The sequence below is a fragment of the Eumetopias jubatus genome, unplaced genomic scaffold (assembly GCF_037043125.1).
Source record: "Eumetopias jubatus isolate StellerSeaLion01/CBP00866 unplaced genomic scaffold, mEumJub1_p1.0 scaffold_14, whole genome shotgun sequence".
Classification (NCBI taxonomy): domain Eukaryota; kingdom Metazoa; phylum Chordata; class Mammalia; order Carnivora; family Otariidae; genus Eumetopias; species Eumetopias jubatus.
The window spans coordinates 46752086-46896264 of NW_028274820.1; the positions used below are offsets into that span (position 1 = coordinate 46752086).

The 144179-nt window shown below is 36.4% G+C and overlaps 2 protein-coding genes across 2 annotated transcripts; one reads left to right on the forward strand and one right to left on the reverse strand.

Annotated features, from left to right (window-relative positions):
- Nucleotides 1-3379: 3379 nt before the first annotated feature.
- Nucleotides 3380-74739, reverse strand: VWDE (von Willebrand factor D and EGF domains). Its single transcript, XM_028117601.2, is given in 35 exon segments — nt 3380-3532; nt 4396-4502; nt 5724-5838; nt 13053-13156; nt 15432-15527; nt 16292-16305; nt 16307-16385; nt 16487-16582; nt 18900-18995; nt 20221-20316; nt 20926-21021; nt 22041-22136; nt 22218-22313; nt 23706-24275; nt 26655-26795; nt 29187-29324; nt 31155-31374; nt 32226-32476; nt 34431-34545; nt 36120-36224; nt 36349-36504; nt 40267-40403; nt 43071-43243; nt 43245-44033; nt 44161-44369; nt 47211-47481; nt 49282-49355; nt 49609-49826; nt 52381-52525; nt 54654-54743; nt 55302-55549; nt 56459-56524; nt 63390-63621; nt 66380-66564; nt 74679-74739. Coding segments are annotated over 35 exon segments (5838 nt in total).
- Nucleotides 74740-132782: 58043 nt separating this feature from the next.
- LOC114219791 (taste receptor type 2 member 2-like) lies at nt 132783-133697 on the forward strand. Its single transcript, XM_028117381.1, has one exon. The coding sequence runs from the start codon at nt 132783-132785 to the stop codon at nt 133695-133697; it is 915 nt and encodes a 304-aa protein (XP_027973182.1).
- Nucleotides 133698-144179: the final 10482 nt, after the last annotated feature.

The following is a 144179-nucleotide window of genomic DNA, read 5'->3' on the forward strand; positions in this document are numbered from 1 at the left end:
ATTTTAAGCAGTACAAAGATATATGAAATAAGTAAAATCTACCTACATCACCCTTCAGCTCCTAATCCCACTTTCCTGACACATCCAGTTTTAAACATTTGATATTTGTCTTTTTAGAAATTTTCTATGCTATTAAAAATATACACATTTTTACACATATGCAAACATATACATTTTGCCTGGAAATCTGCCTCCTCACCTTTTTCAGATATAGTGCTGCATGAATCATTATTTTATTGGGTGTATAGAAATTCTATAGATGAGTATATAGTAATTTGGCTATTTTCCTATTGACAATCACTTAAAATATTATTTATTAATTTTTATTTTTTCATGTTGGAAACTGTGCCACAATAAACATTTTTGGCAGTGGAATTATTGCCCTAATAATTATCAGAAGAGTAACATATCAGAGGTTATTATTTTAAATCTCCATGTGCTCTCTTAAATGGCCATATCTCATAAAATTTTCACTGACAGTTCCCTGTTCATAGCACTACTCTTAATAGTAGATGTGGTAATTCTTTAAGTTTGGGCCTCAATGAAAGGTTACAGATTTTTATTTTAATTTTCATTTGTTCATTCAATTATTATTATATATTAGCTAAAGTATTCATAATTGTATGCCAATTTCAACTCAAATGAACAGCTTAAAAATAATAAAGCTAGTCTTAAGTATTTTATCTAGCTTAAAAACTATCATATGGTAGTATAAGAGTATTTGCTCTCTTCTGACAGTTTTATGCCTATAATAAGGAACTTACTTTGCTTTTTAAAAAATAATGAGTAGTGATCATCTTAATTAATTGCAAAGTGGTTTTTACAAAGAGCTTGGATCCTCATTAGTTAAAATCTCGCATGTATATTTTCTGCATGAGTATTCTATCAGAAGTTACAAACTGATTATTCATTTTGGTTTCAACCACGCTTGTCTTTTTAGGATTCCTTAAGGGGTGGGGAGCCTACCAATTCACTCTTTCTAGCAAGTTCTCTCACTGGTGCTTAGTAATAGGGTCTGTAATTGGCCTGCCTGTCTGGGTTGGTAAAGGAGTTTTTTGTTTTAGCAGAAACTCAATATTTACTCACTTAGAAGATTGGTGTTCAAAACAATTACAAATAGGAATTTTCTCTTAATTGCTTGGCTTAACAGTGATAGGTAAGGTTGGGTCATCTAAACAGAGCTCACAGGTAGTGTTCTTTTGGGATCTTTTTTCTCTCATTTCAGGTGGAAAAAAAACAACGTATTCCTCGGCAGCCTCCTCCTTTTCAATGTGAATCTAATATTGGAAGCTTTTTAGAATATATTATGCATCAGGACTTTATCATTAACTGTAAACTGCCTTCTGTCTGCTCTAGCCTGTTGCCCTTCTTGATTCAACCATATGGCTCTAGAAAAATCCCACTCTTGCTCTGCAGAGCCAGGCACACAGCCATATGCCAAACCCTCAAAATGAGCAATTCAGGCTTTATGTTCTGGTAATGCAAATTTCCATCTCCTATAGTTATTTCTTCTTTTATGGGGAGACAAATAAAACTATTTTTTTGAGACATGATGCATTTTCTCTGTAAAGGTACCCACATTTTTCACCAAGCTCTGTTGGTGCCTTGTGATTTTTTTCTTTCCTGGATTGAACCATTCTACTCTTCTATGTAGTCCACTGTGTAGGAAATGAAATGGTCAGACTATACATATCATCGCTAATGCTTTATTTATTTCATTTATAATGCTGCAGCCCACTGTCTTTATGACATTACACTGGATATGGCTTGACTCTTTGATATGGGGAGACAGGATTCAGGTCAATTCCAAAGAAAAAATTGACAATTACCACCAGAAGGGATTTGAAATAATTAAAAAAAAAAAAATCCTGTCCACTTTTACAGTCCTCAGAAATTGTCAGTCATCAGCGAGAACGCCAAGGTGGCAAAAAGCAGAGTAAGGGGATGAGGCATCCTTCGACTGCCATCTGCATTAACCAACATCAAGCAGCATCAAGGTCTTTCCTAGAAATGAGTAACAGGTCTTGATAGCTAAAAACACAACTTGATGGGGCGCCTGGGTGGCTCAGTCGGTTAAGTGTCCCACTCTTGATTTTGGTTCAGGTCATGATCTCAGGGTCATGGGACTGAGCTCTCCATTAAGCTCTGCACTCAGCAGAGAGTCTGCCTGAGACTCTCTCTCTCCATCTCCCTCTCCTTCTGCCCCCACCCCTCAACTCACACACACCCCCATGTGTGCTCTCTCTAAAATAAATAAATTTTTAAAAAAGTAAATAAAAACAAATAAATAAAAATAATAAAAGCACAACATGGGGCCATGGAATAAGCAAACACTAAGAATTTCCTTTGATTTGTAATCAGAGCCCTTAACCAAGAAAGGAACATCATAACTTAGGCAGTACTGAGCCAAAGCAGTGAAGGAAATGCAGATGAAGATCCCTAGATCCCTAGAATGAGAATCTAAATTAGAATAACAGTATTTCTTGGCCACATTAACAAGGATTACCACCAATTCCATGGTGAGGAAGACTGAAGTCTGATATCAGAAGCCACTCTTTATATTTTGATCTATGTATCTGTCTGTCATGTCTATCTGAGGGAATTGAAAAATAAAATAAATTAGGATTATTCTCACTATAATATTTGTATCCAGTAAGTCTTATTATTTTTCTCAAGTTCATAGTGTCTCGAGTCAAAGATTCCTCAGGTATTGTCACGTACAAGACATGTAGCTGAGGGGACCCTACTTACTTCAGACAAAATGATGGTGCCAAGAAGGAGCACATTCAGGAAAACGTCCTTTACAAAGATTTTTTCTTCTCTCTCTCTCAGGGTGTGCTACATACTGATTTAGGATTATTTGTTAACGACAGGGAAAATAAGGTATAATTTTGAAATACTTGAAACTGCTGACTATTTTAAATTGCTAGAATTTTCCAAGTTCAGTGTATCTATGAATATCAAAAAGCTTTTCTGCTTACACTAATATTACTCACAACAATTTTAATCTAGTATAAATCGGGTAAATCACCTCATCCTTGAAAGAATTGTTCACCGCGCTCAGGCAAGTGGCTGTTGTTATTGATTACTCACCAGGTGCGATGAAAGCCATCTAGGCTCGCAGGAAAGGCGGATATTGTATTAATGAAGAATTTTAATTTTGAAGAATGTCCTGCTTGCATTAAATATTTCATATGCTCTCTTACTAAAGTGGTCCTTTTGCATTTCTGGCGTGTTACCTGGGAACTGAGGATCTAGCACCACCTGCAGGCAAAAGTCGGCAGTCGGAAGTTTTATAAAAGCTTTCCAGCTGCGGTTAAAACTGTTTCTCCAATGAAGAAGGCGGTCCTTAAGATAAAGATGCAAAGCGAAATGCCATCTAGTTTGCCTTCCCTTTCTTTTCTTCTCTCAGAGCATGCACAGTGGCTCCTTCGGAAGAACTGCGGTGTACAGTGGTGCGCCGCACGCTGCGCCGGGAGGCGGCCACGTTCCTGATCAGGCACAGGAGGCGCAGTGACCAGGCTCCACAGCACTTTTAAAAGCTCAAGAAAATGTTTTCATTTCTTTTAAAATCGGGGGAAACGTTTTAGCTCAAAAAAAAAGTTTTAAAATGTAATATTAATATAGTGGCCTTTTTACCAACCCACCTGTAGAGTATCATTTTAAATATTTGTAGGTGGAGGAAGGGGCCAGGAAGACAAAAGGGCGTAGGACCCGCAGAGGGCTCTATGCTGCGGAACTACGTACGAAGAGCACCTCCTCACAGATGAGGCAGGAGGCGCAATCAGCCGAACCCTTGTAACACTCAGGACCCAGCCTGGCACGCATGCGGCTCACGAACTGTAGTCATTCTGTGCCAGGTGCTTTTAAGACTTTTTAGTCTTGGTCTCACTAATCGTATGCCGGACTTGATTTAAAATTTACATTCACTTATTTTGTCTTGTTTTCGACTCACATACTGTTTAATCAATGCTTTTTTAAACGTACATTCTTTAATCAGGGAACAAGAAACATCAATATACAGTAATCATTGGAAAACCTAAAACCCAAGCGGGGGAGTCTACCTGTCATCCTTTCTTCAGCTGGTCGCACGGATTTATTTTCAGCAACAGAAATAATAAATTTAATATTAATAACAAATAATATTGTCAATAATATTGATAAATATTCATAATAAAACCCATGTATTTGGCATTTATTAGATGGCAGTCACTGTGAAAAGTCATTTCTAATAATCTCATTTTCGATTTAAAATTACCCAGTAATCCCATGAAATAAATATTTACCCCTATCTTACAAAGGAAGGAATTAAATATATAAGGAGGTGAAGCTCTCTGTGCAAGTCCACATCACTGGGAAGGATTTGGGGCTGAATTAAACTCAGGCTCCCCCAACTCTAAAGTCACTGCCCATGTCCTGCTGCCCTCCTGTCTTTAGTCCTATTTCTGCAGGGCGCTCTTCCTTATCAGACACCTTTCCAGACACGGAGGCATATTCCACAGCTAAAATAAAACAGGCTACTAATTCAGAAAGTCTTCTTGAAATGTTTTCCTTTCAAAAATATTTTTGCTGGATAAGTGAATAAATTAAAACCTCTTATTTTAACATGCATAGTTTTCTTTATCAGTGCGTACTGTGGATCGAAAAGATATGGGGGAAGAGATACTCAAGAGGAATCCTTACTGAAATTATCAAGTGGTGCTGAGCCATTAAAAGCCATTGAAAATTCCTGGCCTTTTTTCTTTTTTTTAATAAGTGATACAATGCAGTTAAATAATAGGCTTTGGTTTCAGATAGATATGCATTCGAACACAATCACTGTAATACATAAGCAGCAGGATATTAAACATGGACTTTTCTGGACTTTAGGATCTTCATCTGTAAAATGGGGATGAATCTCCTTCTCTCAATAATTTTGTGAGGTCTAAATAATTAATATTAGTTAAAATCCCTAGTGTGGTGTTCAATATACTTCAGTTTTTTTTCTCTCAATGTAGCCTGACAATTTGATAATTACATAATTGATCTACTTTAAATTAAGAAAATACTTCTGATTCTCATAGTATACTACTGAATAATTTATGAAAATAAAATGGATGTTGACTGGAGATAGTATCATATGTAGTACTGTCCTTTAACAGACATTTATTCTCATAGACTTTAGTTTACCTGCCTCAAATACACAAATTTTAAAAAACCCAGGGGCACCTAGGTGGCTCAGTCACTTAAGCATCCAACTCTTGGTTTTGGCCCAGATCATCATCTCAGGGTCATGAGATTGAGTCCCGTTTAGGGAATCCCTCCTCAGTGGGGAGTCTGCTGGAGATTCTCTCATTCTCCTTCCCCCACTTGTGAGCACACAAGTGCACTCTCTCTCCCTCTCTAAAATAAATAAGTAAATCTTTAAATTAATTAATTAAAAACCCAAATATAAAAAACTCCCCTTGACAACAATTTTCTGCCTTCAATTACCATAATTTCTCAAGAATAGGGGCCTATTCTGGCCTAATTATCTACCTCAATTAATTTCAGCATCACAAAAGTCAAACTCTGAAAACGACGGCATACTGGGATCTTCCTGTATTCAGAAGTGTTATATGCCCACCTCAGAATGGGAACTTCCTCATAGCCTAAACCCAGGCAGCTCCATCCATATGACTCTTCTGGCTGTGATCATGGCTGATTGCCCAGGGATGGACACTTATCCTCTGACTCTTCATTACCTTCTGAGGTTTTTCTCACGCTGGACTTTTGAACTAAATGACTGTTTTCTAGCCAATGGGTGGCTGCTATGGGAACTGAAAGATTGCCATGTAGATTTGGTGGCCTTGTTGGATCCTGAGGTGGATCAATGAGTAAAGAGAGTAGAGATTTACAGAAAAGCCAAGAGGAGATATCTATGCAGTAGATCTAGGCAGTAAGAGAATAGAGTGGGTCTATTTTCTTGATTGTTTTCGGTTCTCATTAAGCCCAACTTCACATCTTGCCTTTGAGCTCTGTGAGATTTTTCTGTATCCTTTTTTATTAAGTCACCATTTTCACGGAGTTCAAACTTAAAACTTCAACTTGATGGTTCGTACCTTAGAGAAGGGAGGCAGTTTTCACCAAAGTGAGACAAGGTAGAAAATGAAGGAAACTGAGGACAGTTACCCACTCTTCAACACCAGGGATACGTGCCCCAGCAAACTCGGGAGCAGTCCAGGCCATTGTGAACAGATAATTAGAGGATGTGGGTGTTGACCCACAAAACGATACTGTCCATCGTTTTCAACATCAATGAAGAGTTTTGTGAGGAGGTCCTTGGGAGGCAAACTGAAAACTGGGGGGGGAAACTGACAAAGTCATCAACAGGCTCAGTTTTTGCGCCCATTTTCAGGGTTAAGGGCCGAGTTCTATGAAAGATGGAAGGTATCTAGGAAAAGGCTTTGTAAGATATTTCTTATTCAATGTTAAATATTAGTAATTTTAGCACAACTGCATTTTACTGCTGTTTACAAATACACCATTTCATCCACCTCATCAGATGAGGAAAATGTGTTGAAGACTTAAAAAATCTTAAGACTATCAGGCTTTTCTTTTTTTATAAACAAGAATTGAGTTGTTTTCAGTATCATTTGCAAACAGCAAGTAGAAAATATCAGCTACAGGGCTATTCAAAGTCTCTTATATAAGAATTAATTAATACATTCCACTTAGATCATCTACTAAGCTTTATATGAACACATGGTTAGTCCTCTTTTTTAAAAAATACAATCTTATAATTGCCTATTATTTGCTTATTTATATATTATAACATTGTAGATACAATACAGTATTTCCTTTCTCAGGTTTTCTGTATTTATTGTTTTTTTCCCACTTAACATGCTTAATATTTAGGTCACTTCATCTCATTTTAGAAATAAGTGGCATGCATATCATAAGGAATGAATAATCAAGTGGCATAAAGGAAAGAAAATATTATATTAATTTAACTAAATAAATGTGGTTTAAACTCTAGCACATAAATACTTTAAAACAATTACATAGTTATAATGATACTTATAAAATATATATAATATATATACATGTTCCAGTATAGGCTCCAAACATTTCCATACAGTTCTAACCTGAAATTTAAAGTTTTATTATGTATGTTGCAATTTGGGTAAGTTCTATAATTTCTGAATGAATATGAAAAATAAGATATATTTCTAATTCTATCAAAAAGATTATGATACTTTAACATTTTAGAATAAGGGTTAGTAGGGATATTTTAAAGTTTAGAGAAGTTTGTATTTTAAATAGAGGGTCAAAGAAAGGATCAGAATATTGGACAATGCAAACATTTCATTTAAATGTTAACGTGAATAAACACAAAATAGCCAAGCATATTAAACAAGGTCTATAATCTGAATTCTTTTTGGAAAATGATTTATAAGGTAAACATTGAAAGGTACACATTTTAAAGTACTTTTGCTTAAGTTCTCAAACACTCATTATCTTCAAAGTATTATCCAAATGGATCTGGACAATACATTTTTAAAGTCAATAAATGTGAAAATATCAAGAAGTAAGAAAAAATTAAATTTCTTTCTCCATAAATTTTTCAAATTACTTGCTTTTCTAAACTCACATTATATTTCCAAAACATTACTTTCATTTGCATGAATCATTAGCTTTTGTAAGGAGTGCTTTTATATAAAATCTGTAAACCATAGCATTTCTTCATTATTAGCATGTACAGGCCCATTAAATCTATTATAAATGGACAGTCTACTGATTAATATTTTAATTGTAGCTTGGGGTTCTTGGTGTGGATCTAGAAAATATTTATGAAAGATTTAAAGTGTTGGTTTAGACATTTCAGAATAAATCCTTGAGGAATTATAACTTTTTAACCATAAAAAAATACATTGAAAATTAATTTAATAAGGCTATTGGTTGCTATGTTGTATACTGAGCAAAGGTGACAAAGAAATGAATATTAAAATTATATCTATTTTTATTACATCTATTTTTGTAGGAATTTCAATTCTAATTATTAACTTTTAAAAAGTATTCATTTTTATCTAGAGTGGTTTTTTCTTTCTAGGACTTATATTTTTATAAGAGCATAAAAATTGCACACACTAATTGTCAAAGGTTTATTTTGCATATAAGTATCTGTACTTTTGGTCACAAAATAAAACACAGTGAAACATTGTGTTTTCTTAAATAATTCTTTAAAACTACCTTTCAGTAAATATGAAATAAATGAAAATCTCTTTAATTCTGACACTGAATGCTGTTACTTACAAGATTCTTTTCAAAGTTAGCATAATCTTATCCTAATAATGTTTTGCTTTATCTGATACTTTAAACATGGCTTAGGAACGTTGAGTATTTCCACTTAAAAGAACAAAATGAGTTTTGTGAACTTGTATGATTTAAATAGATATGTTCAAATTAAAATATTTTCTGGGGGTACCTGGGTGGCTTAGTTGGTTAAGCATCTGCCTTAGGCTCAGGTCATGATCTCTGGGTCCTGGGATTGAGCCCCAAGTCTGGCTCTCTGCTCAGCAGGGAGTCTGCTTCTCTCTCTCTCTCTCTCCCATAAATAAATAAAAATAAAAATCTTTAAAAAAATTAAAATATTTTCTGAAAAAGACAAACAGTTTGAGTCAAATATGAGATAGGAAAGATTTATAACTGTAGATAACCTATATTTATTTTATCTCCGAGACCAATCTTTCAATTATATGTATATACCTGTTGACGTTACCCTCTTCCCCAACAATTAATGCCATTACATTTTGCTTTTATTTAGCATTCACTTCTCTTTTGGTATTTGTAGAAGGGTTTGATTTGTGATAGTTTCTCTCTTGCTTCTACACCAAAACAGATCAAGGTACCAAAAGAATGGAAAAATGAAACCAACATCCTCATGCTCTTTTTACATATCAGCCCAGTGACCAAGTAAGTCTTCTAAGACCAAAATTTCATTATTTCTTCCACCTTGTCCAGAAATGTACAGGTCAGAGCAATAGAAAGACTGGAAGGGAAAAACAGGCAAAATTAAATATGGTGTTTTTATCATGGAAAAATGACAGCTTTAGTCTCCGGAATATAGTCCAAAGCAATTAAGATGCAGGGTATGTCTTCTGTTAGCTCACTATTGTCTCCTTGGTACCACTGTCACTTTTGTGTAAGGCTAGAGCTACATTTTCTAGAATCCCCTTTTCTGTGTGGTTCTGGGTTAGAGTTTGCTGATGACAAAAGCTTTCCAGAGAGACAGAAGATAGAAATGGGAAGTCATTATTTTTTCAAAGGTGTTTGCAGCTAGATATTTGGATAGATAAAAGATTCACAGTGGTCTTCCAACAAATTTTTTATAATGACCCGCTTTGCTTGAGAAGTTGGTGGAGTTTTTAAAAGATTCTCAAGTATTGCAGCAGCTCCAAGAAAGCTGAAAAGCATCTGCTTGGTGCTTTAGGCTAACATCTTCGATACCTACCTCTCTGACCTTCAGTGGCTGCTTTCCTGACCTCTACCTCCCCCTCTCCCCACCCTCCCCCCCAGCTCTTCCAAGAGTCCTGAGAGTTCCTAATTCTGCATAACACTTTATATATGGATACATCAAATGGCTTCTGTTATGCTAACTGATCCCTGGTGATAGAGACACCATCACAGTAAGAACTGGGAAATAATCAGTTTATTAGATAATGTGAATGTCTAGAATATCAGATACATCATCTCAATATGTAAATATCAAATCACATTTCAAAGGCAATTCAGATTACCTGAATTTCTTCTTTGGTTTTCTCTAACAATGACAGGTAAGACCATTCTGTATGTTATTAGTTTCTTCAGTCTTTAAAATAATTTTTAAAATTATGCTCAAATAAACTTCAAGTAGTTATCTTCAACTTTTTCTGAATAAAAATTTCATTCTTAAGACAGGCTTGTGATTCACATACTTGATATTAATGGTGTTTTGTCTGTAGTAGGAAGAAGGAAACCAAGTTTCAATGAATATTAGAAAACTGTTTAACCCTTGCTCATTATTTGCCACCTCTTTCTCTCTGGCGTGATACAGAAAGCTCTTGGTTCTATGTTTGCCACTGGAGACTAAGTACTGCTTTCATAAAACTGAGATCTAATCCAGATCATATTTAAATATCAAAACGGGGTGCCTGGGTGGCTCAGTCGTTGAGCGTCTGCCTTCGGCTCAGGTCATGATCCCAGGGTCCTGGAATCGAGCCCCACATCGGGCTCCCTGCTCAGTGGGAAGCCTGCTTCTCCCTCCCACTCCCCCTGCTTGTGTTCCCTGTCTCGCTGTGTCTCTCTCTGTGTCAAATAAAAAAAATCTTAATACGTACATACATACATACATATCAAAACGGTTGTGACTAAATGGAGCTTGGAGACTACATGACTCCATCTTGACCAAAGGTTACATTCAAGAAACAACCATGCTCAATAAAACCCAGTACATTTTTTTCCTGATACTTTTCAGGAAAAGACTGTTTTCAGTGCATGTCAACGTTTCTCTCCAGTCTCTTTCCTCATACTTTTCCTTCTCCATGTCTATTCTTCTGTTCAATAACCAATAATCAACTAACCAACTTACACAGTGACTTTTACATACCAGCCACTTGTGATGACATATTTAGTCCTTTAACAACCCTGTGATTAGGTGTTATTAGCACCACAGTACAGATGAAGAAACTGAGGCTCGGAGGGGTTCAATACCTTGCTGAAGGTCGTAGAGTGAACAAGTGGCAGGGCCAATACTAAATGTACCTATTGGAGCTGGGCAACAATTTCGGAAGCCTCTGAAAGCCTTTCATAAACCCACCCCTCTTTAGCACCTCCTCTGCCCAATTTCCCCTTTGTGTCCTTTGTTTCTAGCTAGTAATTCTCGTTCTGTTGTTGTTTTGATTGAAATTCTGGCAACTCAATCACTATCTTCCATTTCTTTTCCCTCCACTACCTCAAGATGCTGGAAGAAGGGCCAGGAAGGTAGGCAGGAAGGGTACAGGGAAGAGTTAGAAGGGTTCTGTGAATGCTCATAAATGGTAGTTTGTTTCCTAATTAAAAAGAAATTTATTTTTACCTTCTGTTTTGGAGCCAAAGAAATATAAAAAACAAAGGAAGCAATGATACCAATGAGCAACAGAGTAAGCTCAAGTGAGAATTAAAGTCAAGAATTTAGAAGAGCAGGTTATAGGAAAGCAGGACATGGGGTCCTTGAGCTAATCTCTTTTTTGTTTTCCTTTCCCTTCCCCATGACCCGCTGTTCTTTCCTTCCTTAATATGGCTCCAGATGCCGTCTCAGAAGCACCATTAGCGGGGATGAAGATGATCTGATGAAGGATTCAGGTAGTAAAGAAATATATTTTAAAAAGGTTATAGAGAAGTCACCTAGTTTAGTATGTCAGAGTGAAGTTGAAAGCTTTTGAGGTCATAGGATTTCTGTGCCATAAAAATCTCCAAATAAAGTAATACACGTGTACGCGGCCTTTGAACCAGGGAATTCACGTTTTTACATTTACTGTTCTCAACAACAGCTGATCCAATAGGTACTCCGTAACTTTTGTTTTCTGGTTTTCAAACCACAGTACAGTTATGAGCTTGTTTGTGTTTGTTTTCAAAACGGAGGCGGTAGGCATCCCGGCTGAACACCAGCGCAGGGAGAAACACACGTGCGCATGCGCTTGGCCTCTGCGCCAGACCGATCCAGGATCCCACTTCAAAAAGAAAACTCCTTATCATTTTTCAAATTATAGCACGCCAGCATACTTTGATATTCACAACCCTAGGGCTTTCTGAAGTGCTAAATAGCATATAATTGCTTTTTAAGTAAAAACTAATACAGATTAAAAAATTTTTGAGAGCTCTGTTCCCCCCCGCATTAGCACCACCCTTGAACATGTAGGAATTAGGCCTAAAAAAATTCCTTGGCTGAAGATATTTAGAAATTTAAGATTGGGACAAAATAAAATTTAGTTTAATCTTATGAGCACAGATTTGATCATAGAAACTTTTAAAATAGATGTTTCTAGAGGCGCCTGGGTGGCTCCGTTGTTTAGGCAGCTGCCTTTGGCCCAGGTCGTGGGATCGGGCTCCCTGCTCGGCGGGGAGTCTGCTTCTCCCTTCCTCCCTGCTTGTGCTCTGTCTCAAATAAATAAATAAAATCTTTTAAAAAATAAAATAAAATAGAGGATTCTATATCACTGGCCTTCTAAGTAAGTGCGGGACAATATCAGAAACTCTGAGAAAGCATGTTTTTCCTTTGTTTTCTTGATTTTTTAAATAAAAATAAATCCTAATTCTAATGATATGAAGAGTTTTTTTTACTGCTTTCCCCAAAATGGATTTTATTTGTTTAAAGATTTCATTTATTTATTTGTCAGAGAGAGAGAAAGAACACACAAGCAGGGGGAGCAACAGAGGGAGAGGGAGAAGCGGACTCCCCGCTGACCAGGGAGCCCAATGCGGGGCTCCATCCCAGGACCCTGGGACCATGACCTGAGCGGAAGGCAGACGCTTAACCGACTGAGCCCCCCAGGTGTCCCTGAAATGGCCTTTAATGGGGAGCAAGTAAGAGAAAGAAATACTGTCTCGGAAAAGAATGAGGATAGACAGGTTTTTGTGGCACACAACCCATCCTCAAATCAATGAAGCCCTGGATTTAAAAGTGGTGGATTTAAAAAAAAAAAAAAATGGGGGGAGGGGTGAAGGTAGCCTTTTTATCTACTATTTGACAAAAATATAAATTAGCGGTGTCTTAAGTTCATATTGGGGAAAATTTGTTCTCTTTCAGCTCCAGTGCCATGAAACAGAATATTACACTTGAGGTCATATCTAAACATTAAAATTCCTTAAGTACACATCAAAAGTTTGAATATTAAGATAACCCTATCATGACCCGAAAATATTATTTTTAGTTTCAGAGGCAGACAGTATAAATCCTTGCATGTTTTTTAATTTGGAAATAAACATTAACAGATAGGTGTCAATTGCTAAGCAGAATATCTGAGTAGACAGATGTCCATATCTAATATTTATTTTCTGTTTAAAATTTAAAGTACCTGTACTTTCTTTTCACATTTGACTCCAGAATATCCATCGCGACAAGAGCACATATTGGGAAATACACATCTGCCTCCATAAAGACACTTCTGTTTGCAAATTGCTGCAATACACAAATTTTTACCATTACCATCCTTTGACACAAATGCTTGTGAAATATTCTACTCTGGTGGTCTGAAGCCATTCAGCAACTCAACTGTAAAATAGTCGTAAGATTTTTATGAATGACCAACTACACTCCCATCCTTGTGTGGCCAGAGCACACACACACACATACTCATACACATTTATAAACAAAACAGCCAGAACTCAACACATCAGTTTCACAATTCTTTAAAGATATTATTAAAGCAAACAGAATTTCCATTGGCTACATTTTAAACATTAGGTATAGGTTTTTGTTTTCTTTAGAGAGAAGATTCAAATTAGTAACATAAAATAACATTCATAATTTGCTTTTTGATAATTTAGCAACGTTCAAAAGAATTCAGTATCAGCCAGTGTACGCAAAAACTGACAATTGAATATACTATCGTTGGAAGTTTAATGTGAAACAACTGTATTTGAAACTTCCTAAGAATTTTTAAACTAGCAATTTCTTCCTTAAAAAATCTCTTCTCAGGAAACTTAAAAATACCTATATCTATCTCAATATACCTCAATATCGATCTATTTATCTATCATCTATCTATCTAATCTAACCACCTATATTATCATCTATCCAACTGCCCACTTACAGAGAGAAAATGCTTGTTAGAGTAATAACATAAATGACTACAATGTTCAACATAAAGGCAAAAATCAAGTGAATTATATATATATATCTAAATTACGTTATATTTAAAATATATATTATGGAACTTACTATTTCATTCAAAATTATGTTTTGAAGGACGTGGAAAATGCTTTTAAGTAATACTGAGTGAAAATAAGCATAATATAAAATTACATACAATATAGTTATTTTTCATGGGAGAGATACCTGCTTTCATAGCTCATAAGGAAAGCTTATGTAACTCAAGAATAATATTCACTTTGGTATAAGTGCAACATTAAGGGCTGTTGGGTATGGTTGGGCAGGTGTTGTCATGCACAAAGCTCCACAGTAAGGAAGTACTTTTCACATCACAGACATCATAGATTTGAATATTTGTTACAATGACTTTCCAGCAGATGGCAATAAGACATCTTGTTCAAAAAACGTCAATATTTAGAATTTCCGGACAGTTGGAAATAAAGCATTTTGAGGAAAGGGACTTTGAAAACTTCACATAGAAGTGCTGCAAGGTGCACAATTACAGTGCATATCGTGCTGCAGAGTACTTCAACCCACACTCACTGGGGCACCTTCCCACACTAATGTGCTTTTAACATCTCTTCATTCTCTCTTGTGTCCACAAAGACCTCTCCCTAGAATAAGAAGCCCAAATTGAGGGTGATAGCTCTTTTTTCTAGCAGTTTATCACGTCTAACTTCCAATAAGAATTATTGATTTTTGAGCAGATATTTCTTAAGCAGGTAGTAGCATTCAGTGAATTCTTTGATAATATTTTCTTAGGATGAAAAATGTATAAATTATAATAGCAGTTACTAATAAAATAAAGTCAAAGAGTCATGGGAGCTATATGCAGAATCTCTGATACATGGAAACAAATGTGGTTCATAAAACATCAAAAAACAGGGCAGGGATTTCTAATAAAAATACATGATCATTTTGCAACTGTATGTTTTCAGTTTACAAAGGACTTGGATCACCAGTTTTGAGATCATATAATTACTGATCATTTGAAAATATTTTGGGGGGATTTCCAGTTTTTCCCATTGAGTTAATCTTTGTTAATATTTTAACATGTTATTTCAAGTTTTCATAAATTTTAAAATTACATACAATTTGATTTTCCTCAATACCCTGAGACCTCATCTATGTAATATGTATGACCAAAACTAAGGGAAATGTATTAACACGTTAAAGTCATAATAGGAATAAGTTCTAGGTGGTAGAATCTGGGACAATTTAGTTTTTAAAACTTTCTAATATATTTTATGATTTTCATGATTGATATGTACTTTTCTCATAATATGAAAAAAATATTGAAAGTGTATATTAAAAACCTTCTTCAGCACACATGAGAGAACTTCAAAAGCAACGCACAGGTCGTAATTAGGAGTTAACTGTGTCACATAAAATTTTAATATATTTTGCCATATTTTCTTCTTTTAAATGGGTATAACAATAAGATTTATTTCTAAAATCTTTTTTTGAATGGATTGTCATGCCGGGATTTGTTTTTTTCTATGATTTCTTCTCACACTATACTTTGTTTGATGATTATAACAGATTCAGGTTCAGAACAGAGTAACAAATTTCGTAGGCTTACGTATTTGACACTGCACTCCTTCCCATGTGGTAGGACAATGGCATATACTGGGAGCAATGCATTCACCACCATTTTTACATTTCTGAAAGCAGATAGCTGCAAATAGAAATAAAAACAAGTTAAAAATTTAATTTGCTAGTCAATTACTCATGAATAAACCCCAAAAATTTTCACGAAAGAAAAAAAAGAGAACCAGTTTAAAGTTAATGATTTAAAGGAGCTTTTCCCTTAACATTTTATCAAGAACATTTTTCAGTGTCACTACTGGTTCTTGAATAAGGCGATTTTAATGCTTATATAAAATTCCACTGATCGAATGCATTGGGATTTAACTTTCCCTCAATTGTTGGACACTTATGTTGCTTATTTTTTCACTTTGACAAATACATTGTAATAGCTGGTACTTTTAAAGAGTAATTTATAAAAAGGAAAAAAATTGAAATATTTGAATGAGGAGAGCTGCTATCACCTCAAAACCTAGCCAGACTTGAAAGCCGTGGCACCCCACCTTGGAAGGTTCTGAATTGGTTGGTCTGAGATGGGGTCAAGGAATCAGTAATTTTTTACACTTTCTCCTGCCCTCTACTTAAGACAAGGAGACAGGACTTAAAGACTTGTCATTTATCCTGGCAATTCTAGCGGACAGACTGGAAATACAGAACATCCTCTTTCCCTGCTAACCTGAAAGAATGAATTCAGAGCCCTTGGCATTTTACTCTTTCAAAAAGGGATCCCCTAAGGTAGGAACAAAGAAGCAAAAACAAAGACAAAACACAACATAAACAAGGAAAATGCTCTTCGTAGTAAATTCTACTTTATGTTCTCATGAGGCTTTAACATTTTAAGAGTGTTCTTCTTACCTGTATTGCATTTTCCCTCTCCAACCAGAAGGACAAGAGCAAACGTTTGGTCGAATGCATTTTCCTCCATTCATGCACATGGGATCACAGATACCTTCAGGGAAAGGGATGAAACAGCCCTCAAATAGCAATACTTTTGCTCTTTCATGTGTTTGCTTTACCTGTGCTTGGCGAATACATTCAGTGGTGTCTTACTTTTTTGGCATCTTCTACCGGTGTATCCGTCACGACAGGTGCACACATTATTTCTCATGCAGCAGCCGCCATTCTTACAGGGAGGGTGACAAATAGCTAAAAGAACACATGGCAGCAATCTGTGAATATTACATCTCCAATTATTATATATTACATATTGCCTCATGTGCTTGTTATCTATGAGGTCATAAGGCAGAGAAATGTGCTATTAAAATAAAAGATCACAACTGCAAGTCATTAAAACCATCCTTTCTAAATCATAAAATCCAATGCTCATAGCTCTAAGCAGCCAGTGGATTAGCACAATTTGAAATGTATTGATGAAATGTTCATAACAAACGGCATCTTTGGTATTATAGTGCTTAAATTATGAACCTGATCTTTTATTTCACCGTTCTTGGAAGTAAAGAGTGAAATGATCGGGGCAGAACCAAGAAAATAAGTCAAACCCTGGCTCAAAATAAGAAATGCATCTATTCCTGTGGAAATTAGAAAAATCTCAACAATCTGTCACATGATTTTTGGAAAATAATTTTAAGTTGACTTGAATACCTACTGAGGTCATAAAGGCAGAGCTTTATATGTGATTTATTTCTGTGAATGCTTAGTGAAAAATCCTTTTAACAGTAATTCCTTGGCTTTGTTAGGACTATTTATTGGATAACCTTGACTATGTTGTACTAGTATCTTCTGTGTATATGATTCTGCTCCATAGAATTCAAAAGTTAATATTTATTACCTTTTTTGAGAGGATTTTTATTGCTTCATGTTTCTTCCAGAATGACAATTAAACGCCTTTATTAAAAAAAATGATAAGCAAAACTGTCTGGAAATTTTAAATCTTATTTTTTCCCTGATATGATAATAAAGATCATATTATTTCTTCTGCATCTTCTGCAGCATGTCTTAAAGACCATTGTACTGGGGCACCTGGGGGGCTCAGTCGGTCAAGTGCCTGACTCTTAATTTGAGTCATGATCTCTGGTCATGATCTCAAGGTCGTGAGATCGAGCCTCACATTGGGCTCTGCACTGGGCATGGAGTCTGCTTAAGATTCTCTCTCTCCCTCTACCTCTGCCCTTCCCCCCCGCAAAAAAAAAACCCTAAAAAACCAATTGTACTATTATTTATGGTAGCTAGCCATGCACTTACAGTATTACGTCTCACTTGTTCCTTACATCAACTGTCTAGTTCAAACCTGAAAGTCAGGAAGTCTGATCCTGGAGATTTTAAGTAAATTCCAAAATCCATGCTAGCTAGAAGTTTTAGAGGCTACCTTACTCCAAAACCTGCCAACATGACATATGTTCAACAGATAAATTTTAGTTTAATAGTTAATAATTTAGAGATTTCCTCCTTTCCCAGTTATTTGGTTGGCATATAAATTTTAGAGAAGTTTTCTCACTGTATCTTGCATCTGCTGCAAGGAGCATGAGAGTTATCAGCTTTTTAATACCCTCTTATGTTCTCAGTCAAAACTACACCTACAGCTCATAAATACGGGTTTAGACGTAGTTGCTTGGTTTTCAAGGTTTGCCTTAACTTAGTCTTTACTTCTTCCCATTTCACAAACTGGCTCCTTAAAGGAAATCTTAATTAGAAAAACTCATTTGCTTTGAAGCTAGTACTTCAGCGATGGTTTCTTCTCTAGCTCAAGTGCAACCTAAGAATTCTAGCCAACCTCCAAATAAAAGAAATGAAATCACATCGAAGTATAACATGGCAAGGAAAGTGTATGTTTTAGGAATTAAATTATGACAGGTTCTGACATGTTTCTACTAAGAATCTACTCTGCATTTTGCATAAACTCAAAGATATGAAGATGTAGAAAATACATTTTAAATTTAATTTATTGACATTCATTCATGCCTACACTGTCAGCCTCAGGATGTGCTCATTATTCCAAAAAAATTGTAGCATTACTATACCAGGGAAAGTGTTAAAATAGCAGGCCACGAAGGGGGAAATGATTCGTCTTTATGTGCCCATATCACCTTGCACAGTGCTGTGCATAGCTAGCTTTTCATAAATGTTTAATAACACTAAAGTTGAAAGACAATAAGATAATAGTAGACCTTAGATTGGCCATTAATCAAACACTTTTGTCGCAAGGGCCATAAAAATGACACCACTACACACAACAGACTGCAAGAGAAGTTTGCTTATTTGGTTCAGACCTCGATCCTACAAAACTACACAGACAAGGTCAGGAGCCGAATATATGTTGAATAAATACAAATATTTTACATAATAACTCATACATTTCCAAGATCTGGTCATTTGGTGACCACAATGGCAACATCACAAGAAATAGAGAAAAAAAATAGCATCTTCCCCTTTGAGACTTGTCTTATGCTTACTCTGAGTTCTGTTTATGCCTTTCCCTTTTTATTTAGAAAAAAAGAATAATTACCATTCTGACACTGTGCACCAAAGAATCCATTTGGACAGAGGCAAGTGTTTGGCTTATTACAGGAACCACCATTGAGGCAAACAGGGTCACACAAAGCTAATGAACGGCAGGGGAAAGAGAGATCATAAAAGTTTTATTATTTAAAAAATGAAAGCTGCACTGAAGTACAAATGGTGCATAATGAAATATTTTATTTTTACTGCAAGTAAAACCCATAAACTATAATTAATTTGACTTTGCCAAACATAAGAGGAATGAAATAACTGTATAATAGCTTTGAAAGTCTGTTCATTAAGTTTACAAATAATACCAAGCTAAGAATATGGAGGTTATGATTAGAATTCAGAATGCCCTCTGTAAGCTGAAAAAATGATGAGAAATTAGAAGACATTTCAACAGCACTAACTGGATGGTCTGTAATCTGCTCAAATACATGGGGCCAAATGTGTAACTCTTTAAGTCTCCTTCCTCATTCAAATAGAAACACTGCACTCAAGTCCTAGCATGCTCAAAAGCATTCTGTTTTTGCTTCTTTACCTTTGTTCCACCAGTTCTATTTTTAACCCAGACTTTACCCATCCTCCAAAGCCTACCTCAATACTATTTTCTTCCAAACTGTACTTGCCAGACTGAATTTCTGTCTTCTCTGCTTCCAAGAACTGTGCGTTAATTACATTACTTATTATAATCCAACTTGTATCATAGTCTTTTTGAATAACTGTATCCTGTGTCTCCTTCACTAATGATGTACTATTTGAAGTCATGGCAAAAATCAAATTGATCTTTGTTCCCCCTTGCATCATGCTTCACACATAGTTGGCAAGCTATAAGCATTAAGTTAAATTTATGCTGAGAAAAGTCATTAGATCACAATGGATTAGATTATACACAGATAACTGCAAACATGCTGGCAAAGAAGTAAGCCTGATATTGGGGTAAAGAAACAGAATAATGGGATGGTGTACCTTAATTGCTTGAATGTTTCATGAAACAGAATGTCTGTGTTGTGATAAAAAAAAACTTGAAAGAGATCTAGGAGATGTAACACAGATTTGTTTCTCTCCACTATAAGGCAAGTGGATGATGGAAATATAAAGGAAAAAAAAAAAAAGACTGGTTGGGCCTGGATAACAGTAAAGCTGAAATACTCTCTATGGTCTGATACAAGAAGAAAAAGAATCAAAAGACAGGGTTTTAATAAAACTTCATACCAATCTTGTCAGATTAGCTTTATGTTTTGGGGTGCTGGTCTTTAGGATATTGGGGTGCACCTTAAATTTGTTTTAACTGATTTATTCATTGAACGTATTTCTGATTTTACCTGTACCACAAGTAGGTCCATACCAGCCAGGCTTGCACTGGCAAATATCTGGTGTAAGACATTCACCTCCATTTTCACAGTGCCTGTTACAAACCACTAAGGTTGTAGAATAAAAATAAAAGCAAGGTAGATTAGGCTTGGAACTGACCATATTATTGGCTATTACCTAGCTAGCTCGTAGCTGCCAATCACATCCTCTAATCAATAAGATCAGAGAGAAAAATAAAAATAACTTATTCTTTGGCTTTAAATGGTCTCTAATTCTCACATTCAGCTATTTTTTGCTAATAGAGTTGGGGAAGGAAGAAAATCATTGAGCTGAATGGTAAACAAGAGTTGGCTCTTTGAGAAAATTGTTAGTTACTAATGAAAATAATCATAGATATAAATTAAACAAGATAAACTTATATGCAAATCAACAAACTGGAATTCTTATTATTATCTCAAAGAAATGGTCACGGATAGGGTCAAGAAGAGAGTTGCTTCTAAGAACAAACTTCTTTATCTTAGTACTGGCACCCAGGGCTCCCGGTGGCATGCAGAATGAGAACTGTCAGAATAAATCATGAATGTATGTCCTTTAACTAGGCTTTGGGTTTATCTTAGTATTAAAGATAAAGGAGCTATTCAAAGGAGCAGTTTCCTTACATCAACTATTCAAAGGAGCAGTTTCCTTACATTAGGCTGCAAGAGAGTTTTGCTTACTTGTTTCACACTTTGGTCCTATAAAACCATAAGGACAAGTGCAGAGATTTCCAGGCAAGCAGGTGCCACCATGTTGACAAGGTGGACTACAGTGTTCTGCGGACACAGATTATGTTATTAAGTCAGCTTTGAATTAGGAAAAGGTCAGTTTATATTTATGAATCACAGCGACAAGAAACTTTCTTGTAAGAGCAATTTATAATAAACTCCGTTCTCTTTTACTATGAAATTTAGTTCTGTGGGATTGACTATGTAAGTTCATACTCTAAAAACACCAACAAATCATCAGCATGTTTTGGTTTATAAAACTTCTGGTTAGCTGGATGGAAATGCATCATCTTGGGGTTCTTCTGAGAAGTGAGACTTGGACTTACACATTCCTGCCCTAAAAATGGAATACTCCTATATTTCCACAATTATTTTCATATGCTATCGATATTGAGTGTTTCTCTTAGTTCACTCTGGATTTATTTTAATTTGTTAATTTGTAACTTGCCTTGTCATGAAAGTATTTAGTGTGGCTCTTAGTTTATTAGTAGTTATTTGTACCATCTATCAAAGTATATTCTTTAAAATATTAAAAATAACAAATGTGTTCTTTTAAAATATTATCCATTTTTAAAATGTCATTTCATTAACTCTCCTCCTAAGATTTCAACCAAAATAATAAAATTATATGGCTATAGACATGTTTTTGAAATTCACTTTTTAGGGTTCTTTTTACTACCTAATATGTTCTAATTATTTGGTATTCAGCACTTTCTTGGAGCCATGTTTGACAAGTCATTTAATAATCAGGTGTCCTTTGCTTGAAACTAAAATAAATGTAGGGATATGGCACCTTATAACTAAATCTCAAAAATATTACTTCTGAAGACAATTTTACCAAGGACAAATAAGCTTTACTCTTTGGATGTCTAATTTTAGAAATTTAAGTTTTTAGAAGCTTCAAATAAATTATTTTTAATAAACATTAAAAAGCTTAGACTTCCCCGCCAGCATTAATGAGTATATATTAGTACAGACATAGTAAAACTGAATTATCTTTAAAAAAAGCTTTAAAGGAAATAGTGTTATTTTGCTTCTTTTATTTGATTTTTAATTTGAATTATCACCTTCATCACAGGTTGCTCCACCATGCCCTGGGGCACATTCACAAACATTAGGCTTAATACATTTTCCATGGTTTTTGCAATCAGGATGACATACAGCTGTATAAAACAAAGTTCATGTTTTAGAAATGTCAATTATCCATTAAATTCATTATGCAAACTAGTGAGTGCTATACCTACCAGTTTGGCAGTTAGAACCAATGTAGCCAGGTTTACATTTGCATATGTTTGGGGCAACACATTCCCTGCTTTTTCCACATGGGTGTCTACAAATGGCTGCAAAAATCAACGAAAAAAGGCTGAATTGTTGATACAATATATACATATTGCCCATAGACTTACTTATAGGAAAAGTCATATTCTCTGAAATTGGAAAATTTTGAGGCTGCTTATTGAACACGAACCACTGCATTTATCTATAAAATTATTTTTTCCCCTTGTATTTGTTTTACTACTAGAATGACTGACAAACATGACTAATACAGTCAGAAAGAAGTACCATATGTGGTAATTACTCCCAAAGCCTGATGTTGAAGGTGGCTGCTAGTCATAAATGGGATTACAGTCTTTTTTCAGAGGTCAGTAAAGTTTCAGATGCTAATCAGATAAATGCTGGTAAATGGCAGGAATAATCAATTTCAAAGAGCAAGATGCTAGGAACACATCATAAGTTTATAGGTTTGTATTCCTTAAGCTTCTTTAACTACCTGATATATTCTATTAGGCATTTAACATTTTTTCTGAGGTAACTGAAATGTATGTGATTGTTTTGTTTTGTTTATTAATAATATGGAGTTTTATATTATAAACATGTAAGTATTGAAAGTTATTATTATCACTATTTCTACAAAAAAAACAAAAACAAACAGAAGAAAGTACCTCTCAGTAATACTGAGAACAAAGAAATACACACCCCAACAGCTCTATTACTTGTTAATCTCAAATCAAAACACAAATAACACAAAACAAAGTAACAAAATACCAACAACGCGAAATAGCTTCTGCAGTATCAAAGCCAAAAATTTGATTTGCATCAAAGAAAACAATACTGATAATTGTGAAAAGAAGTAAATGCTCCTTTCAAAATTAAAGTGATGCCCAACTTGTTTTATTCTCAAAAGCTAGAGGAATTACAGAGAAACCTAGTTTATGAAAATAAGTGAATACACCAGAATTAGTAATTTAAAGTGCTAAATGCCCACTGTGAGCTGAAAAGAACCCAGACCACAATGTTATTCACATCCTTATTTTATCTCTTTAGTTGCTTAATACTAGGCAAGTCAGTTAGCCCTCTAAGGCTCTGCTTTCCTATCTGCATAATGGGAAAATAACACTCAATATGTGGAGTCTTTATGGATTATATGACATAATTGATAAAGAATGTTTCTATAGACCTTGGAACACAGTAGGTACTCAAAAACATGTTTATAATATATTATATAGTTATGGTACTATTTGACATTATTTTTAAAAATAACTCAGGAACACCCATGTTAACTTTTTTTTGAAGTATGAAGAGGATATACACAAATAATAAATAAATATAGTGAATAGAAATTGGTGAACTAAATGGAGTAAATAGAAATTAATAAGTAGAAAACCATCTCTTTTTAATTACTTAAATGTGAACTAGTTTTCTTTGCATCTTCTGAAGCGTTTTCATACTACCTCTGCAATTGATACCATCACCATAATATCCAAATGGGCAGCATCCACATCGGAAGTGACCATCTGTGGTTGGCACACAAGGAACACCAAGAAAACAAGGTGATTCAGCACAAGTTGATATTTTAGTCCATCCAGGCTTTTCTGGTAAAATAGTGATGGCTCTGGTAACTGATGAGACAAACCCATCCTTATACTGCGTGAAACCTTGGGCAGACCTGTAAATTTGAGAATTATGCCCTCCTGCCTCTGTTTGGATGGTGCTCTGTATAATATCTTTTACTTCACCATGGGAACTGTTTGGGTTAATGCTTAAAGAACTACGGTTGTTCACGGACACTCCCAATTCCTCCAGACTGAGATCTGTACTGATAGTATGATCCGCCTGTTCAAAACCTGATATCTGATGGGAAATAATGTTCTTTGAATTATTCATTTGAGTTGTAACTAATTTTAATGAGAAGTGCGAGATGTCACTGGTTGTGTCCAAGAACTTTTTGATAGTAGCAGGACTGTGGGTAAAGTTTGTACCGGATGGTGAATGATCTGTTGATGGTGGCTGAAATTTTATATCTAAAGAAACAAAAAAGAAAAAGAAATGTCAGTCAATAACATTTATTAATATTCTGCTCTTTCCACAGTATTTAACATGAAGTAATTCATTCCTTCATCTAAGGTCTATTACAGGTATACCATTATACTAGGAGCTGTGCAGTAGTAAGTCATCATACAGTTCCTGCCTTCAAGGAATTTATAGTCTATTTGGATATACCAGGTGCACAGAATGTTAAACAGTGTAAAAGGTAAAGAACAATAACTAATAATTTTATTAGGAGTTGGAAATAGCCAACAAACATTTATTGACCACTTCATACTCTGAGGCTCAAAGCAAAGGAAATTGCTCACGTTTGTATTCCTGACATGTGAGCAGTTCAATAATAAACTGAAGCAAATTTTAAATTATACAAACATACTATGTATAATTTTAAACTAAGAATTTGAAATCTCAATGAGATAAACATGTTTTTTGGCAAAATATAAATGATTAAATTGAAGAAGAGATAGAGGAGTTGATACAACAACTGCAATGAAAGAAACAAAAATAATCTAAAATCACCCCCAGATATGAAGCCAAGACAGATGATCTAGTAGAAAAAAAATTACCAAATTATCAAGGAAAGAATATTTTATAAAACCTTTGCAATACACAGAAAGAGATGCAAAGTTTTATAAACATTTGATCAAGTGGCATAATCCTATAGTCAATATCATTTATGAAAATACATAAGCATTTTAAATGAACTACTAGCAAATCAAATGCAGCAATGTAGTTACAGACTACTACATCAGAATGAAATAGACTTGTATCTCTACTAACCGAATTACATTACATAATTTTGTTATGATATTACTAAAGAAAGCACGGGATTTAACTTTAAAATAATGTTAAAAGGTAATTTGATGCAATTTTCTGTTGAAAACATTCTGAAAAAGTTAGCCTAACAAAAGGTTAACAGAAATTATAGCAAGTAATAAATGATGCTGAAAAACCATTTGATAAAATTTAAAAACCACTTCAAATGAACCATGAGAGACGATGGACTCTGAAAAACAAACTGAGGGTTCTAGAGGGGAGGGGGGTGGGGAGATGGGTTAGCCTGGTGATGGGTATTAAAGAGGGCACATTCTGCGTGGAGCACTGGGTGTTATGCACAAACAATGAATCATGGAACACTACATCAAAAACTAATGATGTAATGTATGGTGATTAACATAACAATAAAAATTTAAAAACCACTTCTATTTTAAAACTACGAAGAATTCTGAGAAAGCAACAAATGGAAGGAAAATCCCTTAACTGGATGAAGGGTTTCTAACAGAAACCTACCCTGATATCATACTTTATGGTGAAACATGAGAAGAATTTCCATTAAGACCATTAAGAAACAATTCCCTGACTACATACTTTGCATTGGAGGTTCCAGCCATTACAATGAGGGCCCAAATTTGAGAGCCGGGACTGCAGCCAGACTGCTCAGGTTGAAATCTCCCTTCCTTTCCAAACTCTTATAATCTGAAGAGAATACCTAACCCATCTATGCCTCTGTACAGATGAGTAACATCTGTAAAATGTAAATAATTAACAGTTACAGTCTATAGCTATTGAGAGGACTGAATGAGATCATATATAAATAACAGTTGTCTACAGTGCTGGTATATCATAAATACAGACTAAATCATAATTACTATAATAAGAAAGTAAATAAGAGTAAGAGACAAACTCACTATTGGCAAGAGGTATTGTCTATTTATAAAACCAAGAAAGAGAATCAACTATAAAAATAGTGTAAATAAGAGTGTTTAATAAGGCAACTGGATACATGAAAAAATCAAAATCCAGATAGCTTTCCTATATTGCCGTAATCGACAAAGATACCTTGCAAAATAAGTAAGTGCAGTGGTAATCTTGCAAGATGAATAGCCAATACTACAAAAGGCAAAAGCATAAAGAAAGCTAATGTAAAATGTGTAAGGTCTTTGTGAAGACAATCAGAATATTAATTGAATAAATCAAGAGTTATAAAGACAGCACTGTAGAAAAGAAAAGGCCTTATGAAATAATGAACTTCTTGTAACTTTTAGGGTTTGAGTTGATGTTGAATGACCAGGGAGTTACAAAATACAACTTTGAAAGGGTCACTTCCAATCATAAGCTTCTCTGAAATGACCTTAAATATCATTTGTTCATTATACAACATGCATCACTTTTCTAGAATATAAGCCAAAGGAGTCAATGGATTAGCAAGAAAAAGAACAATTTGTAAACTGCATTGTATTATCTTAGGTGATCTTTCTGAAAAGAAAAATTCCTAAGGAATAAATATGTTGGTCTTCTGGAAAATAAAAGGGAGGTATTACTCATCCTTAGATTTTAGCAAGACCATTACTTACTAGAAGCATTTCCATTTGTTGACTTAACACGCCTCTCTCTCTGTACGGCATTTTTACCATTCTCTTCCTTAGTTTCACTTTTATTAGAACTTGTAAGAACCACAGTATGTGTAGTAGATTCATGTAAAAACTGTGTTTCAACTGTAGATGTATGCATGAAAAACAGATTATACTATTATAAAACCAAAATACTGTGAATAAGAACATACAATAAAAATGTCACCGGATTGAACTCTTCACAAATCTGATTACAGAGCTAGCTTAAATGTCGCCTCTTCAGCAAATCCTTAGGTTATGGACTGACTTGTGTCCCATCGAATTTATTTGTGTTAAAGGCCTAACTCTAAATGTGACTGTATTACCTTTAAGGAGGTAATTAAGGTTAAATGAAGTCATAAGTGGGGCCCTAATCCAATAGGACTGGTGTCCTTTTAAGAAAAGGAGGATGCACATGTGAGGACACAGTAAGAAGGGGGCCATCTGTCAGCCATGGAGAAGCCAGAAACCAACCCTGCTGGCACCTTGATCTTGAATTTCCAGCCTCCAGAACTCTGAGGAAACAAATTTCTGTTGTTTAGGTAACCCTATCTGTATTATTCTGGTATGGCAGCCCGATGTGACTAACAGATGTTCCTATGGTCTCATACCCACCCAACCAATTTCATCCATCTGTGTTCTCCCACAGAGCTTGGTCCTTGATACTGACTTATGTGTCTCTTTCCTCTTCTAGTTAGCAACCTCAAGAATAAGAACTGTGCTGTATTGATTTTATGGTCAGTGACTCTGGTGCCTGCCATAAAACTAAGTAAACAATACCAACAAGAAAAAAAAATATTTTGTATTAACAAGCATCTTCCTAAATACACAGATGCCTCTGACAGAGTTGAGAAACTAATTAATCACTCATGTGTAATGGGACTTGGTTCAACCTGCTTTCCTCTTAAGTTCCACTTGATACAGGTTTTATTCAGGGACTGAGTCTCTGTTTGCAAAAGGCTGATCTTAGATCACTTTAGTGCACGGAGTGAAGGGTGTGATACTGTTGAGTATTTGGGACGGGGTATTGGGGGGGAAATGTGAGTGGCTGAGATAGTAGGGAATTCCCCTTACCAACCTGCCCTATGCTCCTCATATCTATTACCTCTAGTGCTAGATTGCCCCACTCCAATCTGAAGCACAAAGTGACATATTTTTCATCAAAATGGGGTCTTATTCACTTAATGATACCAAAATATGGTTCTTTGACTCTGTTTTCTATAATTAACTTTCCTCTTTTAAGCTTTTAAAAGGTTGATATCCACCAATTTTTGTCTTCCTTTCCCTTAGTGTTCTCTTTGGGCAATTTCATCCATGACGGATGACCCTAAAAACTGTATCTTTCACTTAATCTTCCCTCCTGAGCTCCACTTGGAGTCACCTCAGTCTCCATGCATCCATGCTGAATTCATGCTTTCCCCTCCCAAACCACTTCTTCCTTAGATGTCATGTGTGTCATGTGTCTTAGTCAGCTGAGCCTACCATAATGAAATACCATAGACTGAGTGTCCTAAACAACAGGAGTTTATTTTCCTACCATTCTGGAGGGTAGCAAGTTCAAGATCAAGGTGCAGGCCCATTCAGTTCCTGGTGAGCCTCTCTTCCTGGCCACCTTCTCCTGTGTCCTCATGATTTACTGCATAGCAATGCAAATACCAATTCTACACACCCATTTGCCTAAACTGAGCAAGTGGAACTTAGTAACACTCTTTCCTTCTCCATGCTAATCCCAATCACTGACCACAGACCATCAACTTGCTTCTTTAGGGTTTCTTTCAACCACTACCTCCTCATCCAAGCTCAGAATATCTTGATGTCTTTCCTATTTATTTGTAATATTGCCTTAGCTTTTCTTCCCACCTTCAGACTTGCACAGTTCCTTACCCATAACTGGTCCATCCTCCATACTGCTCTTGAGTAGACTTCTCAGATGTAAATTGTATCATGTTTCTCATGGTTTCTCAGTGATCTGGCCACTGGCTAGGTCTCTAGCTTTAACCGTTGTGGCAGTCCCTCTTACCCTCTATATTTTAAGGATGCTTAATTATTCATAGTGCCGAAGTGTGCTGTGCTGTTACATGCCTCTCCACCTTTGTTCGTGATGTTTCTTCTGCCTAGAAAGCTTTTCTCTCTCTTGATTGGACACATCAGTTAGCTGTAATGACACTTGCTTTTTTAAAACTTTTCATTCTCCCTCCAGGTAGACGTGATTCCCTGTGTGGTATTCCTACTATTCTCTCTAGGCACTTCTATCAATAGGCACAGAACACCATATTGAAGTATGGTGATTACATGTCAGACCCCCCGGTATTACACTCAAACCTATTAGGTCAGAGGGCATGTATTATCTATTTTTGCATCTGCCACATCCAGCTTAGTGCATGACACTTAACGAATACATACTGAATGAATACATGAGTAAAGAGATAATAGAACTGTGAGATTTGGATTAATTAAATGGAGCAAAAAACATTTCAGAAAACAGGGACTTTTTACCATGACATATTTTCCCATCACCATGAAATCCTTTTGGACATGCACCACAATGATAGGAGCCAAAGGTATTGAGACACTCTGCTCCTGGAAAGCAAGGACTGGATTCACACTCATCAACATCTTCCTGGCAATTTTTGCCTAAACAAAATATAGATAGAGAGTTCAAATGATTTATTTTGAAAAACATTAGATGTCCCATTAAGTGCTCATTATTTGATTTCTTTTACTTGAAGATATTTTACTTTTACTTTCCTAAAGATATCTTTACTTCTTTTACATTAAGTTATGTCCTATAAACTCCAGAAAAGCTGTCATATATTAAGAGGAATGTACTAATTTTAAAATTTACAACAGAGTTAAACATAGTCATTAATTAGATTCTATTTAACATTAAACAAGACCCTCCAAGTACATAAGATTTTCCCTATAAAAAAGAAGACAAAAAGGCCATTAATATTTTAAGGCAAAAATTTACCATATTACAGCTGCAATTTTTACTTTGTTAAAAAAACTCAGGGAATTTTTAAGAAGTTATTAGAATGGTTGCCTGCTTAGCTTAAGGACAACTTAGTGCAGTTATTGCATTAGCTGTGAAAAACCATGAAAATTTTATAGCGTGCTAGGAAAAGTTAGTCTTTCCTCAGTAAAATTTTTTGAGATCGTGTTGCTTTCTGAAATGTGTAAAAACTTATTTGAATAAATATATTCAGTCATTTACTCATTAGAGTAAAATCCATGAAACAATCAACATTTGAATTCTTTCAAATGTGGTCTGTAGCACAACAGTCCAAAATGATAAAATTTTTATTTTATTTTATTTTAAGATTTTATTTATTTATTTGAGAGACTGAGCAGGAGGAGGGGCGGAAGGGGAGGGAGAAGGGCAAGACTACTCCTCGCGGAGCCCAGAGCCTATGTGGGGTTCTATCTCAAGACCCTGGGTGGCTTAGTCCTTAAGCCCCTGCCTTCGGCTCAGGTCGTGATCCCAGGGTCCCGCGGTCGAGGCCCGCATCAGGTTCCTTGCTCCATGGGAAGCCTGCTTCCCACTCCCTCCCTTCTCAATTCCCACTCCCTCCCTTCCCCCTTCATCTCCCACTCCCCCTGCTTGTGTTCCTGCTGTCGCTATCTCTCTCTCTCTGTCAAATAAATAAATAAAATATTAAAAAAAAAAAAAGACCCTGAGATCATGACCTGAGCTGAAATCAAGAGTCACACATTTAACTGACTGAGCCACCAAGGTGCCCCTAAAATTTTTATTTTAAAATGCTAAGAGAATTAGAAGACACCTAAATATCCTGCCCCTGCCTAGTTCCATTATAATGTTAAAATAGACGCTTTCAAGGAAAACATATCAGCTCAATAATTGCATATTTACTTATTTAATATTTATATGTATTTAAATTAGAGGAAATATTGGTATGACCTATAAAAAGCCTTGGGAAAGTAAAAGTTGTCATTCATATACTTAGTTAAGGTTTCTAGAATCAGATATTTTAGGATAATTAATGAGTTAGCAAATTCCATTTGATTTCAACTCTAACTTTATATCATGATCTTTTAAGTGAATGAATTATCAACCTTTCTTAAATGATAATTTTTACATTTCCCATGGCAAATTTCTTCATTATTCCATATTATATTTCAATAGAATACATTTAAATATATTTCTACCTACCAAATTTAGACAGAAATGTTTAGGAACCTGCAAAATACAATATAGACATAGAATATTGCCATTAAAATTATAAAAATGGGCAAAATTATAAGAGTATATATAAGTAATATACAATAATAAAAGGATATGGGTAGCAAATATATTTGTGATGACTTACTAGGCTTTTTAAATGTATACTAAAATCTTTAGGACCATACACTTGCTTGAGTAATCTGTAGATTACTTGGAAAGCCAAAGAACTCTCCTTTCATCTGTTCACATAATAATTTCACTCGTGAAGAACCAAAACTTACCTTTGAGTTCAGGCGGACATACACAGGAATAACTGGTAAATCCACTAATACATCTGCCAAGGCCACAGGGGTTTGCATGGCACTCAGTGACGTTCACTTCACAGAGAACCCCCTGAAAGCCAGGCAGGCAGACGCACAGGTACATTCCACTTCCTGGAGGGAATTTCCTATCTGACACACATGATCCACCATTCAAGCAATCACAAGACTTCACAGTCACCTCCAAAAGGAACAAAAAGTAAATGCCTTACTTTTCAATAAAATTAGCATCAGTTTATGCCCCAGAAATTGTGATAGGCATGTATGTTTATGTGCAAGTAAGAGCAGATCACAAGTTTTGCAAAAAAAAAAATATATATATATATATATATATTTAATGTAAAAGAGTATTTTAAAATATTTAATAAAGTAATTATGCCAACTTTCAAGAGCATAGCCAAAATATAAATGCTTGGAATAATTTTTTAAAATGTTACAAGATGATCGATGAATTTCTATAATGCATGCAGCACAAAAAATCCATAAGGTGTAAAGCAGTTCGTCAGTCACCTGAGTTATCCCAAAATACAGAGAGTAAACAGTCACTTGAATTATGTGGTTAACATGACATAGTACACAATTGCACTTCATACCATTACTTCTGTATGAGTGTGTCCCAAATTTCGAGTGAATACAGTGCACAAAAACATAGTATTAATAGCTCATGACTGATAATATCAAAAGAATGGTCAATAAAAAATGACTTTACTTGAAGGAAAAGGGTATAATTATCCATCTTAGGTTGAGCATAGGTCTTTCAGAGAGGTAGACATGAATGCATTCTTTATCCTTATCATAGTTAAGTACAGGCGAAAATGACCTAGGAATTAGTCATTTAGCTCCATGCTCTAGACTTGAGACTCTCCTTAAGATTTTAAATTCTGACAAAAACAGCATTTTGGCAGTTTAGGTTTCCATGAAATGTTGAGTAATTTAGTTCCTCCTTACAAATTAAGAATTATATTTCAAGTTTAAAATAGATACCGATATTGCTAATTAATTCAGTGGCATTTATGTAATGATAAATATTACCATAATTGTGACTCTTGTCTCAGCACTGCAGCCGTCGTTAAAACGTAAAGTGAATTGCTGCGGAGTTTTGGACTCTGGTTTCCATGTAAGAAGTCCTGTAGAGGAAACATTTGCTCCTTCAGGACCTGAGTCCAAGGTAAAATGGATGTCAGAACCTTCAGGATCCAAGGCCGTGAACTGGTACACAAAGTTCTCCCCCAAAAATGTCTGTAATTTGTCTTGCGGTATTTGAATCACTGGGGGTTGGTTGTCTGCCACAGAGAAAACATTTACTTTGTACTTGTGTAGAAAAAAAAAAAAAAAGGAAAAGTATGATACCGAGAGCTCCCACTGGAACATTCTGATGAAGTTCAAACTCTGCTAACACTTCCATTACCTACCTTGGCTCTTTTTTTTTTTTTTTTTTACATTCAAAATAAGTTCAATTGCATTCTTAGAAAATGTAAAAGTAACTGACAGGTGCAAGACTTGAAACTTTGGTACTTTGAGAGTGTAAAAAGCACTCTGAACAGAGCATAAAATACATAAACACATTTGCATTCCCCAAACTGAATGCCTCTCCTTTCCTATCTGAAATTACTTCTCGATGTTGACCAATTCAACTACTTTCTCTCTCACTCTCTCTTCTTTGTCCTCTACCCTTTCCAGCTTTTCTTTCCTCCTCAACACCTTTTTTTCTTTATTTCTGCTTTATTCTCCATGACTGGACTGTTCATTTGACTCCCCTGACTTTTCCTCACTGTACCTGTCTCCCCAGTTATAACTGGGGTCCATAGAGTCACGGCAATCCTCTGCTCCTCAGAGGTCTTTCCTGCTGCCAAACTCACTTGCTGGAATGCTGGTTATTTCAGAGGACAGAGAGGGCTCCCTTTGTGCTCAAGTAATGCTTTAAAACATATTTTTATATTGTCACATTAAAAAATGTCCCCCTTCCTTGCCAACTGGCTTAACAGATAGAAAGGATAGCCTTTTTCACTGCGCTGGGCACAAACACACTCAGCTTGCATCAACAAAGCACTGATGCCAAGGGAATGTAGTCCTGGCTCCTGTTCTGCCCTCATATATCTTTATACAATTTACTGATTTTAATTTCCTCACCCCTCAATATGAGAAACTTGGGACAGATGATATTTCCAGACCTCTTGTATCCTTGAGCACTGTAAATCTATGATGAGTCAGTCATACCCAAGCCATTAAAAACATAGACATCAATTCAGAAGTTATTGTGTGTTTCCCTTGTCTCCTGCACTAAATTCTTCTCCAAATTTTCATTGTTTTCCTATAACACCCCGTGAGTCTTGCACCTGAGCAATGAATCATCTGACAAATGGTCTAACACAGTCATGAAATTTGTATATACAGTAATATATATAGTGATGTTACAAAGCACAGTATAAATATAAGGTTTTATGACTCAGATAAAATTACATGGGCATGGGGGCAGGGAATAATTATAACTTGTTGTATTTTATGATGCCTGGTCTTTTGAGGAAAGAGAACGAAGAAATAGCTATGTGGAATTACATATAGTTGTACTTAAGGAAGTGAAGAAATTAGATGGTACATGACTATGATGTGGGGTGTTATTTTTTTGGGTGGGACTAAGTATCCAGACATTATCTGGACCCACTATTATATTCATGGAGTCACAGAATAGTGGGGCTAGAAGGCACTTAATAGATTACTGAATCCAGATAATCTTACTTAACAGGTGATGAATGCATGGCCTCTGGAATTTAAACAGCTAAATGTCTTGTCACAAAACTAAAAAGAAGTAAGGCTAAGAATAGGATATAGAGTTTTGGCCTCAAAGTAATGTTCTCTTTCCACCCACCAACTTTTACTAATGGACATTTTATGTACTTACATAGTACTTGAGAGCCCATTTTGTTAGTAGCTATTTGACTTGTACAAACTGTGTGTAACTGAATTAACCATTCCCATTTCTTCCATTAATAATTCACATTTGCTTTCAGTAACAAATATTAAAGTGAAAATCCCATACCCTATTGCAGTATAATCGTAGAAATTACATAAAATAACATTTCATCTTATATTACATTCAAGCAAAGTAAATCATGCAGTTAGGAAAGATCCTAAATTAAACACAGTGTTCATCTTATATACATTTATGTAACTCATGGTTTAAAATCACTTAAAAATATCTTGTAGAGAAAATATTTGGATTAATAAAGATTAACTTACTTTCTAAAAATGACCAAGCAAATTTTGAAATTTTTGGTCTACAAATCAAACAAGGGCTGGTAGGATTTTTATCTCCTTCAATGTAGCAGAGTCCATCAATAATGCATACATTTTCCTGATGGAAATTTTAAAAAGAGAAAAACAATTAAGATGTCGTTATAGTTAGTGTTTAGGAAAAATATATACATAGAAAGCTAGCACCATATATGTTGGTGATTCCAGTGAGAGCATATTATAAGTCTGCTTTGGTTAGGAAACATTTTTCCATATGTCCTAATCATAAATGTATGTTAGAAAACAGATCATTTCCTTTTTGTGTAAATGCCTGTGGAACTGATCAATATGGAGGGAATAAGAAAATACATACAGCTTTATCTCTGTGTAGAATTATAGCTTATAAATAACATCGAACAAAACCTGTCTTTTCTTCTTTTTTGTTTGTTTGTTTTGTTTTGTTTTACTGCTAATTCAGGCTGGAAATACTCTATTAATAAAGACATGAAACAATTTTTCCCCTGCTCATCTTAAAGAAACACATTAGTTTGTAGCTATTTTCCCTTGCTCTATGTCCTCTGAACATGGTGAAACTGAACCAGAACCATGATGTAATTATCCATACTTGACAATGGATATCCTTATACAAAATAGTAGAAAGAGAGGCTGATCCGCAAAGAGATAATGTTAAATGTAGCAATCATTTTCAACCTGGGAAGAAGACCAAATTTTGTTCAGCATATATAAATTTTGCCCAAATCTCTGATGTCACTTAGAACAGGACACAAAAATAAGAACAGAATAGCCCCAACAATATAAAACAATTGTGAATTATAACATTTTTTCAAAGTACTTATTGTAAGACATGTGGAAATGGGATATTTAGGGGAAAGTAAAAATCAAACAACTTTTCAGAAACAGAAACTTCTTATTGATACGATCTAATTACTAATCTCAAGGGAAGAAAGATTTAAAATTTAAAACAATAATACTTTAAATTTTTATCTACATAAATATTATTTGATATTCTTCTCGGTTTTGAAGAGCCAAGTAATATTAGATCCATGGTATCTATTACGTCAGCCGGCATGTGAGAAAGATCTGTTGATAAACCCAACAGACTGGACCTCAATGAAGAGGGTGTGGCTGTGAGGATTCAGCTCTGGTTGGGCTGTTCCGTAATCCCTTCAGTGGTAGAGATTTGCAAGGATCAATGAACTCAGTTGCCACAAAAAAAAAAAAAAAAACCCTAAAAACAACAACAAAAACAAAAACAAAACCCTCCTTGTAAAAGTGCTAGCCTTATACATTTTACCAGTTCCATCCAAATGCATGCCCCTAGTTACAAAGAAGATTGGGTAACTGTGGAGAGACATGTTACTGGAAAATCATTATTACTATTTAAACAGGAATATATGTAGGAGTTAAAAATCAATCTGAACCTCCTCTTTTGAATTTTTTTTAAGGAATAAACAACCTGCCACTTCAAAACATAAAAGGTAGAAACCTTCTCCTTGCCATTTCAACAAGAATTATAGGCAATTTTAGTTAACCGTATATAAACTTGAGAAAGGCTTTTCTCTATTAGTATTTCTGATACGAAGGTGAAAAAACTAATATGCCATTAATATGCCAATAGCATGGGAAATGAAATACCTAGCATGTAAATGTGAAAATAAGTGAAAAAATGCATACCTTTATAGTGCACAAGTCCTTCCCACTGAGACCACAAATTTGACAAGCTCCATCATATATGATCATTATTTTGGGATTACTGAACTTATAACCATCATTAGATACCTATAAGATGTAGTTTTATAATAAGATAATTTATTCTAAATGTAGCTTCATAAATTCATTATGAAATTTTAATATATAAATATTTACTTTGTTTATAAATATGAGAATATCTTTTCTTTTTTACCTTTAATTGCCACTTTGCAATTGGTTTCTCCCCCATCAAATTCATGGTATCAGACTGTTGAACATCAGGGGGCAGCTGACAATCAATAGTTTTGCTATTTTCAAAAACAGGATGCATGTAGACAGCTTTTCCAAGGACCCATTTACTGTTATTATACTAAAGGCATAATGAGAAGGCAATTAACTTCTGTTTAATTATGGAAATTCCTTGCTAGTAAATTACGTATAATCAAAATATAAATTTTAAAATGCATGCCTGGCATATGGAATATATAATGAAGTAATAAAAATGACATAAACATTGACTTTTATCCAGAATAATGAAAAGCATAGACACTTTAATTTGATGTAAACTGCTTCTAATGCCTCATGCATTCCTTGTGGGTTCAAATCAAAAAAGTTACCAATTATTTGTCATATATAATGAATCACTACGTAATGAGTTTTATAGCAAGAGGAAACACATTTGACTATGTAGTTGACACACAGTGGATTGATTTCCTGCCCAGAAAATCATTTCTCCTGCAAAAGCTCCTAACCTTCTACTTCAACTTAAAATTGCTCTTTCTCTGGTTCCCAGAACCCTCTCATGTTCTCATATGATCCATCTTCCTGATACAGGTAACTGCTCCGGGGGTGGATCTAAGCTGAGCCAATGCTTTGATTACTTGGACTATTTTAACTTTGTACCAGAGAGCACTTTGGGCCAGTCGGCTTCTGGAGGCTTGAGGTGAAAAACACGAAGTTATGGAGCTGTGGGTGGCTATGTTTTTTACTATGTGGAGAAAGCTAGTATCTAGTAAAAAGGAAAAAATGAAGCCCACAGAGAAAAAAAGAACTGAGACAGATAAACACACACACATACAAACGCAGACATACTGAGTTTTCATATGTTCAAATCCCAAGTTCAAGCTATTCCTGAGAATTCAGCAATTACATTCTAATCCTGATTCTGTGAAAAACGTACTGTCCCCATAGTAAATACCATTTTTCTCAAGGTAGTTCAAATGAATTTATGTAACTTAAAACTTAATTCTAACCAGTTTACTCTATTAAATAACTCAGTGGCACATCATACTTAACCTACACTTAAAGGATTATTTTTCAGTATTAAAATGCATTGATGTCTAAAGAGGAAAAGCCACAATAATTTTCTGGGTACTGGTAACTACATAGAAAACTAAAAGGATGTATTTTATTAACAATATTTTGATTTAAATTTTTTTCAAAATTTATGACTGTAGAATGCTTTCAGCTGCTCAGAAATGGGCAAGGAGAATGCTGATGCTTCCATACTGAGGGTCAGTAGGAGACGGAAAAGAAGGCAAGAACATGCTCATCTGTGGCCAGCAGAAACTATCTTGTTAAGATTTGATGACTGAAGAGTAGGCCACAGTAGAAATCTCCACGTTTAAGGGGATGTGTACAGTCTGGCCCAACAGATAGGTCAGTTCAGTGGTCCCCCTCTAGTGGATGGGGTCTTGACAACGATGTCTCGGGGTAGTCATGGTATGGACACTTAGATGGATACAGGGCTTTGTGTATTGAAATGAGACTCCAGCCAATGACTGGAAATACAGAAATCATTTCCACCCATGTCTGGAGAAAGCCTACCCCAAATAAGAAATAGTAAACAGAGTTCTGTTTATTTTCCATTCATCAGTATTTTGTATCTATATGTGCTGAGGACTTTCTGATGAAAAAAGATACAGAGGGAAAGACAGACAAATAAAATAATTTTAAGACTGCTGTAACCAAGATTCAAATAAAGCTTAATGAGAGAGAGAGAAGCGACTGACTGTAGCACAGTCAAGGGAGGTTTCTCTTCCTGAAAGTAGAAGAGGAGACTGCCATTTGGACACTGGGAGCAGAGATGGAGAGAGTGCTATTCAGCCTTGGCTGGAGGGAATAGGCAGTGAAAGGCAGGGATGCATGAGACAGCATGAGATTTTAGTAGAGCATATGCAGGAGGTTCAAGTTTGCAAAAATGGACAAGAGCTGGATCACAAAGGGCCATTCATTTCTAGGATAGCTACTTGGGTTTAATCCTGTAAGTATTCAAAAACTGGATTCTGTAAAGTCCTGCCTGCTTTTCTAGGGGGGAGGGAGTGAAAGAAAGGCCTGGGTGCTTGCGTCTCCAGATAAAAACTTGTTTAAAATGACTGCTGCAAAAGTAGAAAAGAACATCTATAATATGCTACCTTTCAGGCAAAAAGAAGGGATTTATCTGTTCCTTTGTGCAAAAGAAATGCAGTAAGGATAAGCCAGAAAATAATGAGAGTGGATACCTTCAAGGGACAGACGGAAATGGGATGGAAAAAAAGGGTAACGGACAGAGTGGTAGAGATGGTAAGACAGTGACAGTTCTCTGTGTGTACTTCTTGTCCGGCGCAAACTCTCAGAACCACGATAATATTGTGTATACCTGCCAAATAAGTAAACAACTAAAATCAACCAGAGTGTGGAGGAAATTCAAAGTGGAAAACAAAGATTTAAAAGTGAACCAAACTGTATTACAAATAATATCCTGAACAGGGTGCTACAGAAAACAGCTAATCTAAATAAATTTGGTTTGGTCTCGTGAACCTAGATGTTTCTTTCTGTAGTTCCACACGGTATGTTAGAGAATTTCGTAGTGTGCTCTTTATCAGATGTTTAGAAAAAGAAAGTAGTACGAGAATAAATATCACAGCAAATAATATATCTGAAAGTAAGTACAAAGTGTACTTTCTCAAATCTCTTGGCAAATCACTTAATGGTAGTGTGATGTCATATGATTTATTCTGCCACCAACAATATAATGTCTACTCTCTTAAGTAATACTGAAGTGAATAAAATTATACATATATTCCATTTTCTATTGTGCATCTTATTATTTCATTGGGATTAAAATATTTCATGGTTACTTAGAAAAGCTCTACTCAAAAAATCTAGAAATAAGCATACTTTTCTTGTACAATGATTTGATAAAGACAGATACAAAAATCATTTCCTGGGGCGCCTGGGTGGCTCAGCCGGTTGGGCGTCTGCCTTCAGCTCAGGTCCTGATCCCAGGGTCCTGGGATCAAGCCCCACATCGGGCTCCCTGCTCCGCGGGGAGCCCGCTTCTCCCTCTCCCACTCCCCCTGCTTGTGTGCCCTCTCTCGTTGTGTCTCTCTCTGTCAAATAAATAAATAAAATCTTTATTAAAAAAAGTTATTTCCTCCTTAAATTCTCAATCTCAGGATCACATTTGGCTTTAACAATTTAGAGAAAAAATAAAAAGAATGCTAAAATGTCATTTACTGTTTTAAGTTTTAGCTTATCCAAAGGTACTTTCAAAGAATTGTCCTTAAAATAAAAATCCACTTGAATAAAGAAAAGGAAGACCATATAAATAATCATCAAAATAAGGTATAGTTTGATATGCCAGTGTTCAAACTGAGTGATCTTGTCTGTTGTTTGTGGCCTGAAGAAAGAAAAACACTATTTTCTTTTTTGAAATCCATAGTAAGGGAAATATAAAGCATACGTGCAACTAATCTTCAACTTTTTGTTTTGTAAAGGGAATTGTTCGTATCCCTGTACCCCATAAGTCATACAGACTGTCTTGGATAAAAATGATCTCCATTCTCTGTAGTTTTACATTTCAATAAATACAGAAGCTTGCATATCAAGCTTAACATTATTTTAATTTTTTCCTATGACTGGAATAGTGAACCAATACTACAATAAAAATCATATAAAATAGTTTAATAGAATTAAGAAATAAGGAAGAAGCTTTAAGTTTAAGCAACTTAACCATCTTCCTATTGAGCTCTCTGTGGATATGACATCCTTTGGGATTATGTTACTAACTGATAGACCAAATAAATCCAAGATAAAAGTAATCTGAATAACTCACAAACTTACTTGTTTTTCAACACTAAAATTAACATACCTGCAGTTTAGTAACTTCACATTTAACTGAAGGTGATTCTTTGAAGTCTTGACCAAACACTCTCACTGTCATACAATTATATTTTCGAATATTACAGAATCCAGCATTCTCAAGTTCTATAATTTCAGGAACCTTGTCTTTGGAAAGAATGATAAAACAAAATGGACAAATTTTCTTCCAGAAAAATAAACTAATTATTTTCAAGGTCTAAATTAAAAGCATATGGAAAATAATATTTTGAAGTCTACTCCAAATAGTAGTGAATTAACTAAACTATTAAATATATATATATATTTTAAAGATTTTCTTGATTTATTTGACAGAGAGAGAGAGAGTACAAGCAGTGGGGGGGAGCAGCAGAGGGAGAGGGAGAAGCAGGCTCCCGCTGAGCAGGGAGCCCTGCTTGGGACTTGATCCCAGGACCCTGGGATCATGACCTGAGCCGAAGACAAATGCTTAACCGACTGAGCCACTCACATACCCCCAAACTATTAAATATTAAGAGAAATCTGGTGTTAAGTGTGACCCACCATCAAACCAATAAAAATAGCATTAAAGATACTACCAGTACCTAAATATACAGGTTTAATTAATGTTTTAATAATGTTTAATACCAATTATTTACAAGTATTGAGAAATTACTACTACAATGGCCTGTGTTTTGTTCTTGCCATTTTGGTTTGTGCCACAGAAATGGGTTATAGCAAAAATATTTTTGTAATAAAATAGTGTAACTAGCAATGTGATGTATTAAAATTTTTAAAAATTTTTAAACAGTAAAAAAAAGAGTTATCAAAACTTCATGAAACTGTTATTAATGTTTTTATGTGTTATTGCTATCCTACATGCCACTACAATCTTAGGTGTACTTTCAATCATTGGAGAAAAAAATTCTCCTAGCAGTCAGAGTTAACTGATCCTCATATAGTCATATCTCTGATTCTGGTCTTGGTAACATAACACATTATCTGTATCAGCAAGATCTGGCTGTCAAAATAGATAAATGCAGCATATAAAAGTAATTGAGTCCTCTAAGTATTGGCAAAATCTAAGTGAATATAACTTTACTAGCAGTGGAATATAAGATCATAAATTGTGTACTCAGAACTCTAAAAATGTTTGTGAAAATTAAAAATATATATTTGTTAGTTTACTCTTTCATATTCAATGAATGTTTACTGAGCAGTTTCTATTTTTCTGGTGTTATTCTAGGTACTGGGGATATATGAACAGAATAAAGTTCCTGCCTTCATATAACTTACATTCTAATACAGGAGGACAAAAAATAAACAAGTGAAAAATAAATATAAAGTGTATCGCATAAATGTTTTCAAGACTATGGAGAAAACATATATATTAACTATATGAAGGGACATAAAGACTATGGGGTTGTGTGAAGAAAACTACTTTATTCTGAATGACCATGGAAGACGTCTCTGATAATATGACATTTGAAGAGAGAAGAGAAGGAAGTCTATCATGAAGATGTGTGTTGAAAGAACACTCCGGTGGGAGGGAAAGTAAATGCAAAGGTTTGGCCTCTTTGAGAAACAGCAAAGTAGCCACTTAAGAACACTGGGGGGCAGTGACCTGTGGAGAGAATGATAAATGAAATTCAGTGAGACAGGAGGGTCCGATTGCATAGCGTCTTCTAGGCCGTGGTAGGGAATGTAGATTTTACTTTGGAAGAAGAGGGGGGAATCATTAGAGGGATTTAAGCAGGAGTACTATGATATCACTATCATTTCAAAGGGATCACTTTAGCTGCTGCATGGAGAATAAACTTTGAGAGAATCTATAATAATCCAGGTGAGAGATAATGGTGGTGTGGCCTAAATTGTAGCAGGGAAAGAGGTGAAAGTCACTGAAGCTACAGCTGAATTTGCTACTAATGGATTAAGCCTGAGACATGAAAAAAAAGAGGAAAAGTCAAAATGACTACAAGTTTTTAACATGAAAAGTTAGAGGAGTGAAGTTTGCATTTACTGAGATGGCAAAGTCTGCAGATGGAAAAGGGCGGGATGGTGAGGGTAGAAGGAAAATCAGGAGTTACTGGTTTAATGGCTAATGAAATGAAATTGATTTTTTAAAAAAGATTTTGTTTATTTATTTGAGAGAGAGAACAAGAGCAGGGGAGTGGGCAGAGGGAGTGGGAGAAGCAGGCTCCTTGCTGATCAGGGAGCCCCATGCGGGACTGGATACCACAACCCTGAGATCATGACCTGAGCTGAAGGCAGATGCTTAACCGAATGAATGAGCTGCCTAGGTTACCCTCAAATTGATTTTTAAAAATTTCTTTCTCTTATATATTGAGATATAATATTTTGCACTATGTAGGTGAAATAGAGAAAAAAATAAGCAAATTGGTAAAATTAGCAGAATATTAGAAACACAGTATCCAAAAAATACTAAATTTGAGTTCTAGAAAAAACAATTATTCTCTACAACTGGAGGGACAAGCTGCATGCAAAGACCCTGAGGTCAAGAGAACTTGGCATTACAAAAACCAGAGTGGGGAGAGTGAAATGAGTGAGGGTTTTAGTTGTAGGGGATGAGTTTGAAGAGATACTGCATGCCTTATAGGCTTATGTTGTGCCTTATAGACTATTATAGGTACCGCAGCTTTTACTCTGAGTAAGATGAGATGCTTTGGAAGAATTATTACTGTATCGATTAATTAATTTGGGTTCTTTTCCCTATGTAATCTGAATAAACCCTGTTAAGATACTGAAGGTAAAAAAGAACAGAGAATTTCCATAATCCAATAGTATACGCAGTATCAAAGCTGGAGACTACTCGCTCACCGTGTGAATCACTGCAGTCATAGGAACTGAAGCCCGGGGAGCATGCGCATCCCCATTCCATACACTGCCCATTGCCGCTGCATAAATTGGGGCATTTGAGGACCGAGAGAATGTCTTCAATTGACTTGCCGTATTCTTCTGTGTTATATTTCCCCTCTTCCAAAATTCTTTTCACATTCATTTTCTAAAAGAGCCACACCGGCTTCTGCCCAGCTAAGATCATCTTTTAGGAGAACATCTTTAACACACATATCTATAGCACTGTCTAGACTCTTGCCCAGAAAGGCAAGACAGTGTCTTCCAATGCTCGAGTTGGCAAGAGCCTGCTGGCACAGCGCCAAAGTGCCGTGTTCAGTGAGACCAGAGGCTGTGGGCCACGTAGGGACAAACTCCTGGTGGATGTCCTCAGTATGGTCCTCAGGGAAGAAATAAGTAAATTCTTCTAGGTCACTTTGGCTGAGACTTTGGAAAGCAAACACAGGAAGAGACTCAGGAGAGTTTTGCCGTTTCCATCTGTTTTGTGGATCCCGCCTCATCTGCTGGCTGTGGCTACCCTGGTCCCGTGTATGTCTCCCATTGTCCAAAGTTTTCGGTGCCTCTTGTTTTTCATTTCCAGGATGTTTTTGTAAATCTAATTCCAGTTTGGTTAGGTTCACATGCTTTTTTTCTTGAGGAAGGAAATTCAAATTATTTTCTTCTCCAGATGTATACTCACTTATCCCTCTGATAAGAGCTTCTGAATTAATATACTCAGAGGTGACATCTAGTTCTGGTATCAAGAAAGATAATTTGACATGTTTGAGATCTTTGCAATCTGAAACAATCTCTTGTTGAGAAGTACTGTCCAGATGATCAGAAGGATATAATGAATTAGTGTCCAACGAGCAGCTGCAATAGGATAGTTTTCCAGGTGACGGTGGAGAAATTGGCATTGTGTCAAACATGCTTTTCCCTGGCAAAATCCTTCCAGGTGAAAAACAGAAAAGAATGGTAAATTGCACAAGAACATTTTTTTCTCTGTCATGTGTTGCAAAAAAAGCTGAGTATTGTGTCACCACTCAATACAATAACAAATGAAAAGCGTTCTTACCTCCATTCATTAATAAAAGCCACACAATTATCAAAAGTTAGATCAATTTTTATCCCATATTTATTATGGAAATCATTTTCTGGGTTTTTATCAAAGGTGCCACAAAGTCCCAAAGTGTTTCTGTAGTCTAGGCTAGGGGCTCTGATTGTTAAACTCATGCCCCATTCACTAAGATCAGCACGGATAAATGCTCCAGAAGAAAACCAGATCTGAAATACAGAAATAAAAGATGCTTAAACAATATTCTATATGGATTAAGAAAAAAACTATTATTTGAGAAGAAACAAATTCCTTTATTTCTTCAATATAGAGAAAGAACAGAATTTTCTTCAGACTACAATCTTCCTTTTAATGCTGTGTCAAACCAAGGGCTTTTGCACTTTGCTGACTTGAAATCTGATCTCCATATTGATTCTTTTAACGCAAAATACTGTTCAAGCCCCTTTCTTTTTAAACTAAGGTGAGGTATTTTATACAATCAAACAGCTATATATGTTGAAGATTATGTTTACCAAGTAATGTCTCTGATAATATGGAACTAGACTGCCAAGTAATTAATTTACACAGATAAATATAGTTCCAGAATACATATTCCTTTGGCTAATCACCATTCTCATCTTCACGGTTGGCAAATAGAATCAGAAGCCAAATTATAACCAGGGCATACCTGGGGAGTTGGAATGAGAGCAAGGGGTTTGTTGAATTATCTTAATAGCCTGTATCATCTGTGATGCTCCTCACAGCCTATGGCTGCTCCCACATCAGGGACCCAAATGTTGAGAAACTCTCCTAAAAAATCACTGAAGATACACCACCTATGTTCGTTCCTCTGACTCTTTCCCCTTAAATTTTTTAAATTTAAAAATGGCACTTTTTTCTCTTTATAAAAAAGGTAAGTGCTTATTCCTGAAAATTATTTTAAAAGCAAACAAACCTTACATTACTATTCAATCTGAGCTAGTTAATATTAAGATTTTGGTGCAGATTCTTCTGAAACTGTTCCTTTATGTCATTAATATCTTTGCCTGTCAATAAATATAATCGACTCCAAAATTTTCGTGACTAGAAAGTGTTCTATTATGTGACAACCCTCTACTTAGGGTTTTGGTTAAACTAAAAGATTCATCATTGATTAATTATAACTTTTCCATCCTAAAAGGAGAGATGCAATGACTCTGCATATACTTATTATGGTAAATTTTCAGAAGTAAAATTTCTTGAAAAATGACATGGGTAGGTTGTGTGCATGCATAATAATATATATGTCCTTTGGAAAGACTATAGCTACTATTTCTATTCTTGCCAATATTGTATGAGATGTTTGATCCACATTTCTTTGATTACTAATGAGGTTGTGGTTTTCATATTTTTGTTGGTTATTTATACTTTTGGATATATATATATCAGTTTTCTTTTATGAATTGCCTGTGTATATTATTTGCTGATTTTAACTGGAGTGCTGATCATTAGTGATGTATAAGAGTGTTTTTTGGGGCACCTGGCTGGCTCAGTCAGTAGCACCATGAGCCTCTTGATCTTGGGGTTATGAGTTCAAGACCCACCTTGGGTGTAGAGTTTCTTGAAAAAAAAAAAAGATGGGAAGATAGAAAAATATTTTTTAAAAGGAGTGTTTTCTATATTAACTGTATGTTTTATATGTATGTAGAAAATATTTTCTCAATATTTCATTTGCATTTTGGTTTTTGAGGATGGAACTCAAATATATAACATTATGTTTAAAAATTCTTGTTCACCTCAATGTTATAAAAATATTCACCTATATTTTCTACTACTTTCCTTTAAATTTGAATCTTATTCACCTGGAATTTACTTTTTTGGCAGATGAAAGGGAGATGACATTATAATATAAATAGTTAGCTTACACACATTAACTATTGGTTTAAAATACTAATGATCTCTAATCTCATCCATGTATCTACCAGGCTATTCCTGAGGCAGAACCACCTGTGCTCATTTCAAAAACTGGCTAACTACTCCTGAATATTTATTCTTAATTATATATTTCATCTCTGTGTAACATACCATTTATTAGGCACTGTCAAAAATAATTTGTAGGAATAACCCACCAAGTTACCATACTGAAATCTTAAAATAAGGCTGCTTAGATTTGACAAAGTCTCAACTATGCTGTGTCTATTTGTGTGTGCTAAGATCAGTGTTAATCAAGAAGCTATTTGGGGGGAAAAACTAATGTTAAAAAAATGATAGTTCTTATGATACATGTCTTTCTCTGATTAACTTATTTCACTTAGCATAACACCCTCCAGTTCCATCCACGTCGTTGCAAATGGCAAGATCTCATTCCTTTTGATGGCTGCATAATATTCCATTGTGTATATATACCACATCTTCTTTATCCATTCATCTGTCGATGGACATCTTGGCTCTTTCCACAGTTTGGCTATTGTGGACATTGCTGCTATAAACATTGGGGTGCACATATCCCTTCAGATCCCTACATTTGTTTATGAGGAATTCTTAATCTCAGGAAACAAACTGAGGGTTGCTGGAGTGGTGGGGGGTGGGAGGGATGGGGTGGCTGGGTGATAGACATTGGGGAGGGTATGTGCTATGGTGAGCGCTGTGAATTGTGCAAGACTGTTGAATCACAGATCTGTACCTCTGAAACAAATAATGCAATATATGTTAAGAAAAAAAAAAAAAGAAGATAGCAGGAGGGGAAGAATGAAGGGGAATAAATCGGAAGGGGAGACGAACCATGAGAGACGATGGACTCTGAAAAACAAACTGAGGGTTCTAGAGGGGAGGGGGTGGAGGGATGGGTTAGCCTGGTGATGGTTATTAAAGGGCACATTCTGCGTGGAGCACTGGGTGTTATGCACAAACAATGACTCATGGAATACTACATCAAAAACTAATGATGTAATGTATGGTGATTAACATAATAATAAAAAAAATTTTTAAAAGAATGACAGTTCTCAATAGAGGTGAAAAAAAGTTCAGACTTTAATCCAAAATCTGTAGGAAAAAGAGGAAAAATACTTTTAAGTGTAAAAAATCATACATACTGTGACTTTTCTTCCTAAGTAGGATTCACTTATCTTGATACTGCTGGTTACATGTTGGCTCTTTACAGATAAATATGGCTGTGATTCATGTAGCTGACCACTGCACATATCGAAAGTAACTACATCACCTTCTTCTTTGGCAACAAAACCGCAGTTACATGACACAGGATAGTGAAGACTTCCACAGTCCCACTGGCGTACATGGACTTCAAAGTCACGTGACATACTCTTATAAAGCACAAATGTTCCGGTCTTGAAATTATCATATACCCTAGGGTTAACAAAAATCAACTGCATTGAAGAATTGCTATAAAATACCACAACGATATGTTATAAGCAAAAAATGTGTGTTTATACACATTCAATATATTTTGATGCAAGAATGAAAATCCGTATTTCTAATAGCTTCATATAGGTTTATTTTTTTAAGATTTACCATTTGAGGGCGCCTGGGTGGCTCAGCTGGTTAAGCGACTGCCTTCGGCTCAGGTCATGATCCTGGAGTCCCCAGATCGAGTCCCGCATCGGGCTCCCTGCTCGGCAGGGAGTCTGCTTCTCCCTCTGACCCTCTTCCCTCTTGTGCTCTCTATCTCCCACTCTCTCTCTCAAATAAATAAATAAGATCTTTAAAAAAAAAAGATTTACTCATTTGAGAGACAGCGTGCGCACACATGCATGTGAGAGTGGGGAGGGGCAGAGGGAGAGGGAGAGAATCTCAAGTAGACTCCCCGCTGAGCGTGAAGTCCCATGCGAGTAGATCCCACCACCCTAAGATCATGACCTAAGCCCAAATCAAGAGTCCGATGCTTGACGGACTGAGCCACCCAGGCACCCCTGCTTCATATTAGTTTAGAGCACTGAATGAAACAAAATACCGACAAATACCTAATCTCATGACTTGTTTCTTCCCTTCACCACTTTGACCAACCCCTGCTAGAGCCTTCTTCTCCCATCCCTGCTGTAGTTTTCTTCATAGCACCTATGTTCCTTAGATACACTATGTATTTTATTTGTTAACCGTGCATATCTCTCTTTACCTATACAGAAGTGAGCTGCATGAGAGCAGGGGATGTTTGTTTTATGAAACTGCCATACCCCCAGCATTGAGAACAGGGTTTGTCACTCATTGCACAATTAATCTTGTTGAATTATAACCAATTGAATTAATCCCCACTATGCTTTCTTGAGGTTTTTCCACTAAAACTTCTGAGCTTTTCATTATAACCATAAAGGATTCTTGCATGTGGGATCAATTTCTACAACTTTTCATTAATTGCTCAAACTTTTAGATTATCATTTGCTATGGAGTTCTATATCTATTTGCTGCTATTGAATAATTTTACTGATGATGATCACATTAAAATTTTTTAAAAAAGAATAAATTACCTTATCTTACATCACGAAGACAATTTTGACTCAACAAAGAGGTGTTCTTATAATTTTCTTTAGGGACATCTTAAAATCATATATTCCCCAGAACAGTATAACTGAGTTTAAATCCTCATATGCAGATATTAATAGCAAAATAGCTTAGATTATTTTTTGATCATTTTGCCCATTTTACTTGCATTCCAGGGGCAGATATCCAGGTATTCATGATGGCTACAATAGTTTTCCCCTGAGTATCCTTGTCATGAAATAGAAATGCTTAGTTTTTTAAATAATTATAATGTGTTAATCTAATCATCTTGCCTAAACCTTAAGGATTATTCCATTATCATGCGGAAATGCAATATAGTAAATATCTCTAGAGCAAAGAATTTAACCATTATTAAAAATGACTAAATGATCAAGTTAAAATGACTGTATTTGTAAGAATCCTCATTTTTACAAGCTCAGCCTCACAACTAATCTGTGTATTTACCAAGGGCCAAATTTTAAGGCAAAAACACTCCACACAAATAAATTAGTATTTTGAAACAAGCCAGTGATATCCATACATGCTTTCCTTTCCAATCTTTCAGTGAATAGGATGACAAAATAATAAAATAGTAAGATGTTTAAAACAAAACAACAGCAAAATCCAAAAGAAACAAAAACTAGTAAAAGAAAAAGACTTTCAGGAAATTACCTGCCATCAAATGTAATTATATGTGGGTCAGTAAATGAATAGCAGTAAGCAGTTGGGACATCCTTTACTTTGATCTTAAAAGCAAAGATATTTTTGGTAAATATCATCATTAATTGTATTTAGTGATACACAATAAATTGCTTATCAATCTCAATGACTTTTTCATTAATTATTGTTTTTATCCCAGTTGTTCAAATTGACTCATTTAAAAATGGAAAAAAGGTACTAAACAATTTTTGAAATGAAAAGCTTACAAGATGTATTGCTCAAATAAATATATCTTTTTTAAAGCTCCCATTGCAAAGGTATTTTCTATAATTTGTCAACCTGGATGCTGTCTGGAATGTAGCTGTTCCACAGGAAATCTTCATGAACTATAGGTTCCACTACAATGTTTGTAACTCTGTCTCCATCTCGAGAAAAATCTGTCACAGCAGTGTAGTACACAAAAGCATGGCTACACGATCCATTAGCACACAATGATGTCCGCTGAAGGTCCACATGACAGGAAGACAGCGCCAAATTTAAACCTAGCTGTTCTTTACCTATTTTGTGAAAAAATACATTGAGATTTTTTCTTAAAGGAAATATACCAACCAAAGCATGTAATAACTTGATTAACATGGAACACTGAATTGAGAGATTATTCTTTTCTCTTATTTAAAAAATATGGTTGTAATTTTGTCTAAATAAAAACAAAGCTACTGAGCCCTACCCAATCTTTACAAATAATTAATCAACTTCAATATATACATCTATATGTACATACACAGTACTATTTTCAATAAGATTATAAATCCATATGTACCTGCATAAAATTCAAAAGCAATATAGAAAATTTATTGTGTTTCTGTAAGAAAAATCATGATTCTACCACCAAGAAACATAATTTGATGTTCTTTCTGCCTAAGAATTTTGCCTTGGTTCCAAATATGTCTGTAACATTTCACAGTGTTTGTACTCATGTTCTATCCATTGTTGAGTGATAGCAACGATTGTTGGTATAGGTGATTATTGGATCATCATCTTAAAAACAGAAATGTTAAAATAAATTAAGTAATTCCACACCAGTAATAAACTTGCTATTACTTTTTCTCTCCCAAATGTCCCAATATATTCAGAACCTTGAGATGCTCCCTTTCCTATGGAACAAAGAACACAAAATTTAGAAAGAAAATGGTGACAGAAGAGAAAAAAGGAACTTCGGGAATGTAACTAAACAAAAAGGACAGACTGCTCCAAAAACCAGCGACAAGGGAAGTTTGCTCTCATATCTAATTACTGATTACAAAATCCTTTTGAGATCCAAAAAAAAAGCAGCAGTTGTTCAAAACTTTCTATCTTCTTTTCTTCCCCACATAGTTTTCAGGTATAAAATTATATTGGTCTGACATAGAACACTGCACTAGACTCCAAATTCCTAGAAAAAAAAATTCTTCTTCATGCATTTTTTCCCCTAGAAATACATACAGTTCCTATGCACATAAAAAATAACAAAAACATCTAAACTCTTAGCCAGCTCCCTAAGGTGATCATGGAATATATGTGGCTTCGATATAGCCCCTGACATCATTTCCCCTGCCTATGGTGTGAGGGCCAAGTATTGTTCTCTGTAAGCCGGTAAAAAAGCAGCAGAGTCATTACAGAAATACACTAGGAGACACCAACTTGTTCTCCATGGAAGTAGATACACTTAAAAAAGATAAGATGAAGCATATCCAGAATGAAATCCAGAAATCCTTCTCCAGAAAAAAAGGAAATTATTTTTAATTGGCAAATAATAGGAACATGTAAACTTCTAAAATGTAGAAATATATTTCTATTATCATAATGTTTGTCTTGTTGAAAGAATTGAGAGCACACAAATATAGTTAAAGTATACTTGCAACGGGAGAAAATCTTTGCCTAACACGTTTGGAAAATATCAATAACATCATCCTCTTCATATTCGTCCCCATAAACTGTAGCAACATGTACAAAATGTACAAAATATGCTTTTCGCCTATTTTCACAAAGGTCGTTTGAAGTAGAATTATGTCAAACGGTGTGAGAGAGGGTCTAATTGCATATTTCTGAGCTGAATTTCAAAATACAGTGCTGCTCATGGTGCTCCCGAAATCTAAATAGGTAGCAGGGTATCACCTCAGCCTGCTTATTGTCAACTGTCTGGGGACGGCCTCTCTCAATGCCTCTTTCTATTTCCATATCCATCTCTTTTCTGGGTGCAGCATTCATTCCCATCAGACTCTCCTAGCATTTTTATCCTTTTGTTTCTCTGGTTTAATTTGGTGTAATATAGACATGAAGACCTAGATATATTGTATTTGGTGTATTTACCACATAACATTTTATGTCCTATGTTGAAAAGGTATGTAAACAGAGTCTCTCTTAAAAGTTATATTCTAATTTATGTATCTCTTACATGCTCTGGTCTCTACAACAGGGGGAGAAACAGAACCTAATCAACCCAATGACTACTATACATGGTTTGTCCTCTCATACTCCATCGTGTTCTATGGGAGAATTTCAAGTTTCTCCATAGGCTGTGACAGTGACATATATGCAGCCATGCATCCTACCAATCTATATAAATAGTAATTTAAATAGAATTTTAAAACAAACGATCTCAAATACAAGCTTACGTTAGGGAGAGAAGTATAAAGAATGCATTAGGAGATCCAGGCTGCCTAAGTTTGAACTTACATTTGCATAACATATCATACCTCCCTAGTTTGGGATATTTGGAAAATCTTCAAGAGCAGTCTGACCCTCCATCTCCGAAAACAAAGCAAAGAAAAAAAAAAATAAGTGGGAGGAAGAGAATGATAAGGAGGAAGAGCTGCTCATTACTGGGTTGACTGGTTGGTTGGTTTCAATGAATGCTTCCAGCCCAGGAGGGATAGATGAGAACTGCAACACAGATTGTTTTGACAGTCATAAATATGGCCCAGTAGTATTAATATGACTGAGCCATAAGTTGATATAAACACACAACATAATTACATGTATACACTCCGGTGATTTTTTCTAGAAGAAAAAAAAAAGCATTGATTATTACCTGAAATCTAATAATAAAATTAAGTGAATTTAGTATATTACCTTGATCAACAGTTTTCAGTTTTAATGAGATTTTGCACTCCTGGCCAAGCTCACTGGATTCAGAACACATGACAGGAACTGTGCTCTCTATCTTCAACTGATATTCTTTCCCATCTTCTGATATAGTGCTTAACTCAGGGTGTAACTGGCAGAAGAACGCATACAGAGCAGTCATGTCAAAACAGAATTTATTCCTAAGATAAAATTCTGCAAGGGCATTTTTCTCGACAGCTCATATTTTGCTAAATAAGCTGAGAGTAATAACTGAAGCCCTGGAATTTTTTAATTAAACAAGGTCAATTAAAACCAAACCCTTAAAAACGTTAGCAGCACGTGGAGTAGCTGAACTGCTCTGAGCTGAGACATGATCTGGTTTCCCAACACGTTAGGCAGTCTGGTAGGAGTCTGCCTTAGTGATTCTGGTTCGGGAATGGGCACTGGAGATGGAGGAGACAAAGATGCCTATATTCTTCCGTTGGTTTGTTAACATTTACTGACTCACCAAGGTAAGAGTGTATTTATTCTTAGGGATTAATATCATCCCTAATATAAGTTAGAAATCTAAGGGTTTTTTTCAAATTCCTATTTAAATTCTAGTCAGGTAACATACAGTGCAATTCTAATTTCGGGAGTAGAATTTAGTGATTCATCACTTACATATAACACCCAGTGCTCATCATGAGTTCCCTCCTTAATATCCATCACCCATTTAGCCCATCCCCCGCTCACCTTCCTCTATCAACCCTCAGTTTGTTCTCTATCATGAAGATTCTCTTATGGGGAGCCTGGGTGGCTCAGTCAGTTAAGCATCTGCCTTCGACTCAGGTCATGATCACAGGGTCCTGGGATCGAGCCCTGCATCGGGCTCCCTGCTCAGCGGGGAGTCTGCTTCTCCCTCTCCCTCTGCCTGCCTCTCTGCCTGCTTGTGTGCTCACTCCCTATGTCTCAAATAAATAAAATATTTTAAAAAAAAATCTCTTATGGTTTGTTTCCCTCACTCTCTCTTCCGCCCCTCCCATATGTTAACCTGTTTTGTTTTTTTAAATTCCACATATGAATGAAATCATATGGTATTTGCCTTTCTCTGACTTTTTTCGCTTAGCATAATACACTCTAGCTCCATCCATGTCGTTGCAAATAGAAATCTAAGTATCTTTTAATATATAAATCAAAATACTATTGTCACCTCAAATATCTCAACCTTCAGCTTATTTCACAGCCTCTTGTTTTCCTCACTCAGTTGGATTACTGAGTACTGAAAATCTAGGACTGGTCCTATCCCAGTTCATAGGCCAATCCTTTTGTGAGGCAGGAAGTTTTTACTCCATCTCAATTCCTGGCTAGCTCTCAAAACAGATGCTTCTGAGCACCACATTTTTTCCCTGTGGGCCTAATCAGAAACATTTGCTGGGGGCCAACCACTGACCCTGATGTTGTCTGCTGAGTGTTGGCCAATGGAGATCCAAAGGTTCTGTGCTCCGAGTTCTGAGCTCTGCTCTCCCCTCACTGTGATTATGCTGTTCTGACAACATGGTTACTCCTCTCCCTCCTTTCCCTGGCCCCTGTTGTGTATAAATGGACATTCTCCAGGAACAGGTTCTGTCCTGGTTCTGAGTCCTAGTCTCACAATCTATCGATTATCCCATCTTGTCCCTGAACCAGAGATGAGTCCAGGTCAAACTCCAGTGCCGTGGCTGAGACTGCAGAGGCTGTGTAGTGCTTGCTTGCCTAGACCTCGTGATACTGCCCCATTCCTTCCAGCACTTCTGGATTCCCTGCCATGCCTGCTCATCTGCTGCAACAGCTCATCTGTTCTTGGATGCCCCATGCTACCAGCAGTGACCACAGATACTGCCTCGTTTAATTAGCTCCCTCTTCACAATTCATAGAGCCCAGATTTCTGGGTCAATTCTACTCTAGCCAGATACTTCAGTACCTGACCTGGTCCTGTCTTCCAAAATGCATGATAACTAAATAGCAACACTCTAACTTTTTGTTGCATGATGGAAGGAATTATGGGACTAAAACTTTTATTCTAATTTGAGCTACTTCTGAAAAAAATATGCAAAAATATTCAAATTTTTGTTCATTAACAGGGACCCTCAAACTTCACTGTACATTGGAATTATTTGGGTTACTTTTCAAAAATACAGACTCCTGGATCTCAATATACAGTCTGTGATGAAGTCCTGGAACCAGCATCCACAGATCGCAGTATGGAAAACACAGTGATAGAGAAATAATCTTTCTGATCCATCCCCATAGGTACATACCTTAATGCCTGCAAAAAATTCTTGGCTTTCAGTGGCTAAACTTTGTACATGTGGTTTCTCCAATAAAAAGACGGAAGCACTACAGAGTATCTATGAATACAATTAACAAATAATCATTTAGCAATGAAATTATGGAGAAAATATGCGTAAACTATTACAATTAAGCGCAAACAAGATAATAAGAAACCAAATAATTTTAAAACTTGCTTGAAAACTGAGAAAAATTCCACCATTTAAAAATATTAGCTATTCAAAACCTCAACATAAATTAAAGTGGTGTAGACTCTGTGTTTAAGATATATTCAAAAATAGATAATAAGTGATATCATCATTAAAAAAAATGAAAACATCTTTCTAGAATAAAAACATATGATTTTAAAACCAGAAAGAGGCATCAAGTTATAAGGGTTCATTGATAATTGAGCAAACTGTAACAGTGGATATTCATATGTAGTCACTAAGATTACTGACTCATCCAATTATCACTGGAGTTGGTACAATTACAAAGGAAGAAAGAAAAAGAAAAACAATAGTGCTTTATATTCTGGGGACAAAAGTATTTTTAGGATATGTTATGCTAAAAAAATCCATTTTGAAAATTAATACAGTCATGAAAAGGAAAGAAAACCCAATTGTTTGTGAACATACCCTATCTCCGAGTCTGAGATTTATGCCGTCCAGTTCTAAAAGAGAAGATGCTTGAACTGTGGTCTCTTGCTTCAGCTCCTCTTTGATTTCTTGAGAAAAAAGCCTAGACCAAGTTATGAGAAATCCCACTGAGGTGTTTGTAGGGGAAACCTCAAAAGCACACCTACAGAAAAGCCTGGATCCAATCTGCTCCACCACAACTTCTGGCCTTCCTGGGGGTGGTGGTGGCAATGAGGCAGACAGCTGACCTGAGGGGAGAAAATGCATCATGTATAGGAGGGTATCTTAAAGAACAGAACTGGCTGATGAGCAAAGCTCATGGAGACTGCAATTCAGGGAGTTATATTAGGAAAAGGAAGGTAGCATTTGGAGAAATAATTATTCTCTAGCAATTAGCAAAGTAGCACGTTCTTATTTTGACCCATAATCAGAGAAATACTGATAGCAGAGAAATGTATCAGCTCATCAAGTTTATATTAACCTATGTTGGATGTGTCTAACCTTGAAGAGTCTAGCTCTTGAACATAAAAGTAATTTACCTCCTTTTAAGCAATTTCTGAAAGATTGCCTTTTCCAAGACGGAACAAACAAATAAAATTAAGGCTTTTTTACATTATAATTTCTTGCTTAAAAAACAGTCAGAATGTAAATTCAAATGACTTACTATTTTACTCTTATCATTTACCCTTATAACTCAACCCATCATTACTCTGGATTGAAAGAGCTGCTCATCACAAGAGTGATTATGATGTTCAGTGAAATACATCGTGTTAAAAAATAATCTTTTTTCATTTTTCTCATGTTAAAAATGTTTGAAGTTTTTTCTAGAAATTTAGGAAGATTTTGCAATTTTTATCTCTGGGCATTTGCAAGATTAAATTTGGGGATCTAAAATGTTTTGACTTGCGGTGCCTGGGTGGCTCAGTCAGTTGCCAGTGTCCTGGGAGCCAGTCCTGCATCAGGCTCCCTCTACCCCTCACCCCTGCTCTTGTGTGTGTGTGTGTGTGTGTGTGTGTGTGTGTGTGTGTGCGTGCTCTCTCACTCGCTCTCTCTCTCAGATAGTGTAATTAACATCTAAAGTAAGTTACAGAACATAAAAACCCACTGAAATTGTTAGTTTACAAATACATTATTAAAAAATAAAATGTGGTACTTACGAACACAGTGACCTCCAATTTCAATTTCATCAGGGTGACATGGGTGTAATTTTGCATCAGAAATAGCTGCAAAAGGTTAAGCTTTGTACACTTATTCAACTGAACATAAAGATATAAATACCTAAGTAAGTATGTGAAATGACAATTCTTTGGAGAAGTATGTTTTAATACAGACTTAGATTTAATAGTTCTATTTTTTTATAATAAATTTTTTCCCTTTTCAGGATGAGATCAAATGGAGGTAATTTGGAATCATATTTTAAAACAACCACAGCTTTCGTATCTTGTTTTCTAAATTTTAGTCCACATTATTAAGTAACGAAACTATAATTTCCATAAATTTATACAAATTAGTTTGAACCACTTCCTTGGAACTTGCCTCCTCTCTAACCATGTGCAGGATTACAGAAATGAGTCAACAGCTGTCATGGTAATAACTATAACCCCACGCCAAACTCAGTTAATTGGAACAAGGGTAACTACCTAAACAAAGACCAGCTCATCACATTGCTTCTTGGAAGAATTTAGAATTTGAACTGAGAGACAGGAGTTGAAAGCTGAGTCAAGTCACTGAAGAAGCTCTACTGCAATGTCTATAGACTCCTACTGCCAACATCATGGGAGCCGCTCTATTGCCCTACCTTCTGAGCTTCCTATTTAACTCTTCCTCGGATTCAATGACAGATCCTAAAATCTTTACAGTTCATCATTTTAAACATTCTTTTCACTTGGTTTCTGTTATTTGCAATTCAAACTAGTATTCATTGTGAGTTACTTTTTTATTTGTATTTCGATCATTTTATTTGCATATGGAAATCCAATTTGTTGAAACTACTGTCCTTTTCCTAAAGAACTGATTGTGTTCCTGTGTTGAGGTCAGTTAATTATGTGTGTTGATTTATTTCTGGACTTTCTATTCTTTTCCACCAATCTATATGTCTATCTTGATGCAAATATAACACTCTGTAGATTACTGTAACTTTAGAATAAGTCTAAAAGTTAGTATAAATTGTCCAATTCTTTTCCTTATCAATGTAGTTTTGGGTATTGTAGGTATTTTGTATTTCCATATAAATTTTAGGATTAATTTTTCAATGTCCACAAAAAAGCTTGCTGAGGTATTGATTAGGATTGTTTTAGAGCTGTAAACTATTCTGAGGAGAATTGATTTCTTAACATTGAATCTTTGTTCCATAAACATGGTGTATCTCTCCATTAAGTTTTCCAATTTCTCTTAGCAAAGTTTTACCATTCTCACTTTATAGGTCTTGTACATCTTTCTCTGTATTTATTCCTATTATATACTTGGTACTATCATTGGTATTTTTAGATGAATTTTTGCTAGTATATAAAGAAATACAAATGACTTTTATATGTTGATCTTTTTTTTTCAGTATCACTGCTTGCAAGCTCCAGTAGCTTTTTTGTAGAGTTCCACTGGATTTCTAAATAGACGATATCGTCTGTATTTATATTCATGAGGATATTGTTTCAGTTTGCTTGTAATGTCTGCGTCTGCTTTTAGTGTCAGAGTAATGCGAGCCCTGCAGTTTTGTAGTTCCTACTACGCATTTTTCTGGAAAAGTTATGTAAAATTGGTATCATTTTCTCCTTTATTATTTGGAAGAATTCCCAGACCATCTGGCCTAGGGTTTTTCATCTGTTTTGTCTGTGGGATAGATTTTAGCTAGAAATACAATTTGTTTAATCAATATAGAGCCACTGAAATTATCTTTTTCAGTGAGCTCTAGTTAGCTGTGTATTTCAAGAAATTTGTCTACTTCATTTAAGTTGTCAAATGTATTGGAGTTATTCATAATAATTCTTCTTTATTCTTTTAATATCTGTAGAGTCTGTATTTGTATTACCTCTCTTATTCCTGGTATTTGAAATTTCTGTCTTAACTTTTTGTACTGATTGAATTGGCTAGAGAATTAATTTTACTGAATTTCTCAAAGAACTAGCTTTTGATTTTCTTCAGTTTTTTGTTGTGTGTATTGTTTCATTGGTTTTCACTCTATTATTTCCTTTCTGCTTACTTTGGGTCTCATTTGTCCTGCTGCTTCTAGTTTCTTAATGTATAGGCTGAGGTTTATTTGTAAACTTTCTTGTTTTCACAGTATATTTAGTGGGTTTTTCTTTTTCCTAACATCAAACTTTTTCTAATATTCTAATTTCCTTAATTTAGGGCCAAGAATGTAATCTATCTTGGTAAATGTTTGCTGTGCACTTGTAAAGAATGTGGGTTGTTAATCATTTGTGGAATCTTCTCTAAATGTCATTTAGATCAAGTTAGTGGATAGAGATTTTCTAGTCTCCTCCATTTTTTGTTTTTGTTTCTATTGTGCTCAATTATCTACTGATGGGTGTTAATCTCCAACATGAACTATATATTTGTCTATTTCTTATTGAAATCCTCTAAGTTTTGCTTCATGTATTCTGAATTCCATTATTAGGTACTTAAGTCTTTAGAACTGTTTTGTCCTGTTTTTCAGTTGACCCTTTTATCTTTAGAAAATGACCCTTGTATTTCTAGGTAATATTCTTTGCTCAATAAGTTACTTTGTCTAATATTAATATTGCCACTCTAGATTTCTTATGATTTATGGTACTTAAGTGGATCTTTTTTCTATCCTTATATTTTCAATCTCATTTTTCTTTATATTTAAAATGGGCTTTTCTGGGCAGCCTTTAGTTGGGTGTTGCTTTTATTATCCAATCTGAAAATTTCTGATTTTCACCTGGGGTGTTTAGACCCTATATATTTTTTAAGATTTTATTTATTTATTTGTCAGAGAAAGAGAGCACAAGCAGGGGGAATGACAGGCAGAGGGAGAAACAGGCTCCCCGCTGAGCAAGGAGCCCAAAGCAGAACTCAATCCTAGAACCCTGGGATCATGAAATGAGCCAAAGGCAGACGCTTGACCGACTAAGCCACCCAGGCATCCCAGATCATATATATTTAGTATAATTATTGATACTGTAGGGTTTAAATCTGTCATGTTGCTGTTTCCTATTTGTCCTATTAGCACTTTTCACCCTTTTCTGAGTCTTTAAAAAAAAATGTGTAATTTGTGCATCTTATTTCTTTTACTGGCTATGAGCTATTATACACACACACATATATATTTTAGTGGGTCCTGTAGGGTATATGGTATCTGCCCTTAACTTCTCATAACCTCCTTTCAACTGATATAATGCTTCTTCCTATATAGCATAAGGGTCTAACTACCTTGCTAAGTAGAAATATGGAAAATGTGAAAAATATTTTTCCAATGAATTCTTTAAGTTTGTCTGAGACAGAGAGCATAAGCAGTGGGAGTGGCAGGCAGAGGGAGAAGCAGACTCCCTGCTTAGCAAGGAGCCTGATGTAGGTCTTGATCCCAGCACCCTGGGGTCATGACCTGAGCCAAAGGCAGATGCTTAACTGCTGAGTGACCCAGGTGTCCCCCAGTGAATTCTTCTTAATAAACAACATATACAAATCTTTTTGTTTGAATGGCATTGATTATAAGCATAATCTTGAATTAACATTTCTTATTTGGCTTCTAGAAAGTGCAAATAAATTGTGTGAAAATTATATATAAATTCTAAAAAACAAAACATAGTCATGAGAATATATTATTAAATGGGAAACATTTTTCTTTAATTTTTGCTGTTTTGATGATTTTTTAAGCTAAATATGACTGACTGTTGCCTATCCAATAGCCAATTAGTTGGGAGCAGAAGTATGTCCAAGTGAAAAAAGTACATTTCCCACCACTCCAGCACGTGGTGGGGGGTGGAAGGGATGGGGTGACTGGGTGATAGACATTGGGGAGGGTATGTGCTATGGTAAGCGCTGTGACTTGTGTAAGACTGTTGAATCACAGACCTGTACCTCTGAAACAAATAATACATTATATGTTAAAAAAAAAAGAAGATAGCAGGAAGGGAAAAATAAAGGGGGGGAAATCAGAGGGGGAGACGAACCATGAGAGACTATGGACTGAGAAACAAACTAAGGGTTCTAGAGGAGAGGGGGTGGGGGATGGGTTAGCCCGGTGATGGGTATTAAAAAGGGCATGTATTGAATGGAGCACTGGGTGTTATACGCAAACAATGAATCATGGAACACTACATCAAAAACTAATGATGTAATGTATGGTGATTAACATAATAAAATAAAATTAAAAAAATAAAGCAAGTTTCTTTAATTTCAAAAAAAAAAAAAGTACATTTCACAGACTGCCTCTGAAGACAGAGATAAGCCAAGTAATTCCTCTGAAATAGCTGTGATAAAGACTTCTTCCAAATAAGCTCCTTAAAGGGGAGGGGTTAAGTTTCAATTAGCACACACCCTCTTTTCACTCTTAGGGCTTCCCCTTTTATCCTGTCTAAAATGCACATAAAGGGCTAAAACTGGACCTTCATCTCGTTTTTGTGAAGGAAAAGCAAAAGCCTGGAGACTCACAGAGACCTCAGCCTGACATTGTAAAGTGGTCAAATCACCATCAACAGGGAACATCTGCTTCAGTTTCTTGGTAAGCAAGAAAAAGAGACACTTATGGATTAAGTGACTCATTTCTGTTTGCTATCCATGAAGTCTAATTCAAGTCTAAATAGTATTTAAGGTAAGCTTTTATTGGCACATCAGAGAGGATAATTCATGTGTTTATCTGATTAATAACTTAAACAGAGTAAAAAATAACAACCTTCTCCCAAAAATTCTATTTAAAACCAGTAGGAGGACTTGAATATGGAGAATAAAAGAAACAGTTCTGCATATTCGAGCTTGAGAAACTGAATGGGTGGAAATGGCATCAACAGGAAATTTTTTTTTAAGTTTTAAGGGCATGTCATAAAAATGCAACTTTTATGTATTGAGTTCTCAGTAAACAATTATATTTCTGATGATGGTATTCTCCGGTGTAAAAGTTTTGTTTTCATTTTTAACAGTAATCAATATTTCTTAAAATAATGTAGGTGTATTAATGGCTTTTTTCCCATTGAGACACCTACACAGTTTTCCACAAATACTTGGTAATATTTGAAATTTTATAAAAATTAACTATTTTTAATGACAATATTGAAAAATACTTGAAAGACATTTTTCAAAATCTCTTATCTTGGCCACTCAATGAAAGTGATGCATCTCTCTGGATATTCTCCTTCCCAATGAGTAACACTAGCTCTGTTAGCTGAGCAGATGCTATCCTTCCTTACTGAACGTACTGCTTTCAGCCAGGGTTAGCTGGCCAGCAGCTGTGTCAGGAACGTGACCATTTACTGGCTCAGGCTCTCAGGATAATTCTCCTAAGATTTCTCAAAGCACAGAGAATAAAATGAAGAGCTCCCTAAATACCAGGCCCTGCTACCTTTTCAAATCCGTGTCTTGCTAGGCTCTCCCTCACTCTCTGCGATCCAACATCTCTGTGCTGCTTCACTCTCGGGAGCCAGACCATGATGGCCTTAAGGCCTCTCCCGTGCTGTTGTTGCTGTCTGGGAGGCTCTTGCCCACACTCTTTATCTGACCCGGGACTGTTAACCCTCAAACTCTAAATGTCATTGCCCTGCTCTCAGAAGAGGCTTTCTCAAGGTGGCACCCCATTATAAATTTCACCCTCCCTCACCTGTGGTATTCTCAGCTACGGCGACTTTTAATCTTCTCATTCACACCATTCATTTGCGATCTGTGGTTCCACGTATACTCTGCCAATGTTTTGCCGTATGTTAGTTGGGTTTTGTTTTTTTTTAATCTGGAGAGCCTAACAACCTCAGGATGAAAACGTTCGTAGGGGGCGCCTGGGTGGCTCAGTTGGTTAAGCGACTGCCTTCGGCTCAGGTCACTGATCCTGGAGTCCTGGGATCTAGTCCCACATCAGGCTCCCTGCTCAGCAGGGAGTCTGCTTCTCCCTCTGACCCTCTTCCCTCTCATGCTGTCTCTCATTCTCTCTTTCTCAAATAAATAAATAAAATCTTTTAAAAAAAAGAAAATGTTCGTAGGTGTTACTCAAATAATTATTGTTTGCTGAGTCAATTGCCTAGTTTAAGAACACCAATCTACAACAGAATCTCCCAGCATTTTCAATGTCATACATATGGAAGAGTCCAGATAACATGGTAGAGAGGTTGGTTTCCTCCCATAATCTGGTCACATATCAGCACACTCCCTCCACCACCACCCCCACCCCCTGCCGAACAAGAATCAATCCTCAGTTAACCACTTCATTCTTCTCTATGCAGCCCAAGTAAAAAAATCATCATTATGTAGTTTCTATTTTGAGCTCCTTGTATCTGAGAAGTTGGGTCACTAGTTCTATTAAACATTTCTAGGGGCACCTGGGTGGCTCAGTCATCCACCTTATAGGTGGGATAGTAGTTACAAATATTTGCATTCGTCTTTAAGGAAGGTTTGTCTCCTTTCTTCCACCAATTTACTTCTCTAATCATGCCTTGATATAGTAGGGACTTGTGGATATTTATTTTATTCATTGGGTCATATCCAGTTTATTTTTATATGTTGTCTGAGGCACTCCATTAGAATGTGAGTTCCATGAGGGAACACACCCCATTTGTCTTGTTCATTACCATAACTGTAATGCCTAAAGTAATTCCTGGCAAAGGATAAACATTCAATCCATATGAATGAATGAAAGACGAAATAATATCAAACACATTTTCATGATATCTTTTACTCACCATCTTTCATCCCTTCATTGAAAAGACTGAAGAGGCATGAGGAAACGAATGAATTTTTAACACACTCAATCATCATGTTCAATGGGAGGAAAGAATCCTAAACAGATTTGGCCAATTTAAACCAAAAATTTAGCTTCACTCTAGCAACAGTGGCAGACCAAGATTCTTCCTGAGATCTGTATTATCTCAACACGCCAACACACACAGTTCTGTGATTAACAATTCATGTATATTACTCATGTTTTCTTACCTTGTGCACAATATCCCATACATCCCTGAGTGGGCTGCAGTAAGTACACAAAAAAATTTCCACAGTTTCTTACAGACACTGGGATTTGAAAAAGGCAGCAGTCTTTTGTAGCACTAAACAAAAACTTCCATGTGGCACAAGCTGTCAGTTGCTTGATCTCTCCAGGTGAAGGCAGTGTCTCTGAATCTCTCAGAGACAGCCAGATGGGCGCCTGTGTTCCACATTGATTCACCTTTTGCAAAAGAGAAAATGAAAGTTGAAAATCCAACTTATTTTCACACGATAGGTAAGTCAACTTTGCATTTTCTTCTAAACAACTTTAAAATAATAAACTATCATTTAAAAACTCTAATAACTTGTGCCTGTACTATAAAAGGAACTTTATATAGTTACTAAATTTAAAGAATACTAAATTTAAGGTTGATTGCTCATAATTAATATAACCTTATTCCATTTAAATTTATTCTGTTACCTTTGTAATGTAATTAAGAGAAATTAAGTACCAGATAACTTACCACCATAGTGATACATTCTAAGATAAGGTAAGTGAATCTTAAGTCATCTTAATACAGAGCAAAAAGATCAACTCACCTTGGAGATTTTTTTCTAAAATTACTGGATATAGACTATGTAAGATTACTAGAGGGGAGGTTGGTGAGGGGATGGGGTAACTGGGTAATGGGCATTAAGGAGGGCACTTGATGTAATGAGTACTGAGTGTTACATGCAACTGATGAATCACTAAATTCTACGCCTGAAACGAATAATATACTATATGTTAACTAAACTGAATTTAACTAAAGAATTTTTTAAAAAGAAGTTAATGTATAGTTCAGGAGGCATCAAAAATCAGGGGAGAAGGATTGTTCAAAATCTGGTGTTGAAATAATTGGTTGGCAATTTGGAAAAGAAAAGACTCATTTAAAGCCAATTATCAAAATCATTTCCAGATGGAAAATGAAATTAAATAGAAAACTAACCCAGGAAAAATAAGAAGAAACTATATATGATTTAGGAAGGACCCAGGCACTTGCTAAATGCATGACCTCAGGCAAGACACTCAACATGCTTCCCTTTTGTTCTAGATGGATTGTAGTACCCACCTCACTGTGCTGTGGTGAGGTATAAACATAATTAGGTAGATAACATAATTTCGACATAGCAATGACTCAGATTGTTAGCCAGATTATAATGCTCAGTATTATGATTATTTCCATGCTTAAAAGCAATGGAAATCATAAGGGAAAAGATTGACAGTTATTTTTAAATAATAATTTTAAAAAATATAAGGCAAATAAGAATTAATAAGAAATAAGAAGAAAAGTATTTGTTAATAGCATATTTAGTATATTGTTTGTCACATTATTATATTTCTTATTTTATTTTAATGATATAGTATTATTCACTTAAGAACTGTAAGATCATAGATGGGTAAAATACACAATCACATAATTCATAGAAGAAATACAGATGCCTAATACATGAGAGTATTCAGTATTAGAAAAGGTATTTTTATGTACTGCTCCTGAAATGAGAAATTAGCATAATATTTTTAAAAAACAATTATATAAAATCTTCAAAAAGACATTAAGCTTCACTAATTTTACTTATAAAATAATCTTACTAAATACACTAAAGTATAACAGTGATTTATATACACATTTGCTAATTGCAGAATTACAGCAAAAGCCCAAAGGTGTACACACAGCAATGGTTTATATACAGTACATACATATGACAGAAAATTATTTTCAAGATTAATATTAAAGAATTTTCAACAGCAGAGGAAAACACTAATGCTGTAACTACCTGAAAAAAGCATGTTATGCAATTGGATGTGTAGCATGAACCTTAGAGAATATAAAAAGATGGAATGATAGCAAAATGTTCATGGTAGTATCACTGTGGGGCTTGATGATGAATGAATGTTACTCTATATAAACAGTCCTTTATTTTCTAAGTTTTCTATAATGCACATGAATTACTTTAACCATCATAAATAAACATTTATTTACACAGACTTGTATTATCCTGTAGAGTAAAAAAAAAAAAAAAAATGCTACCTATTCTCCAGGTGGATCCTCTAAAGCCTTGGCTCAAGTAGGGAATGAGAATGGAGGCAGGGAATTCTTCTCCCTGGGGCACAGACCCAGCAAAATCAGTTCACCTTTACATTTGTGTGAGATTCTAGACTCAATTATAACTAGTTCAGCTAAAGAAAAAGAGCACAAATATTTTAGGATGTATTGAATTTCCTGTAATTTCCTCAAATTTTACTTTTAAATTCTGATTTTTTTAGTTTCTTGCAAACAAAATGCCACAAAATGACAAGCAAATAAACAAAAAGGGAAAAATAAGACAGCCACAATGTTACAACTTAAATACTCTTAAAATCTGGATATCTTTCCCGAGTTTTTTTTACATTACGTTTAAAAGGGAAAATAATTCCTGCTTCTGCATAATTCACAAAATGTGGGTAACAAAAAGGAGAATGAAGAGCCTTCACATAGAAGGAGCCTTCTATATTTAAGACTTATAAGGACTTGAAGCACTTAGAAAACACAGTATTTTACTGTTTGCAAGTTACTTATGGTTAAGTACAGGAGCCCTGGAGATGGGTGGCCTGTGATCCAAACTTGGCTCTTTGGCCAGCTGGTTAACTCTAATAGGGATGCTTTTGCCTAAGCATCTGTGTTTTCTGTGCTCTGTGATGGAAATGATGATAGACGATATTCTAGAGTTGTTGTAAAAACTGTATCAGATACTGTAGGTAAAAAACCTTGGTGGCCTGCATAAGCATAACATTAACTATTACTATTATTATTATTAGAACAGGGAACATGGCAATACTCCTTTATATTAACTCAATCTTGACACAAAAGTAAAATCATATTTCAGAGTGAGAAATAAATTGGTTGTAACAAGATTCAATCCTCGTATGAAAAAATACATAAGAAAACGCACATGTAGTTCTTAGTGAGTTGAAATACCTCAACACATTTGGTTGGCATCTCAGCAGGTCTGTCAAAGATGAGAAACCGATACCATCCGGGAGAAAGGGAACGGTCACATATCAAGTCTTGAAAGGGAGAATGCTGGAGGTGCATTGAGTCAAAATGCACACTTCTGTAAGGGCTCTGAAGAAACTGGTGTTCCCCAGGAGAGCACTCCTGAGCTAGGATGGAAAGACAGTGTCTTAAGTATGTGTTTTCTTCATTAACGTAGTTTAGTCCTCAGTTAAAATTGATTCTCCCCCCAAATTAAGCAAATAACCTACAACTACACATAACGACCATCTGAAATGTCAGGGTCTCTTAGTAAGTCAAAGATGACTTGCATTTTCCATAAATGCAATAAACCAATCAATAAACTGTAGAATGTATTTTTGAGGTACTTAAGTTTCAAGAACTTTATTTTCATTTAATTTGGACAAGGAATACTGTTGCTCACTGTTGATTTAGGATTTTATTCTTACCATCTCAAGTCACAGACCCTGCAAAGACTCCTCTTGAGAGTGGCCCTCCAGATCTGACTGCCATTATTGACCCTGCATGACCCAATTCCCTCCCCAGTAGTCACATGCCCCCCAAGTCCCATCTCTGCTAAGTCCTGGAAGGCAACAAAGTAAATTAAGCTTTTAAGGCCAATCTAATTTTTGCAAAATTCCCTCCTACTGAAGTTTCCTGCATTCTTTAGTACAGGAAAGAATATGAAGTTTTCAGTTTTTCTCTTCTTTTGAAGAGAAATTTTAATTTTAAGGATTTTAAAGTATTGAAATCCGTTTTTATTACCAAGCACAGGAAAAGAAATGGTGTACAGGGGTGCAGTTTTGAAGGAGAAACAAGAAAAGACCGTGGAGAAAGGGAGATTCTGTAGTTTTGTTTTGTTTTGTTTTTAGGAAAGCCATTTTCTGACCAGCACTTGGCCTGGAAGATATTTTTCTGTCAAGCCCACAGAGGCAGAACATAAAGCTCCTCTCCCAGCAAGAAGAGAGAAACAGAGGTAGTAATCCCAGAAATATATCCTGGAAATATAACTAGAAATCAAACTCTTATTTGAAGTTCCTGTACTCTCAAATTATAGGAAGCACAAAGAACTGTCCTTATTTGGATACCAGAGTTTCTTGTTGACAGAGTAGGTAGAAAATCTCCAAATATCAGCTATTATGTATGTTGAAGGAAACCACTATAATACAGATAATATCTATGAAATAGAAATGTGAAAGAAAAATTCAATTATTACTAAAGTACCTCACTGTGGGAAAAATTTATCTAGCTGAACAAAAACTCTGAAACATTACATAATTTTAAGTTACAGAAGTGTTTTTAAATCAAAATCAATTTCTGAACTTAAGTTAATAAGAGCACAATAAACTAGAGTTATTAATTTGTAAGTCAATCTCATAAGTCTAGCTTATAAAAACTATTATAATTTTTTTGTTTTGTTGTTTGCAGAGATAGCAATTAAACTGTATAAAATGTATTGTTCTTCAAGACAAAAAGTGTCCCCAAAGAATTTTTTGTGGTAAAAAAATTTAGGAATGAGCACAAAAGGTTTCTCCTCCTTTTCTCTCTTGCTCCACCTGTTTTCAACTTCCCTAGAAATATATAATCCAAAAAGCACTATTGACTTTGATGATCTCAAACTGTCAACACAAGACAAATATTTCATAAAATGTGTATGGATAGAACTCAGGGGATATGCTATCATTTCATTGAATTTTGAAATAACTCTAAGATCCTATCAGTACCGCAGCATTGTACCTGGTTAGAAACTAAGGAAAATATTTAAAGAGAGATTCTAGTGAGGTTTGCATGAATTATTCAAATGTTTTCGCTGATATCTTTCCTGCAATAGAATTTTGTCTTGGGAAAAAAGTCACTAACTCCACCTTTATTCTGTAGAGTATTTCTCCTTCTTAAATGCTTCTGTAGCTCTCACATTTCCTCTGACTTTGCACTTTGAATAATTGTTTTCTAATCCAAAGCTAAAGATGTAATAAATGTAGTGGCAATCACAGCGTAATAGTAACCGTGATGTGGAAATGTTGGGCTTTAGAGCAAATGGTCAAAAAAGAATTCTTGAGACGTCTTCAGTGCAAAAATGTGGTTTTATTAAAGCATGGTGACAAGACCCATGGGCAGAAAGGCTGCACTTACGTTGTGCCGGGTGACCAATTATATACTTTTAATTTGGGAGGGGATTAGGGATAGTGAAAGTCTGTAAGGAATTTTGGAAGCAAGGTTTTTAGGACCTTGAGGGGGCTAGCTATTGTTAGGAAAAGGTCACTTATTACTGTCTAATAAAACCTTAGTCATGAGACCCTTTAGATGTATTATCAGTGGGCCATATGCTTGGGGATGATTGCTAACATGTATCTTGGGGGGTAGAGACAAAGGAAATCTTCAAAGGAATATTTATATGTTAAAGGAGACTTAAAGGATCCTGGAGGTTGGGTCAATATTAATGTAAAGTTGCCTTTTGCCCTTAGCAAAGTACTAACATCAAGGCAGTTGAGTTCCTAGAGGAAGTCACTCTGCCTGTCTCAAGGACTGGTCAGTGGGTTGTAAGTTGTAAGGAAATTTATTTTTTTCTTTTGCCTTTGTTCCCTACATCAAACAATACTTAAGAAGTACCTAAGATTTACACAGAAAAATTTAAAAATTTACTTATTTTTATTTAGTATTTATTTTAGAGGAAAATTCTTTTTTTTTTTTAAAGATTTTATTATATTTATTTGACAGAGAGCGAGCGAGAGCAGGAACACAAGCAGGGGGAGTGGGAGAGGGAGAAGCAGGCTTCCCGCTGAGCAGCAAGCCCAATATGGGACTCGATCCCAGCACCCTGGGATTACAACCCGAGCCGAAGGCAGACGCTTAACGACTGAGCCACCCAGGCGCCCTAGAGGAAAATTCTTAATTCATATAATTAATAATAACCCATATTTTGTACTGTTCATTTCATTTTTTTTCCAAAAAATCTACTTGTCTTTTTAAAAATGTTCAAGGTCTCTGTAGAAAATTTTAAAATCTTATTAGCAATGAACAAACCACACTCTTAAAAATCTCATTACAACCTTAACTCTAGATTGCAACATACAGGTAACTAAGTGAGAATTATAAGGATGGTTCTGGCTCCCATTTGGAAATTTGGGGACTTAGCTCCTCAAATACTAAAAGAAGAGCTCTACAATTAGAACTCACTCATTAGTCAACAGTCAACTTTATGACATGAATGATGCGCTAAGCTTTCTAGGAAACTACAAATATAACTTTTCCCTCATAACAAAAGTACATTTAAATATACATTACAATTGACATTTCCATCTATTCTGTCTTTCCTAATAGGATTCAAATAAGTGAGATCGTATATAATAGAATCTGTAATATCTGGATTTCAAATACTTTGGGAGAATGTGCCAAGTTATAAATAATAGCTATATAATGATACAATATGAAACTGGTTTTCTAGTTTTGTTTGTAGATATAAAATAATCTGTACTAGATTGTTTTCTAGTTTAACACCATAGCCAAGATTCTTTAAGATTCATAATTGGTGGACAAACAAATATGTTAGGAAAGTAGATAAATCACTCTATTTTTAAGAGATGAATATGCTTACTGCCTGAAGACAGGTAGTTCATAATATTTGAGTTTATAAAGTATATAAAGTATATACTTTATATATACATATAAAGTATATAAAACCTTTGGGATATTGCCCTATGGGAATTTCAAATATTTGTGAATTTTTTTAATTTGTGTAGCTTCCCTAAGGCTTCTGATACTCAAAATAAGACTATGAGTTTTGCAACAACACAAAAGGCTAAAAAGCAAGGTCAGATAGAGAGTGACTAGTTTGCTAAATCTCTTTACTTTGCCCTCCTTCATATATCAAGAGGCAAAAACTGAATGCCTCTTGTAAAGTATACAAATAGATTCAAAGTAAAAGTATGGAAAATATCATACAAACAGCAACCACAAGAAAACAGGATTGGCTATATTAATATCAGACAAAAAAATCTTTCAAAATGTTACTAGAGATAAGGAGGGGCATTTTGTAATGAGGATAGGTTCAGTCCATGAGGAAGATACTCAGTTATGAATACACACATACACACACACACCTAGAAGGAAAAAACACCTACTTAAATGGTAATAGTTGGGGACTTCAATACTCCACTTTTTTTTTTGAAAGATTTTATTTATTTATTTATCTGAGAGAGAGCGAGCGGGGGGGGGGGGGCGGGGCGGGCGGAGAAGAACAGAGGGAGAGGGACAAGCAGACTCCACACTGAGCATGGAGCCTGACACAGGGCTCGATCTCACAACTCTTGAGATCATGACCAGCAAAAATCAATAGTCGGATGCTTAACTGACTAAGCCACCCAGATGCCCCACAATACTTCACTTTCAATATGAATAGAAAAATGGGCAGAAGGTCAACAAAGAAATAGAGCTAGAACAATACTATAAACCAACTTGACCTAACAGGCATCTATAGAACACGCCTCCCAACAATAGCAAATAAAAGTTCTTCTGAACTGCACATGGAACATTCTTCAGGATAGATAATACACTAGACCACAAGATAAACCTCAATCAATTTAAAGAAGATAGAAATCATGCAAAATGTGTTCTTTGACCATAATGGAATGAAATCATAAGTCAACAGCAGAGATAAATTTAAAGAGCTAACAAATATGTGGAAATTAAACAACCTAGATAATTGATGGGTCAAAAAAGAAATTAGGAAGGAAATGAGAAAATATACTGAAAAGATTAAAACAAAGATATAATATACCAAAATTTATGAGATGCTGCCAAATTAGTACTTAGATGGAAATTTATAGATATGTACGCCTACATTAGACAAGAGTAAGATCTCAATGTAGTAAGCTAACCTTGCACCTTAAGACACTGGAAAAAGAAGAGCATACTACATCTTAAGGAAGCAGAAGGAAAAAAGTTTAAAGATTAGAGACTATATTAATGAAACTGAGAATACAAAAACAATGGAGAAAATCAATGAAAAAGCTGGTTCTTTGAAAAAATCAACACAATTGGCATTATCTTTAACGAGACTGAGAAAAAAAAAAAAAGAAGACTCAATTGCCAGAATTTGAAATGAAATAGGGGACACCACTACAGATTTTATTAAGGAATATTATTACAGGGGTGCCTGGGTGGCGCAGTAGGTTAAGTGTTGGACTCTCGGTTTCAGCTGAGATTGTGATCTCAGGATCGTGAGTTTGAGCCCTGCATGGGGATTCACACTCAGCATGCCATCTGCTTAAGACTCTCTCTCTCTTTCCCCTGCCCTCCATCCTGTGCACTCTGTCTCTCTCTAAAATAAATAAATAAATAAATAAAAATATAAATAAATAAATACTTTTTAAAAAGGAATATTATTGGGGCACCTGGTTGCTTTAGTCATTTAAGCATCTGCTTCTGCTCAGGTCATGATCTCAGGGTCCTGGGATAAAGTCCCACATTGGGCTCCCTGCTCCGCAGGGAGCCTGCTTCTCTATCTCACTCTGCCTGCAGCTCCCCTTGACTGTACTCTCTCTCTCTCTCTCTCTGTCAAATGAATAAATAAAATCTTAAAAAATAAATAAAAAATAAAAAGGAATATTATTACAATAAATTAGGTAAGTTAGAGACTGACAAAGTCCTAAAAAGACACAAATGACAAAACTGACTCAAGTAGAAATAAGCAATCCAAATAGGTTTATATCATGTAAAAATATTGAGTTTAAAAAAAAAACACACACCCATAAAGAAAAAGGCCAGATTCAGATGGCATCAATGCTGCATTCTACCAACCACTTAAACAATAATACCAATTCTTCACAAACACTTACAAATAATATAAAAGGATGGAATACTTCCAGACTCATTCTATGAAGCCAGTATTACTCCGATACCATAACCAGAAAAAAGATACCACAAGAAGACTACAGACCAATACATCTTTTGAATATGGATGCAAACATCCTCAGCAAAATACTAGCAATGTGAATCCAGAAATTAGACAAAGAATTATAAACCATGACCAAGTGGAATTTAAACCAGGTGTGTAAGGTTGATTTAACTTCCAAAAGTGAATCGACATAATATACCATATTGATAAAATAAAAAAATAAAAATTCACAAGTGCTTTTGAATAGATCCAGAAAAATAATTTGAAAAAAAATCTAACACCATTTTTTGATATATATACCAAACAAACTAGGAATAGAATGGAACTTACTCAACCTGATAAAGAGAATCTACAAAAAAAAACCCAAAAACCCCAAAAAACAAAACAAAAAACCCCACAAAACTAACAAACAAAAAAAATCTTCCAGTTTACATCATACATGATGAAGAAAGACTGGGTGCTTTCTCCTAAGATTAGGAATGCCCACTCTCCCAGCTTCTATTCAACATGGTATGTCAGGTTCTAACTATGACAACTAGGCAAGATAAATAAATAAAAGGTATCCAGATTGGAAAAGAAGTAAAACTTTCTCTAGTCACAGATGACATGAGCTTTACGTAAAAACTCCTAAGAAATCCACACACACACAAAAGTTACAATGAACAAGTTTAACAAGGTTTAAGGATACAAAATCAAGATACAAAATTTAATTATACTCTTATACATGTGCAATGAATAGACTGAAAATGAAATTTTAAAAATCGATTCCACTTAGATAGCTTCAAAAAATCAAAATACTTAGGGATAAATTTAACAAAAGAAGCCCAAACTTACACTCTAAATATCACACAACATTGTTGAAAGAAACTGGAGATCTATGTAAATGGAAATACATCATGTTCATGGATCAGAAGATTTAATGTTGTTCAGATGGCAATTCTCCCCAAATTAACATGATGATTCATCAAATCCCTATCAGAATACCAAGTGACTCCTTTGTACAAATAGGCAAACTAATACAAAATTCATATGGAATTTCAAGGGACACAGGATAGCTAAACCAATCTTGAAAAAAAAAACAGGAGAAATCATATTTTCCCATTTCATAATTTACTACAAAGCACCAGCAATCAAAAACAGCATAATGCTGATTTAAGGATAAACATAGATTAATGAATAAAATTGAGAGTCCACAAATAAACCCATGTTTCTATCTATGGTTTTCAACTAATTTTCGGCATGGGTGCCAAGGTCATTTAATGGGGAAAGGACAGTCTTCAACAGATGGTTCTGGGAAAATAGGATAGTCATATGCAAGAGAATAACTTGGAGCCTTATGCTATACCATATATAAAAATTAATTCAAAATGTACCAAAGACCAAAATAAAAGAGCAAAAACTATAAAATTCTTAAAAAAAAATTGGGGTAAATCTTCATGACTTTAGATTTGGCAACAAATTCCAAGATAAGACAACAAAGCGCAAGCAAGAAAGCAAGAAAAGATAAATTGGATTTCATTAAAATTAAAATTTCCATGCTTCAAAAGACATCAAGAAAGTGAAAAGACAACTCACAGAATGGGAAAAAAATTGCAAATCACATATCTGGTAAGAGAATTCTATCTATAATACATACATAACTCTTACAACTCAACAACAAAAATAATTCCTATAACTCAACCCAATTTAAAAAACTGTTAAAATATCTGAGTAGTATTTCTTCAAAGAAGTATACTAATATCCAATAAACACATGAAAAAAGATTGCCATCATTAGCCATCAGGGAAGTGCAAATCAAACCACAAAGAAATGTCACTTCATAAATAACAGGATGGCTAAAATCAAAATCTCAATGTTGACAAGAATGTGGATGAATTAGAACTTTAATACACTTCTGTGGTACGACAGAACAGCACAGCCACTATGTTCAATTACTTATTTCCAGCGGTGGGGTGGAAGTGGGGTAGAAATTGCGCAGTTTGGAACTTAACTCTCTTCGGATAATTCGGATCCACTTTCCGCTAGGATGCCTGGCAGGTCCAGTACAAGTTTCTTACAGTAAATTAAAGGGACCTTAAGACCGGGATATCAGGAGGAAACAGAAAAGGGAACAGTAACAGTGCTGAGGGTCTTAGAGCGGGAGAAGAGGAGGCGACAACCTCCTGAGCGCAAAGAAAACAGGGAGAGCTGAAAAGGTGCAAATTGACCATTCGGACTGCGGTAGGGGAGGGCGGAGGGCGGTGAGGGACAAAAATCAGATGCCTCCATAATGATGTGCAAGGACGCTCCACGTGTCATCCAGAAGTCAGCCCCCTTCGCCCAAAGGCCGGAGTGTCGTCCCAGCGCTCCCCTCCGCCTGCGCCCTACCTTGCCGACCTTGCCCTGGGGCCAGGAGCAGCAGCGCCAGCGCCCAGAGCCGGCCGAGCATCGCTGCTGCCGCGCGTGGGGTCCAAGGTGTCGCAGAGCCTGGGCTGTGGGTGCAGGCAGGATGGGGACACCTCAGCTCTCCTATCAGAGGCCTCTTCCAGTCGGTTCCTGCTAAGTCTTCAGGGTCGCTGCGTGTTCTCGCCCTGGGACGCAGCATCCCTTCCCAGGAATAGCTTTCGCGCCGCCGCTGAGCGGCGACGTCTCCCTCCGAAGCCACGCCCACCCGACGGGAGGCCACGCCCGCTTCCCTCCCGGGAGACCAAGTCCCGCGCCTCGCGGCTGTCGCTCCACCACTTTGGATCGCAACAGCAGTCGCACATCCAGGGGGCAAGCTCACGGGGTATAGAGCGTGGCACCTCGCGTCTCACTGTCTTAACAAATGCTTTAAGAAAACTTGATAATCCTAGAAATTGTTCAGATGGACCTCCAATAAAAGCAGCCTTGCGAGGTTCTGTTGGAACCCTTGATTACACCTGTAGACGGATTCTTTTTTTTAAAGGTTTCTTTTTTTTTTTAAGATTTTATTTATTTGAGAGAGAGAGAATGAGAGATAGAGAGCACAAGAGGGAAGAGGGTCAGAGGGAGAAGCAGACTCCCTGCTGAGCAAGGAGCCCGATGAACTGAGCCACCCAGGCACCCCTGTAGACGGATTCTTAACCTGATAATTGGAGGTGCTGGTTTGCCTCCAAGGGCACACATGCTTCTCAGAAGTTGCCCTTGTCACCTTAGGCCTCGGTGATGAAGGGAGGGGGAGTGGAGATTATGTTGCAACACTGGTAGCTCTTTTCCTCTGCCTCTTTGACAGTTTTGAGAAGTGGAAGGGAAGCCATTGAGACTTCCAAACACGCGGGGTTAGCCATCTTGTATTTGCTGGTGATCCCAGTGTTCTTTCAGTTGTCCAATGGTGACCCTGTAATTCAGGATCCTTCCGCACATGGTCACACAACTCCCAAGTTTGCCGCGGGGGATGGTCTTCATTCTGATGTTATCTTCATATGTGTGGTTGCCTCTGCAGAGGAAGCAGAGGCCCACCTTAAAAAAAGAAAACAAACAAAACCAAAAAAAACACAAAAAACAAAAAAACCCACAATTGTTTCTACATCATTCTATGTCATTAAATGGAACCTCAATTTCCTAGTTTTTCTTTGGCAGTCTCAGTTCTTGAGTCCCCTTATTCATCACCTGGAACTTTGCCCTCAGCTGGTATGCGAGGGGAAAGAAGACACTAGTCTTCTAGTGAAGAAGGCAGCCCCAAGGTCCTGGTGGGTTCCAGGATTCAGGCCACAGTTCCACCTATAGATTTAGAGGACTGAGGCATGGATGAGGCATGGTGATAAACACGGGAGATGCCCAAATACATAAGGAAGTTTTTCTAAAAATAGTTTACAATTGGACGCCTGGGTGGCTCAGTTCTTAAGTGTCTGCCTTTGGCTCAGGTCATGATCCAGTCCTGCATCGGACTCCCTGCTCAGCGGGGAGTCTGCTTCTCCCTCTCCCTCTGCCCTACCCACCCACTTGTGCTCTCTCACTCACTCACTCTCTCTCAAATAAAATCTTTAAAGAAATAGTTTATAATTTTTTTATTTGAAAGAGAAATTGGGGAGTGCCTGGGTGGTTCAGTCGTTGAGCACCTGCCTTTGGCTCGGGTCATGATCCCAGATTCCTGGGATCGAGCCCTGCGACAGGCTCCCTACTCAGCGAGAAGCCTGCTTCTTCCACTCCCGCTCCCCCTGCTTGTGTTCCCTCTCTCGCTGTCTCTGTCTGTCAAATAAATAAAATCTTTAAAAAAAGAGAGAGAGAGAAATTAGAATTAAAAATTTTAAAACTGTTTTCAGAAGTATAAGTATTAACCCATTTTGGGAAAAAAGTCTTTGCGGTGAACAAAACTTGTGTGTATCCCCCACTTACATGCAAAGAAGGCACCTAATTATATATAGAACAAAAGTGAAAAATAACTTTTTGGTGGGGTTGGACAGATGATTTTCATCTTCAGGCCTACTTGTGGAAGAACAATTTAAGGTGAGCAGGATGAAAACCCAGAGATTTTTTAGTGTACATCTTTTGTTTCAGCTTATAAAGTCCTAATAAAATGGACAGAGGGGCACCTGGGTGGCTCAGTCAGTTAGGGGGCCGACTCTTGATTTTGGCTCAGGTCAGTATCTCAGGGTTCTGGGATCCAGCCCTTCGTAGGCTCCAAGCCCAGATTCTCTCTCTCCCTCTCCCTCTTCCTGTGCCCCTCCCCACCCTCTCCCCCCACTCTCCCGCTAGCTCTCTCTCTCTCTCTCTCAAATAAATAAATAAATCTTTAAGAAAAAAGTGGGGCAGAAAAATAAACATCAGTTGTCTCAATATGTGAAATCACAAGGAATAAAGTAACAGTTATAAACAAGATTAAGTTGTAACAGGCTTTTTGTAAATTTCTTTGTCCAATAATATCTGTAGAAATGCAATCAACTTTCATACTTTCTTGGAGGACAACATTACTTACCTAATTTTCAATAAACCCTGATTATACGATTTAAAATATATTGGGTCCCATTTTTCCCTTCAGTTTTTGACTGATGAATACCATTTTATGAGTTTACAATAGACTTGTAACAACCAATTTTCCTTGATATAGTGAGTTAAGATGGAAAAAAAACTGAACTTAAATTGTTTTTCAAATCTCAATGGAAAAGTTATCTAAACTGGTGTGGGTCTGCATGAATACACCAAATAAAAATTAGTTACAGGATTGTGAGGAAAAACAAAGTAATAAAAATGATGTTTTAACATATATCTAGTGAAGTTCATCAAAAATTGTTATAAGATTCAAACATTTTTCACTTTTTCTTTATTTTTGAAAAGAAGAAAAAAAAAAAACAGTGGATGCATGGTACCCTTAGTGTAAATATCGATGGCACTGGGAAAATGCAGTAGGTATCACCGAGAGAGAAATAGTATAGAATGTCTGAGGGAAGATGAAATGACGCCAAGAGTTAGTAAGTACAATGTAACTTGAATAAAGAGAAAAGCCTATCAACAGAAACTTTAAAATGATGATTTTTTGGGGGGGCGGGGAATAACTCAGCACTTGTCAGGTTCATTTGCAAAATGATGATGAACTTGTCTGGGTAAAACCCCCCAAATTCAGGGGGGCAGGAAGACACAGCAAATTAAGTGCACAAACCTTGGAGTCAGGACACCTGGGCTCTAATCCTAGATCTGCTACCTATTTACTGGCTGTGTCACCTTGGACAGCTCAGCACACTTAACCTCTCTTAACCTCATTTTTCTGCACAATGGGAATGATGATAGTAATACCTACTGCACAGAGTTTAAGAAACAAAAGTGTATATATGGGTGGGGATGGGTGCTGAGGAGGAGTCTGAAGAAAGAGCACTTAGTGTCTGGTGCAGAGTAAAGTGAATACATATAATAGTTTACTGTTAATAAAACAAAGGTGTAACACCAAATAATTATTCTTTTTCTTATATCTTGTTATTATATAAAAGTGCATAGTTTCTCAGTGTCACCCTGTAACAGTGTACAGTATAATTTGGAGTGAACTTATTGAAAACACACATACATAACATAACATACATAACATAACATAACATACATAACATGAATTCCTTGGCCAGTGTGTTTTACTAAATGAGAGAGTCTGGCTCTCAGATACAACTACTTTTTTTGGCAATAGCATCAGGGAGATAATGTCATTACCAAATCAATACTTAAGCTTCATAAATTAATATCTTGGCTCTGGTTCTGAGTTTATATTCAGGAGGCTGTTGCTCCCAGACAGAGACACTAAATGGAATAGACATCTTGCTTCCAAGAATAGCAAGCTCCTTTTTCTTAATGAGGAATGGACTAGAGATTTGATACATTAAAGAAAATTCATTGAGAACATCCATTAACTGTGAATTTTATAATGTTTATTGTGGGCATGCCTCTAGGAAATATTGTGGAAAACCTGGGAGAGGGGAACTGTATGCCCTGGCATGAATGCTGGTTAGAAGAATGAATCTTTCCACAACCATGTTCGAAGCAGCATTACTCACAATAGCTAAAACGTGGATGAAACCCAAGTGTCCATTGATGGATGAATGGTAAACAAACTGTGGCATACACATAGAATGGAATATTATTGTTTTAAAAAGGAAAGAAATTCTGATACAATACAAACATGGATGAACCCTGAGGACATTATGCTAAGTGAAATAAGCCAATTCAAAGGACAAATACTGTATGATTCCACATACGTGAAGTACATAGAGTAGTGAAGTACATAGACACAGAAGGTAGAATGGTGGTTCCTGAGGACTGGGGGTGGGGGCAATGGGAGTTATTATTTAATGATTACAGAGTTTCGGTTTGGAAAGATAAAAAGCTTCTGGAGATGGATGGTGGTAATGGTTGCACAACAATGTGAATGTACTTATTGCTCCTGAACTGTACACTTAAAGTGGTTAAGATGATAACTTTATGTTATGTATATTTTGTCACAATAGGAAAAAATAAATAAAATGAATGAATCTTTCACCCATCAGCCAGAAGGCAGACCCTTTACTTAAACAGATCTCAACATTATAGGCTCGAAGGAGATTTTTTGAAATGTTCCATACATTAAAAATAGCTTAACCTCTGATTGAGTTTACTTTGGGACATAAACTCATACTCACAGAGGTTGACAAATTGATTACACCTCAACCAGCCATGCAAAAACCACATAAATTGCAACATGGTGACATAAGATTTACCAGCTAAGCAGTTCTCCTATCTTGTCTGTCACAATACTTTACATAACACTGAGAAATTACTTTTCAAAGATTTGTTTCTGTCATTTTTATACAACAAAAGCAACTTTTATGAAGTTACTTTAATAAAGAAATTAACTTGTTTCAACTTAATATTTTCCACAATGTGATTTAAAAATGAGATTGGAATACTAAAGTTCCTTTGAATGGAGTTGGAAAAGGTGTATATTGTCCCTTTCAACAGCCATCCATATCCATAAGTAATACTGTTTGCATCCAAAGTATATATTATAAAATGCCTTTATAACTGAAATGTCTGGCTAGTAAGTATCATGATTATACTTGAATGTTATTTAGATTCTTCTAGAAGACTTAAATAAAACGTTGTAGCAGGTGGGAAAATCATGTAACATTTCTATTTTTGTTTATATGATTTATGTTATCTTCCCCTCCTAAATCATGAAGCATTTTGAGCCACATAATTATAACTTGTAATGTATAATTAAATTCTGCAACTATAGAAGGAACATTTCATAATATTGGAGCAGAAATTCCATTATTTAGGAAATGGATAGTTAGATTTATGAAAAAAATTGAATAAATGTCAGTAAATTTAGCTTTTGTCCAACTCTCCCACTCACCCTTAATCCAACTTAAAATAAGCCAGAATTTTATAAGATGCAAACTGATTTTTTGCAATAGCTTTACTGTAAACATAAACATAAAATTCACCACTTTTAGTGTATAATTCAATGAATGTAAGCATATCTACAGAACTGTGCAACATCACCACAGTCTACTATTAGAACATTTCCATCACTCTAAAGATAAACGTCATGCCAACTTATAGTTGCACTCCATCCCAACCTGCAGTTTTAAGCAACAACTAATTTCCTTTCTGTTTCCATATATTTGCCTTTTTGGACATTCTATAAAAATGGAACATAATGTATTCTTTTGTAACGGGCTTCTTTCACTTTTTGAGATTATCCATATTGTAGCTTTATCCTACTTTATTTTCGTCCTTTACTTGCTTTATTCCTTTTTATTGGCAAATAATATTCCATTCCACCAGTGGATATGGTGCATTTTGTTTAGCTATCAGTTGACATTTGGAGTTGTTTCCACTTTTTGGTCATTGCAAATAATGCTGCCATGAACTGAGTGTAAGTCTGTGTGTGTACATGTATGTTCATTGTTTTAGATAGAGATCTAGGAATGGAGTTGCTGGTCATGTGATACGTCTGTATTTCACTTTATTTTTTTTCAAAGATTTTTATTTTATTTCTTTATTTGAGAGAGAGAGAGAGAGCATGAGCAGGGGGTACAGGCAGAGGGAGAGGGAGAAGCAGACTTCCTGCTGAGCAGGGAACCTGCTGCAGGATTCCATCCTGGGACTCTGGGATTGTGACCTGAGCTGAAGGCAGACACTTAACTGACTGAGCTACCCAGGCATCCCACCTATGCTAAATTTTTCTTTTTTTAAATTTAGGTCTTTTGGGGGGGGTGATTATAGAGAAAGCGTTCAGGGGAAGGGGGAGACACAGAGGGAGGGGGAGAGAGAGAGAATCTCAAGAAGGCTCCATGCTCAGCACAGAGCCCCACATGGGGCTTGATCTCACAACCCTGAGATCATGACCTGAGCCAAAATCAAGAGTTGGACACCTAACCGATTGAGCCACCCAGGTGCCCCTCCTATGCTAAATTTTTATAATTTAGCTAATACAACACCTGTAGCAAATTTCTCTGAGCTTGAAGGCAAGGTAAGAGCCGCCCCCCCACCAAATGCTCCCGTGACTACCTCATTGCATTGATGCCTGGGTTTATTTTTTTTAATAAGCTTTTTTTTTTTAAGATTTTATTTATTTATTTGACAGAGGCACAGCGAGAGAGGAAACACAAGCAGGGGGAGTGGGAGAGGGAGAAGCAGGCTTCCCGCCGAGCAGGGAGCCCGATGCGGGGCTCGATCCCAGGACACTGGGATCATGACCTGAGCCGAAGGCAGACCCTTAACGACTGAGCCACCCAGGTGCCCGAGGGACACTGTTTTAGTCATCACTTAATGCTAGCACATCTATATAATGACTTAGTCCCAGCTGAGCTAGAAGCATTCTGCTCTACGGATGCTGCCCAGCTTTTCCTCTAGGTTTGGCAAACATTTTCTGTAAATGAACAGATATAAATATTTTCAGACAATATGGTCTCTGTTGACATTACTCTCCTGTCACTGTTGAGTGAAAACAGTCATAGGTAATATGTAAATTGTTGGGTATGGCTGTGTTACGATAAAACTTTATCCCCCAAAACAGACTGCAATCAGATTTGACTTGTGGGCCATAGTTTGCAGATCCTTCACAAAGAGTTAAAAGATTATTTGTATTGTTATCTACTTGCCTTGCAAATAGTCAATTTCTTCCTTTCTTAATTTCTAAATATATGACCTTACTTTTTGTTGGAATATTTTAAGGCTGTCTTAGAATTTCTGTATTTTCTTACCTGTATACTAATAAAAACAGTAAAAAAAAAAAGATATTCTAGTTATATTTGAATAGGATTTACCTATTTTAGAGCTGGAGAAGTCACCAAAGTCAATGGCGTTTAAGCTTATATTAAGACAATTTGTCCAAAAAAAAAGTATGTATCAAAGGCTCTAACTGAAGATCTAGTGGAAGTCCTGAAGCCCTACCCACCAGCTCTGCAGAGGACAGTTTGGGAAACATGGCTTGAGGTCAGGGTACATATTCAGAATTCCACAGAGGCAGGTCAGGAGAGGTAAAGATGTAACAATGGTTCAGTGCAAGACAACTGGGAGAGGTGGGGACTAGGGCATGAAGTATGCAGTGATTATATAGAAACAGCTGCCACCACTAGCTGATTGCTGTACTAACAGAATTTGGGCCTATTTTGCTGGATCATCTCTTTTTTTCTAAAAAGCAAAGATTTTTTTTCTTCTTCCATTCTTTTATTTTTATTTTTTTAAAGATTTAATTTATTTATTTGACAGAGAGAGACTGAGAGAGCACAAGCAGGGGGAGCAGCAGAGGGAGAGGGAGAAGCAGACGCCCCACTGAGCCTGGAACCTGATGAGGGGCTCGATCTCAGGACACTGGGAGCATGACCTGAGCCAAAGGCAGACGCTTAACCAACTGAGCCACCCAGGTGCCCCTATTTTTATTTTTTTATATTTATTAAACACTACAATTCTAAAAATCAGAAACCAATTTAAAACAAACAGAGGGGCGCCTGGGTGGCTCAGATGGTTAAGCGTCTGCCTTCGGCTCAGGTCATGATCCCAGGGTCCTGGGATCAAGCCCCGCATCGGGCTCCCTGCTCCTTGGGAGCCTGCCTCTCCCTCTGCTTCTCTCTCTCTCTCCCTCTGTCTCTCATGAATAAATAAATAAAATCTTAAAAAAAAAAATAAAACAAACAGAAAAGAAAACAATGCTTGTCAGACCAAAGAAACAATTCTGCCAATCAGCAACTTCTGCTCAGGATCAAGTTCTCATTTTATGGATAAGAGAATGGAAGATCAGAAATCCTGACTTTGGTAAGGCTGGCATGTTCTTTGATTTCAGTTTCCATATGCCCTTTCACAAACACATTGTCTTTGACTTGGGAAGAGAACTGAGCTGATCATGCAGTGGTTAAGGGAGCAGACTTTGTGGCTGGGCAGACCTGTTCTAGAAATCCCATGTTTGAATCCTATTATATTTTAGCATCTTCCTTTGTAACATAAAAGGATAACTGCATCTTTCCCAAGGTTGTAGTGAGGGTTAAATGGGTTAGTGAATGGAAAGCACTTAGTCCCATTCCTGACATACAGTAATCATTTGATTAATGGGGCTATTAATAAATTTTACAAAGTAATGAAAATTTTGAAAAAAAAATTAGTGTGAAAATATAGGTCTCATTCATTGGTTAAGTGTGACTATGCCCATATATACATTTCTGTCTTTCTTGGTCTATAGAATGAATAAAAGTCTCCAAAAATTATTGCAGAAATAAAAATTGTTTAGTTATATTAGTTTTCAATCAAGAAAACAACAAGGACAATGTGAGTGCTTTTGGAAGTTTCCAAAGGGGGATGGAATGAGACTGTAGCCCTCCACATAGGTAACACTGACAATTCATGTGCAACCAAAGTCATATAGGGGAGCCTATCTTCCAAGTGTCAGTGAAACATTATGTATCTCAGTTTCATGTTTAATGCTGTAACACTTAACCTAGATGAGAAAGGAACTACACCTCAGAATAAGCAAACACAGGAATATAATTCACCAGAAAAGGAGACTGAAGAAATTGTCATGTTGAGGAAACATATGGCTTCTTATAAATTACATCATGTTGAACAATGGTTTTAATGAGAGACTTCCAATAAAATAATGCCTTTGAAAAGACCTCTTCCTTCCCCTTTAACTATCAAAGAAAATCCCCAGTCTTGCTTCAGGGAACTGAATTTCCTGTTTGTCATTTCTTAGAGCTACAAGTTGTTTTTATTGAGTGGCAATTTCAACTTCAGGCAGTAATGAAAAAGGCATACCACCAAAGCACTGTAATAAAAGGATTTTTGTAGATGATAGAGAACATTATCTGAATTAAATAAAGGTTTCAAAAAACAAATCACTATGTTCATGTTTCATTTCTTAAAATCAAATGTATAGCTCACCATTAGAAGCAGGATACAAAACAAGAAGACACCCAGGAGTCCTTGGCAGAAGATTTCTCTGTTTACAGTCCTCTTTAAACCTGATTATTTAAACAGTGAACAGCTTGCTTTAATAAATCATCATGACCTGTTCATAATGATAATCGCGGAAAACAGTAGAATAGAGTAAGTATCAAACTGGCAGCACAGTTGTGTTTTGTAATCTTCTAGTTGTGGGAAAAATTCCTAAGAAACCAAAATAGTATATTCATTATATTTTTCATTTAAATAAATTCTCATGTAGGCCCTGACTTTTGGGTACCAAAACAGATATGAATAATACATGGGCTCCTTAGTTTTAAGGTATATATATATATATATATATATATATATATATATATATATGATACACACACACACACACACACACACACACACACCTTATATGTATATATATAAAATTTTAACTTAGTTTTAAGTTGTGTCAGTCAGGTTGCGATTCTGGAAACAAACGGTGCTGTGATGTCGTAAGTCAAAGGGATGTAATGGAGAAATCGGATGCTCCTGCAATCATTGCAAGGGCTAAGGAAAGGACTCCAGTCTGGGTCCCAGGAATCTCACGGCACAAAGATCTGCCCTGACGAGCGGGCTTCTATCGCTGCCATTATCAGACACGTGCGTAATCAAACGGCTGCCTCGGATATACTGACTTGAAGAACCATCACCTTCTCTACAAAGCCGCGTTCAGTAGGTGGGGATGAGGAAGCCAGCAGTGCCTCTGCCCCTGCACCCTCCAGCACTGCTCCAAATAGCCGAAATGTTGAAACACGTTAAACGGAAGAGAATGGCCACCAGTCTCACTCGAACGTCCCCAGACGCTCAAGAAGTTGAAGCCAGGGCACCAGAAGTAAGCACTGCTACAGGAAAACTCTATCTTCACATTCTTTTCTGCCTGAGGAAAAGACATCTTTGCCTCTATTTCACCCCTGCAGCATTTAAAAACTTGTCTTTTTCTTTCATATCACTGAATTCCATTCATTTCTCACCTTCCTACTGACAATACATTAGCACAGCTCACCATCACCCTTTCTTGGGCTGATGAGTATGGTGAACTCACCTGCTGGTTTTCATTTGTGGCCCCCCTCCACCTCCTAACACCCCTGCAATGGCTCCCCTCCATCTCTGTCCGTAAGAGAGGCTGCAGGGCTCTCTCACCTGTTTCTCTGGAGTCTCCTACAATACAGCTCTCCAGCCATAATAAGCAGCTTGGAATTACGTGGACTGAGCAAGTCCCTCCTTGCAGCACTGGATCACTGGCCTGCAGTCTCTGTTCCTCACCTTCCAACTGGCTTTCCACTCCCTGAGTTTAAGTCTCAGCGGAGACATCTTTTTCTCCAGCGTTTTCTTGCCCCACCAACAACTCTTCCCATGGCACTCATCCTCAGCATTCTCGAAACTCTTCACCCATGGCATTAGAAATCCCCTTCTCCTGGACTGTCTAACCCAGCACATGGGGGGCGCGGTCCTGGAAGGGAAAACCGTTTCTGAGATGTGATGTTTTCCCCAGGGTTGACTCAGTGCCTGAGGCATCATAGACACAACCCAAACATGCCTAATTAAATTGGTTCTAGCAAACTTATGAATTTTACTGATATGGAATGGAAGGTCAAGATCCTCAGTGGATGAAATTACACAGCAAGTTCATGAGGAAAATTCAGAATAAAGCACAGACCTGGGCTCCAGAGCTCAGAGCCTCCTGTCTGATACCTGTTGAGAGGTCTGGCTTCAGGTAAAGCAACTACCTACAAAGACTGCTTTGTCGGGGCACGTGGGTGGCTCAGTTGGTTAAGCGTCTGCCTTCCGTTCAGGTCATGGTCCCAACGTCCTGGGGTCGAGCCCCACATCGGGCTCCCTGCTCTGCGGGAAGCCTGCTCCTCCCTCTCCCACTCCCCTGCTTGTGTTCCCTCTCTCGCTCTCTGTCAAATAAATAAATCTTTAAAAAAGAATTGGACAAAACAACCTTGTTCTGGCCAAAGAAAGAACTGGTTGAGGTTACTGCCAGTTAGTAATCTGGACTCAAGAGGGTATAGATGAAGAAGGAATGGAGAATCAGAAATCTTCATGACTTGAATAAGTCTGGCATATAGTTCTATGACCTTCCAAATTTATCACATAGATCAGAAATGTACGCTCATGTATTCTTTTACAATAAAACAAACACCCACCGTAGGTTTATGTGGATCTTTCTAAAAAGGGAGAAGTTGAGACTGTAGTTCACCCCATAGGTAACACTGAACATGCAAGTCCACCAAAGTCATATGGGAGAATCTGTCTAGCAGGTAACAAGTGACACACTGAGTATCTCAGCGACACCCTTACTATTTGACTCTTGCTTAATGTAGTACAAGAAGAAACTACAGATCAAAACGTGCAAACAAATGAATATAATACTCTACAAGAATATAAAAAAATGCTGGGGAAACATGGTACTTATTACAAATAATGTCATGTTGAACAGGGCTTTAATGACAGACTGAATAAAATGAAGCCTTTGAATAGACTTCTTTCTTCCCTTTTAACTACCAAAGAAAATTCCCAACCCTGCTTAAAGGCACTAATGTATATGCTGATTATATATCTTATATTAATGACTTTTATTTCATATTTATTATGTTGTTATATTAAATGCTATTAGTTAATATTAATTGAATGTTCCATTATAGTACATTATTTTAATCTTTGGAAATTATCAAATAAATAAAAATACAATGTATGATTTATTATGTATGCTGGAATTTACATAAAGACTTTCCGGAAAGGAAACTTACGTTTTGTGTTAAGATTTTATTCTTAAGTAATTTCTACACCCAATGTGGGGCTTGAACTCACGACCAAGAGATCAGGAGTCACATGCTCTACTGAGTGAGCCAGCCAGGTGCCCCAGGAAGCTTATGTTTACATCAAAATTTTTCACTAGATTCTGTTAGAACACAGCAAGAAAGTCTGAAAATGACCTTGGCATCTCTCTTTTCTTTATCTATTTCATGAAAGGTTTCTTTCTATGCTAATTTTTATTCAATGATGTTGTTAACTTCTTTCCTTGACCTATTGTTCTTACTTTGGCTGTGTTTGTAAATATTTTTGCATTATCCATCACCTCTAATGCTTTATCTGTTTTTCTGCCCACTGAATTACAAATGTGTTTCTCTAGTCCTGACCTTTTGCCTGGGTTTCAGTTTCATATAATCAGAATCTGCCTCCAACATGACCAAGACTTAGCTTATTTATAATGTATACATTTGTCCATGATCTGGGCTGTGTGTAATTCCTCAGCCTCAGCTCCTCATACTTCTTGCTTCACACTTAGACACCATGAAAACAAACTCTGTTCTCATCTCCAGTACATTTGCTTTTATCTACTGGTATTGAAATTTTATGTTTCAAGTTTTATCTTACCCACTAGGCTCTAAGCTCCATAAGGAGCAGAACCTTGCTTATTATTCATCTTTGAGAACCCAGTGCCTAACTTAGTGTTTAATACTGATAACAAAAACATTGTTAGATTGAACTGGACCAAACTAAAATTGATCTATTTCAACCCTACATCTGTCATAAAGATCTCTTCCAAATACCCTTAATATGGACCTTTTATATCTATGAAATTTATATTTAGATGAGAAAATGCTTACTCAAGGGTATATTTAAAAATTTGTCTAATTTTGTTAATGAATTCCTCAGAAAGCAATAAATAATTTGTATTTCAACCAGCAATGCATGAGAGTTGCCCTTCTTCATATTCATGGCAACATCAGATAGTATACTTTTTTTTTTTTAAGTAGGCTCCACACCCAGCATGCAGTACAATGGAGGGCTTGAACTCACAACTCTGGGATCAAGAACTGAGCTGAGATCAAGAGTCAGACACTCAACCAACTGAGCCACCCAGGTGCCCCAGAGAGCTCCCTCAACAACACACTTTCCTTCTCTTTGGGATCTTAGTGCCTTGTGTCATAGCTGCTTTAGTGTACTCCGATACATTCAAGCAACTAATTTTATTATTTGATATAAGCTACTCTATATAGAAAAAAAAAAACATGTCAAGAGCAGTCATAACACCAAGCTCCAAAGAAGGAAACAAAAAAGATATGTATGGGGGCGCCTGGGTGGCTCAGTTGGTTAAGCGACTGCCTTCGGCTCAGGTCATGATCCTGGAGTCCCGGGATCGAGTCCCGCATCGGGCTCCCTGCTCGGCGAGGAGCCTGCTTCTCCCTCTAACCCTCCCCCCTCTCATGTACTCTTTCTCTCTCTCTCATTCTCACTCTCTCAAAATAAATAAATAAATCTTTAAAAAAAAATATGTATGTATATATACACATATTTTGGATGTGGTGAGGAAAGAAGTAGCTTGTGGTACCAACTCCTCCTCTTTTCACTGAAGGCAAAACATTCTTGTGGGCCAGACTCTTCTCAACTTGATTTTTTGGCAGGCACGGCATAATCAGTCCCTTCTAGATCATGTCTTGACTGTTCTAGGGCATTCCTCTTAAGTTATTAGTTCAAAGGGAAATCTAGCATTTTGTGTTGGGTCTGTATTCAGAATCCAAATAAATGTGATATTCGTTACCATCATCTCTACTTCCTTCTTGAGGATCAGCCTTCTCACAAGGCCCAAGTTGTGGGAGTGCTGACAACACTTACTCCATCTTTGGCCTTCCATCTTGTTCATGCCCACACCATGGCCTCCCTCAGGGCTGTTTTCCAGGACCCTAGAGGTTAACCTATGCCCTGACCAGAATTCGGGAAGGCTTGTTCTGATCTTCCCTAAAGCGGCGCACAGAGGCTTCACATTTCAGATAAGTAATAGAGATGACTGGTGCACAGAAGGTTCCGCGTTAGATAACTGCCCTTAGACTTCACAGCGATGCCCCTAGTTCTATAAAACCTGTGGATTAAGGTCTCCAGAGGCCGAGAATAGCTGTGTAGCACCTGGATCATCCCGACCACCGCTGTCAGTAAGTTACCCTGAATAAAACTCTGTGTAAATGGTATGGAGTGGTTTTCTTCATTTTTCAGGCTCAAAGTGCCTTCACAGTTTGGAGGATACTTTAGTGTCCCTCTTTCACCTTTCAACACCAAAGTATATTTCCACAATCAGAACCAGGAAGATATTCTTATCAAGGCATCAGCCCCTGAGTCATTATACTAAAGTCAAGTCCCACCTCTTATTGATTTATTAACACCTCAGTTATATGTAGCCTGAGCCTAATTGTTTTTGGTAAATCTACTTTATAGTCATAGCAATGTTAGGAAGTAGATTCTTGTATTAATCAAGTCACAAATAACCATATTCTTACTTTTATTTTCATCACAATTATAGTCCATAAACTACACAGCATAAAGAAACTTGATGCTTATCCTTTTTGCTAAGCCCACAAACCAACAACGTTTAAAGAAATTCCCATTATGAGGAATCCACACAACCTAGAGAGTAAGGCAGCTAAGTAGAAACAAAGTTTACTAAAGGTGAAGATGAAGGATAGTGGTGGAGTTTTGTTAAGATGGTGATAAGCATTTTTTTTATCTAAAGGTAGACTAGCTAACCTAGACTGCAAAAGATCCATATGTTCATCTGTTTCACTCAAATTGGATTGGATACTTAATAGATTTGATAAATTAACAATTTTAATCATTTAATCAGTCAACAACCATTTACTGAGACTACTGGGTTCATATGATTCTAACCCTTCTCCAACATCAACACACTATATGAATTTGAGATGTTTTCTTATCTCTAAAATTGTTACAAGTTCTTTCCAGCTCCTTTTCCATTTAAATCTGTAAGTAGGCTCTGTCATGAATAACACTAACATTAAAATAGCAGCAACAACTGGAGCACAAATTCAAAGTCCTAAACTGTCCATATCAAATTTTTCAATAGTCACATGTATCATTTTTACTTTCCTCATTTAGATATACATTTTCCTGAAAACAGAGCACTTGGAGAATTTTCATTGCTTTTCTTTTTCCAAATTCATATATATTTTCCTCTGTAACTAACACACAACAGGTGCTCAATATACAAGTTGAATTAATAAATGCATTTTGTTGATTCAGTTCACTGAGATGGCAGAAGACATAAATACAAACTCTAAATGCACAGAACACAGAATACAATGAAGAACCATAAAGAAGAAAGAGTATATCAAACATACTGTTACCTACAAGAACATGTAAGTTTAAAACGAAAACCATGGCCACTTTGTTCTGATAAGACCAGTCAGGATTCTTCAGATAAGTTTGAGAATCAAAAGCTTTGTGAAATATAATGTAAATTTAAAAGGTTCAAAAGCCTGCTTTAATGGCCAAGTTTTTGGAAACTCTAACACTATGTAAAATGATATAAATAAATGAATCCCAAAAGTAAACTTCCTTTGCAACATTAAATACACTCCACTTTTCATCATATAATACAGTACAACTCTAGTTACCAAAAATATCTACATTTTTGGAAGACTACATTTTCATGTGGATAGTTACACTGTTAGGACATATCTAAAAAGGACCCATCTGTGCCGTCTGACACAGGAGAAATTTATACAAAAAAACCCCAATATGGAATACAACAAAAATAGCTCCTTAAATTTACATTCTATTACAAATGGTATCCAAGTGTAAACTTGAAAGATTAGACAAGAAAGAAAATGTTTTTGTTGTTGATAGTACAAAATAACTTAGAATCCTTTTTTTTTTTTTAAAGATGAGCAAAACAATTAGTTTGCCACTTAATATCTTTGTGCTAATTCCACTCACTTTCCAATGTAAAGCATCAGATCTGGGATGTTTTAACTGCATCTTCATTGTGTACAAGAGAGGAGAAAAACAGATGAAGATTGCTTTCAAGTCTATATTAGTTCTGTCCATATTTGAATAAATTCTAAAATAGTATTGGTGTGTAAACTAAGAGATTGTGATGATTGCAAATACTTAATAATGTCATATATTATTGTTGGGCTATCTGTTCAAAAAAACCATGAGAAATATACAATAAAGGACACTGTTACCCCCTAACATGTGAACAAACAAAAACAAACAAAATCTTAAGTGAAAATATATAATTTTCCTCAGTGCCTGCTGTATGTCTTCAGAATACGTCTTACCATTAGAAATATGTCAACTATTTTAACTAACTTCTCCTCTTCTGACTTATAGTTAATTCCTCTATACAGCTTCTCCTGCAGGAGAACAGATGTAATATAGCTTATTCCCCATACAAATGTTTCCATAATGGTCTGAGTTGAGATTTCAATGAAAATTGACTCTATTATCTTTATTATTTTATTTTGATACTAAAATGAAGTATCATACTTCTATGATAATATTCTGATAAAGCAACTGTCACAATATAAAAGTCATTGACCCCATTATTGCTTGCATATACTATGAAAGTAAGGTGTTCTCTAATAGCATATCTCAAAGATAAATCTTCTCTATTTCTGGGGCTAGTGAGTTGTAAATGACTCTAGCTGAAGTTATCTTCCGGTTTAATAAGGATTATTTAATTGAATATTTTAATGCCCTTATGATGTTTGCTAAATAGAAAAGATAATAAACATTCATTTCCTCTCACTTCTCCTTGTATCTCTACTCAATTAAACAAAAGGATATTTCCTTTCATAGGAGTTTAGAGCCTGGTAAGTGATAATATTTGTCTTAGAGAATTGCCATCGCTATTTACGTGATGGCTGAAAAGGAAATATGTGGTCTATAGTAAAAATATAATAAATTTTGATGTCTCTTTTTTTTAAATGTTGGTCAAATATTTTCTTGCAAAATATTTTGTCTATTTACAATAAATGCATATTTTATATTACATAAGTCCACTTTTAAACATTCTTTATGAAGACATGGTATTTCTATTGGAGAAAAATGGAAAGCACTTATATACTCAGGTGTGTTTTTCAGGATACGATCTAATAAATTTGGGTTTAATATTCATTTTTAAATTGTGTGGTGGGTGAGAGGATAGCCCCCTGTTTTTACAAATCAAACTGACCTTAATAAAATAGACTAAAATCAATAAGCTAATAAAAAGACAAAATCATATCCTAAACAGTTATTAAGTCTTGCACTTAATCTTTTTAAAGCGGTAGATAATTGTACTTCCCAGACATGACAGATTTAGTTTTTGTGAAACAACATATAGGTATTTGTAAAATAAGAACAAAGTGCCTTTCCTTTAATATTCCTGTCTGTATAACTACTCAACAATAAGTAGGAATGACTAAGGAACACTGTTGCTGTTTTGAGCACTGTGCATTGAGGTAGGTTTTCTTTGGCTAGATTAAAGGGGAGGGAGGGTCTTCCCGCAATAGAGATCTAATTTACAGTAGCCAAAGGGACTGTAACAGAATCGGTGTCTGCTTATCCTTTTTGCTAAGTAGAATTTCCTTGCCACGAGGATGCCTTCAGGATCTAGTAGAAGTTTCTCACAGATTATTAAAGAGATTTTAAGGAGTAGGCAATCAGCGGAAAAACCACAGGACCGCGAGGAGGAAACAATCACAGCCAGGACGCACGGGAAAACTAAAACGACCAGGGGCAAAGCGACCACTGCAAAGGCAGGAGCGACACCTGGGTCAGCACCAATCACAACACCCAGCCGTACATAAAGATGCTTCGGGACACTCCTCCTGTCGCCTGACAGCCCCCCATTTCCGCACCAGTCGGCGCCCTGCGCCCCACTCAGCTCCCTACCTCTCTGACCTTGCTCGCGACCTCGGCCAGTCTCCACTAGGCGCTGCTGCGGCGGGGGCAGGAGTCAAAGATGTATAGAGCCCGGGCTGTAGGGACAGGGAGGATGGAGCCACTTCCGGACTTCCTCCGCTGTTCCTGCCACATTTCGGGTTGGCCAAGGGTCCAGGCTCGCGGTTCAGCCGGCCCATGGCCCCGGCAGCGAAGTGAGGCTGCTCAGGGCTCCTGCGTGACCCCAGCCCGCGACCCGCGACCCGCGCCCGCAGCCCGCCAGCCAGTCCCTCTCGCTGTTTGGTTCTCGCTCTCGCACCCCCGTGCCGGTGCTCAACCCCAGGGAAGGCTCGCCGGGTGGGGCTGGGCACGGAGCGCCTCTCTAAGTGCAACGGTTTGGGAATGACTTCGTAGTTCTAGAAACTGCAGAGAGGAACTGGGGTCTAGCCCCCCATCGGGCTCCCTGCTCAGCGGGGAGTCAGCTTCTCCCTCTCCCTCTGCCCCTCCCCCACTCGTGCTCCCGCGCGCGCGCACGCGCGCGCGCTCTCTCTCTCTCTAAAAATAAAGAAGTGAATCTTTAAAAAAAAAAATAAAATAAATTGAACCTGATAATAGTATGAATTGTGCTGATGAAGAAATGTAGGTCAAGGTTCTGAGAGGACAGTTATTCAGTAGGTTCACTAGAGAGTTAAGAATAAGGCCAATTATTGGTCTCAGAAGACTGAGTTGCTTCTGCAACCCCAGCCGAGAGACTCTGCTTTGATATATGAAGGTGCCAGATAACCTGCTTAAAAACTCAGCTGCTCTGTCCTCTAATTTTTTTCATCCTCAAACATTAAAAAAAAAAAACAACAGACAAAACCTAAGTTTATATGTAATCACTGCCAATTGGCTCTTCCTGCCTACGAAGTTGTTGGAGGGGGTCATCAAGAGGACAGACCACTGGCTGACAGGAGAGCGGAACCCGTTGCTCCTCACCTCTTCCTCTGTCCTTGGAACATATGATCTACCCTCTGTTCCCATAGCTGGGACTGTTCCAAGGCCGTAGTCTTGGGAGAGTAATGTGTTGTTGAGACCAGCAGGATGTTGCATGTGACTGAACCCAGTTAAGACCCTCTAACAACTTTTAAGATTCTAGCAGGTACAGGGACGCCTGGGTGGCTCAGTCGTTAAGCGTCTGCCTTCAGCTCAGGTCATGATCCCAGGATCCTGGGATCGAGTCCCACATTGGGCTCCCTGCTGAGCGAGGAACCTGCTTCTCCCTCTGCCTGCCTCTGTCTCTCTCTCTCTCTCTCTCTGATAAATAAATTAAAAAAAAAAATCTTAAAAAAAAAAAGAGTCTAGCAGGTACATACCTAAGACAAGCCTTGTTCCCTTGCCTGCCAGTCTGGAGTAGTCTGCCTCTGTCTTTGCTCTCTGCTTGCCCTCTTTGCTTGGGGGCCAAATTATGAACAAACACAGGTCAACAAAATGCTCAGTAACTAATCATATTATAAAAATTCTAGCATTGTTTTTCAAGTCACAGTACAATTCCAGTTATATACTTGCTTAGCATGATATAACTCAGTGGTATTATATCCAGACTACAGACTATCAGATGGTCAAGGGGTCTTGTATTTGGTTTAGGAAATTGAGATTGATGCACACCACTTTCTGTAAGTACACTGTATTGCATTGTGACATCAAAATATACTACGTGTTCTCACATTGCCATACCCTTGTTCACACTGTTTTCTTTGCCTAAATTGCCTTTCCCACTATTTCTTACTGACAAGATCCTCTTCATGATTCAGCCGAAATAAATCCAGTGATAAAGGAGTTCTAAATTCCATGCCAAGAAAAGTAAGTCATCTCCAGAGTGTCACATTCACGGCTCTCTCTGCCCCTTCCTTGTTGCACCCATTAATCTTCATCCGTACTTGCATAGTAATTGTCAAGCTGTTTTTTAATAAGCTTTATATGTCACCCCCAACATTAAAAATGGTTTATTTCTTGCAAATAAGTGACGCTGGCAGGCTGTGTTTGGAAAGAAATGTTGCCAAACAGGTAGCACTGGAGCTGTAAAGCAAATATGACATTTTTATAAGGATTAATCTCCGCTCCACTGTGCTGTGTGAAAGTAGACAGATTCAAATGGCTACACACTGTTGGATTTCATTTACATGTCATTACTGCAATGGCCATACTCTCTGCTCAAAGAACAGGTTAGCAGATGCCAGGGGCTGGAGGTGGGAGATCTGTTGAATTTAAATTAACAAGAGGTACATATTGGGGTGAGATACCTGTTTTCTATCTTGCTGAGGGAGGTGGGTACACACACATCATGTCATGAAAACTCTCAGAGCTCTGCACAAAGAGGATACATTTAATGGACGGAAACTGTTATTTTAAAAGGAAAAATACAAAAGCTTTGGGCAGCAGCCACATTGGTGATTCATACCTAGAAACTAAAATCTTGTTTGTGGTTCAGCTTCCCAGCCCTGCAAGGGGTGAGTGGTGCAAGGGGGCAAGGGTGCTAGGGGCGAGTGGTGCAAGGGGGCAAGGGGTGAGTGGTGCAAGGGGGCAAGGGGTGAGTGGTGCAAGGGGGCAAGGAGGATTTGATCCCAGTTGTCTTTCTCTTGGTTAAGGTGCTGTCACAGGGAAAGGACATTGTACTCACACTGTCACTGTGTACTTCTGATTTACTGACACGTAGGTGTGTATGCCATAGGGGACCTTGTAAACTTCATAACATTGCAAAAAGCAAAGCCACAAATAATTTTATCCTTAGATATCAACCTATGAAAAAATACATCCTAAATTATACAAAGAGTCTAAGTCAAGGAAAGAAAATGTCCCCCACATGAAGGAAACAAAGATTAACATCTTAAAATATTATATTTTCATAATTATTGACAAGTTAAAATATCTAAAAGCAAGTCTAACAATAAACATGCAGCACATGGACAAAAAAATGCTAAAGAATATATAAAAGAAGTTTTAATTAAATATATATGTATGCCCTCCTGTGGATATGACCCAACTCCCCAAATTGGTCTATAAAATTATTACTAAACCGGGGCTCCTGGGTGGCTCAGTCAGTTAAGCAGCTGTCTTTGGCTCAGGTCATGATCCCAGGGTCCTCGGATTGGGCCCCACGTCGGGCTCCTTGCTCAGCCAGGAGCCTGCTTCTCCCATGCCTGCCATTCCCCCTGCTTGTGCTTGCTTTCTGTCTCTTTCTGTGTCAAATAAATAAAATCTCAAAAAAAAATTTAAAAAAATTATTACTAAACCAATAAAAAACTTAATATATTTTGCTGGGGCTCGGGGGAGAAACTCAATCAAATGACAATGGATGCATCTGCAAAAGATAAGCATGTCTTAAAAATGAGGAAAATCCTTTATTTATTTATTTGAGAAAGAGAGAGAGAGCACACATGAGTATGGGGGTGGGGCAGGGAGGGCTGAGGGAGAGAGAGAAGCTGACTCCCCGCTGAGCAGGGAGCCTGACGCCAGGCTTGATCCCAGGACCCTGGGATCATGACCTGAGCTGAAGGCAGATGTTTAACCAACTGAGCCACCCAGGCGCCTGGGGGAATTCCCTCCTTCCTGTTCCAGCTTCCGCTGGCTGCCAGCATTCCTTGGCTTGTGGCCACATCATTCCTATCTCTGCCTTCATCTTCACATTGCCTTCTCTTCTGTGCGTTCTGCTCCATCTTAAGCTATAAATTTCTTCATCAATTGATTTACTGAGATGCTGTCTGACATTCACAGTGTAGTTGAAGCAGTATTTGGGGTCTCAGCTGAAGCTTTTGAATCACATTTTCAAAATGTGCATTTCACACTGTGAAGTTGCTGTCTCAGTTTGAAACTCTGAATTTTGTTTCATTCATTTGACTGCCTTCACATAACTTTTAAAATATTTTTTAATATTTAAATTCTCATTTTCCTGGATCACTCTTTTTCTCTAATTTCAAGTTGATACCATCATTGTGACCTTCTCTAATGAGATCAGGCATATTATCCACAGGAGAGTTTCAGTCAGAGAGTGATTTATCATTTACAACCAGTTCCCCATTGTGTGTTGAAGTTTTTAAGTGGGTTTTTTTTTTTCTGTTCCTTCAGCTTCCATTCTTTCTTGCCATTCAGCATCCTCTCTGGCAAAGAGTTTTATGCTTTCCTGAAACTGAGCATTTCCATCAAGACCATTAGTTATTCCACTCTGACATAGTTCTCTATGCTTCAGAGATGCCTTTAAATTGCCCTTGGCTCCAGTCACTTGGAATTGGAAAGATTTTGATGGCTCTTTGAGTGAGATAGTGACTGCCTTTAAAGATAAACTGTCATTACTCTATTAAATGAAATTTTGGGTGACTCTCTTTTTTCATCTCTGTGAAGGAGGAGTAGAGTGAGAGGGAGAAGCAGACTCCCCGCTGAGCAGGGAGCCAGATGTGGGACTCGATCCCAGGACCCTGCGATCGTGACCTGAGCCAGGTGCCCCAGTAAGTTGGATTTTTATAATAAATGCAATCGAAGTTCATACCAGAATTTCATAGGAAAATCCAAACAGACTTGAGCCTTATGTCCATAATTCAGACCACACCATCAGAGGATTGCACAGATGCCACAGGACTAGCTGGAAAGACATTTTTTGGGGGCCATCAGGAGGCCTTCCCCAGCTCCAAAGGGCACTATAGCTCTATCTGTGGACATGAGCTCATGGGTTACAAGTTGCCAGCCTGGAACCTGCAAGTATTTTACTTCAACCCAAACAAGTGCCTGGCAACTAGGACAGACCATTAGTGGGGGTAGGACAGGAGGGCCAGATTTTATAGCTTAGTGTACTCGGTGCTCTGGTACTGGAGCTGTCTTCGAGGTCAGAAGGGAAGGGCCATAATCTGTTTGGACTGTGACCTACCTTGTAAGAAGAAGAAGAGAAAGATCTCTTTCTCAACCATATGAGGACACAGAGAGAAGGAAGTCATCAGCAAATCTCCATATGACCTCATTTAACCTAATTACTTCCTAAAGACACTTCCTCCAGATATAGTCACATTCATGATTAAGTCTTCAACATTTGAATTTGGGGGAGTGGGCTCCATTGCACGAGGCTCCAAGGCAGATAGATGCTGATTCTGTAAACCCATTATGTCCTTATCTTTGGAGAGTTTGAATTCACAGCATGGGAAGTCAGCTGGGCAGGGGTTGTTCTGAGAGCTACTGCATTAAACTCAAGGAGGAACATGTAAGGCAAGTCAGTGCAGTGATTAAGACTGTGAGCCTGGAATCAGAATGATGTTTTGAAAACTGGCTCTGCCACTCTCCAACTAGGTAATTCTAAGCAAGTTATTTTAACTTGTCTTTACCTCTATCTCCTAATCTGTACAATGGCGATAATAATAGTGTTTGCCTCATAAAGTTATTGTATGCTTAATAAATGGCTGAGGCTTCTGTTATTATTAGTATTATTATTTCTCATCTGGCCTACAATGCAATCTTATTAACTCAGCAAATTTACTCAGTGCAGCCAGAAAAAGCCTAAATTATACATTACTCTGCGACATTGTCAGGGAGTTGAGATTGGTTTTGGACTTTATACTCCCGCTCTTTTTCTCTCATTTTTGTAACTAACTCTTCCTCTTCCCTTATGAGTGTGCTAAAACATCACCTCTAGCAAACATACCCGCCCTGAAAGCCTGGGTACCAGCAATCACCACTATTTGCTCTCCTGGCCCCCTAATCTTATTAGTAAGAGCTGAGGCTTCTTGACATTGATTGTGTTGGTTTAAATGTAACCTTAAGTATGTTACAAAAAAAAAATCTAAGCCTTATTTTATCCTCTTGAAAGTGGAAATAATATATAATCACTTATCATTAAGTTGATATAAAATTTAAATAAAATGATGCACATATAATATCGAGCATAATGACTAGTAAATACTAATTAGCAGTGATTCCTACTGTACTGTAATTGCTGGGTCATTATTACAAGTACAGTACATGAAATATCCTTTTCTATCGTTGGTGACAGAGTAAACATGACAATTCGAATAAAAGATCCAAGAGGACAGAGAGACTGTCTTAGTCAACATTAACCAAGGATTTCTAAATACTTAGTCCCCAACTGAGCTAGAATCTTTCTACTCAGTAGGTGATGCCCAGCTTGTGCTCTAGGTTTGGCCAACTTTCTTTGTAAAGGGAAAGATAGTAAACATTTTTTGTTTCACTGGCCAGTCTTTTGCAGAAACCATCTCTGCAGTTGTGAAGCAAAGGTACTCATATGCAGTCTGTAAACAAGTGGGTATAGCTGTGTTACAGTAAAACTTTATTGACAGTTACAGAACACAGCTTTATTTGGCATACAGCCATAGTTTGTTAACATATTCCTTGAAAATTGCATTAATAATTGTCAACATGTCTTCCCCAGACTGACTGGCTTTTTCCTTAATTTTTACCTATATGGTCTTATTTTTTATTATGTTGAAATTCATGTCAAATCTATTGGAGAAATCATCTAGATGAGCGTATGTGCCCACAGCTTTTGTAGAAGATGAAATGGGAGTTCTGAAATACCTTCCCCAGTTTCTAGGAGAGCCGCCCCCTGGAGAGCACATATCATTAGTGGGACAGACTTTGAAGTGAATGCTGCTTACCGTCTTAGAAAACTCTAATGCGATATTATACTTGCCTACACTTTTCTGGCAAAGTAGGCTTCATAGTTTCTTTTTTCCCCTATATGTAGCTATGTAATTTTGTGAAGCAAAGTTTTTAGTTCTTAAGAGTAAATATTAATTAAAGTAAAAATATTAATTTACTATCAAATATAATATTTATTTTGCACATAGAAATCTACTTTGCAAACTGAGACTCAAATAATATCCTTCCCACTAAACTATGCTTTTTTTTTTGCTTCCAACTTTAATTTCTGTATTTGAAACTATGAAACTAGAGTGGCGAGGATATAACTGTTAGTTGATACTGCTTTTATAGTCCATAACTGATTGTTTGAAATATATTAACTCCACAGTTGATACTGATTATATTTGTTATACTAAGTGTTATTAGTTAACCTTCTATATTTTATTTAAAATTACTTTATATTGATTTTACATTTTAAATTTATTTTAAGAGAAATAAAGTAAGCACAATGCCTTAATTAGTCTTTATGTAGTTTTGTGTGTGTGTGTTTTTCTGGACAAGCACCCTTATATATTTATCAAACATTTTTAAAGAATCCTGTGACACAGAAAAAAGAAAAGAAACATTCCTTTTCAGTGCCCTAGGAGTCTTCTGGTTTTACCCTTATAAACTATCTCCTGGTATTTTTTTTTTTTTTTTTTTTGCTCTTCTGACTCTTAATAAATATGTTCTTAACTCCTCTCTTTGGCTCATTGTTCTTTTCACTTTGTCTATATAGTATATTAAATGATCCATTCTCTCTCATGATTTACCAACTATTCATATCCACCAGCTCATAAATGTGAATACCCACTCCTGACTTTTGTCTGAGCTTCAGATTCATACAGTCAACTTGTCCAACCAACATGTCAAGGATGTAACTATTGTATATTGTATATCACTCAACCACCACCCCCCGCACACACACACAAATGCACTTACGTTGTATTAGTTTACATGAAATACTTTTCTACCTTAAAACAAAGTTTTCCATGACCTGGACTGTGCCTAACTTCTCACCCTCTTCCTGCTTCATACTTACACATTATCAATACTGAAATCTGCTATTTTCCCATAGCGCATGTTCTTTTATCTCAAGGTATTGGAATTATATCTGTGTCTACGTTTATCTCAACTGCTATACTATAAGCGCCTTGAGAATCAAAGCCTTTTTTATGCATGAATTTCCAGTGTCTAATTCAGTGTTTAATATTGGTATTAAATATTATTTGAACTGAACTGAACTAAAATGAATGAAAGGCAAGCCTACATCTGATAACTCACGGGTGGACTTTGGAAATAATTAATGCCGACTGTCATACTCTACTCTTATCTATAGGTGGCAGCAAGCTCCTAAAATTAGGGGAAAGGGTCTGTGCATAGATTCAGTTGATCACAAGTTAAAATGGCATATTCTAGGGCGCCTGGGTGGCTCAGTTGGTTAAGCGACTGCCTTCGGCTCAGGTCATGATCCTGGAGTCCCGGGATCGAGTCCCGCATCGGGCTCCCTGCTCAGCAGTGAGTCTGCTTCTCCCTCGGAACCCTCCCCCCTCTCATGCTCTCTCTCTCTCTCTCATTCTCTCTCAAATAAATAAATAAAATCTTAAAAAAAAAAAAAAGTTTAAAATGGCATATTCTAACACAACCTAGCCCTACATCTAAAGGAGCTGGAGAAAGAACAGCAAATAAAGCCTAAACCCAGCAGAAGAATAGAAATAATAAAGATCAGAGCAGAAATCAATGAAATAGAAACCAAAGAACAGTAGAACAGATCAATGAAACTAGGAGCTGGTTCTTTGAAAGAATTAATAAGATTGATAAACCCCTGGATGGACTTATCAAAAAGAAAAGAGAAAGGACGCAAATAAATAAAATCATGAATGAAAGAGGAGAGATCACAACCAACACCAAAGAAATACAAACAATTATAAGAACATATTATGAGCAACTATATCCCAGCAAATTAGATAATCTGGAAGAAATGGATGCATTCTTAGAGATGTATCAACTATCAAAACTGAACCAGGAAGAAATAGAAAACCTGAACAGACCATAGCCAGTAAGGAAATTGAGGCAGTAATCAAAAATCTCCCAACAAACAAGAGCCCAGGGCTAGATGGCTTCCCAGGGGAATTCTATCAAACATTTAAAGAATTAATACCTATTCTTCTGAAACTGTTCCAAAAAAATAGAAATGGAAGGAAAACTTCCAAATTCATTTTATGAGGCCAGCATTACCTTGATCCCAAAACCAGACAACGACCCCATCAAAAAGGAGAATTACAGACCAATATCCCTGATGAACATGGATGCAAAAATTCTCACCAAAATACTAGCCAATAGGATCCAACAGTAGATTAAAAGGATTATTCACCATGACCAAGTGGGATTTATTCCTGGGCTTCAAGGTTGGTTCAACACCACAATCAACCAATGTGATACAATACATTAATAAAAGAAAGACAAGAACCATATGATCCTCTCAATAGTTGCAGAAAAAGCATTTGACAAAGTACAGCATCCTTTCTTGATTAAAACTCTTCACAGTGTAGGGATAGAAGTTACATACTTCAATATCATAAAAGCCATCTATGAAAAACCCACAGTGAATATCATTCTCAAAGGGGAAAAACTGAGAGCTTTTCCCCTAAGGTCAGGAACACGGCAGGGATGTCCACTATCACCACTGCTATTCAACATAGTACTAGAAGTCCTAGCCTCAGCAATCAGACAACAAAAAGGAATAAAAGGCATCCGATTCAGCAAAGAAGAAGTGAAACTCTCACTTTTTGCAGATATGATATTTTATGTGGAACACCCAAAAGGCTCCACCCCAAAACTGCTAACTCATACAGGAATTCAGGAAAGTGGCAGGATATAAAATCAATGCACAGAAATCGGTTGCATTTCTATACACCACAACAAGACAGAAGAAAGAGAAATTAAGGAGATGAGCCCCTTTACAATTGCACCCAAAACCATAAGATACCTAGGAATAAATATAACCAAAGAGGCAAAGAATCTGTACTCAGAAAACTATAAAATACTCAGGAAAGAAATTGAGGAAGACACAAGGAAATGGAAAAATGTTCCATGCTCATGGATTTGAAGAACAAATATTGTGAAGATGTCTATGCTACCTAGAGCAATCTACACATTCAATGCAATCCCCATCAAAATACCATCCACTTTTTTCAAATAAATGGAACAAATAACCCTAAAATTTGTATGGAACCAGAAAAGACCCCGAATAGCCAGAGGAATGTTGAAAAAGAAAAGCAAACCTGGTGACATCACAATTCCGGACTTCAAGCTCTATTACAAAGCTGTCATCATCAAGACAGTATGATACTGGCACAAAAACAGACACATAGATCAATGGAACAGAATAGAAAGCCCAGAAATGGACCCTCAACTCTATGGTCAACTAATCTTTGACAAAGCAGGAAAGAATGTCCAATGGAAAAAAGACAGTCTCTTCAACAAATGGTGTTGGGAAAATTGGACACATGCAGAAGAATGAAACTGGACCATTTCCTTACACCACACACAAAAATAGACTCAAAATGGATGCAAGACCTAAATGTGAGACAGGAATCCATCAAAATCCTAGAGGAGAACCCAGGCAGCTACCTCTTTGACCTCAGCCACGGCAACTTCTTCCTAGAAACACCGCCAAAGGCAAGGGAAGCAAGGGCAAAAATGAACTATTGGGACTTCATCAAGATAAAAAGGTTTTGCACAGCAAAGGAAACAGTCAACAAAACCAAAAGACAACCGGCAGAATGGGAGAAGATATTTGCAACCGACATAGCAAATAAAGGGCTAGTATCCAAAATCTATAAAGAATTTGTCAAACTCAACACCGAAAGAACAAATAATCCAATCAAGAAATGGGCAGAAGACAAGAAAAGACATTTCTGCAAAGAAGACATTCAAATGGCCAGCAGACACATGAAAAAGTGCTCAACATCACTCTGCATCAGGGAAATCCAAATCAAAACCTCAATTAGATACCACCTCACACTAGTCAGAATGGCTAAAATTAACAAGTCAGGAAACAACAGATGTTGGAGAGGATGTGGAGAAAGGGGAACCCTCCTACACTGTTGGTGGGAATGCAAGCTGGTGCAACCCCTCTGGAAAACAGTATGGAGGTTCCTCAAAAAGTTGAAAATAGAGCTACCCTATGACCCAGCAATTGCACTACTGGGTATTTACACCAAAGATACAAATGTAGTAATCTGAAGGGGCACATGCACCCCAATGTTTATAGCAGCAATGTCCACAATAGCCAAACTATGGAAAGAGCCAAGATGTCCATCGACAAGTGAATGGATAAAGAAGATGTGGTATATATCTACAATGGAATATTATGCAGCCATCAGAAAGTGAAATCTTGCCATTAGCAATGACGTGGATGGAACTAGAGGGTATTATGCTAAGCGAAATAAGTCAATCAGAGAAAGACAAGTATCATATGATCTCACTGATATGAGGAATTTGAGAAACAAGACAGAGGATCATAGGGGAAGGGAGGGAAAAATGAAACAAGACAAAACCAGAGAGTGAGACAAACATAAGAGACTCTCAATCTCAGGAAATAAACTGGGGGTTGCTGGAGTGGTGGGGGGTGGGAGGGATGGGGTGGCTGGGTGATAGACATTGGGGAGGGTAAGTACTACGGTGAGCACTGTGAATTTTGTAAGACTTATGAATCACAGATCTTTACCAATAAAACAAATAATACATTATATGTTAATTAAAAAAAATAAAGTATTTTTTGTCAAAATAAAAAAAATAAAGTAAAATAGACTGGCATATTCTACTTTGTATTTGGGCCTTTACATGAATAACAACTATGTAAACTAATTTTTCAGAAACACTAAGAAAAGAATACCATCTATTAAGCTCCTCGAAGTGAGTGTTTTCCTTAATTAAGTCTTAATTATCTTATTATCTCCAGAGGACTTAGAAAACCTCATTGTGTCATTCCTTCCAGCTTCTGTGTAGAGGCTGCCATTCTGGCCTCTACATTTTCATTTGGTGGGCATTGAGCAAAACTGTGAAGTTGATTAATTTCTTTTTGTAACAATTTTTTCCTTGACAAAAGAGCCTCTTTTTCTGACTATTCCTGAAGTATTTATCACTCATTTCATAATGAGTCTTCCTGAAGTACTGATAAGTTAATTTTTAGTAAAATGTTAGTTACAGGGCCCCTGGGTGGCTCAGTTGGTTAAGAGACTGCCTTCGGCTCAGGTCATGATCCCGGAGTCCTGGGATCGAGTCCCGCATCAGGCTCCCTGCTCAGCAGGGAGTCTGCTTCTTCCTCTGACCCTCCCCCCTCTCATGTGCTCTCTATCTCTCTCTCATTCTCTCTCTCAAATAAATAAATAAAATCTTTAAAAAATGTTAGTTACATCTTCTGAAACATTTATACCATAATACAGGATAACCTTTAAAAATTAATAACAAAAATTAGCAAAGTTTTTCTTTCTATTTTCTAGGTAACCAGTTATAACTACATGATATGTATCCTTCTCCCTACTTAACACTTATAGAAACACATACACGCACACATGCTTACATAATATTTAGGGTAGTTTTGGTTTTGTTTTTTAAAAATGAGCTTATGGGGATGCCTGGGTGGCTCAGCCAGTTAAGCGTCTGCCTTCGGCTCAGGTCATGATCCCAGGGTCCTGGCATCAAGCCCCGTGTCAGGCTCCCTGCTCAGCGGAAAACCTGCTTCTCCCTCTCCCTCTGCTTCTCCCCCTTGCTTGTGTGATCACTCTCTCTCTCTCTCTCTCTCTCTCTCCCCGTCAAATAAATAAATAAAATCTTTAAAAGAAAAAAAGAACTAAACCTTTCCCACTCAAAAAAAAAAAAACTCATAAAAAATAAAAATGAGCTTATGTTGTATTAATATATATAAAATACTTTTCTACCTGGAAACAGAAGATGTACATTTCTCCAGGTCCATATGTATATATCCAGCTAATTATCTTTAATAAATTCAAAATATTCCACAGTGTTTATGTATCAAAATCTAGTCAGTATTTATGGATAATTAAGTTGATGTCAGCTTTTAATAATCCTTCCCTTCAAAATACTGCTGCACAGATATTTTACAACCTAATGTTAGGAATGATCCTTTTGTCTCTATGGAAATCATATACGAACAGGAACTCCAAATTACTTTTATATTTAATGTTAATTGTTATTACAAAACAATGCCTGAAAAGCAATAATAAATAATATTCCCATCAACATTATGAAAAAACCATAGCTAACATCATACTCAATGGTGAAAGACTGAAAGCTTTCTCCCTAAGATCAGGAACAAGACAAGATGACTACTTTCATCACTGTGATGAACTGGTAGCTCTAGCCAGAACAATTAGACAAGAAAAGGAAATAAAAGACATCCAAATTGAAAAGGAAAATGTAAAACCATTTCAATTTGCAGATGACATGATTCTGTATACAGAAAATCCCAAAAAATTCATGAGAAAGCTATTGAAGCTAATAAATAGATTCAGCAACATTGCAGGGCATAAGATTAACATACAAAAAACCAATTGTGTTTCTAAATACCTGCAGGAACAATCCAAAAAGGAAACTAATGAAGCAACTCTATTGACAATAGCATCTAAAAGAATTAAATACTAGGAATAAATTTATCAAGAGAGAGAGTTGTACACTGAAAACTATAAAATATTACTAAAAGAAATTAAAGAGGATCTAAATAAATGGAAATACATCCCATGAATAGGGAGACTTAATATTATTAAAGTGTCGGTATTACCCAAAGTGATCTACAGATTCATTGCAATCCCCATCAAAATTTCAACAGACTTTTTGTGGAAATGGAAAAGTCAATGCTCAGTTTCATATGAGTAGCCAAAAAAAATCTGAAAATAAAGAACAAACTTGGAGGACTCACAAATCAATGTTAAAACTTACTGCAAAGGTACAGTAATCAAAACAGCATGTAGTGGTATTAGGATAAACATAGAAAACAATGGAATTGAACTGAGAGTCCAAAAATAAACCCATATATTTATGGTCCATTAATTTTTGACAAAGTTGCAAACTACATTCAATAGGAAAAGAACAATCTTGTCCCAGTGATACTGAGACAACTGAATTTCCACATGCAAAGGAACAAAGTTGGATCCCTACTTCACACCATCTACAAAAATTAATTCAAAATTGATCAACAACCTAAATATACGACAACTAAAACTATAAAACTCTTAGAGAAATACACAGGAGTAGATCCTCATGAACTTGGAATGAGCAATAAGTTCTTAGGTATGAAAGCATGAGCAACAAAAGTAAAGAATATATGAATTGGACTTCATGAAAATTAGAAACTTTCATGCCTCAAAAAATGTCACTAGTGGTACACTTAAAAGTGGTAAAAAATGGTAAAAAAAAATACATGAGCATTTCCCTTTCTTCATATTAATGACAACACTGGATAAAACAACTCTTATTAGCTCTCATCAGTCCAATGGGTGAATAATGATATTGCTTCAATTTGCATTTCTCCAACTACTGGTGAGATCAAATATTTTTTCATATTCATTGACCTTGTGAGATAAAATATTTTTTCATATTCACTGACCATGTGCTTTTCCTCATCTGTGATTTTTTCTTTATATGCTTTGCCCATTTTTATATTTGTTTTCTTATCAGTTTGTATGAACTCTTGTAATACCATGAGTATCAAGATAATCTCCCCTATGTATCACAATTTTTTTCCTATTCACTCATTTTTCCTTTGAAACACAAACCTTTAAATGTCAAAGAACATACTCCATATATCTATGGATAGAAGTTAAGAGCATTCTTAATACTAGTCTCACAAAAAGAAAAAGTTAGACAGATGATAGATAGATAGATAGATAGATAGATAGATAGATAGATAGATGATACAGATAGAGTTGATATGTATATGAGTATAGGTATGAGTATGGTATAGGTATATGGGTATAGGTATGGTATAAGTATGGGTATGGGTATAGGTATAGGTATGGGTATGGGTATGTGTATAGGTATGGGTATAGGTATGGGTATGGGTATGGGTATGTGTATAGGTATGGGTATAGGTATGGGTATGGGTATGGGTATGGGTATAAGGATAGATATAGGTATATTTTGGGTACAATGAGGAAAAGAGCTTGTGGTGTCAGCAGCCCATTTCCCTAATCTTACACTCCTTTCATTGAAGTTAATGCAATTTTGTGGTCCAGGCTGTCTTTTGGATTTGAATAATGACAAAAGCAGTATCATTGATCTCTCCTTGGCCATGTCTTTGAGTACTTTGGGGCACCCTGCTTCAGTTTATAGTTCAAGTGAAAAGCCAAAATTTTGAATTGGGTCCTTGTGTATAACCCAAATAATTGTCATGTTCAATGCAACTGTCCCAGTCATTGCCTGAGAATCAGTCTTCTCTCCCTGCTCTCAAGGTCTGCTCCCACCACCCAAAGCAGGAAGCTACTCTGTATGGAAGGATATTCCACAGAATTTTTATACCAACAGTTAAGTGCTGTTTCTAATTAATTGAATAGTATTGTTCTTGGCAAAGCTACTTGTTAGTAATTTGTAGAATTAAATTTTTGTATAACAGGTCATAAGTAACCTGATAGATGCCACCTAAAGGAAACTTGATGTTTTTATCCTTTTTTGTAAGCTCCCAAAGAAATCACAAACAAAAAACTTCCCATAATAAATAATCTACACAAACTAGAGAGTGAAGAAGCCACAAAAAAGAACAGATAGTTTGGGGATGCCTGGGAGGCTCAGTCGGTTAAGCATCTGCCTTCGGCTCAGGTCATGTTCCCAGGGTCCTGGGTTCAAGCCCGGTGTTGGGCTCCCTGCTCAGCGGGGAGCCTGCTTCTCCCTCTCCCTCTGCCCCTCTCCCCTACTTGTGCTTGCTTTCTCTCAAATAGATAAATAAATTCTTTTTTTAAAGATTTTATTTATTTATTTGACAGAGAGAGACACAGGGAGAGAGGGAACACAAGCAGGGGGAGTAGGAGAGGGAGAAGCAGGCTTCCCGCCGAACAGGGAGCCTGATGTGGGGCTCGATCCCAGCACCCTGGGATCATGACCCGAACCGAAGGCAGACGCTTAACAACTGAGCCACTCAGGCACCCCTAGATAAATAAATTCTTAAAAAAAAATAAAAAAGAAGAACACATAGTTTACTAAAGATGAAGATCAAGGATAATGAAGAAGCTTGAGGATAACATAGCCAGATGGTGATGCATTCTCTTCTCCTAAAAGAGAAGCACAGAACATTTTACGCTGTTAAAGTTCCATATACGGTATTTGATCCTAGTTCAAACTTTATATCTGCTACAGAGTCTACACTAATAGTACATACTGGGTACTCATATTTGTCAAATTATCAATTTTCATCGTTTATTTAGTCAATAAACATTTACTGAGATTATGGAATCCTAGGATTCTCTTCCTTCTCCAGTATCAGCATATTATATGAATTGGGGAAATTTTATTATGCAGAAAATTATTTCCTAAATTTCTTCCACCTCCTTTCTTACTTGAAGCAGTAGTGAGGCTCTGTAATAAACACCATTGTCAACAACAGCAACACTGTGGCAATAACAACAAAATCATCCTTACCCAGGACTTTTTCCTTTCTTAACACTGTTTGAAAGAACAAAGTATTAACATTATTTTGAGTAAATCAGCATTAGACTCTTGCTCCTGACATATGAGTTAACATTGCCAATCATTTTACTAAGAAATACCGAATGCGGTGGTATCACCTTTCACTGGTTTGCATATACAATTTAAATAGTCATAATTTTATTTCATTATTTAATGACATGATTGTGTTAGTATTGCTTAAATCATAAAATAAAAAGGAATTATTTCTGAAAAAAAATAAAGTGAGGTCTACGAACATTTCAATTAGATGGAACAGAGTAAGAAAAAAGTAGCTTTGTGCCTTTGTGTGCATTTGTGTGCGCAGGTGTCAATTCACTCCTATAAATACTTTTGGAAAAAATGGAGTATGTTAACTTATATACCTGGTATTTGATTTTAATATGACCTGCCCTGATTTATTTTATGCCATATAGCTTATTTTATCATATCTTTAAATCTGGCATGCTATAAATCACCTTTGGTTGTTATATTATTTGTGGATCAGCAATCCCGCATTCATTTAAAAACATTTTCATTTAGTCAATAGGTCCCACAAAGAGGTCTCAATAAATAAATTTAACCTCCATCTATTCTTTAGATAGAAACAATAAATGTAATTAGTTAACCTATCCCCATTTTTTTAAAATTGTGCTCTATTTTTAGTTAATATCTATATATTTTGAGAGAAGCAAAGTGAAGCATTTTAAATAACATAATATTAAGGTCTACATGTACATAGAAAAATACAATTTACTTTCCTTTTCTTTTATTGGCTTATTTTGTTTTAATAATAGTAGAAATACACACTCTTAAATAAATATTTTAGAAAGTCCAATATAATCTTAAGGGCTGGAAAATATGATTTATAATCCCAACAGCCAGAGTCAACCACTATTAGCATATTCTGTCTTTATTCACTTTACCCCCCTTTTTTACATCATACTTTGTCCCTCAGCATATAACAGCTTTCTGTAATGTTCTTCTTTTCCAAAATGGTAAAGTCAGAGAAGGCAGCTTTCTTCTGTGGTGATTGGCTTATCTCAGAGCAAGCATCCCAAGAGAATCAGGCAAAAGCTGAATGGCCTTTTCTGATCTCGCTCAGAAGTCACGTAGCGTTATTTCTACTGTTAATGGTAGAATCCACCATAACCTCCCTAGATTCAAGGGAAGAGCACAGACACTCACCTATCAATGGGAAGACAGTCAAAAAATCTTGGTTTATGTTTACTGCCACAATACAGTAAGATGCAACTGTAAACCAAAATCATAACTGGCATTATTTTAATGAAGCAAAATTAATGTTTGTCATCTCATTTCACTAAAAGAGCTCTTTCTTATATGTAGTATGTGAGGATTTTTATAAACTTCCACAATAAAACGGATGGTCATGGTAGGAATGCTGAAAAGGAAACAGATTTTAGAGATACTTGAGGGGTAAAGATTTGAAATGTTGCTCCTTATACTGCTCGAATGAGAGCTGAAAATACTGAGAACTTGCTTTGTGCCAGGTGATTGCAAATATAACCATGTATGTTGTCTCATATGTGTGTAAGTTTCCTAAGATATTGGAAAACATTATGAGAAAGGCATACTGTGGAACATTCCACAATAGAATGAGTTGGATCTGATATGTTGATTTGTAGATATGTCCATTATGTATCAAGTGAAAAAGGAGATTCCACATTTATATATGTATGTGATGCATATATAATAGATATAATAGAAAAATGTCTAAGTATACTTATCAAACTGTCATACTTGATATCTTAAGGAGTTGAGATTTGAATAAAGAAAAGCACTTTAATTTTTTTATAGAATTGTCATATCAAATTGTTAAAATTCATATATATTGCTTCTGTGATAAACAAATTAATCTCTCTCTCTCTCTCTTTAGGGAAGAATTGGGACAAAGGAGAACAGAGTAAGAAATGTAAAATGAAGTCAGGAGTCAGGAGATGCAACATTTTCAAGCCAGAGTAAAAAGTGCTGTGAGAACCTGAAGGAAGGAATGTTAGATCCTGCTTGTGGGGTTGGGAAAGGTTACTCTGCGCTCTTAAGAAGTTCTGGACAAAAGCAAGGTGAAGGGTCCCAGATGCCAAGGAGACCACACATGCAAAGAAATGGAGAAAAAATCCTGAAGAGTAAGAAAGCTGGCCAGGTTCCGTTTTCTAGGAGCAAAATGTCACTGAGCAAGAGAATGGCAAGTGAAGATACTGTATAAGTTGGCATGAACCCAGCTGGGAAAGCTTTGCATTTTTGGCAGAATAATGTTTTGAAATAGTATGCTAATTTTTTCTCCTTCTTCCGATATTTTTACCTTTTATCTATTTAGATTTTAAGTGAATAGTCTTCTCTATGTTCATTTGAAGGAGAATTCTGAGACACAGAGCTAGGATACACTGAGAATCTCAGCTTTTGCTTTAATTTTACAAATTCATAGGAGAATTTAGTAGATAACGATTCATAAGGAAAAATCTGTACTTAATGGGTAGGATGATGCCCTTGCACCTCTGTACCCCAAGCAAAACATCTTTCAGATGGCCAGAGAGGGGGAAAAAGTGGCCAATGGCACATGCATGGAGAAATGGGTTAGAGAGCAGGCCATGTTCTCGGTCATCGTTCCAATGATGAAGCAGGACCAGAGAAGCAAGTATCTTGTGGCTGATTATTATTTTTGTATTAACATTTTCCTTGATCTTGTCAAATCACAAAGTTATTAAAATTAGAGTGACATCTTATTTTGTGTAATTATTACACTCTCTCCATTTCGCTCTCAAAAATTCCGTGGTCTGAGCAATAAGTTACATAGTCACCCCAATTACGATCAATGTATATCAAAGCCATTCTTGACTTTTTTGTGTTCTGCCACTCTTGCTTCTCCACTTTTCTCATTTTCAAAAGAATCTGAAGCATCTTTGTAAATAAATGACACAATAACATAAAAAGGTAAATATATTGAGTTCAAAAAGGTAAATATATTGAGTATCAAATAAAATGAAACCAGGAATCAAGTCAACACACAAGTGAATAACACAAGTTTCTGTGTGGTTTGCACATCTAAATCATGAACATGTTTTTAGTGTCAAAATCAGCAACAGGATTCAGAGTACTGGTGAGAAAAGAAGAAATAGCTCAGTGCAAAACATCAACAGGAAACATTTGAGGGACTGAAGCAAGCTAATGTAAGTGAAAAAGTTTTGGCAGATTTTATCAATTTTCTCGCTGGATGCCTGCTATAAACCATGTGTGACACTAAGGTGCTAGGGATGAACAAAGCCAAGTTCTAGACCTCATGAAACTTATATTCCATTAGCAGAAACAAATAACTAACAAGCAAACAGTCAATAACTCTATTTCCTTCAACTAGAAAGTTAATAAAAATGGTGCTAGTTATAGATTGAGATGTCAGGAGGCAAAATTTGTTGGATTCAAGAATAAAATATAAAATATGGGGAGTATAAGATGGTTAAATTTCCTTTAAACAAAGTAACACTCTCTGTCTGAGAACCAAAGACTCAATTAATAATTGATTAATCTGCAATTTAAAACTGTATTTCAGGCATACGTGGTTATAAGGAACACCTAAAAAGTAATTCCGATTCTCCACTTGGATTTTATATATTTATTCACTTTTACATTTAACTCCAACTCAAAAAAGCTATATTTATTTAAAGGTCTAAGTACAGATGTTTAAACTAGAAAATTGAAAATATGAGGAAAGAAATTACCAAGTAATAACCAACAAAAATATTTAGTGCACATCCTTTCAAATTTTTTTTGTGACTACTTACATTTAGCACAACTAGGTTACTATTCATGCGCTTTGTAGCCTACTTTTTCTGACATATTATTGTTTTAATAGAGAAGACTACTGTCATCCTCTTAATGATTACCTACTCCTTGGGGCGCTTGGGTGGCTCAGTTGTTAAGCATCTACCTTCAGCTCAGGTCATGATCCTGGGGTCCTGGGATGGAGCCCCGCATTGGGCCCGCATCAGGCTCCCTACTCTGAGGGGAGCCTGCCTCTCCCTCTCCCACTCCCCCTGCTTGTGTTCCCTCTCTCGCTGTGTCTCTCTCTCTGTCAAATAAATAAAATAAAATCTTTAAAAAAAAATGATTGCCTACTCCTTTATCATTTTGTGGATTGTATGGATGTAGTATTTGATTTTAAAATGTTCTGTATATCACCATTTAGGTTTAGAGCTATTTCAAATTTTTATAATTTAATAGTGTGCTTTGGCATTTGTGTGAAGAATTTTACCACTTGATTATATTGTGTTTGGAATGACAAAAGGTATTACAAGCAGAAACGCTACTAATTTATTGGCTAGGATATTTGGAAATAAAATTTCTACTTTCAAAGAAAGAAATTAAGTATTAGAATTCTTTTGGGCTGAACATTTTTGACTCAGATTTTAGTCAAGATATGTTTAAAAACAATGCATACTAATTAAGCTAATAGAAACAAACTTTAGTATACATTGCTTACTGCATATTCATCCAAAACGTCAACAGATTTGACTTTTTAATGTTTGTTGAGAGTGTCAATAATAGTTCATTTAATTCTAGAGGTTATAAAAAGACACAATCAAATTCGAAGATACACTTCAAGTTGAATCATAAGTTTGTTACATGCCTTAAATGTATTTATATCATTCCATCTCTTTATCTTTTCAAATTATAATAGCTAATGGTTATAGGATATACAAAAGGTGAGCGGAGAGACAATGGCACCTAGAGTTGTTGGTTTCTTGTTTTTGTTTTGTATCTGGAAAAATTGTGCTTGGGGGAAATTAGAAAACAGATCCTACCGCCTGGGATAGAGGTAGTGTTTTGTTTTTCAGGGCAATACCTTATTCTAGGAAGGATCCATTTGTTAGCGGCTTTTAGTAGGAGCTATTACTTCCTCGTTGTTCTTGGGGAGTTGTAGTGCGGTAAAAGAGCCCAAAGCAGGGAGGTCACACCAAAAGACAAGTGTTACATCAGTTCAAGGACAGCCCATATCCTGAAATGATCACTCTTCTGAGAGAGAATCTGAGCCCCGTATCCTTCTCCCAGTCTGGACGGACAGGACTGAATTTGGAATGGAGAAGCAGCTCCCTGAGTGGACAGGACTGTCTGTGCTACATGAATGTTACATTCTATCTTCTCATTCTACCTAGGTCTCTGTATACTCCTTTCAAGTGTTACTAAAACATGCTATGTATTTCTTAGTTTTCATCATTCATTTATTCACCAAAATTAATTGAGCGTGGCCTGGATGTCAGCTCTCCTGCTGACCTCTGCCTCCTACATATGTGCGCTCCCTGGAACTCAAATCCTAGCTCTCATTCAAAACTTCCTTCCAGGGATGCCTGGGTGGCTCAGTCAAACGTCTGCCTTCAGCTCAGGTCATGATCCCAGAGGCCTGGGGTCAAGTCCTACGTCGGGGAAGGGGCGGGTCGGTCCTTGGGTCCTTGCTCAGCCTGCTTCTCCCTCTGCCTACCCTTCCCCCTGCTTGCGTGTGCTCTCTCTCACACACAAATAAATAAATAAAATCTTAAAAAAAAAAACTTCCTCCCAGAAAAATGCAGAGGTATCAAGTCAAAAACTTAATCTCACCAGGAGCAAAAAGAAGGGTCCTATATTGCACATTTTATAATAAAATAACTGGGAATTTTGGACTCTCCATCCATCGTACAACACCTTCCAGAGTTTTCCTTGGGAAAGTAAGTTCCTCAACCTATAATAAAAGCCTTCCTGCTAAATGCTTGAAATCCAGCCTGAAAAAATAACCATAATGTGTGATGAAGGGAGAAAACAAGGGAAAGAAGTGACATGAAGAGATGGTTCTTCTGTATCCGGAAGGCGGTCTGTCTTTTGTGGAGACATGGAGGAATGTGAGTTCTGCAGCCCTTCCCCAGAGACCCAGAGATGGGCCTTTGTCTTAGCCTGCTGGAGCTGCTAGAACAAAATACCACAGGCTGGGTGGCTTAAACAACAAACATTTGTTTCTAACAATTCTGGAACCTGAGAAGTCCAACATCAAGGCACCGGCAGATCCTGTGTCTGGTGAAAGCCCTCTTCCTGGTTTGCTGACGGCTGTCTTCTTGCCATACCCTCACCTGGCAGAGAGCAAACACTTTGGTGTTTTGCTTCAAGTGCATTAATCTCAACATAAGGGCCTCGCCTTCATGACCTCATCGAGACCTAATTACCTCTGAAGGCCCCACCTTTGAAAACCACCACCCCGGGGGATAGGATTTCAACATATACAATGGGAGCACATTTAGTCCATAATAGTCTTTAAGCCCAATCATCCCTCACTGCCCTCTACAGGAAGTCCCTCTGAACCAGGAATGACCAAAGTGGGGAGAGGAAGATTCCTCAGGTAAGTAAGTGTTTCTCCACAGATTGCTCCGATAGGATAAGAAACTCAAGATAATTTACAAGAAATAAGCTGTGTTTCCTTCAGAAAACCAAGCTTTGTAAGATAGAATATTTAGCACACATTGTAGGATTTTTTTCCGGTTTTGTTCTTTGTTTTTTCATACATTTTTAAAAATTGACATTGTAATGAATTCATTATTTGGATAATTCTATGGCCTGGCATGTAATGAATATTCAATAATGTAAAGTCAAGATCAATTCAAACTGAATTTATGAGAACAAAATAATTTTCACTTTGTGCTTAAGCCAAGTTCTTTAAAATAAAACCTGAATTTTAGGGGTGCCTGGGTGGCTCACTCGGTGGAGCATCTGCCTTCAGCTCAGGTTCTGGTCCCAGGACCCTGGGGTGGAGCCCCGCATCAGGCTCCCTGCTCAGCGGGGAGTCTGTTTCTTTCCTCCCTCTGCCGTTCACCACTCGTGCTTGCTCGCTCTCTCTTTCTCAAATAAATAAATAAATAAACTTAAAAGAAAGAACCAGTATTAAAAAAATAAAACCTTAACTTTAAAAAACGAAAGCACATTTGCAATGCAGAAAATAAATATAAGCAATGTAAAAGAATATGTATTAGAAAAAAAAGAGGGGTGCCTGGGTGGCGCAGTTGTTAAGTGTCTGCCTTCAGCTCAGGTTGTGATTCCAGGGTCCTGGGATTGAGCCCAGCATCAGGCTCCCTCCTCGGCGGAAGCCTGTCTCTCTGTCAAATAAATAAATAAAATTTAAAAAAGAGAGAGAGAGACAAACCACATAACACACTCTTCACTATAGAGAACAGACTGATGGTTACCAGAGGGTGGGGGATGTGTGAAATAGGTGAAGGGGTTAAGAGTACACATATCATGATGAGCACTGAGTAAAGCACAGAATTGTTGAGTCACTATATTGAACATTTGCAACTAATTTAACACTATGTTAACTATACTGGAATTAAAACAAAACACTTTAAAAAAGAGGGGAAAAAAGAATATGTATTTTTAAAAACCATGCATAATCTTACCATATAAAGATGACTCACTGTAACAATTTTGATGTAACCTTTATTCTTTGGAAGGAGTGGAGACAGGGCACACAATTTCAAAACAAAAAAGAAATCTATTTTCCTGAAGGCTAATTGTAGTGGCAGCATCAGGAATCAAGTTAGAATTCCATAAGAAAAAGATCAGTGGAAAAAAAAGAGAAAGAATAAGAAAAAAGTCACTGGACTGCTTCTTCTTTACCTAAGATTCAGTCTAGAGTTCTTTATGACTTTCTCACGTAGGGGACAGAACCAGGTTTTATGAGGCCTAAAGTTGTACAATCTGGGCCCTCTTTATAAAAAAGAATAGAAATTTATGCATACAAAATCAGATAAAAAATGAATATTTTTTAGGAATGCAAGCTGGTGCAGCCACTCTGGAAAACAGTATGGAGATACCTCAAAAAGTTGAAAATAGAGCTACCCTATGACCCAGCAATTGCACTACTGGGTATTTACCCCAAAGATAACAAACGTAGTGATCTAAAGGGGTACATGCACCCCCATGTTTATAGCAGCAATGTCCACAATTGCCAAACTGTGGAAAGAGCCAAGATGTCCATCGACAGATGAATGGATAAAGATGTAGTGTATATATACAATGGAATATTATGCAGCCATCAAAAAAACAACCCGAAATCTTGCCATTTGCTACGATGTGGATGGAACTAGAAGGTATTATGCTGAGCGAAATAAGTCAATCAGAGAAAGACTGATCTCACTGATATGAGGAATTCTTAATCTCAGGAAACAAACTGAGGGTTGCTGGAGTGGTGGGGGGTGGCAGGCATGGGGTGGCTGGGTGACAGACATTGGGGAGGGTATGTGCTATGGTGAGCGCTGTGAATTGTGTAAGACTGTTGAATCACAGACCTGTACTTCTGAAACAAATAATACATTATATGTTAAAAAAAAAAGAAGATAGTAGGAAGGGATAAATGAAGGGGGGGAAGTCAGAGGGAGAGATGAACCATGAGAGACTATGGACTCTGAGAAACAAACTGAGGGTTCTAGAGGGGAGGGGGGTGGAGGGATGAGTTAGTCTGGTGATCGGTATTAAAGAGGGCACATACTGCATGGAGCACTGGGTGTTATATACAAACAATGAATCATGGAACACTACATCAAAAACTAATGATATAATGTATGGTGATTAACATTAACATAATAAAATTTTTAAAAATGAATATTTTTTAGAAAGAGAAAAATCACAACATATTACATATTTTAAAAAGCTGGCAAATACCATAAACATCACAAAATGCAAATAAAATGCACATTTTTATTAATAACTGCTTCACACACTTCTATAATACTTTTGCTACATTTTTTTAGCTTTAGGCACTCTTTGAGTGCTCCTCACATGAAACAAAGTTATGACATTTTCTATAGAGAATAGGAAGATAATCCAATCTTTGGAATAGTTGATAGAAATTTTTATTACTAATAATAATTTAGAAAAATTTCTTTTAGATTCACAGCTCATCACTAGTCCTTTCAAGCAAAGTTTTGCAGGAGTTGTGTCCTTCATTTATAAAGTATACAGTTTGGACAGATTTCCACAGACTAGCACTTGAGTATGTATATTTCAAGACCAATTTTTTTCTACATTTCTCTTCTAGTGTCAGATGCTATTGGACATGTTTATAGAGTACTATGCCTCTGACTCAGGTGCTAACATCCTGTGACAAGACACCAGCCTAATGGGCATGATGGATGACAGGAAGCTATTCCTACACAGAGACAACCAGGAATGACGTAACTATCCATGTAAGAGATTGTGAGCCACATTAACTATGTGCTACTTTCAATTCAATTGCAATGTAGCCCCAACTAACTTCCTTTTAGACTAATCTCAAAACTTTCTTCCTTTTTTTTCTTTAAAGATTTATTCATTTTTGTTTTAGAGAGAGCGCATGCGTGCAGGGGAGGGGTAGAGGGAGAGGGGAGGCAGACTCCCCGCTGATCAGGGAGCCAGATCAGGACCTGAGCTGAAACCAAGAGGCAGATGCTTAACCAACTGAGCCACCCAGGCGCCCCTCAAAACGTTCTTCTAGGGCGCCTGGGTGGCTCAGTTGGTTAAGCGACTGCCTTCGGCTCAGGTCATGATCCTGGAGTCCTGGGATCGAGTCCCACATCGGGCTCCCTGCTCAGCAGGGAGTCTGCTTCTCCCTCTGACCCTCTTCCCTCTCGTGCTCTCTATCTCTCATTCTCTCTCAAATAAATAAAATCTTTGAAAAAACAAAAACAAAAACAAAACAAAACAAAACATTCTTCTATCATTCCAATCCCATTTACCCTGATGAAACTATAAAGAAGACAAAGCGAAGAGAGAACAGTCTTCACTGCTTTCAGATAAAATACCTGACTTTTGCAAATGTTATAAAAGCACATGCTTATTCCTATTGTGAGGGTCCCTTGTGAGGCCCTGAAAGCAAATGGCCAGTCATAGTAAGAAGCCCTGAAGCTTGTGGGTGCTTCAGTGGTTTCCTGGTAAATCCAACTTTGACTGGAGTCGTTGTGCTTTGTTTTACCAAAAGCGAGTCTCCTAAAATTTCTCTCACCCGAAGTTAACAACTCCTCATTGACATAGTCAGAGCCATGTGTCACAAAGCAACCATATGGTTTCATGTTCATGTTCAAGCTCAGCTAAGTAGATCTCTTTTCATGCCAAAGGTTAGTTTAGTATTCCAGTGTAGTGGACTAATAAGTTTAATAATGAATTTAAATTATGATTATATGTTTATATTATGATGGCAAACAATAGTAGTAATAGTTAACTCACCTATCATAATGTTTCCCTATGTTTATATGATATTTTTAACGTTTCAATATGCATTTCCATAAAGCACTTGGCTATTAGCTAGATTCACTGTCACCAGTAAAAATCTAGATAATACATGTAAATATGGATTAGTAAAAGGATCTGTCATCTCACTTATTTACATAGAACAAAACCTGCATTTACCTAGAGTACAATAATTTAATGTGTAAGCAGATACAGCAGGAACTACAATCCCCTCCCCCCATGTAAATTCGTGCCATTCTGTATATACAAACTACCTCTACAAAAAAATGGAGATTAGATAAGTGGGATTAAAAACCATAGTACATGATTTTATGTTTAAAATATGTCATTTAAGCAATTTCTTTTTTTAAAAAATACTTTATTTATTTGAGAGAGAGAGAGAGAGCACGATCGCAGGGGGCGGGGGGAAGGGAGAAGCAGACTTCCTGCCAAACAGGGAGCCTGATGTGGGGCTGGACCCCAGGACCCCAGGATCATGACCTAAGCCAAAGGCAGATGCTTAACCAATTGAGCCACTCACGCGCCCCAGCAATTTCAAGCATTATTTTGAGACTTAAAAATAACAACCTCTTTTATTGCATCACAGATTTAGTTATCTTATAACCCAGTTACTAATGATAAAGTCTAAAATAACATTCATATGTTAGTTATGAAAGAAGAACAATACACAATAATTAATTGTAAAAATATCTGTATTTTGGGGCACCTGGGTGGTTCAGTTGGTTAAGCGACTGCCTTGGCTCAGGTCATGATCCTGGAGTCCCTGGATCGAGTCCCGCATCGGGCTCCCTGCTCAGCGGGGAGTCGACTTGTTTCTCCCTCTGACCCTCCCGCCTCTCATGTGCTCTCTCTCTCTCTCAAATAAATAAATAAATAAATAAATAAATAAATAAATAAAATCTTTAAAAAATTATCTGTATTTTGATGATGGATTATGACCAAAAAGATTTTTAAGTGGTGAGAAAATGTGTATTTTTATCTTCCTGTCTGTATTCCAGAAGTTATTGTAATCAGAATTTTTGGCAAACAAAACATACAAAATGAGAATTCTTATAAGCAAAGATGAAAAATAAGCATTCTGATTTTTGCTTAAGTGACAATTCATCTCAATAGATCAATAATGGTGCCAGTTAACTAGAAAAAAAAACAGAATATTTTGGTTTTTTTATTATTTTATTATTTTATTATTTTAACTTGAACTGGGGGAGCAATAAGTTAGCTGTGCCCTACTGCTTGTTGAATAAGAGAAACGTTCTGAACCGACATTATATGACACGAACACGCTGCTTTTTATAATCAAATAGTGGACATCCTTGTGTCTGGATGATTTCCTGCAGAAAAACTGATTTGAGAAAATATTCCATAAAAACCAGTCTTGGTATTCACAGCTAATGCCTTTTTAAAGTAAAAACTTTTTTTTAATACACCAAAGAAAATGCTGTAACCACGTCATTCAACTAACACTAAATTAACTGGAGTCTTATGAACTTATTTCAAATTAAAATTAAACTTGAAAATAAGCAATACACTTCTGACCAAAGGAGTTTTGGATTGGCCTACTATGGATTTTGACTCACATTTTCATTGAAATTCATTGTAATTTTTATAAAGATAAATCCCACAAATAAATGACCAAAGATTTCTTTGTCACTATGCCCATAATATTAAACCCTGTTATTTTAAAAGTTAACTATTATGACCTCCTAATATATGTATATTGTTTTCCTTGAGATGAGGATCTTAATCTGTGTCTGTAAGTAGTCAATCAAGCTCAGATTCTGTGAAACCTCTGAAATTATATCCATAATTTTTTGGAGGGCGTGATATTTTTAAAGGAAGGTAGTTCACAGTGTTCATCAGATTCTTAAAATAGTCTGTGGATCACAAAGTTTCAATACCTAATTGACATCATTGTCAGCTAGAATGTAAGAAAGTGAAGAATTAGAATCAAGAAAGTTATTGGAGTGTTTGAATGTCTGTATCCAACTGAATTTTCGTATTTATAAGTTGATTTCATGTATAGCTATTGTTTATTTCATTCAAGATAGATTCCCTCTTCCTTCCCAACAAACCAGTCATGTATCCCAGAAAACACTTAAATGAAGTATACAGAATCACTCTCTCAGTATTTTTGAAAATTACTAAAATCTAAGACTATATATTATTTTTCAGTTCTAGATAATTGTGTAACAAGAACCGAAATGTCTATTCAAAGTAAATAAAAAGGAGTCCCAAAGTGAATAAGAAATAAACACCACTTTTTCTTTCTGTGCTGTGTGTGTGTCATTTGCTAAAGAAAAGCCTACATAAATACATAGTGCACCTTGTTCTTTCAACTTAATGTTCCATCGCTCTGTTACAGTTACTAAAAAACCATTATAATTTGCTTTTCATCTTCTTTTAAGCAGATTAATCATTGGCGTCCATTTATATTTAACTTGTTAAAACGGGCAATTGAGAAACCACCAATATATGCCGGCAAGATTTCATCTTTTAAGATATTATCTTTAGAAATTCATTTTAGAAATAAAAACGTGCTGTGTTGCATTTTAGTTTCCCTAATTGTCTTCAATTAGGGAACTGCCATTCATTATTATTTTGTTTTTCATTTGGTATTTTGCTTTGTTTGCTATTCTTAAATGTGTAAAACACCTTTGTCATTTTTTTCCCCCTAACGGCTATATTTGCCTTCCAATCAGTTTGGTGTAGGGGTTGTAATATATGTCATATATAGAGAGTTGTAATAAATATGTAACATATTACATATTTGTAATATATATTTATGTGGGTATAAGTATGTATATATAATTTATATATATATTTGTTCTTAAGAAAGTAAAAATATGTATTTTATTGATATCTCCATTTTTAAAAATTAATTTAGAATAGCCAGAATTTGAGACAAAGTAGATAAAATCCTTTTGTTTATGAACAACAGAATAGTCTATTGGGCCTGCCATCTGCTGTGCTAGTAATAGTATCCTTAGATGGTTTTATTCATCAGTCACTCATTCCCTGAATTAATTCAAGATAAAAAAATTACAGCTTTTAAAAACTTACAATCTCAAATGTCTCTCTCATACTCATCAGATTTCCAGTGTATTCTGATCTCCATCTGTGATGGTGTATTTAAACGTATGGTAACAGATTAAAAAGCAAAGCTTAATAGCTAAATTAAAGAGTTCCTATTAGAATTGCTTTTACAAGTAATACAACATGTTCTTCTGTCAAATAAATATATAATGACTTATAGATACAAATACGGAATTAAGTTTGACTTCCTAATTAAGAAACTGTTTAAAGCATAAAGATGAAAGGAAGTCACTTGAAGTAACAACAACAGTGCTCGCTTCGGCAGCACATATACTAAAATTGAAGTAACAACAACAGGCAATAGATATAAATAGATGAATTACAGAAGAGAAAACTTAAGTGGGTAATACATATGTCAAAAAAAGCTCAACCACACTTCACGCTAAAAATGCAAATAAAAATTAAAAGCCATTTCACTATCAAATTAGAAAACATCCTTAGAAGAAACACAAAATGCTGATAGATGTACAGTAAACAGAAACAATCATCTTCTCATAATGCGATGTAAACTTGTGCAGTTTCTCTGAAAAAAATGTCAATATAGTTAATGAACTTAAAAATTGTCACATACGTTGATATACTCCTCTATCCCAATCTAAGCAGATAATCAGAAATAAAATCAAACACTTGCATGCAAACATGTTCTATTTAATATTAGTCAAAATTGCGAACAATATAAACGTCTAACAAATTAAGAATAATTAATTACTCTATGACTGTATTATGAAATTTTATTTACCTATTATAGATTATGTTTTGGAAAATTATTTTGCAATAAGATAAAATGCTCACAATATAATAGGAACAGAAATAAGCTGCTGCATCAATCGGTTGTTAGTTGATGTTCTACCTGTGCACCTGAAACCCCTTTTAAATTATTTTTGTTTTTTTATTTTACTTTTTATTTTTATTTTTTAACTCTTAAGTATAATTAACATACAGTGTTATATTAGTTTCAGGTGTATAATATAGTGACTCAACAATTCTATACATTACTCAGTGCTGGTCAGCTTGAGTGTACTTCTAATCCTTTCACCCTAACCCCTACCGACCTCTCAGCCACACAAACTCCTTTTATACTAAGTGTATGTAGAATGATTGTAGCAACTCCATTCTTTTCTTTTCTTTTTTTTTTTTAAAGATTTTATTTATTTATTTGACACAGAGAGAAACACAGTGAGAGAGGGAACACAAGCAGGGGGAGTGGGAGAGGGAGAAGCAGGCTTCCCGCTGAGCAGGGAGCCCGATGCGGGGCTCGATCCCAGGACCCTGGAATCATGACCTGAGCCGAAGACAGATGCTTAACAACTGAACCACCCAGCTGCCCCTCCATTCTTTTCAAAAGAAAAACAATGTAAGATTATTGAAAGTTTATGCAGTTGTGATTCTAGACCTAGATTAATCACTAATCCATATTTGACACAAAAAAATATTTAACAAAAAAAGCGCTTACATTTTTAGAACTATGACTAGCATTGAGTGAAAATTTTGGTTTTCATTTAGAATACTGTCAGCTAGAAAAAGAAAAACAAAACAAAAACAAACAAAAAAGTTTTCTTAACCAATAACAAAATAGGGAGATTTATTCATAAGTGATTTATCAATGTCAGTGATCACTCAGGAGACAGAATAGAAGGAAAGTGATTTAGACTCTAAAAAGCACGCAGACATGCTGATAGCAGTTCACAGGCAGTTAGCGGCTGACCTGCATAAAGGATATCACTAGGTTTAGATGCTTATTTCCAAGCTAATAGGGTGCTAACCATAATCCAAAATGTGATCACTGGATTTAGACCTTTGTAAAGCTATGTTGTAACCACAGGGATGAAATTTTAAAAAACAATAACCATAGTTTTAATAAAAATGATAATGAAAGAGATTTTGTTTTCCCTTTTGTAGAGGAATCCTTGTAATAAAATCCATAGTTATATTGAGTTATCTTCTAAACATATATTTTAAACCTCCTAGAAAGAATAGGGTTACTTCATAATTTTAATCATATTTATTTGATCACTGATAACTATTGAGTGATTTGATCAGTAGTCGTGGGTATGTTAATTTTCAAGGTTTACAGTCAATGAATATATACCCTTCTCTTGGAGGCAGAACTGCTCTAGCAAAAATAAATAAAGTCTCTCAAGAACTTTCCCCATTTCCTTTACTTATTACCAGTGATTGTAAAATGTTAAGAGATTTAGAATATATACATTTAAAATAAGCGCCTACATCTAACCCAAGTGGAAAATTCAATTCCAAAAATCCAGTGATCAAAATTTAAAAGCAACCAGAGTTAACCTATTTCCTAGAATCTATATTCTATTTCCAAGGAGCAGAACCAGCAGGATGGTAGTAAGTACACATATTGTTGTACACACATGCAAAAATGTACTATGCATGTAATCTTGGAAGAGAAAAAAATTCTACTTCCTCTTCATCAGTTTTTAGATGTCACGGTCATAAATATACTAGCTTGGTATTTCAGATTCAGAAGTATGTCTCATTGAAGTGTTGACATTTTTATATATGGATACCTTTCAAGAAAAAACTCAATTTGCACACACTGTTACAAACATAATCTGGTTTTCTTCCTCTGAGTTAGCACAGAAGGCCTACCTAAGCACATCATAAGGGTTGTACTACTTTTTCTCCATTTGTAGATGAATTGCTTCCTATGACCTTCTGAAAGGTCCATATATTGCTACTTGAATACATCAGAAGTTCTGAAATGTCAATGTCACCAAAATTGGGCATGGAGGTTTTTATTTTCTACAAAGGTTGTCTCAAGGTAACATCAGCTAGATCTCAGACAAGGAAAAATCTTGTTTGATTAACTTTTTAAAATCTATCAAAAACAAAGGACATGGGGGGAAAAAAACGGACAGAAATCCATCTTGTATTATGGACAGCCCAAACAATTATACTAAAGCTAAAGAAGATAAATGGTGCTACTGGGGTTTTAACTCATTGCTGGTTGGTTTGTAATGGCTACAAATCTTCCCTTTCCATAATTTATCTTTGGAAAGACCAGGAAAATAGTAACAAATGTATCATTCTCCAACAAATTGCTCTCTCTTTTCATTTTGAGTCCAGAGTGCTTCTGGAAATAAAAGATACATTAGGGTCTTATGTTGGAATATGGTCACTTCATATTTGGAATGGATACTGAAAATAAGAGCACTGAAGAAGGGACAGATCACTGTCAAAACATCTCAACAGTGTATGTTCATTCAAATTTATTGAAACAATTTGGTCTTCAAAATATGCTAAAAAATAGCAGCCTTTCATGATTTGGGGGTTTGTTATTATGTGTTCTAAACCATGATTTGGAGTTGTATTCTTTTTTATAGTTCAGATTATGAAATGGCTCAACTATGGAGAAATTGTGGTTTTGTGTACCTGAAAAATATCCATTTGTGTATATGAAGATCAAAATCTATTTTTACTTTTGTCATGGATCATCTGGTTAAATTTAGGTAAATTATCTTACATATCAAAACTATAGTTTCCTATCTCTACAGTAGAGATAATTCTTTCTTCTACAAATACCAGAAAATTTTTATAAGTTAAATGTACTTTCAGCACTCGGTATCTGGGTAGAAAATGCACCACTTAATTATGCTCCATTACCTATTCTCTCATAAATTATTTTATGAAGTCTCAATTTGGGGGGGTACATTTATGCTATCACCATATTTCATGCTGTTGGCTACTTTTCCAGATGGTGTGCAAGTTACTATGGAATGTTAAACATCTAAAAGTGGGCTACAGTCCATTTCAGGATGGAGATGGAATGGAATGCATGTTTTACTTCTATTAGGGCACCATTCAAATACTTGTCTCTGACTGTTGGACTAAACTTTTCTTCTTCTGTCTGCTTCTGTTATGTTATTTAACATTTACTCAATTACAATGAAAAAAATGAAAATGTCCCTCCACCAAATTTATCTTTGTTCTATTATCTTAGATGCATATCTGTCATATTCAGCCAGTTCATAACAACTAGTTTACATTTTGCATTCTTATGCAATTTTCAAAAGTATTGCATCCTTCATTTCCTGTTTGAACTGTCCCATGGAGGGACACCTGGGTGGCTCAGTTGGTTAAGTGGCTGCCTTCAGCTCAGGTCATGATCCTAGGGTCCTGGGATGGAGTCCAGCATCGGGCTCCTTGCTCAGTGGGGAGTCTGCTCTCTCTCTGCCTGCCCCTCCCCCTGCTCGTGTTCTCTCTCTGCCTCTTTCTGACAAATCAATAAATAAATTAATAATATTAAGAAAAAATAAACTGTCCCATGGAATAAGAAAAGTTAAATTTTAGTGACATGGTAAGAAGATAATGAGTTCCTTAAGTACGTAGTCTCTTTGAGAAACTAAGCTCTTCTCTACTCCCTCATTTACTGATAATCTAAGATATGAATTATAATATACACAGGGAAAAGCTTTCAAAGCAGAAGTATAATAAGCATTAGAGTATCACCTTGAGTGGGGGGAGTTGAGAAGAGGTGGCTCATAAGCAAGACTTTAATCCAATATAGTAGTCAGTGGATCATGAATCGCTATACTCCGTGATGAAATACTATTCTTTATCTGTCCTAGATGGGACATAGATCATGCAAAGGCAACTCGACTGCTTCAAGGTTCTGGCAGAAGATGAGTCTGAAAATGTTGACAAAATCAAAATTGTAGCCATTTTTTTTCTATACACTTGTTTTGCCCAAGAGGAAATGTAAGCCCAGAAATTGAAATGACCTACATAACTTCTGCTTATTTTTTAGTCATTTAACTTTGAATAAGTCACTTAATCTGGAAGATTCCAAAATGTCTTCCTCTGTAAAATGGGCATGGTGTGGTGGGATATGATTTCTTTCTTCTACCGATAAGATTTTTTTTTTTAAGATTTTATTTGTTTATTTGTCAGAGAGAGAGAGCACAAGAAGGGGGAATGGCAGGCAGAGGGAGAAGCAGGTCCCTACTGAGCAGGGAGCCTGAGGTGGGACTCAACCCCATGATCCCAGGATCATGACCTGAGCCCAAGGCAGATGCTCAACTGACTGAGCCACCCAGGCGTCCCACTAACGGTTAAGGTTTTTATGAATCCTAGGAGTTCTATAACTTTCCAATGAACTGAGTTGTGTCTCACTTTCCACACACACACAAAAAATCAATTACAATATTTATTTAATACTTATTATTAGGTTCTGTTTGCTGTTTGCCACCTCAGTTCTATGACATCCAGTTATAGTCAGGTATGCTAAAAATACAGTCTCTACAGTTTCATCACTTCATGGATGTGCTCCTAAACAAATGAATTAAATTTGGTATTTTCCCTGTAATGAATATATGGAAAGAAAGAATTATGGCTATTAAACTGATTCTTCAGTTGATTTCACATGTATTCTTTAAATAATTTTAGTGAAACACACTATTCCAATCAGAATATATGTGGTACTTTGCTCAGCAACATGGTCTCCAGAGACAGAACACCTGTATTCAAATCATTATTTATACTACTCTGAAGCTTCAGTTTGGGAACTTCACCGTGTTCATCAAATGAGGGAATTCCATAGTTTTTCAGTAAGAATTAAACAATAGTAAGTATGTAGAACAATGCTTAGAATATATTTTCAGAATAAAATAAATATTGTTAATATTGTTGCAAAGCAACTAATACATATTGTCAAATCTGAGTACAATTAGAAAATTTACTTAATTTCCATTACTTAAATTTGATGTGTATGAATGGAATATAACGCATAGGGAAGTAACTTTGGCAGCTTGGATTATGAGTCTGATGTTCACCCTACTGAGATTTTCCTTCACTCACCTGATACTTAATATCCTAGAAACTTGTGGAGGGAACTCAGAGAATAAATTTAAAAATTTGTCTCCAAGGGCGCCTAGGTGGCTCAGTCATTAAATGACTGCCTTTGGCTCAGGTCATGATCCCGGGGTCCTGGGATGGAGTCCCACATAGGGCTCCCTGCTCAGCAGGGAGCCTGGTTCTCCCTCTCCCTCTGCCTGTCACTCCCCCTGCTTGTGCTCTCTCTCTCTCTGTGTGTCAAATAAATAAATAAAATCTTTTTTTTTTAAGATTTTATTTGACAGAGAGAGACACAGCGAGAGAGGGAACACAAGCAGGGGGGAGTGGGAGAGGGAGAAACAGGCTTCCCGTGGAGCAGGGAGCCTGATGGGGGACTCGATCCCAGGACCCTGGGACCATGGCCTGAGCCGAAGACAGACACTTAATGACTGAGCCACCCAGGCACCCAATAAATAAAATCTTTAAAAAGAAATTTGTCTCCAAGCTCAAAGTTCATATCACCTATGAGAATACTGAAATCAACCCAACATAAAAAAACTACATTGAACATACATGAAGACAAATTACATGGACTTTAAAACATTGTTTCTCTAGCGATTGGAATCTGGCCTCATCAAGGAGACAGTGGCCCAAATATTGCCAGTGTGTGAATAAGGTACACATATAAACATGGTTTTAAACACTTAGAGTCCTTTCACCTCCTATGACCATGTAATGACAAGACAGATTATAAGTGAAATTTTATATCAGTTCTTTTACAGAAGGCCAAAAAAACATTTTGAGTATTGTTGTTATTGTTGCTGTTGTTTTTACAGAAATAAGCCAATTCAATGCAATAATTTGGACCAATAAAGATTCAGTCTTTAGAGCCCATTCTCTGCAAAATTTCAATATCAAAGCAAGGGTAATGGAAAAAATTGTAAACAAAAATATTTTCAGCTGAAAGAATGAAAACAATTTCAATCTTCTTAGTGATCTATAAAGCACCTACCTTAGGCACTAGAAAGTACTATTAATTCAATGTGCTTGTTTTAAAAAAATAAGACATGTATACAGTTATAATCAATGAGAACCAAATAAGCTGATATCTGTGCATGAGAAATAACTGGTCATAGTGTCAATATTTAAAGTTCATTCTAATTTTTCAAGCCATTTATGATCATCTTCTTAGAATCAGGCAACACTTACCACATTGTTCAAAGGAGAGCAAAGCAAACAAACATAAACAAAAAACTCCATGGGAGGTATACCAGTTCCCCAGGTTCATTGTGAGCCTTCAGAATATGTACTGACTGGAAGATCAGTAAACTAAAACTTGTTTAATAAATTATAAATATTGTTAATATTTAATAAATTATAGTTAATAAATTATAGATACTGTTATTTCTCTTTAACAAATTTATTTTTAAGTAAAACTTTCAAAGATTATTTAATTAGAAAATCATCTCTCCGGGTGCCTGGGTGGCTCAGTGGTCAAGCGTCTGCCTTCAGCTCAGGTCATGATCCCAGGGTCCTGGGATCAAGCCCGGCATTGGGCTCCCTGCTCGGCGGGAAGTCTGCTTCTTCCTCTCCCACTCCCCCTGCTTGTGTTCTTGCTCTCACTGTCTCTCTCTCTGTCAAATAAATAAATAAAATCTTTAAAAAAAAAATCATCTCTCTCCATTTGGCCACTGCTTTTCACAGACCTCTAAACAATCCTATGAATTATTAACTTCAAGACTCTCTCACTCACCATTAACTTTCCCAAGATCTGAAAAAGAGCTCTTCACTAAAACTTTCTTCCAAAATGGATTCAATAAGGGCAAATGCAAAACAGTCTATATATGGCAGGAAAATCACAAATGCAAATACTAACCAGGTAAATTGTGGCTGAATGTCAATTATGCTTTTAGAATTGTTCTTGGAAAATTCAAGCTTTCTCTTCAATTAAGTGATGTATTTAGAGATGCAAATTAGACCTAGTTTCCAGGATTTCAGAACGAAATAAGTGCTGGGTAAATTTGGAAGAATTCCCTCTCTTTTATTTTTTGAAAGAGTTTGAGGATATTTTTTGAAACAGTTTGAGGATTTTTATTAATTTTTGTTTGAAAGTTTGGTGGAATTCCCTGATAAAGCCATCTCATCCTGGACTTTTGTTTGTTGGGGGGGTTTTGATTACTATTCCATTTCCTTGCTAGTTATCAGTCTGTTCCAGTTTTCTGTGTCATCATGATTCAGTGTCAGTAGGTTGTATATTTTTAGGAATTTATTCATTCTCTAGGTTGTCTAATTTGTTGGCATATAATTGTTCATAGTAGTCTCTTATGATCTTTTGCATTTCTGTCATATTAATGTAATATCTCTTTCTGATTTTATTTATTTGAGTCAGTCTAGCTAAAAGTTTAATTTTGCTTATCTTTTCAAAGAACTATTTCTTAGTTACATTGATCATTTCTATGATCTTTCTAATTTCTATTTTATTGATTTCTTCTCTAATCTTTTTATTTCCTTCCTCCTACTAGCTTTGGGCTTTATTTATTCTTTTATAGCTTCTTGAGTTGTAAAGTTAGAATGTTTATTTGGGAATTTTCTTGTTTCTTGAAGTAGACACTTGTCACTATGAATTCCCTTAGAACTGTTTTTGCTGCCTCCCAAAAATTTTGGTATACTTTTCCATTTTTGTTTCAAGGCTTTTTTTTAAATTTCTCTTTTGATTTCTTCTTTCACCCAGTGATTGTTCAGTAGCATGTTGTTTAATCTCCACATATTTGTAAATTTTTAATGTGCTTCGTGTAATCAAATTCTAATTTTATACCGTTGTGGCTGGAAAAAATGCTGATATGATTCCAATCCTCTTAAATTTATTAAAAAATGTTTTATCACCTAACATATGATCTATCATGGAAAATATTCCATGTACACTGAGAAAAATCTATATTCTGTTGCTTTTGGATAGAATGTTCTGTAAATATCTGTTAAGTCCATCTGGCCTAACATATCATTTAAGGCCAATGTTTTCTGATTGATTTTCTGTCTGGATGATCTATCCAATTGATGTAAATGGGGGTATTAAAGTTCCCTACTATTAATGTATTTCTATTTGTTCCTTTATGTTGCTAGCATTTGCCTTATATATTAAGTGCCCGATGTTGGGTGCATAAATATTTATAAATGTTATACCCTATTGTTGGTTTCAGTCTTCACCATTATGTAAAGCCCTTCTTTATCCCTTATTGCAGGCTTTGTTTTTAAGTCTATGTTGTCTAATATAAGTACAGCCAGTCCAGCTTTGTCTTGGCTCCATTTGCATGAAATATCTTTTTCTATCCCTTTCCTTTCAGTCTGTGTATGTCCTTCCACCTAACATATGTCTTTTGTAGGCAGTGTATAGATAAGTCTTATTTCTTATTAAAACTATTTCAACTGTCTTATTGAAAATATTTAATAGAATCATTATTTTCTTGCTGGGGTAAACACAGTATGAAAACAGATATTTAATAGTATTAGTAGTAGGTAACATTTTTTGAGTGTTTAGCATGACCCAGCCACTGAGCTAAGCAGTTTGAGCACCATATTTTATTTATGAAGTAATAATGATTTATTTACATTTAACGTGTGATATGCCTAAAGTTCAGTAAGGTTACGTGAACACCTCTTTGTAATAAGAGATGCAATAACCTTTTGAAATAATGCTCTTCAGCATGAGCATTAGATGATGGCAACATGAGAATTAGTTATGCTAGTTAAGCACTACTTCTATCACTGTAGTTTGCTGAAATTCAGGTCAGAATTCCACAAAGAAAACTTTAAAAATATGAGAGATCGTTTAGAGGAATGAAGGATTCTTCATCCCAGGAAATGATTTTCAAGTCTGGAGAAGAAATTACCTTTGTTGGGTTGGAGGAGTAGGGAGCGGGGTGGAGGAAATTTTTTAAAGTGTTTTGGAATTATTATTAAGGAAAAAAATGTACTGAGGAAAGAGTTACATCTGAAGTTGAATATTTGTGGCAATAATAAAAAATAGTTGTCTGTCCTGAGGATGTATCATTTGTCATTAGGAAAAAACAAAAGACAAAAAGGAAATAGTAGTAATCTAAATAAAATATATTTATAATCATATTTTTTGGCAAAGTTGAGTAAGAGTGAGAACTGATTAATGCCAATATGGCAATTTTCCCTAGGATGTAATTGGAAGACCTCACCATCATTCAAATCTTTGGATTTGCATCCCCACAGTTTCTTTTGAAAAGCACCAGATTTAAAAAGTAGTCCCTCTGATTTTCTTCCTTAGGGTAAAAGCCTACTGCAAGATTCTACTTATGATCCAGGAGTTGGAAGAAGATCAGCTTTCTCAGGGCTGTATGTGCTTTTCTGCAAGATCATCTGAAGGAGGTATTTAATACCATCCATAAGAAAAGGCTAGGATTCATGGTAGGAAACATGGCCTCCTCTTTGTCAGCTATTCCTCATGTTATCATCATGTCAGCAGAATTTATCACAGGGATTACAGTAAATGGATTTCTTATCATCGTCAACTGTAAAGAATTGATCAAAAGCAGAAAGCTAACACCAATGCAACTCCTTTTCATATGTATAGGGATGTCGAGATTTGGTCTGCTGATGGTGTTAATGGTACAAAGTTTTTTCTCTGTGTTCTTTCCATTCTTTTATAAGGTAAAAGTTTATGGTGCAACAATGTTGTTCTTTTGGATGTTTTTTAGCTCTGTCAGTCTCTGGTTTGCCACCTGCCTTTCTGCATTTTACTGCCTCAAGATATCAGGCTTCATTCAGTCCTATTTTCTTTGGCTGAAATTCAGGATCTCAAAGTTAATGTCTTGGCTGCTTCTGGGAAGCTTTCTGGCCTCCATGAGCACTGCAGCTCTGGGTATTGAGGCAGATTACCCTAAAAACATAGACAGTGATGATGTCCTCAAGAATGCCACACTGAAGAGGACTGGACCCAAGATAAGGCAAATTAATGAAGTGCTTCTTGTCAACTTGGCATTACTATTTCCTCTAGCCGTATTTGTGATGTGCCCTTTTATGTTATTCATTTCTCTCTACAAGCACACTCATCGGATGCAAAATGGATCTCATGGTGTTAGAAATGCCAGCACAGAAGCCCATATAAATGCATTAAAAACAGTGATAACATTCTTTTGCTTCTTTATTTCTTATTTTGCTGCCTTCATGGCAAATATGACATTCAGTGTTCCTTATGGAAGTCATTGTTTTTTTGTACTCAAGGACATAATGGCAGCATTTCCCTCTGGCCATTCAATTATAATCATCTTGAGTAATTCTAAATTCCAGCAATCTTTCAGGAGACTTCTCTGCCTCAAAAAGAATCAATGAAGAGGAGAAGCAATGCAAAACATTGTTTATTTCTTTGACATGGATTCAATGGACGATTGTTTTGTTTCTGGTTACCTATGTATTTTGTGTGCTCTCTTTCTGGCAATTTCCTTCTCATCTCCTACACCCAGGACATGCGAAGCACTAATTTTGATGTTGGATGGATAGGATATTTCTTTTTCCAGGGATAGTATACTTAAAAATATTATGATAGTAACACATTTAAATAATTAGTACTTGCAGTGGAATGCCAGTTGTGTTATAAATCAGGAAAAAAAATTTGTTTTCTGTCTTCTGAGATCATCGAGAATCTTCTGGTTTTGATGAGCAAAATCAGATTGATTTAGGCTAAGACTTGGAACAATATAATAAATTTGGTTATTTGAGTAAACATAACTATTTTTTCAAAGAGCATCATTAGTGTAATTATTGTTAGAATACAAATTATATGTTGAAAGTGTATGTATGTGCAGGCAATGTATTCAGATATACAGATTAAAATCTTACTTTGCTTTTGATGTCAGTTACTAGTTCACGTTGGTAAATGAGAAAATGCAAATAGAGGTAGCATGTGTGTGCATATACCCACACACAATCCAGGGTCTCCATTTTTTACAAGACGAATAAATCTTTTTCAACTCCCTGAAGTGTTAAACTCATGTCCAGAGACAATATGAGTGAGGTCATTGACATCAAAGTCCCAGCAGGAAAATGTTCAGCGGGTGTCTTAACCCCTTAACTGGTGTGTCAATTCCTTCCAACTGGAAACGTTGTCTGGGGTATGGCAGCAGCAAATGGCTTGAAGATCAAAGGTAAAAGTTTTGAAACCTGTTGATAGATTTAAGTGAATTCTGCTCTTTAAGGATCTTAAAAATCTTAAAGACTTTAAGGATCTGAAAGTCTTGCTTTAGGAAAGAAAAATAATTTTTGTAATATCTTATGTCTCAGGGTATCTGTTTGAATCTGTGAAATCCTCATTGGCTCCTAAACAAACAAACAAACAAGTGTGTAGTTGTGTAATTGTAAATAAATTGTCATTAGGTGAATTGGAAGTTGCAAGGATGGAAAAAAACAAACAAACCTAGATGTGCGTGTGTGTGCCTCTGTGTGATTTTTTTTTTTTTACACGCAATTGTTTACTTCATCCTCAGAGCACTTTATAATGTAGACAGTGGCATTATCTCAGTTTCCGCTTGCAAAAGTAAGGTTGGGAGAGGTCATTACACATTCTTAAAGTCCGTCACCTACACTCAGTGGTGTAATTAGAACTCAAATGTGGCTCTTCTGTCTCTAAAGCCAGTACCCTCTTACTTGGTTTTCTTGCCATTAGTGTTTATAGCAACTTTAGATCCTGAAATTTGTGATGAGAAACAATGTTCACCCTATAATGTATGATACCCTATGACCTTTCTTTATGGTGTCCTTAAAATGTCAACTGAAAAATATTTCACAAATCTCTGCATTATTCTATTACTTAGTCAAACTATTTATTTTTTTATTTATCTCATATTTGGTTTACTAATAGTCTGAAGTGATCTAAACATAGGTGCCCCAATTTATAATTCAGTAGGTCTCTACTGGGAAATTGCTATGCCGCTCTCACTTACTATGGGTCAGGCAAAATTAAACTCACTACTGGGAAAAACTGGTACTCACTATGTTTACAGCCTGAGTTCTGACCAAATTGTGTAACTGGAGCCTACCCCTTAGATAATAGAATGACCTATAAGTTTTGGCATCAACCCAGGGAAGCCCCAGGACCCCTTGTTTCCAAAGCCAAGCTGAAAATCTCACTAGTGCTAGTGCCTGACTTACATAGGTAGGCACGACAGATACTTCCATGTTGAGGTCTGATACCATTGGGCCACTTATATCCTCTACTGGATTCATTGAATTTTTTTAATTTAAAAATAATTTTAATAATTGTTTTTTAACTTGTAAAATAATACATAATGTAGAAAATTGGGAAAATACAGAAATATAAGAAGTGAACCAGGTAGAATCCAAGGTAAAATTTTCATAAACATTTTTCCAGCATTTGAAATCCATATACACATATATGCATATACAAGTATATATGCATATGGTATAATTTATTACATTATGGGGTCATGCTGTATATATACTTTATGCAATATTTTTATTTAAATTACGTGTACAAAATTTTGCATTTATAACAGCTTCATGTTTCATTTTATGGATGTAATTTTGTTTTTAACCATTCTTCTATAATTAACCTGTATCTCCATTAACAAAGAGAACTATACAGTTGAAAATAATGTTTATACTATTGAAGAAAAAAACAGAGATACTAAACAAAACAAACAAAAAATAAAAGTCTACGATTAAAGAATGAGGAGGATCTTTTGTTATTATTACTATTCATACAAGAGTAACCAGATTGGTACCAATACCTTGAAAAATTTTGGCATGAGAATTCCTTGACATAGGTCTGTGGGCATGGAAATCCTTGGAATGAGCCTGTTGGCATGGGAAACTTTTGTAATGATGCCATGGCTGGGGATTCCTTGGAATGGGGCTGTGGCATGGCAGGAATTCTAAGATTTCATCAAGTCTGTATGGAGAGGCTCTAATGTCTTTAAGGGAAATTCCAATAACCAGGTAATTAATTTTCTATCCCAGAATTGCTTTACTTTTTGTGTATATTATCTCACTAATCTTCACGACCCTCGTAGAGAATATTATTATCTGTACTAAATATTGGGAAATCTAAACTTGGAGAGAAAAAAGAATCAGTTACGTATCTAGAACTAAATCTTGCTTTCTAAACCTAAGGTCCTCATTTTTTTCTAAACGTAATTGTGCATCAGAATTTCGTGGGGAATATTTTTAAGTTGTGGATTTCCAGGCTTATCCTAGACTTGCTGAAAATTGTCTCTGGGGATGGAGCCCCCAAATCTATATTATAGACATGCCCAGGTAATTCTGATGTAACTTGTTTACAGACCAAGGTTTTTGGCCCATCACATTACAGAATATTAATGCTACTACCCGGAGCCTTAAAAAATATATTCATTTCAATATAAAGTCTTTGTTGGGAGAAATTTTTTAAGGCCTTTAAATAACATTTTTTTTCCATTATAAAGTATTCAAGTTATTGCTCAACCTTTTATTTAGACTCTTTTGGTTGAAAGGAACTGATTCACATTTTGGTCACCTAATGTAAGAAGAGACATGTGAAGTGCATATGAAATCATAAAGAAGAAACACTGTCATGGAAATCCAAAAATAAAAGCTGCGGTTGGCTGAGTAAAAGGAAACTCTATAGATAGAACTCAACAGTCATAATTTGTGGAACCTTGTCTAGTGCTCATCCAATATTATGAGTCACCCTCTCTCTACACACCTACTTTTCCTTTTCTCACTATAGGCAATAATTGTCCTCCATGATATATATATATATATATAAAATAATAATATATATTAATAAAATATATATTAATAAAATAATAATATATATATTCTCAACAGGTATTTTTCTGCTTATATATATAACTCCTTATATACATAACTCCTATTTCATCATAAATACAGCTAACTCTACCATTCTGGGCCTTGACTCTACCTCATGATTTCCTTCTATCTTTTTTTAAAATTTTATTTATTTGAGAGAGAGAGAGAGAGCACAAGCAGGGGGAGGACAGCAGAGGGAGAGGAAGAAGCAGGCTCCCCACTGATCAGGAAGCCCGATATGGGGCTCGATCCCAGGACCCTGGGATCATGAACTGAGCCGAAGGGATGCTTAACTGACTGAGCCACCCAGGCGCTCCAGATTTCCTTCTATCTTATACTTTGATGTATATTGGCGTGTGTGATTTGACTTATCTCTCAATTCAAATTTTTCTAGGATATAACTGATTACACACCTGTCATCTGATTACATATCTGTCATTGTTGTCAGGCCATCATGAGGATCTCTGGTATGTCTAGGTACTGTTTATCCTTGGATCAGGGGTCCAAATCTGAACCAATCAGATTCAATCTGGAAGGTAAAGCCACTGGTCCGCCTAGGGCTCTCTGTCCCTTCAGTTGGGCTGTGAGCAGGGAAGTTCCTCTGAAAGCATCTTGGGGTATGAGGTACCATGATTATCATGAATCGTATGCTTCTGTAATGCTTCATTTTTCAGGACTCAGATAAGGCAAGGGATACACAAAGTTTCCATGAAGACTTTTCATGTCACTGGGAGCTTAAAATCCACAAATAGGAGTTTGATTCATCTTCCCTTTGTATTCTAGATAATTTTATGTCAAAGAAGACTTGTAATATACGTGGATGAGGTCATTCACTGTGCAAGACTAAATGTATACTAACCAGTAAATAAGTAAATACTGAGAGTCAATGGTGTGGGCACACTGAGAGGTCCACATGCTAGTATGTTTGTAGTTCTTGGGCACATCACAGCTATTCCAAACCTGGAAGCGAGTTTCAGGACATCTGTATTTGTTCTCTTTCTTCTGGTTTCTCCCTCCATAGATACAACTCTTTTTTACTCATCTCAACTTATATTTAATTTAATCTCAATTATATTTAATTAACCAATAAAGAGTTTAGTTTTAACCTTTGGAGTGAAGTTACTAGAAAGAAGTCTTTTTCAAGTTAACCCTGAAAATCCTGTACTTTTGTGACACAATTTAAATAGGAAAACTTTTTTTAAATAGGAAATCTTTTGAAAATTAAAGTCTCCCTCCCATACACACACACATATTTATCCAAACTTTTAAAATAAGAATTGCAAGATCTTGTTGTATAGGAATTCCTTCCATTTTATAAGACAAGCTTCCTGAATTTTACTGAAGGGATAAATAGGAAAATTGTCAATAGCTTTCATATAAGTAATTTCAGGATTAAAAGAGGTAATACATATTTCTCTGATTGAGGTTAGGAATAGGCCATTGACACTACTAATGACACCAAATATGATATGATATACTGTTTTCAGAAGGAGATACTCTGAGAATAGCATGGATTAACTTTGTATCAGTTACTTGGCCCCTGATTCCATGGAGTAAAGGGTAGGTCAATTTCAATAAGGGTGTGCACTCTGGGAAAATAGTTCTCTGTGTGTTTGACTTGAATGGGATGAATCTCAGTATGACATACAGGAGATGATGGGAAATAGAGGTATTTTAAACTAAATTTGCAACTTTTGTCAGGGTTCTGCTGTGTGACACAGATTCCTCAGTAGAGAGGCTTCTTGAACACGTGGAAAGTAACACCCAGATTTCATGCTTCAAGTTAAGGGGATTGAGTCATTAATGGAATTCTTTTATTTTTTTTTTAAGATTTATTTATTTGAGAGAGAGAGTGAGCACAGGGGGAAGGAGAGAGGGAGAGGGAGAAAGAGAATTTCAAGCGGACTCCCCATTGAGCACAGAGCCCAACCCGGGGCTCAATCTCTCAGCTCTGAGATCATGACCTGAGCCAAAACCAAGAGTTGGTCGCTTAACCAACAGACAGTGCCACCCAGGTGACCTGTTAATGGAATTCTTATAACACTGTGCTATGAGGCAATGCTATATGTAATAGATGAATGTAAGAAAATATTTTAATTTCTAACTCAGAAATTATAACAACAGTTGCTTTATAGTATCACTGAGTACAAAGCATTTATGCTCAAAGTACATAAGTTATATCAATAAATGCTCTTTCAGTGTATGCCAAATATTGTTCTCTAATTTCTCTAGCGTTGTATAGTTTTATAGAGGTGATAGGGCAGTGGAAATGGTACTCCATGGAAATTGATGGGAATTAGAAAGGATGGGGCTTTATTGACCCAGTTTTCTACGTAATGATTCTGAGCTTTCAAACGTGTTTGCATTTTCGAGACCCTTAGTTGTTGCGATGTGTTTTACTAATTAATTTAAAAAACTGCTAAGTCTGTGCTTATATCCCTTTTCAAAAATTGTACTTCCCCATTGTGGTCTACTATGGTTTTTTCAATACCTAGTTTCATGGAATAAAATAAGATGGCAATTTTTTTCTCTAAACCATCTTTAAATTATTAATAAGTTTTGTTTTTGCTTTTCAAATATATACTAAATTTTCTAAGAAATTTGGGCAGCTCTACCAGTATCCTCGAGTGTTGTACCATATGTACTGTAATGTGTTAAAACTTCTATAATAATTTTAGTCATTAAATCACATTTTTAAAAAAGCAAGGCATTCCTTGGGGTGCCTGGATGGCTCAGTTGGTTAAGTGTCTGCCTTTGTCATGATCCCAGAGTCCTGGGATTGAGCCCCGCATCAGGCTCCCTGCTCAGTGGGGAGTCTACTTCTCCCTCTGCCCCCTGCCCCCGCTCATGCTCTCTCTCTCTCTCAAATAAATAAAATCTTTTTTAAAAAAGCAAGTATGTGCTACCATATAAAAGAAGTTTTAGAATGCATACTAGTAATTCCCTCACTATTGGCAAAAAAGGTTAGTATTTTTTTAGTCTTTTTTTTATTAATTCTATTTTATTATGTTATGTTAGTCACCATACATTACATCATTAGTTTTTGACGTAGTGTTTCATGATTCATTGGTTGCGTATAACACCCAGTGTTCTATGCAATATGTGCCCTCCTTAATACCCATCACCGGGCTAACTCATCCCCCCACCCCCCTCCCCTTTAAAACCCTCAGTTTGTTTCTCAGAGTCCATAGTGTCTCATGGTTTATCTCCCCCTCTGATTTCCACCCCCTTCATTTTTCCCTTCCTATTATCTTCTTCTTTTTTTAAATATAATGTATTTAATTATATATATATAGTGTATTTTAAATATAATGTATTATTTGTTTCAGAGGTACGGGTCTGTGATTCAACAGTCTTACACAATTCGCAGCGCTCACCATAGCACATACCCTCCCCAGTGTCCATCACCCAGTCACCCCATCCCTCCCACCCCCCACCACTCCAGCAACCCTCAGTTTGTTTCCTGAGATTAAGAGTCTTACGGTTTGTCTCCCTCTCTGGTTTCGTCTTCTTTTATTTTTCCCTCCCTTCCCCTATGATCCTCTGTCTTGTTTCATAAATTCCTCATATCCATGAGATCATATGATACTTGTCTTTCTCTGATTGACTTATTTCACTTAGCATAATACCTTCTAGTTCCATCCATGTCATTGAAAATGGCAAGATTTCATTTTTTGATGGCCGCATAATATTCCAGCATGTGTGTGTGTGTGTGTGTGTGTACATGTATATATATACACACACACAGCACATCTTCTTTATCCATTCATCTGTCGATGGACATCTTGACTCTTTCCATAGTTTGGCTATTGCAGACATTGCTGTTATAAACCTTGGGGTGCATGTGCCCCTTCGGATCCCTACATTTGTATCTTTGGGGTAAATACCCAGTAGTGCAATTGCTGGGTCATAGGGTAGCTCTATTTTCAACAAAAAAGGTTAGTATTTTGATTTGGCATAAAAGTAAGCAAGTAATTTTGACTTCTATACAAAGCAATAGACTGACCGAGGTGGTAGAATAAAAATTAGTAACCACCAGAGGGAGGAACAGCAAAAGGACAATAGCACCTGAGGATGGCAGTGAAGGAAGGCACCAGGAGCCTAAAGGGGTATGGCAGAAAGAGGAGAAGGCAATGCTCACCATCTTGCCTAGGTCCTTGTTTCAGCTGCGGAACACTGTTGTGCATTGTAGATGCTTGGTCTGGTGAGTAAATAGGAAACAAGCCCTTCTTTGAAACCTCACTCCCACTCCATCAAGGGAGCATGTTTTTATGGGTGTGACCTCAACATAGATGACTGAAGGAGAAAGTCTCTAACCATAGTAAATTTGAGAGGCCCTTTGGAAGAAAGGGAAAACAAATGAACAAACCCAAACACAAATTAACAGATAAGCTTTGAACATCATTAACGCCAAAGCAGGCTTTCTCAGGCTTAGAGCAGACTGGCCAGTGTAGGCACAGTGTGAAAGCATCACGTATAACTAGAGACACTTTACTCATATAGGGCCCTGATTTGTAGATAAACTTCGCACGAACGAATCTCCATTTCTGATCATGATCAGAAAGCGCCACTTCCCGAAAGCAATCACTAATCATCTGTTAGAAAACTTATTCTAAGATGTATTCGGGTTCTGTGGTGCATCAAGCACGACAGTTTTAATGGCCCTGAGAATTCACCGTGATCTGCCTGCACAAGGAGACACTTAGTACAGGGGGCACCTCCCTCCCCCTACCAGGAGGGGTTGTTTCCTATCTTCGCTTCCCACTGGATTTTTAGCATTTTCCCTTGAAAAATAGGAATGCAACTTTACACAGGCCAGCAAAGCCGTCAGATGCTGAGCGGCTGGCTTTCCAGACACGTCTACCAATAGCGGGCATCCAACTTCGGAAAGGCGGGTGCCCAGATAACCTGTTGGTCAGTTTGCTCTGGCCCCACCCCCACTGAGGAAGTGGCTTCGATAACGCTTTGTAAAAAGAGAAGAGCAGCAGCAGGAGGAGTTCCTATCACCCAGAATGTTCACTCACCCTATGTCCATGAGCAGGCCCTGGACCTCATCGTCTATCTAGAGGATATTAGGGGGATCGGAAAACTCGAGTCTTCTTTTTTCCTGATCTTTGCTTGTACACCGGCTACCCCCAATAAACTCCATTCCCTAACCCACACCGTGTGACATGTCAGGGGGTGAGCACAAAGAGGCCTGCCTCCCACAACTGAGTCGAGGGTAAACTCAGGCATGTCTAATCTCCAGGATCCACTCTTACACAACCTTGCCCTCTCAAGCTTCCAGAAGATCCCACCCCACTTCCTACGGCCAGTTCTCCCGTTGTTCTTAAAGGTACTGCCGAGGGTCTTAGGGCCCTGAATTCATGTGAACATTTTATTATATTCTCATCTCTCTCAAGCTGAATTTGTTTCTTATTCATGTTTGTTATTTTCAGTGTGGAAATTGTTACCTTTGATAAAGAAGAAAAAGCTAAACTGTTTAGCTGCATGATGGCGTCAGTTAATATTATTTCCCTGCCCAAGGAAAGAAATTCCCTCATTCTAATTTTCTTATTCTGAGCATAATTTAAAACCCCTTTTACTTCCTTATTAATTTATGGTACATTTCAAACTGCAATTACTAGTTATATGACAAGATTATTACTGTGGTAAATTTTAAGTTAATCCATTTGTATAAACATATGTTATGCAGGTAACTTCTTCAAAACTTCATAACCCTTAGTACCTGGAAACATGAAAGAGAGAGTGTTGAGGTTTTTCTTTGCCATAACACGTTACCTTCCTAAATATGTGGAATCTGGGCAACAGATTCTTATATAGCCCACCGATATCCATGTGCAGTGACATTTTATTATAAACTCAAAATTTTCTACCACAGAGTAGATTTCTGGATGGTTCTACATATAACTCGAGTCACTTAACTATGAGATAATATTGGGGTGCCTGGGTGGCTCAGTCAGTTAAGCATCTGCCTTTGGCTCAGGTCATGATCCCAGGGTCCTGGGATCGAGTCCCGCATCGGGCTCCCTGCTCGGCGGGGAGCCTGCTTCTCCCTCTGCTCTCTCTTCAGCACTACTTCGTGTGTGCTCTCTCTCAAATACATACAAAAATACAAAATACATACATACATACAAAAATCTTTAAACTATGAGGTACTATTGCCCTATCAGAATATTCTCAAAAGGCATTCATGAAAGCATTAAATATAACTCCAGTAGTTTTTATGCAGTTTGCCCATCCAAACCACCTTCCCTTTCTCTCTCTCTCTCTTTTCTTCCTTTTTCTTTCTTTCTTTCTTTTTTCCTTTTGGGGGAAGAAGGGGAAGGACAAAGGGTGAGGGACAGAGAGAATCCCAAGCAGGCTTCACGCTCCGCACGTTGCCCAACACAGGGCTCAATCTCATGACCCTGAAACCATGACCTGAGCTAAAATCAATAGTCAGATGCTCACCTGACTGAGCCACCCAGGCATCCCCCCCTTTTCTTTACTTTTTGTTATGAATCCTGTTGTCAACTAAGATCAGAATTGATCTTAGTTGCTCTAAGAAATCTTCAAAGATGTTCTCAAACTTCAGAGATCTACCCTCATTAGTTTTTCATGAGACTAACTGTCAGGACTGGTCACTTGGCATTTAGTTCCATGTTTTGTGATGTATTCTTATAGGTTGTATCTTTTCTAACCAATTACTATTTTCTTGAAACCTGGGGCCACATTACAGGAATTTGGGCATCCTGAACAACTAATATTAGTAAACTAAACATAAACAGCCGCGAGAAAGAATCATGCATCTCCATGCAAGATAGAGAAAGAAATAAAATTAGATAGCATAAAGATAGATTGATTTTATTTCCAAGATTGTAGAAAATTGAGTATGCTCAATTCTACTGTCACTTTCCTCAGTAAAGTAAAATAAAATAAAAAATTAAAAATAATAAAATAAAATCGAACATTGGGGAAAACAATACAGGCAAATTTATCTTTGAGGCTCTGGTTATAAACTGGGAT

What these genes read in the sequence shown, in the direction of transcription:
- LOC114219791 (XM_028117381.1), top strand. Translation starts at nt 132,783, where the DNA reads ATGGCCTCCTCTTTGTCAGCTATTCCTCATGTTATCATCATGTCAGCA.